The sequence below is a fragment of the Ranitomeya variabilis genome, chromosome 7 (assembly GCF_051348905.1).
Source record: "Ranitomeya variabilis isolate aRanVar5 chromosome 7, aRanVar5.hap1, whole genome shotgun sequence".
Classification (NCBI taxonomy): Eukaryota; Metazoa; Chordata; class Amphibia; order Anura; family Dendrobatidae; genus Ranitomeya; species Ranitomeya variabilis.
The window spans coordinates 191,962,916-192,107,094 of record NC_135238.1 but is presented as its reverse complement, the minus strand read 5'-3'; the positions used below and the strand labels follow the sequence as shown (position 1 = coordinate 192,107,094).

The window sequence follows — 144,179 nt, the reverse complement described above, 5'->3', positions numbered from 1 at the left end:
TTTAAATACTCCTCCACTGACCACCAAGCTGCCTGCCCGTGTATCCATGTAACCGCTGTAAAACTGCCATGAGCCTATTGTTTGTTATTTTAGGCCTTTGATAGCCTGTCTGCGGCCCCTACTTGCAATACTCCTCCACTGACCACAATGCTGCCTGGAGTGCCTGCCTGTGTATCCATGTAACCGATGTAAAACTGCCATGACTGCCTACTGTTTGTTATTTTAGGCCTTTGATAGCCTGTCTGCAGCCCCTACTTGCAATACTCCTCCACTGACCACACCAATGCTGCCCGTGTACCCCTGGAACCTATTTAAAAGTTCATAGAGCCTAGTTATATATTTTATTTACTATTAATAAGGCCATGATGGACTACGCTGTACCACGCTACAAGCTAACCAGTCGACACTTCTTTTGCGAGAAAAGCCATCCCAACCCTCCACCAGCATGTAGAAGACCGCATTGTCCATGCACTCTGGCAATCTGTGAGTACAAAGGTGCACCTGACAACAGACGCATGGACCTGTAGGCATGGCCACGGAAGATTACGTGTCCATTACGGCGCAATGGGTTAATGTGGTGGATGCATGGTCCACAGGGGACAGCCTACTAAGTCTGTCTGCAGTCCCTAATTCAAATTGTCCTCCACTGTCTAAATCGGAACTTCCACCTTCTGGCTTTCGGCCTATAGTATCAGAAATTAAACTGCATTTGGCCTTCAACTTTGGTTAGGGCCTACTAACGGCTTCTGCCCCTCCCTGGTGTTGCCCTCAACTAAATAAAGCTGAGCTTCAACCTTCTGCTCCAAATTACCATTTTGAAAAATGCAATAGGCTTTTCAGGCCTACTAAAGGTGTCTGTCTGTGTGCCCCTGCCTGGTGTTGTCCTCAACTAAATAAAGCTGAGCTTCAACCTTCCGGCTCTCATTATGTGGTTTTAAAAAAAAAAATGGTGGTTAGGGCCTACTAACGGCTTCTGCCCCTCCCTGGTGTTGCCCTCAACTAAATAAAGCTGAGCTTCAACCTTCTGCTCCAAATTACCATTTTGAAAAATGCAATAGGCTTTTCAGGCCTACAAAAGGTGTCTGTCTGTGTGCCCCTCCCTGGTGTTGTCCTCAACTAAATAAAGCTGAGCTTCAACCTTCCGGCTCTCATTATGTGGTTTTAAAAAAAAAAATGGTGGTTAGGGCCTACTAACGGCTTCTGCCCCTCCCTGGTGTTGTCCTCAACTAAATAAAGCTGAGCTTCAACCTTCCGGCTCTCATTATGTGGTTTTAAAAAAAAAAATGGTGGTTAGGGCCTACTAACGGCTTCTGCCCCTCCCTGGTGTTGCCCTCAACTAAATAAAGCTGAGCTTCAACCTTCTGCTCCAAATTACCATTTTGAAAAATGCAATAGGCTTTTCAGGCCTACTAAAGGTGTCTGTCTGTGTGCCCCTGCCTGGTGTTGTCCTCAACTAAATAAAGCTGAGCTTCAACCTTCCGGCTCTCATTAAGTGGTTTTAAAAAAAAAAAATGGTGGTTAGGGCCTACTAACGGCTTCTGCCCCTCCCTGGTGTTGCCCTCAACTAAATAAAGCTGAGCTTCAACCTTCTGCTCCAAATTACCATTTTGAAAAATGCAATAGGCTTTTCAGGCCTACTAAAGGTGTCTGTCTGTGTGCCCCTCCCTGGTGTTGTCCTCAACTAAATAAAGCTGAGCTTCAACCTTCCGGCTCTCATTATGTGGTTTTAAAAAAAAAAATGGTGGTTAGGGCCTACTAACGGCTTCTGCCCCTCCCTGGTGTTGTCCTCAACTAAATAAAGCTGAGCTTCAACCTTCCGGCTCTCATTATGTGGTTTTAAAAAAAAAAATGGTGGTTAGGGCCTACTAACGGCTTCTGCCCCTCCCTGGTGTTGTCCTCAACTAAATAAAGCTGAGCTTCAACCTTCCGGCTCTCATTATGTGGTTTTAAAAAAAAAATGGTGGTTAGGGCCTACTAACGGCTTCTGCCCCTCCCTGGTGTTGCCCTCAACTAAATAAAGCTGAGCTTCAACCTTCTGCTCCAAATTACCATTTTGAAAAATGCAATAGGCTTTTCAGGCCTACAAAAGGTGTCTGTCTGTGTGCCCCTCCCTGGTGTTGTCCTCAACTAAATAAAGCTGAGCTTCAACCTTCCGGCTCTCATTATGTGGTTTTAAAAAAAAAAATGGTGGTTAGGGCCTACTAACGGCTTCTGCCCCTCCCTGGTGTTGTCCTCAACTAAATAAAGCTGAGCTTCAACCTTCCGGCTCTCATTATGTGGTTTTAAAAAAAAAAATGGTGGTTAGGGCCTACTAACGGCTTCTGCCCCTCCCTGGTGTTGTCCTCAACTAAATAAAGCTGAGCTTCAACCTTCCGGCTCTCATTAAGTGGTTTTAAAAAAAAAAAATGGTGGTTAGGGCCTACTAACGGCTTCTGCCCCTCCCTGGTGTTGTCCTCAACTAAATAAAGCTGAGCTTCAACCTTCCGGCTCTCATTAAGTGGTTTTAAAAAAAAAATGGTGGTTAGGGCCTACTAACGGCTTCTGCCCCTCCCTGGTGTTGCCCTCAACTAAATAAAGCTGAGCTTCAACCTTCTGCTCCAAATTACCATTTTGAAAAATGCAATAGGCTTTTCCGGCCTACTAAAGGTGTCTGTCTGTGTGCCCCTGCCTGGTGTTGCCCTCAACTAAATAAAGCTGAGCTTCAACCTTCTGCTCCAAATTACCATTTTAAAAAATGCAATAGGCTTTTCCGGCCTACTAAAGGTGTCTGCCCCTCCCTGGTGTTGTCCTCAACTGAACAAAGCTGAGCTTCCACATTCTGGCTTTCGCCCTATACTATCAGATATTAAACTGCATTTGGCCTACTAGTGTGGTTAGGCCCTTGAAACAGTGTCTGCTGCTCTTGGGTTTGCTACTCCACTGAACAAAGCAATGCCGCCTGTTTAGTCCTGTTACCAATTTTGAACTGCATGTAGCCTACTTTATTCTTTGGCCCTATATCTGTTTCCTCCTCATCCTGCCCATTGCCCAGCCACTGCTAAATGAGTCTGCTGGTACATTGACCTAGACCACTACATTCCCCTTGTACTCTACACAGCCAGAATCTGTCCCTGCTGAAAGTAAGGTTCCCCTTCCCGCATGTTATACCACCTTACACAGGGACAAAGAGGAAGGTGCAGATGAAAGTGCAGGTTCCTTCATCAGGTGGGGGGGCATACTCGTTGGCGACGTCACTGGCACAGGGCCCCTCAGAGTACGCAAAAGTGTCGCTGCTGGTGGGAGGCGCCCCCGCCATGCAAACACACCGCCGTACTTTGAGGGGCCCTGTGCCAGTGGCAATGCGAACGAGTGGGCCCCCCCCCTGCTTGCTCAGGATCACAGCACTTGCAACTTTTAAATACTTACCTTTCCCTGCAACACCGCCGTGACGTAGTCCACATTTCCTGGGCCCACGAAAAACTTGAGCCAGCCCTACTCCCCCCACAACTTTCCCCCAATTCCCTATGCCCAACTATTATTATACAGTTAATTAAGATTGGCAAGCTTCAGAAACAAGAATGGATGTTTTTGGCATTAAAATGGGCACTGTAGGTGTTTTCCTGGCCTCCACTCACTGCCGACTATGCTTCCCCATTGACTTGCATTGGGTTTCGTGTTTCGGTCGATCCCCGACTTTTAGCGATAATCGGCCGACTGCACTCGACTCGACTCTGGACAAAATCGGGTTTCCCAAAACCCTACTCGATCTTAAAAAAATGAAAGTCGCTCAACCCTAGTACTCACCAACGTTAGTCTTCGGGAAAATGCCCTTAACCCACAAGTAAAGCAAATCCTGTATCTATAAATTCAAATCTGGGATAGACTGAAGTTTCCAGCCTTGCCTAATGTGGAAAATAACCAGAGATGTATAATATCTAAGTTTCAGAACAAAAAGGCTGGATGCAAGATTAAATAACAGAGAGGCATTAAAATAACAGCAGGTTTTAACTCTCAGGCAGGGTGAAATAACAGGCAGTGAATGGCACCCAATATAAGAAAAGGACTGTCAGACAATCATTTTCATATAATCACAATGGTGGCCGAGCAATGGCCCTGATGCCATACCTGCCTGATGGAAAGTAGAACCGCAGACCTGGACAGTTATAGTCCCATACCACTTAATGCACAATATAGCAGCAACTGAAAAATCTCTTGCCCTCTGAGAATAAATTAGCAAATTAATCCTCCACCAAATTTCACAGTGGATGCAAGACACTGTGGCTTGTACGCCTCTCCAGGTCTCTGTCTAACCATTGGACGACCAGGTGATGATCTGGGGATGCTTCATCAAGGCTGGAATTGGGAGAAGGACGTATGAATCAAGCCGCATACAAGGTTATCCTGGAAAAACAGTTGATTCCTTCTGCTCAGGCAATGTTCCCCAACTCTGAGGACTGGTTTTTCCAGCAGGACAATGCGCCATGCCACACAGCTAGGTCAATCAAGGTGTGGATGAAGGACCACCACATCAAATCCCTGTCATGGGCAGCCCAATCTCCAGACCTGAACCCCATTGAAAACCTCTGGAATGTAATCAAGAGGATGATGGATAGTCACAAGCCATCAAACAAAGAAGAACTGCTTACATTTTGTGTACCAGGAGTGACATAAGGTCACCCAAAAGCAGTGTGAAAGACTGGTGGAAAGCATGCCAAGACGCATGAAAGCTGTGACTAAAAATCATGGTTATTCCACAAAATATTGATTCCTGAACTCTTCCTGAGTTAAAACATTAGTATTGTTGTTTCTAAATGATTATGAACTTGTTTTTCTTGCATTATTTGAGGTCTGCAAGCAATATTTTTTTTTGTTATTTTGATCATTTCTCCTTCTCAGAAAATAAATACAAAATGTATTGCTTGGAAATTCGGAGACATGTTGTCAGTAGTTTATAGAATAAAAGAACAATTTACATTTTACTCAAAAATATTACTATAAAGAGAAAAATCAGACAAACTGAAAATGTTGAAGTGGTCTCTTAATTTTTGCCACAGCTGTAAATTCAACTAACCCCTAATCCTTTAAAATCCACCTTCATAGTGAGAGTTTAATTCCACAGTGGGCAGAGCAATGTATTATCATGGCGAAGAACAAAAAGGCAGCACTCACCAATCCTCCGAGTCAGGTAACTTTATTAGCTCACAGTAAAATCTTCACGGCCGGGGGTGTTTAAAATACAGAGTGCGCAAAGCCAGACAACGGCCGTTTCGTGCCTGTCGGGCGCTTCTACGGGTCAGAACAATGTATTAACATATCATGCCCACTTGCCCCCAGATGCTGACGTCCTGTTCATACTCCTATTTTGTAGGTATTCAAAATGTAACATGGTGGGGCAAGGAGACCAAGACTCCTTGCTCTACCGGAGCCTTTAATTGTATCAGCATGCTATGCACGCCAATGCAGTTATAATTAGCAGTACCTCTGTGCGGGCCCTGGCATGTGAGCTCATGGTGACCACCCCCTCTGTCTCCCTGTTACTGCAGGGGGCCCTTTTGGGGAAGTAGATCCTAGACAAATGCCCATCTTGTCCCCCCCACCACCTCCCCTAATGTTAGCCCTGACTTCAAGAACTATAGGGCCGATTCAGCAACTTACATTAGCGAAAAATATTTAGAATTGAGAGTCCTCAGTGGTTGATACCTATTAATGGCTCACTGAAAAGATGGTAACAAATTGCAAGCTTTCGAGACTACTCCGGTCCCTTCATCAGGCATAGACTAATAGAAATTCTTAAGAATCACATATTTATGCACAACACAGCACATAAATAATGCCATAGATAAGACAGGTGACGTGAAGCAGAACTACCATTATGTGAGTGATAAACAGTTATGTCCATAAATATTGGAACAGTTCATAGATAAGGAGTGTATAAGGCGCGTCACTAAAATATTGTGACTTTTGAAGTTTTACATCAGTCCCAGCCAGATCTGAGTACTTTTTGACAAGTGGACAGAAAAGTAGCAAAAAAGTAGAAAAGTAGTAAATACATTAACCCCTTCACCCCCAAGGGTGGTTTGCACGTTAATGACCGGGCCAATTTTTACAATTCTGACCACTGTCCCTTTATGAGGTTATAACTCTGGAACGCTTCAACGGATCTTGGCGATTCTGACAATGTTTTCTCGTGACATATTGTACTTCATGATAGTGGTAACATTTCTTTGATATTACCTGCGTTTATTTGCAAAAAAAATGGAAATTTGGCGAAAATTTTGAAAATTTTGCAATTTTCCAACTTTGAATTTTTATGCCCTTAAATCACAGAGATATGTCACACAAAATACTTAATAAGTAACATTTCCCACATGTCTACTTTACATCAGCACAATTTTGGAACCAAAATTTTTTTTTCGTTAGGGAGTTATAAGGGTTAAAAGTTGACCAGCAATTTCTCATTTTTACAACACCATTTTTTTTTAGGGACCACATCTCATTTGAAGTCATTTTGAGGGGTCTATATGATAGAAAATACCCAAGTGTGACACCATTCTAAAAACTGCACCCCTCAAGGTGCTCAAAACCACATTCAAGAAGTTTATTAACCCTTCTGGTGCTTCACAGGAATTTTTGGAATGTTTAAATAAAAATGAACATTTAACTTTTTTTCACAAAAAATTTACTTCAGCTCCAATTTGTTTTATTTTACCAAGGGTAACAGGAGAAAATGGACCCCAAAAGTTGTTGTACAATTTGTCCTGAGTACGCCGATACCCCATATGTGGGGGTAAACCACTGTTTGGGCGCATGACAGAGCTCGGAAGCGAAGGAGCGCCATTTGACTTTTCAATGCAAAATTGACTGGAATTGAGATGGGACGCCATGTTGCGTTTGGGGAGCCCCTGATGTGCCTAAACATTGAAACCCCCCACAAGTGACACCATTTTGGAAAGTAGACCCCGTAAGGAACTTATCTAGAGGTGTGGTGAGCACTTTGACCCACCAAGTGCTTCACAGAAGTTCATAATGCAGAACCGTAAAAATAAAAAATCATATTTTTTCACAAAAATTATTTTTCGCCCCCAATTTTTTCTTTTCCCAAGGGTAAGAGAAGAAATTGGACCCCAAAAGTTGTTGTACAATTTGTCCTGAGTACGCTGATACCCCATATGTGGGGATAAACCACTGTTTGGGCGCATGGGAGACCTCGGAAGGGAAGGAGCGCCGTTTGACTTTTCAATGCAAAATTGACAGGAATTGAGATGGGACGTCATGTTGCGTTTGGAGAGCCCCTGATGTGCGTAAACATTGAAACCCCCCACAAGTGACACCATTTTGGAAAGTAGACCCCCTAAGGAACTTATCTAGAGGTGTGGTGAGCACTTTGACCCACCAAGTGCTTCACAGAAGTTTATAATGCAGAACCGTAAAAATAAAAAATCATATTTTTTCACAAAAATTATCTTTTCACCCCCAATTTTATATTTTCCCAAGGGTAAGAGAAGAAATTGGACCCCAAAAGTTGTTGTACAATTTGTCCTGAGTACGCTGATACCCCATATGTGGGGGTAAACCACTGTTTGGGCGCATGGGAGAGCTCGGAAGGGAAGTAGCACTGTTTGACTTTTCAATGCAAAATTGACAGGAATTGAGATGGGACGCCATGTTGCGTTTGGAGAGCCACTGATGTGCCTAAACATTGAAACCCCCCACAAGTGACACCATTTTGGAAAGTAGACCCCCTAAGGAACTTATCTAGATGTGTTTTGAGCGCTTTGACCCACCAAGGGCTTCACAGAAGTTAATAATGCAGAGCCGTAAAAATAAAACAAAAATTTTTTCCCACAAAAATTATTTTTCAGCCCCCAGTTTTGTATTTTCCCGAGGGTAACAGGAGAAATTGGACCCCAAAATTTGTTGTCCAATTTGTCCTGAGTGCGCTGATACCCCATATGTGGGGGGGAACCACCGTTTGGATGCATGGAAGGGCTCGGAAGTGAAGGAGCGCCATTTGGAATGCAGACTTAGATGGAATGGTCTGCAGGCGTCACATTGCGTTTGCAGAGCCCCTAATGTACCTAAACAGTAGAAACCCCCCACAAGTGACACCATGTTGGAAAGTAGACCCCCTAAGGAACTTATCTAGATGTGTGGTGAGTGCTTTGACCCACCAAGGGCTTCACAGAAGTTAATAATGCAGAGCCGTAAAAATAAAACAAAAATTTTTTCCCACAAAAATTATTTTTCAGCCCCCAGTTTTGTATTTTCCCGAGGGTAACAGGAGAAATTGGACCCCAAAATTTGTTGTCCAATTTGTCCTGAGTGCGCTGATACCCCATATGTGGGGGGGAACCACCGTTTGGACGCATGGAAGGGCTCGGAAGTGAAGGAGCGCCATTTGGAATGCAGACTTAGATGGAATGGTCTGCAGGCGTCACATTGCGTTTGCAGAGCCCCTAATGTACCTAAACAGTAGAAACCCCCCACAAGTGACACCATGTTGGAAAGTAGACCCCCTAAGGAACTTATCTAGATGTGTGGTGAGTGCTTTGACCCACCAAGGGCTTCACAGAAGTTAATAATGCAGAGCCGTAAAAATAAAACAAAAATTTTTTCCCACAAAAATTATTTTTCAGCCCCCAGTTTTGTATTTTCCAGAGGGTAACAGGAGAAATTGGACCCCAAAATTTGTTGTCCAATTTGTCCTGAGTGCGCTGATACCCCATATGTGGGGGGGAACCACCGTTTGGACGCATGGAAGGGCTCGGAAGTGAAGGAGCGCCATTTGGAATGCAGACTTAGATGGAATGGTCTGCAGGCGTCACATTGCGTTTGCAGAGCCCCTAATGTACCTAAACAGTAGAAACCCCCCACAAGTGACACCATGTTGGAAAGTAGACCCCCTAAGGAACTTATCTAGATGTGTTGTAAGAACTTTGAACCCCCAAGTGTTTCACTACAGTTTATAACGCAGAGCCGTGAAAATAAAAAATCCTTTTTTTTCCCACAAAAATTATTTTTTAGCCCCCAGTTTTGTATTTTCCCAGGGGTAACAGGAGAAATTGGACCCCAAAGGTTGTTGTCCTATTTGTCCTGAGTACGCTGATACCCCATATGTTGGGGTAAACCCCTGTTTGGGCACACGGGAGAGTTCGGAAGGGAAGGAGCACTGTTTTACTTTTTCAACGCAGAATTGGCTGGAATTGAGATCGGACGCCATGTCGCGTTTGGAGAGCCCCTGATGTGCCGAAACAGTGGAAACCCCCCAATTATAACTGAAACCCTAATCCAAACACACCCCTAACCCTAATCCCAACAGTAACCCTAACCACACCTCTAACCCTGACACACCCCTAACCCTAATCCCAACCCTATTCCCAACCGTAAATGTAATCTAAACCCTAACCGTAACTTTAGCCCCAACCCTAACCCTAACTTTAGCCCCAACCCTAACTGTAGCCTTAACCCTAGCCCCAACCCTAGCCCTAACCCTAACCCTAATGGGAAAATGGAAATAAATACATTTTTTTTATTTTTCCCTAACTAAGGGGGTGATGAAGGGGGGTTTGATTTACTTTTATAGCGAGTTTTTTAGCGGATTTTTATGATTGGCAGCCGTCACACACTGAAAGACGCTTTTTATTGCAAAAAATATTTTTTGCGTTACCACATTTTGAGAGCTATAAATTTTCCAGATTTTGGTCCACAGAGTCATGTGAGGTCTTGTTTTTTGCGGGACGAGTTGACGTTTTTATTGGTAACTTTTTGGGCACGTCACATTTTTTGATCGCTTTTTATTCCGATTTTTGTGAGGCAGAATGACCAAAAACCAGCTATTCATGAATTTCTTTTGGGAGAGGCGTTTATACTGTTCCGCGTTTGGTAAAATTGATAAAGCAGTTTTATTCTTCGGGTCAGTACGATTACAGCGATACCTCATTTATATTATTTTTTTATGTTTTGGCGCTTTTATACGATAAAAACTATTTTATGGAAAAAATAATTATTTTTGCATCGCTTTATTCTCAGGACTATAACTTTTTTATTTTTTTGCTGATCATGCTGTACGGCGGCTCGTTATTTGCGGGACAAGATGACGCTTTCAGCGGTACCATGGTTATTTATATCTGTCTTTTTGATCGCGTGTTATTCCACTTTTTGTTCGGCGGTATGATAATAAAGCGTTGTTTTTTGCCTCGTTTTTTTTTTTTTTTTCTTACGGTGTTTACTGAAGGGGTTAACTAGTGGGCCAGTTTTATAGGTCGGGTCGTTACGGACGCGGCGATACTAAATATGTGTACTTTTATTGTTTGTTTTTTTTTATTTAGATAAAGAAATGTATTTATGGGAATATTATTTTTTTTTTTTTCATTATTTTGGAATATTTTTTTTTATTTTTTTTTACACATTTGGAAATTTTTTTTTTTACTTTTTTACTTTGCCCCAGGGGGGGACAATACAGATCGGTGATCTGCCAGTTTGCATAGCACTCTGACAGATCACCGATCTGAGAGAAGTGCAGGCTGCTTCACAGTGCCTGCTCTGAGCAGGCTTCTGTGAAGCCACCTCCCTCCCTGCAGGACCCGGATCCGCGGCCATCTTGGATCCGGGTCTGGAGCAGGCAGGGAGGGAGGTAAGACCCTCGCAGCAACGCGATCACATCGCGTTGCTGCGGGGGGCTCAGGGAAGCCCGCAGGGAGCCCCCTCCCTGCGCGATGCTTCCCTGCACCGCCGGCACATCGCGATCATGTTTGATCGCGGTGTGCCGGGGGTTAATGTGGGGGTCCGTGACCGCTCCTGGCACATAGTGCCGGATGTCAGCTGCGATAGGCGCCGCCCCGTGAGCGCCGCCGATCGCGCTGGACGTACTATCCCGTCGGCGGTCATACGGGCCCACCCCACCTCGACGGGATAGTACGTCGGATGTCAGGAAGGGGTTAAAATTTAAGCCACAAGAGATGGCATAAATTATTACAGAAATGTAAATCAGTCCCTGACTCATGCACATTTGTTGGGCTGGCGCACAGCAGCTGAAAGATATACCAAATTCATAAAGAGATGCATGTCTCCTAATGAATTTGGCACATCTTGCTCCAGTACACTGTTCATCATGACTGGCACGCACAACACTAGTCTTAATTAATGAAATTTCGACAGTGCAAGTATGGCCGCATTCCCTATGCTATGCTGGACCCGGTGCATTGAGCTCCCTATCTTCCTCTCTATAAATAGAGACATCTGTCAATCAGAGTGAGGAAGCAGATGAGATTTTATTTCATAATCATCTCTTTGAGGTGTAAGTAAACCTTTAATAGCTGACAAGCTTTACTACGTTCGCGAATTGTGTTTATTTGATTGGCCTGTAAAGTGAAACACGTTCTCTGTAGCTGCTCTCAGCTCTAAATCTAACTCTAGATTGTATGCACTGATGCCAGTCCATTGATTCCCTATTATAAAAGGGTCTTTCTTTTGGCCGATCCTCTTCACTGCACACTTTGTAATCATCATCACTCACAGTTTCTGAAATGTGTCACCTTATGCAATTAAGCCTTATTGTCACGATTATCTAACACTTACATTAACATTTAAACTATTTATGAAAGTAGGTCAATATTTTACCAAATTGGCAATTTATAAATGTTCTGGTTTGTGTGTTTAAGTCACATATATTAATTTTTTTATTATATTTTGACTCGATGCTCATTATATACTCCTTAAAACATTATTCATTCCAGGAAGATTTTTTGACTATGTTAGGAAATATATGTGTCTACTGGCAATTACCTCTACAGTAATTAACTTCTACAAATCTGAACAAAGATGTTTTGCAATGCTGAAGAAGCAAAGAAGCATTCAGTGGTAAGAAAGCATGCCTCTTTTCTACAATAGAATTTGTTTAGGCAAGAAAATCATATATCAAATCCTCGTAAAATTATTCTTTACCTTAAATGACATTTAACAAGTTTTAAAATGTATTATATTTATATATACCGTGAAGAGCAAAAGGGTAAGAAGGTTTAGAATTTTTGACTTTCAGGCTCCATATCTCACCATCCACTTCTGCTTTGAACTTGAGACTGTCATCATTTTATAGACAATCATCTTGGATATCTGATACTTAAATTTGACGATTTAGCCGACTATTGTCATGTCACTGCATTGTTACTGTTTTTTTCCTAAACATGTAAAAGTTCAATTTTTACTATTTTGTCGGTATTGTGTAAATCCACCTTTGGCTTTCAACACTGCCTGAATCCTTCTGGGCATGCTCTAGATCAGATTCAAGCATGCGTCAACCCAAAATTTGATCTTTGGTCTTTTCCACACGTTCCCAAAGTTGGTGCACACTGATCGACTCACTTGGGTATGTATACAGTTTTTTCTTCAATTCTACCCACAAGTGTTTGATTGGTTTGAGATCTGGGGACTGTGGTGACCAATCCAGCACCTCTAATTCAGTGTCATTGAATCATTTCTTCACCAATCTCGACGTAAGCTTTGTGTTGTTGACCTGTTGAAACACTATGTTGTCGTTTTTATACCCATAGTACGTGAGTGTACTAAGTAACTCATCTTGTAGGATACATACATATAGCTCAGCATTGAGATCACCATAGATCAAGTATCCAATGCCTTTGGCTGTGAAATTACCCCATGACATCAGGTTTCCTCCACAGAACTTTACATTTCCTTAAATTTCTCAATCCATTTGCCCCTTTTTCCTTTGTTTCTTTCAGGCCCATTTGCACCTATCAGAGTATAGTCTATTGACGTTTATGTCATCGCTCCTAATCACCCATTTCAAATCTTTAAATGTCTCCTTTTCCTACGTTTTTGCAAACTCAAACCGCTTGCTATGTCGATATTGAAATTGAGGCTTCTTTAATCTTTTTTCGAACCACCATCCCAGACTTGTGTAATGTTCGTCGAGCAGTGCTTGCATCGACATCTATGATCTCACTATGATGGAGCATACAACCCACCTCCTCGCCTTGTTTGTCACGCCAGAACTGATAAACCTTGGGATGAGTGGGCTTGATGACTCCGATATTTTGCCTGGATGTCCATCTTTTGGCTTCTGAATGGATGGACAGACTTCATCTCGTATTCTTCCAACTGTCATGGCGCTCACATGATGCAGTTTGGCAATTTTATTGGCCAAGAGACCATTATCGATGACCTGGATGATGCTGTTTCTCTTTTCTTGGGAAATCATCTTCATGGATGCTGCTCAATTCGAACCAATGACCTTTCACTTGGGAGTCAACCTAATAATACACTGAGCTATTAGGGAATGTGAGAACAGATTGTATTTTGTAGTATTCAGGAAGAAAAATATTTTTCCACCACCAGGAGCAAAACAGTAACAATGCAGGGACATGACAAGAATCTGCATAACTAATCATATGTTAAATAGTTGCAAGTCAAGTTTATGTATGAGATAGTCAAGATGACTGTCTATAAAATGATGGTTGTCTCACAATCAAAGCAGTAGTGGATGGTGAGATATGGAACCTGAAAGGCAAAAGTTCAAAACATTGCTACCCTTTTGCTCTTCACTGTGTGTATATATATTGTAAGAGTCATGTCGGTCTGGTAGTCGGGGGCAGGTATATCTCGCCCAGGTATTTGTCCTATGTGAATTAGGCCGCTCAGTATCTTCAGGATACCGAGGGGTTAATAAGTGCAGGAATAAAGGCTGACCAGCTGGAGGTTTCAGGTGTCAGCCTGGGGCACACAGATTGCCTGTCTGTGTGAGACAAACGTGAGTGAGAGCGGTGCTCAAGGACTGTGTGTTGTTAGCTGGGTGGGAGAAGCCCCCCCAGTTGTTAGATAGCAGCTTATTTGTCTAGTTAGTGCCGGACAGGCTAGGATTTATTTTTATGTTTTGTTTTTTCCTATGTTGCTTTCACGTTAATAAATCTGACCTGAGGTCAGTCATCTTGGAAACCTGCTGTCGCCTCAGAGTTCACTGCACAAACCACGTGACCTTTGACCCCAGCAAAGGCGATCCCGGAGTGTTTTGTCACATTGTGGTGGAGAACGCGGGCATCGCGTGGCACAGGCGACAGTATGGAAGACGTGGTGAAAGCCCTAGTACAGTCCACTGCCGTACAGCAGCAGGCCACTGCCGCACAGCATGAAGCTAATCGCTTGATGGCCGCACAGCTGAAGGAGTTATTGGACATGATGGTTGCAGACCGCCAGCTTCTCCAACAGGTGGCGCAGCGCCTGGTGAGCATGCCTGAGGTAGACCCGGAAGCAGAGTCCAGAAGGATCCATGTGAGTCGATACTGGCAAAAGTTGACTGCAGAAGATGACATCGAAGCATACCTGACAACGTTTGAGCGGACGGCGCTGAGGGAGAAGTGGCCGAAGGCACGATGGGCCGATTTGATTGCTCCGTTTCTCTCCGGCGAGGCCCAAAAAGCTTACCATGACTTGGACCCGGAAGTCGCTCAGGAGTTTGAGAAGCTGAAAGTTGAGATCCTGGCCCGGCTAGGTGTGACGACGGCGTAGAGGGTACACCAGTGGACATACCAGCCAGATAAACCGCCGCGGTCTCAGATGTTCGACCTGATCTACTTGACAAAGAAATGGCTGCAACCCGAGGTACTGACAACCCCAGAAATAATCCAGCGGGTTGTCCTGGACAAGTATCTGAGAGTGCTACCTCCAGCGCTGAAAAGGTGGGTAAGCCAAGGAAATCCCACGACAGCGGATCAACTTGTGGAGTTGGTCGAGCGTTATTCCGTGGCGGAAGGACTTCCCGACGAAACTGCTAGCACCCGGTCTGTGCCTTCTCCTCGTGGAACCGGTAAGACTGTTCCAGGGACTACGGGTGAAGGAAAATCGCCTAAAACTGTGGGGGAGGAACACGGGGCTACTCGCACTCCGAGACCGAGAGTGATGGACGGTGGGCTCAATAGGGGGCCTGTTAGGTGTTTCCGCTGCCATGAGAAGGGCCATATTTCTGCGAACTGTCCTGTTACCACTGAACCCATGCAGTGCGATGTTACAGACTCTAAGAAACGCATGTCTTTGGTTACACGGCTAGTGAATGTGAATGCGGGTCAAAATGATATAGCGAAACACCTGTGTGAATTATCTGTTGATGGGAAAAGTGTTGTGGCGTTACTAGACTCTGGAAGTGTGGTGACTCTGGTGAAAGCTAGTCTGGTGGCACTTCCGTCTGGTTCGTCTGATAAATTCTCTGTAACGTGTGTGCATGGTGACACCTGCTCATACCTAACAGCGGTCATACCGATTTCCACTCCCTATGGGTCTGTGCAACACAAAGTGGGACTCGTTCCCGCATTGTTACATGATATAATCCTGGGTAGGGATTTCCCCCATTTCTGGCAGTTATGGGAGAATCAGTTGCTCCTTCACGGTAGCTGTGAACCTTCCCCCATGCCATCTGGAGGTCCCGAGTTCCTAGACGAGACCCCACAGGAAGATGTTGCTGGGGAGGTTATTGAATCTAACCTTCAGTTCCCCTTCTCAGTTATGGCGACGGAAACTGAGGAAACTGAGGAAACTCAGCGAGAGGCGGAGGCAGACAGTCATCCAGCACCCTGCCTACCAGATTTGGGAGTTCAGTTGGATGACTTCCACAGCGAACAAATGAAAGATCCTACCCTGACTCAGGCTAGGAAAAATGTAAAAGTGATAGATAGCGTACCCGTAGAACCTGACACTAGGCTAGCGTACCCGTACATGGTTCTTGAGAATGATTTACTCTACCACATAGAAAAAAAAGGGGAAGACACTGTGCAACAGTTAGTGGTACCCAAACCTTATCGGCGGAAGGTACTGGACCTGGCACACGGACATATAATGGGGGGACATCTGGGGGTACAAAAAACCACAGAAAGGATATCGCATTGTTTTGTGTGGCCTGGAATACACAATGATGTGCGTAACTATTGTGAGTCCTGTCCAGAGTGCCAAATCTCGGCACCTAAACCTCGGTTCTGTAGCCCTTTGGTACCCCTCCCTATCATTGGGGTCCCATTTGAGAGAATTGGGATGGATTTGGTTGGGCCCCTTCCCCGGTCCGCACGTGGGCATCAACATATCCTCGTCATCTTGGACTATGCCACTCGTTACCCAGAAGCCATCCCTTTGCGTAACACTGCTACCAAAACGATCGCCAAAGAGTTGGTACAAGTGTTTAGTCGGGTGGGAATTCCAAAACAGATACTCACCGACCAGGGGACTCCCTTTATGTCAAGGGTGATGAAGGAGCTCTGCAGGCTCTTACAAATAGACCAGTTGCGTACGTCTGTCTATCACCCTCAAACAGATGGCCTGGTTGAGCGGTTCAATAAAACCTTAAAACAGATGCTCCGGAAGGCGATAGACAGAGATGGGAAGAACTGGGATTACTTGTTACCCTATTTGCTGTTTGCCATTAGGGAAGTTCCCCAGTCTTCCACAGGATTCTTGCCTTTCGAGCTATTATACGCCCGTCGTCCCCGTGGACTGTTGGACATCGCAAAAGAAACCTGGGAGGGTCAAGTCACTCCCTTTAAAACGGTGATAGACTATGTAACGCAAATGCAGGACCGGATTGCTGCTGTCATGCCCCTTGTTAGGGAACATATGTTACAGGCCCAGGGAGCCCAGAGGCAAAGTTATGATAGAAGCGCCAAGGTCCGTACGTTTGCACCCGGGGATAGGGTGTTCATCCTAATCCCTACGGTGGATAGTAAATTTCTGGCGAAATAGCAGGGCCCCTTTGAGGTCATGGAACGAGTTGGAGAAGTGAACTATAAAGTGCACCAGCCTGGTAAGAGAAAACCAGAACAGATTTATCATGTGAATCTGATAAAACCCTGGAAAGACCGCGCTGCCCTAACAGCGGATCTGCCCCGTCCGGTTTGCTCACCTACCGTACCGGAGGTGCAGATTGCCGAGACTCTCTCTGAACGACAAAAATCTGAGGTTAAGCAGTTTTTGTTACAGAACCAACAGTTTTTCTCGGAAAAACCTGGCCAGACTAGGCTAGTGAAACATGAGATTGTCACAGAGCCTGGTGTCACTGTTCATGTGAAGCCATACCGGATTCCGGAAGCACGCCGTGAAGCCGTCTCCCGGGAGGTGAAGGCAATGTTGGACTTAGGAGTCATTGAAGAGTCGCACAGCACCTGGTCCAGTCCAATCGTGTTGATACCTAAGCCGGATGGCTCTATACGGTTTTGCAATGACTTTAGGAAACTGAATGCGGTTTCTAAATTTGATGCCTACCCTATGCCCCGGGTCGATGAGTTGATCGATCGGCTGGGTAAAGCCCGATATATTACGACCCTGGATCTAACAAAGGGGTACTGGCAGATCCCTCTGGCCGAGGCGGCCAGAGAGAAGACGGCATTTGCTACACCGGAAGGGCTGTTCCAGTATATCTACATGCCGTTTGGACTTCACGGAGCCCCAGCAACGTTCCAGAGATTGATGGATCAAGTCTTGAGGCCCCACAGGCAGTACGCTTCTGCCTACCTAGACGACATCATAATTTACAGCGTGGACTGGGAAGCTCACCTCCGGAAGGTACAGGCGGTGATTGATGACCTGAGAGACGCAGGCTTAACGGCGAATCCCAAGAAATGTCACATCGGCCTTGAAGAAGCCCGATACTTGGGCTACGTGATTGGCAGAGGAGTGGTTAAACCCCAGATCGACAAAATACAGGCAATTCAGGGCTGGCCGCAACCGGTGAACAAGAAACAAGTTCAAGCTTTCCTGGGCATTGCCGGCTATTATCGCCGGTTCATACCCAACTTTGCGGCCATGGCTACCCCCTTGACGGATCTTACCAAAGGGAGGGATTCCGTCATGGTAAAATGGACCTCAGCGGATGAAGAGGCCTTCCATAGTCTGAAACGGGCTTTGTGCTCTCAGCCCGTACTAGTGACTCCTGATTTCAGCAGCGAGTTTGTGGTGCAAACTGATGCTTCTGATACTGGTGTCGGAGCTGTACTTTCCCAGGTAAGGGACAGAGTCGAACACCCGGTCCTCTACCTCAGTCGGAAACTGAATGTACATGAGCAGAGGTATGCCGTGATTGAAAAAGAGTGCCTAGTAGGGTTGAGCGATACCGTCCGATACTTGAAAGTATCGGTATCGGAAAGTATCGGCCGATACCGGCAAAGTATCGGATCTAATCCGATACCGATACCCGATACCAATACAAGTCAATGGGACTCAAGTATCGGACGGTAAATCAGCCCTTTCTGTCCTTCTATATGGGGTTCTGGAGGGGGGGAGAGTGTGGGCGGTGCGTGGGCGGAGACTGCGTGTCTCTGTGCGGGCGGGGTCTGTGCGGGCCTGCCAGGGATCTCATTCTATGCGGCCGGCGCTGTATGCCCAGGCTTGATGCGGCGTGCCGGGGCTTGATGCGGCGTGGGAGGGCTCTGCGGTGTGCTGGGGGGGTCTATGCAGCGTGAGGGGGTCTATGCGGCGTGAGGGGGTCTAAGCGGCGTGCTGGGGGGTCTATGCGGCGTGAGGGGCTCTCTGCGGCGTTCTGGGGCGTCTATGCGGCGTGCTGGGGGATCTATGCGGCGTGAGGGGCTCTCTGCGGCGTTCTGGGGCATCTATGCGGCGTGCTGGGGGGTCTATGCGGCGTGCTGGGGGGTCTATGCGGCGTGCTGGGGGGTCTATGCGGCGTGCGGGGGTCTCAGCGGCGTGCGGGGGTCTCTGCGGCGTGCTGGGGGGTCTCTGCGGCGTGGGGGGGGTCTCTGCGGCGTGGGGGGGGGTCTATGCGGCGTGCTGGGGGGTCTATGCGGCGTGCTGGGGGGTCTATGCGGCGTGCTGGGGGGTCTATGCGGCGTGCGGGGGGGTCTATGCGGCGTGCGGGGGTCTCTGCGGTGTGGGGGGGGGTCTCTGCGGCATGGGGGGGTCTCTGCGGCGTGGGGGGGGTCTCTGCGGCGTGCGGGGGTCTCAGTGCGGGCATCGTCCGATGGGACTACAAGTCCCATCGGGCTATGCCTGCTACACTGACAGTGATTGACACATTAGCCAATGATGGGACAGTAGTAGTCCCATCATCCGGCTAATGTGTTGAATGAAAAAAAAAAAAAATACTCCATACATACATTCTACATACATACATACATATAGACATACAGTACATTCATACATTACATACATGACATACATTACATTAAACATAGATTACATACTCACCATTACTTGTCATTTTGATCCCCGAAGCCAGTGTCATCTATAAAAAATGTGAAAAAAACAAACAACCAATATACTCCCTGTCCGCAGAAATCCACGAGTGTCCCACGACGATCTCCCGTGGAGAGCAGCAGCATCAAATAATGCGACCGCTCTCTAGGGGCTCAGAAACACAATGACGGGTGGAAGGTATCCTTCCGCCACTGTATTCCTCCGCCGCTGTAAAATAAAAAGTCCCTAGTCTCACTTTATGGCATTGCTGTATGAGACATTTTCCCATGCAGCAATTATATAAAGTGACACTTTGAACTCAGGTAACCTCAGTGATGCACTGCAGGAGCCATTGTCTCCTGTCAGTGTGTCACTGAGGGTCCTATAGAGCAGTGACGTCACCCGATGTCACTGTTCTATAGGGGAGATCGTCGTGGGACACTCGTTATTAATTGGACTACGGCGGACAGGTAGTATGCGGTTTATTATTTTACGTTTTTTGCAGGCGCTGAAGTATGGTAAGTATGGTGAAATGAAGAATATTAAAATACTTTTTCCTAATGTGTGCGTGTTTTATTAACCCTTTTCTTACTATTGGATTAATAACGGATAGGCGTCTTATTGACGCCTCTCCGTTATTAACCCGGCTTAATGTCACCTTACGATAGCAAGGTGACATTAACCCCTTATTACCCCATATCCCACCGCTACACGGGAGTGGGAAGAGAGGGGCTAAGTGCCGGAATTGGCGCATCTTACGGATGCGCCATTTTCGGGGCGGCTGCGGACTGGTATTTGTAGCCGGGGGGGGGGCCAATATCCATGGCCCCTCTCTAGGCTATGAATATCAGCCCGCAGCTGTCTGCGTAGCCTTTCTGGCTATAAAATATAGGGGGACCCCACGTCATTTTTTTGGGGGGTCCCCCTATTTTAATAGCCAGTAAAGGCTACGCAGACAGCTGCGAGCTGATATTCATAGCAGGCTACAAATATTGGCCCCCGGCCGTCGGCTTTCCCCCTCTGGCGCAGAAAATTGCGCGGGAGCCCACGCCGTTTTTTTCCATTTTTTTTTTTTTAAATTCAACGCTCATAAAGGCCTCTTTCACCCTTGCATCAGTACGGGTCCGTCGCTATGCGTCGAGCCGACGTACCGACGCACGTTGTGAAATTTGTACACGACGTGGGCAGCGGATGCAGTTTTTCAACGCATCCACTGCCCATTCTGAAGTGCGGGGAGGAGGGGGCAGAGTTTCTGCTGCGCATGCGCAGTAGAAAATGGTAGCCGCGACGGACAAAAAAATGTTCACTTGAACGTTTTTTCGTGCCGACGGTCCGCCAAAACTCGACGGATCCGTTGCAGAACGGACGCGACGTGTGGCCATTCGTCGCGATCCGTCGCTAATACAAGTCTATGGGGAAAAAAAATGCATCCTGCGAGCACATTTGCAGGATCTGTTTTTTTCCGCCAGATCCGTTTTTTCAGTCGGATCCGTTGTTTTCCGCCAGATCGGTTTTTTCCACCGGATCCGTTTTTTTCCGCCAGATCCGTTTTTTTTTACATTGGATCCGTTTTTTTCTGCCAGATCTGTTTTTTTCCACCGGATCCGTTTTTTTCCACCAGATCCGTTTTTTTTCCGCCAGATCCGTTTTTTCCTGCCGGATCCATTTTTTTCCGCCAGATCCGTTTTTTCTCATAGAGTTGTAATAGCGCCGGATTGCGCCTGATGGCCACACATTTCATCCGTTTTTTGCAGGATTCGTTAAAAAAAATGTTTCCGCCGGACGGAAAACTCATAGGAACGTTTTTTGTCCGTTATTTTTCATGCATGTTTCCATTCAAATCATGCACATTTTCCGTTTATTTATTTTCCAAAAACCTCATCAAAACCTGCATCAAAACTGCATGAAAAACCGCACCAAAAACCTGCATCAAAAACAGCATCAAAAACCGCACCAAAAACCTGCATCAAAAACCGCACCAAAAACTGCATCAAAAACCGCACCAAAAACTGCATAAAAAACCGCACCAAAAACCTGCAGCAAAAAAGCACCAAAAACTGCATCAAAAACTGCATCAAAAACCGCACCAAAAAACTGCAGCAAAAAACTGCAGCAAAAAAAGCACCAAAAACTGCATCAAAAAGCTACATCAAAAACAGCACCAAAAACTGCACCAAAAACTGCATCAAAAACAGCACCAAAAAACTGCAGCAAAAAAAGCACCAAAAACTGCATCAAAAACCGCATCAAAAAGCTACATCAAAAACAGCACCAAAAACTGCATCAAAAACCGCACCAAAAACCTGCAGCAAAAAAGCACCAAAAACTGCATCAAAAACCGCATCAAAAACTGCACCAAAAACTGCATCAAAAACCGCATCAAAAAGCTGGAGCAAAAAAAGCACCAAAAACTGCATCAAATACTGCACCAAAAACTGCATCAAAAACCGCACCAAAAACCTGTAGCAAAAACTGCATCAAAAACCGCATCAAAACTGCACCAGTTTTTTATGCAGGTTTTGATGCAGTTTTTGATGCGGTTTTTGATGCAGGTTTTGGTGCTGTTTTTGATGTAGCTTTTTGATGCAGTTTTTGGTGCTTTTTTTGCTGCAGGTTTTTGGTGCTGTTTTTGATGCAGTTTTTGATGCAGTTTTTGGTGCTTTTTTGCTGCAGGTTTTTGGTGCGGTTTTTGATGCAGTTTTTGGTGCAATTTTTGATGCGGTTTTTGATGCAGTTTTTGGTGCTTTTTGCTGCAGGTTTTTGGTGCGGTTTTTGATGCAGATTTTGGTGCAGTTTTTGATGCAGTTTTTGGTGCTTTTTTTCTGCATGTTTTTGGTGCGGTTTTTGATGTAGTTTTTGGTTCAGTTTTTGATGCAGTTTTTGGTGCTTTTTTTGCTGCAGGTTTTTGGTGCGGTTTTTGATGCAGTTTTTGGTGCTGTTTTTTATGTAGCTTTTTGTTGAGGTTTTTGATGCAGTTTTTGGTGCTTTTTTGCTGCAGGTTTTTGATGCCGTTTTTGATGCAGTTTTTGGTGCTTTTTTGCTGCAGGTTTTTGGTGCAGTTTTTGATGCGGTTTTTGATGCAGTTTTTGGTGCTGTTTTTGATGTAGCTTTTTGATGCGGTTTTTGATGCAGTTTTTGGTGCTTTTTTTGCTGCAGGTTTTTGGTGCTGTTTTTGCTGCAGGTTTTTGATGCCGTTTTTGATGCAGTTTTTGGTGCTTTTTTGCTGCAGGTTTTTGATGCAGTTTTTGGTGCAGTATTTGATGCAGTTTTTGTTGTTTTTTGCTGCAGGTTTTTGGTGCGGTTTTTGGTGCAGCAAAAAAGCACCAAAAACTGCATCAAAAACCGCATCAAAAACTGCACCAAAAACTGCATCAAAAACTGCACCAAAAACCTGCAGCAAAAAGCACCAAAAACTGCATCAAAAAACGCATCAAAAACTGCACCAAAAACTGCATCAAAAACCGCACCAAAAACCTGCAGCAAAAAAAGCACCAAAAACTGCATCAAAAACTGAACCAAAAACTACATCAAAAACTGCACCAAAAACCTGCAGCAAAAAGCACCAAAAACTGCATCAAAAACCGCATCAAAAACTGCACCAAAAACTGCATCAAAAACCGCACCAAAAACCTGCATCAAAAAAAGCACCAAAAACTGTATCAAAAACTGAACCAAAAACTACATCAAAAACCGCACCAAAAACATGCAGCAAAAAAGCACCAAAAACTGCATCAAAAACCGCATGTTTTTGGTGCGGGTTTTGATGTAGTTTTTGGTTCAGTTTTTGATGCAGTTTTTGGTGCTTTTTTTGATGCAGGTTTTTGGTGCGGTTTTTGATGCAGTTTTTGGTGCAGTTTTTGATGCGGTTTTTGATGCAGTTTTTGGTGCTTTTTGCTGCAGGTTTTTGGTGCGGTTTTTGGTGCAGTTTTTGATGCGGTTTTTGGTGCTTTTTTGCTGCATGTTTTTGGTGCGGTTTTTGATGTAGTTTTTGGTTCAGTTTTTGATGCAGTTTTTGGTGCTTTTTTTGCTGCAGGTTTTTGGTGCGGTTTTTGATGCTGTTTTTGATGCAGGTTTTTGGTGCGGTTTTTCATGCAGTTTAGTTTTGATGCAGGTTTTGATGAGGTTTTTGGAAAATAAATAAACGGAAAATGTGCATGATTTGAATGGAAACATGCATGAAAAATAACGGACAAAAAACGTTCCTATGAGTTTTCCGTCCGGCGGAAAGTTTTTTTTTAAGAATCCTGCAAAAAACGGATGAAATGTGTGGCCATCAGGCGCAATCCGGCGCTATTACAACTCTATGAGAAAAAACGGATCTGGCGGAAAAAAATGGATCCGGCAGGAAAAAACGGATCCGGCGGAAAAAAAACGGATCTAGCGGAAAAAAACGGATCCGGTGGAAAAAAACCGATCTGGCGGAAAACAACGGATCCGACTGAAAAAACGGATCTGGCGGAAAAAAACGGATCCTGCAAATGTGCTCGCAGGATGCATTTTTTTTCCCCATAGACTTGTATTAGCGACGGATCGCGACGAATGGCCACACGTCGCGTCCGTTCTGCAACGAATCCGTCGAATTTTGGCGGACCGTCGGCACGAAAAAACGTTCAAGTGAACGTTTTTTTGTCCGTCGCGTCTGCCATTTTCTACTGCGCATGCGCAGCAGAAACTCTGCCCCCTCCTCCCCGCACTTCAGAATGGGCAGTGGATGCGTTGAAATACTGCATCCGCTGCCCACGTCGTGTACAAATTTCACAACGTGCGTCGGTACGTCGGCTCGACGCATAGCGACGGACCCGTACTGACGCAAGGGTGAAAGAGGCCTTTATGAGCGTTGAATTTTAAAAAAAAAAAATGGAAAAAAACGGCGTGGGCTCCCGCGCAATTTTCTGCGCCAGAGGGGGAAAGCCAACGGCCGGGGGCCAATATTTGTAGCCTGCTATGAATATCAGCTCGCAGCTGTCTGCGTAGCCTTTACTGGCTATTAAAATAGGGGGACCCCCCAAAAAAATGACGTGGGGTCCCCCTATATTTTATAGCCAGAAAGGCTACGCAGACAGCTGCGGGCTGATATTCATAGCCTAGAGAGGGGCCATGGATATTGCCCCCCCCCCCCCCCGGCTACAAATACCAGTCCGCAGCCGCCCCGAAAATGGCGCATCCGTAAGATGCGCCAATTCCGGCACTTAGCCCCTCTCTTCCCACTCCCGTGTAGCGGTGGGATATGGGGTAATAAGGGGTTAATGTCACCTTGCTATCGTAAGGTGACATTAAGCCGGGTTAATAACGGAGAGGCGTCAATAAGACGCCTATCCGTTATTAATCCAATAGTAAGAAAAGGGTTAATAAAACACGCACACATTAGGAAAAAGTATTTTAATATTCTTCATTTCACCATACTTACCATACTTCAGCGCCTGCAAAAAACGTAAAATAATAAACCGCATACTACCTGTCCGCCGTAGTCCAATTAATAACGAGTGTCCCACGACGATCTCCCCTATAGAACAGTGACATCGGGTGACGTCACTGCTCTATAGGACCCTCAGTGACACACTGACAGGAGACAATGGCTCCTGCAGTGCATCACTGAGGTTACCTGAGTTCAAAGTGTCACTTTATATAATTGCTGCATGGGAAAATGTCTCATACAGCAATGCCATAAAGTGAGACTAGGGACTTTTTATTTTACAGCGGCGGAGGAATACAGTGGCGGAAGGATACCTTCCACCCGTCATTGTGTTTCTGAGCCCCTAGAGAGCGGTCGCATTATTTGATGCTGCTGCTCTCCACGGGAGATCGTCGTGGGACACTCGTGGATTTCTGCGGACAGGGAGTATATTGGTTGTTTGTTTTTTTCACATTTTTTATAGATGACACTGGCTTCGGGGATCAAAATGACAAGTAATGGTGAGTATGTAATCTATGTTTAATGTAATGTATGTCATGTATGTAATGTATGAATGTACTGTATGTCTATATGTATGTATGTATGTAGAATGTATGTATGGAGTATTTTTTTTTTTTTCATTCAACACATTAGCCGGATGATGGGACTACTACTGTCCCATCATTGGCTAATGTGTCAATCACTGTCAGTGTAGCAGGCATAGCCCGATGGGACTTGTAGTCCCATCGGACGATGCCCGCACTGAGACCCCCGCACGCCGCAGAGACCCCCCCCACGCCGCAGAGACCCCCCCCCACGCCGCAGAGACCCCTCCCCACGCCGCAGAGACCCCCCAGCACGCCGCAGAGACCCCCGCACGCCGCTGAGACCCCCGCACGCCGCATAGACCCCCCAGCACGCCGCATAGACCCCCCAGCACGCCGCATAGACCCCCCAGCACGCCGCATAGACCCCCCAGCACGCCGCATAGACGCCCCAGAACGCCGCAGAGAGCCCCTCACGCCGCATAGATCCCCCCTCACGCCGCATAGACCCCCCCTCACGCCGCATAGACCCCCCCAGCACGCCGCAGAGCCCTCCCACGCCGCATCAAGCCCCGGCACGCCGCATCAAGCCTGGGCATACAGCGCCGGCCGCATAGAATGAGATCCCTGGCAGGCCCGCACAGACCCCGCCCGCACAGAGACACGCAGTCTCCGCCCACGCACCGCCCACTTTACATTATAGTGATTTTAGCACTGTGGGGACTTCCGATTCCGATACCCGATACCACAAAAATATCGGATCTCGGTATCGGAATTCCGATACCGCAAGGATCGGCCGATACCCGATACTTGCGGTATCGGAATGCTCAACACTAGTGCCTAGCCATTAAATGGGCTCTCGACTCCCTCAAATATTACCTGGCAGGTAGGAAGTTTAGGCTGGTCACGGACCATGCCCCTCTCAAGTGGATGCATCTCCACAAGGACCGTAATAGTCGCGTAACCCGGTGGTTCCTTGCCCTGCAGGCTTACTCTTTCACGGTGGAGCACCGCCCCGGGGTGCAGATGGGGAACGCTGATGCCCTGTCCCGAGTACACTTTTTCGAGAGTATTCTTGCTCGACCTGAGTGGTCTGAGCAGGGGGGGAGGATATGTAAGAGTCATGTCGGTCTGGTAGTCGGGGGCAGGTATATCTCGCCCAGGTATTTGTCCTATGTGAATTAGGCCGCTCAGTATCTTCAGGATACCGAGGGGTTAATAAGTGCAGGAATAAAGGCTGACCAGCTGGAGGTTTCAGGTGTCAGCCTGGGGCACACAGATTGCCTGTCTGTGTGAGACAAACATGAGTGAGAGCGGTGCTCATGGACTGTGTGTTGTTAGCTGGGTGGGAGAAGCCCCCCCAGTTGTTAGATAGCAGCTTATTTGTCTAGTTAGTGCCGGACAGGCTAGGATTTATTTTTATGTTTTGTTTTTTCCTATGTTGCTTTCACGTTAATAAATCTGACCTGAGGTCAGTCATCTTGGAAACCTGCTGTCACCTCAGAGTTCAATGCACAAACCACGTGACCTTTGACCCCAGCAAAGGCGATCCCGGAGTGTTTTGTTACAATATATATATATATATATATATATATATATATATATTTATTTAATATATGTAGTTTTAAAATATATTTTAATATTTTAAAAATGATATTTAATTTTTTATATTGAATAACCCATTTAAGTAAATACTTGAGATGAACAAAATGGGACATGAGCGAACTATGTGAACCTTTGAATTCATTACTTTTTATTACAATATATCTAAGATAAAAACAGAAGCAACTTAAAAAAAAGTGAAATAAAACATTGAATATTTTTAGAAGAGATGGGCCACTGCTTCTTTATTGATATCCTAGCCTTAGGATGACATTGATATCTGATCAGCGGGGGTGCAGATGATGCCAGTACACAGCTGCTCTGTGAAAACTATAGAGGCTGCATCCAGGTACTGTAGATCCTCCTCTTATGTATGTTAGTAGTGCCCAACCGCGATCACTGTTGTTTTGAGGAAGTTGCTGTGTTTTGGCAGTATCCGAGAACTTAAGACCACCTATGCCAGTAACTGATGATCTGGGGGGCGCCAGCTGTCACCCTCCCACTAATCAGATATTGATGGCCTTTTCTTATGGATAGGACATCAATAAAAAAAGAAGTAGCTAGTGCCTTACATTAAACTAGTTTTTCAAATCTAATAATCGTAACATGCACATAAGTTACTGCTCCAAAAGTTACCATAACCCCCTCTCTCTTTCTCTATACACAGATTGACAAGCTTGTTAGGGATATCTGTTAGCAATGTTGGGAATGTTATTGGTCTTCAGAACCACAGTAATCCATTGTGGCATAGTATCCTCTAGGTGTTGAAATAGTTTTAGTTATATTGGCCAATGTGGAGAGGATAGCTTCTTGACTTTGTTGCAAATTGGATGGAGGGTGTTGAGATGTTATGAACATCAAATTTCACATTGTGCCTACCATGCTGTATTGGATTAAGATCTGGGAACTGCGAAGACCAGGAAGGCAAAAAAAACCTCACTATCATGTTCCTGAAACCAATCCATTATAATACAATCCTTGTGTTATGGTGAACTGTCCTGCTGAAAGCATGGTAAACAGTAGCTATTAAGCTATCATTAAGGGATAAACTTGGTCAGCCACAATGCATAGTTCCACCCAACTATCCAAGTGTTGTTAAATGGGTTTTAACTTGTTAATTACCTATGATGTACATTTTTGTGACACATCGCTATTCGCTAATAGTTGTAGGAGTTCAGGAGCTGAGTGTGCTTCATACGTCGCAGATAGCTGTGGTAAATAGCCAGAATCTACCTGACTGCTTCGGTCAATATTGCTGCTGTCAATGCCCCACATCTGCCCTTAGATGATGCTATTGCCTGTGCTCACACTAACCAGCTGCCATCGTATGGAAAAAGTATATAGAATAAGCCATCAAATTGTAGTTTGATTTCCCGAAGCTAGGGGCTCCTTCACTATCCCTAAAGCTGGTTATACCTGCTCCTTGGATTACTTCTAATGGTGAAGATGCCAGGGCCACATGTCTTGCTGAGTTCCTGAATCACCCCTTACCTATTTCTCACCCAGGGAAGTGGGGAGTAGTTGTATACAAGAATACACAAACCAGACTAACAAGACATACAGGGATAAAAGAAAACATCAATCATACAAATTTGCACTCACAAGCAACAGAGGGGAACACCGCGAAGTAAAAGGAAGGAACAACGAAATAGAGGATGAGGATATGAACACAGACAAATCACCAAGCAACAGTCTTTAGAACAACACTTCAAACGTCTCCTCAACAAATGCCTCCAACTCCACACCAGGCAGTATAAAACTAATGCAGCCAATTCTGATTGCCAGATGCAAGTATACATAGTAGAGGGAAGTGGCCAACGCTGAACAGATAGAGTTTTTTCTGCTCCTCTGCCCCAACACTAGCCTCCTGTGATTCTTTTACAGGTCCCTGATTATTCAGTGACCTGCCTCTTTTTTGAAATTCTGAGCCTTCATCGCCAACATTGGGAGGGCGGCGAATGCGCAGTGTGATTCCACAGATATTGTTCAGGTCTTCAATAAAGTGGCACCTGGGGAGGCGCATGTGTGCATCGAGATCTCAGCTCAATCGTGTCTTCATTAAGCAAACATCTCGATCTGCACATGCGCCACTTCCGGCGTCACTTTATTGAAGACCTGAAGACTTTCTGTGGAAGCACAATGCGTACGCTCTGCCTACCTCAATGAGCTGATTTTCAAAAAGGAGGCGGGTCACTGAATGATCAGGGACCTGTAAAAGAAATATAGGCTGACGGAGGGGCGCAAGAGCAGAAAAGGCCCCACCCCCAGGCCCGCCTCTGAAGCTAATTAAACAACAACCACTGATCGTATTCCTTCACCAAAGGTATCTAATTAATCAGCAAAACGGTGCCATTATGACTATGTATTTACTTCATAGTGCTACTATGTCTTTACTTCATGGTGCTAAATCCTGCTGACATGTTCTCTTTAAAAAACAATCATATTGCCAGAAAATGTTTACCATATAATGAACACTACAGTTATGTTTAAAAACCAAGAAAAACAACTGCAGAATTGTAAAAAAAAAATACGGTAATTTTGCTGATCTTGGAATTTTATTTCCTCTTTCCAGTACATCACATGATAAAATGAATGGATGTGCTTTAAAAGTACAATTCATCCCACAGAAAAGCTCACCAGGTGAAGTGGATCCTTGAAGTCTCAGGTTCAAGTGGGAGAGCAGACCCTGGGAAATTGATGAAATAAGAAGGAAGGCACTTGGGAAGCGAGGACAACAAACACTGAAGACTACAGGAGGACAAGTGCAGAGAGGATGCAGGAACGCTTGAAGCAATGAAGGCAGCAGATATACAGCATCACAAGGCAGATGTAGACCAGGAGCTGATAGAGGAGCAGATCAAGCAAACAGAACACAGGACTAGGAGTCTTCATACCAAGAAACAGGAGTGTGTCTTAGTGGGCCTTCAATAGTCCTAGGCAGATGATGTCATGGAGGCACGCTGGGACACTTGTAAAGCCCAACGTGGAGCACAGCAGAGGGCAGAAGCTATAAGAGAAGGTGGTGAAGCCTTCAAAGTCAAGGCAGGTGCATAGCTGTTATGGCTCTGGAAAAAGAGGAAAAGACTAAAATGCAAAAACAGAAACTGGTCATGATGTGAAGGGGTTATAACTGTGAAGGGGTTATAACTGGTGTGGTTTAGTGAGAAAGGGATTAATGTGCCAAAATTTAGGTGCAAATTTCTGCCCCAAAGTAAGCGGATAGGTTGTGTAATCTTATACTGTACAATCTGCAGATGCGCAAGATTTATCAAGCCCCATGAACTACTATGATGAACGACATGATTTTAAGACTGTCTAGTCTAAGTTTGCACTAAGAATTAGAGAGTATTGATAAATATACCCTAGTATATAAATCCAAGGCAGGTCATGTTTACTTAGACTGTGTGATGACATGTTGTACTGGGCACAGAATCAATTTCTGGAAGCAGAGGTGTGTTGCCATCTATTTTGGCATCACAGCAGAAGCCAGTGATGTGCCCAATAAGGTATATGATGGCTAAGCTTAGTTAAACATAACCTATAAGCGAACCACAACATAAAGATTTGAAAAGTCGGCATATCACAATTTGTTTACACATAAAAATATAAAATGCTAATTTTTTATTTTCCAAAAAAGTGTTAAAACACCCAATAAAATATATAAGGTGAACCAATATCAATTCATTAAAAAAAAGCTGAAGCCTCTGATGACTTCAAATGCGGTTACTATTCACAAATAGGAAGAGGGAGTACCGGTAATAAATTTTTTTCACATAGTAATTCAATCTTGCGAATAATTTAAGTTTACGGAAATATACAATTTATGGATTGTTGTGAATTCACCAATTTGTAATGCACAGAGGCTACAACACTATATGACTGTAAACCTCATTCATGAAGTCACAGATCTCGGACGTTCCTCTGGGGTTGAGTCAATATCGGAAGTTATACAAATAGTACATTTTCTTCTTGCTCAAGTAACAGATTTAATAGTGCTCATTTCATATTATAAGTAATAGAATTTATATAACTTGTGTAAACTATGTTTTCATCCTTGAAGTGACTAAGAATAAATGTTAATATCAAAAAGTAAAGAATACCTATATAGAAAAGTGCAATGCTCAAAATCAATAAAACATACAGTATATTCTTTATTGATAACCTAACAATTAAAAACATAAAAATAGACATACAAAGTCAAACATATAAAATACTAAAGGTCGGTAAGTGAAAATAACAAAGCTCTCCTGTGTGAATACTACAAATGAGTTCCATAACAGTACTGAGGATGGCTACTCATACGGTAAAAGCCAAAATAGCAAGTGCTCTGTAAGTTAAGGACCTTTAAAGTACATACAAATAAACAGGGAGAGAGTGATATCACATCCTGATGGTAATGCAAAGTGACATGGAGCACACTTAACCTATCAAACAAAAAGGACCCGACGCATGTTTCGCTTCAAGCTTCATCAAGGGGTGAAAAAGTAGTCAATCCAGGGTTTGAAAACTGCAGATGTACTTCTTAAAATATTGCAACGACCTAAATGTGCCACTTCTCAATTTCTCGGCATAAGAAAGTCAGTGGTACTTATTATGGTCTTAACTGTTTGGAACAAATATTGCGATGAGAATTTCCTGTGGCATTTTATAATTATTAACTTAGAAATCCGAATGGCTAAGAAAATAAAACATGCCAAAGTTTTCATACAAAGTGAATATGATTGCACAAAAAAGGAAAAAAAAGATCCTCAAGGACTCAAAAGAAATAAGAGTTATGAATCATAGAATAAAGATTAAATGGCCTTGCTGTGCTCTCGCCCCTAGCTATAAATACTTCAACCATGGAGAAACTTTTCCTGTGTAGGCAATTTGCCTAAACAAAACGTTTGATGAAAATATCAGTTGAACTTAAGTACGGTAATAATTAATGTGAGGTTTTATTTAATTTGAAAAGGAATTCTGGAGAATTCTATTAAGGGGTTTACAAACTACGTAGAACGGGGGGGGGGGGGGAGAGGAGTAAAATTATATGGACTGTAGCCCACCTAGAGGTACCATGGCGTACTGACAGATATACATGGAAGGATTTAGAGAGGGGGCAAAATAAAACAAGAGAAAACGGTTATCCCCGAAAAAGACAGCACACAACCTTCAAGCCAAGTAGGAGACTGCGAAATGCCTTCAGCCTATGTTATGTTTGCAACTGCAAGATGCCTTCAGTAGAAGAGGCCTGACAACATAGTCATGCACGAGTGTCCATGTGTATATGTCTGTAAGGGCAGGGAATGTGTGGGGAGTATGATGGCATTGGAAGAAGTAATGCACTACACCCATAGACAGAATATAGGGGTATTAGTTGGAGACTGCGGTTGTTTTAGTTCAGTACGGTTTTGTGGCATTTCTTGATCCAAATAATGATTCTTAATAATTATGGCATTGAGTACTGTATTGAAGTGTTACTTGGGTACTGTTGGTTGTAATGGTGACAATATATAATAATATAATATTTTAATATTTTGTATAATAGTATAATATTTTGCTCATAAAATGTAAAGTGATTATGACTTATGACTTTTCGGATCATTGGTTAATGGAATCTGTCAGTAGAATCACCCCTCCTAAGCTGCTTATATGGGCATGTAGGTCATAGAAGGCTGAATAAAATGGTAACTTGATCTGATGTTTTCTTCCAGAGAAATCCACATTTTGCTTAATATGTAAATGAGCTGTTAAGATCTATGGGCCGGACATAGATCTCCCTGAGAATCTGCCTCCAGGGCTTATGATAAATGAATGGGGGAGATACCAGTGTGAGCCATGTAGTAGCTGACAGTCTGTTCTCCTGATTTGCGTGTCTCAGAGTGGTAATACTCCTTACATTTATAATAAGCTCTGGAGGCAGATTCTCAGGAACATTTGTGTCCGACCATAGATCTTAACAAATGGATGGATGGATTTATCTGGAATAAAACATCGGATCAAAGTAGGAGCATTGATCCTACTGACAAATTACCTTTAAAATCCTCTTAATAAAGGGATTGTCTAAATACAACAGTAGAGTTATAATCTGCTGAGGTACGTTCTGCATGGCACAAGCATATGATTTCTAAACCGGTAGGGATCCTTTGGTTAAAGCCTTAAACTCCACCCATGCCATATCTCTAATGTTATTTGTAAAGCAAATATGGTACCAGACAAATGACTCAAACACGGCCAATAATCCAGGTCAATGCTCTCCCACTGTGGACAAGAGTTGTGCAAATTTCCTGAGCTTCCAGCATTTTATTTAAGGGCTGGTTGTGATGTAATCTAAGCAGCGTGTGGTGCGTAAGTGATGTCTTACCAGTCTGGCTAATCATAATCCGATCCTGGTATCCTGGAGGGTAAGGAAATTTGCATAGCCCCTGTCCACGGCCAGGGAGCACAGACCTGGACCAAGGTTGCATGAAGTGATCCACTCATCTCTACTCCTAATAGCAATATTTCCTTGGGACTATGTTCTCTGCACTTTTAGGGGCTGCAAAATTGGACCATAGGATTATCGAGAGAATGCCAAATTTTGCCGAGGTTGTAGCAGGAATGAGTTATGGACTCACCTGACAATTCAGCTACATACGGCACTTTTTAACGCTCCACTTGTTTAGTAAGCAGATCTCCAGTCGCTATACACAGTGGTCTTGCAAAGTACAGGGTGGGCTATGTACATGGATACACCTAAATAAAAAGGCAATGGTTAGTGATATCAACTTCCTGTTTGTGGCATATTAGTATATGGGAGGGGGAAAACTTTTCAAGATGGGTGGTGACCATGGCGGCCATTTTGTATTCAGCCATTTTGGATCCAACTTTATAAATGACCCACCCAGGTGTATCCATATAAATGGCCCACCCTGTATAGACGTTGCTTTTCGTCTTGCCTGTTGTTTGCTTTTACCAAAACTGATCATGTTTTCTTGTTTTGTACTATATATTCATTCCGTGCAAGTTTATTTAAATATGTTTCTATTTTTATGTTTAATTTAACCGTGTTTTGTTGTGTTGGTAAAAATGGTGCTTTCCCCTATAGTCGGCAGGATTTGTAGTCTCCTGTTAGATGGGTAACATGAGGCCTGAGGGAATTTGCCGTTATAGGGAGTGTATCATCAGAAAGTGACCTCTTGTTTAAATCAGGTTTTTTGTGTTACATGTATTTAAGAAACAATTCTCGTATTATGATCTTTATTACAAAAAAAGTAGCTAGTAATCCTGCAATGTTCACATTGGCCACTGGGGCATTTTTAAACTTGCAATTCCTGTTCTTTTAGGAAGCATTTACAGCAAGGCTCCATATTATTACAGAGAGGTTGCACTGACTGGTAATACCTGTGCACACAGCTGATAGCTCAGGATCACAATAGGTGATGTCACAGCTCACCTGCTCCCCCTTCCTACGCAATGATCTTTGCACATACTCATTAAATGTTTCAATATAAAAATTGTGGCTACTGTGTTATTTCCTGAAACAATAGGAATTTAAAGCCTAAAAAAAGCTTCATTGGTTAATGTGAAAATTGCAAGTACACTGGCACTTAGGAATTATTTTCCCTCATTGTTAAAGGGGTTGTCCAGGACTTTAGCATTGATGGCTTCCTTAAGATAGGTCATCAATGTCTGATAGGTTGGGGGAGTATGATCCCTGCTGTTCATCTGTTCCCGGTGTCAGCAGAGGCTGCATAAGACGGCCATAAAACCCGGACGACAATGGCATCACAATGCTGGGACTGACCGGTGGATCTACTGACCCGAGCACGTATTTCAGTGCAGCTGTCACGCTCGGGTCAGGAGAGCCGCCGGCCAGTCCAAGCATTGAGATGCAATTGTTGTCCTTGTTATTCGGCTGTCTGACTGCACCCTAACACTATCTTTGCATTGTATGGTATTTTACTTAATAATTCTTATTTTACGTTTGTTTTTACTTTTTTTCAACATGATCTGTTTTTGCTTTAAAAAAAAAATTACCAGGGACAAAATCTGGAATAGCCGCGTAAAAAGTACAATAGCCATGGAAATAGAATTGTTCTTTCTGGAAGTAAGTAGTTTCATGGCATGAATACAATTTGCTGTTTGAGGACTATTTTACACCGTTCAGAAATAAACATGGCTCCTAGTTTTTGTTTGCTCTGTTAGAAATGTTAGGATCTGGCGAGGAATCAGCATAAACACAACCCCAGACAGTGTTCATCTGCTATAAACAGTGGCTCCAGGTGCAGGGAACATGTTCACTACATGACAAAACAGACACATCTGCAAAGAGGAAATATTGTATCTTTAGGGCACAAGTATATTCTGCACCGCTGATTCTTTTCTCCTACGGCCTGGACACTGCAATGGTGGAGCATCTACCATGAGTCTCGCTAGGAGTCTTCTCATGAGTCTTGCATAGATCTGCAGATCTGCAGTAGAGGGAGTAGTACATATAAAGTTGTGATAAAGCTCTTTTTTTTTTTCAAAAATGTGGGATCATATTGCACTAAAAAAAAATTTCATCAATTTTTGACTTGTGTACAATATTCTAGCTAAATTACAAAGCAGGAAACACGCCCGGCAGCTGGCCCAGGGCTGATATGCTGTCCAAGGGCACAAAACCTATAACTGACACAAGTAGGAAGTCATCTGAGACGTAGATAATACTAGAAGTACGGATGTCCCACTTGACATAGAAAGTTTTTGTCCAAAATGAAGAGTTTAGTGTGAACTGATGACTTATATGACTAAGTGAACACATCCAAACATGAACCATAGAGATGAGAAGATAATGGACGCGATTGTCAAAGTGTTATGCCAAAAAACTAGAGTAAAAAATGTTGAAAAGTCACAACATTTTTGTGCAAGTTGCGTAAAAATGTTGCAACTTTTGGAATTTTCACACCAGTCCTTGGCATGGATGGGAGGGGTGTGGTGGCAATGCCCGCTCGTCAGATTCATGATCAGACATGGCAGAGACTGGAGTACAGAAGTGCGTGCCACTTCTAAGATATGCCTGATTCATCAAAGGGGTTGTCCACTACTAGGACAACCCCTTCTTGATCTGAATGTTTGCACCCGTTAAAATAAAAACACTTACACTCACCTCCTGTGCCGGCGCCATTCCAACAATGTTGACAATCACGTTCCTGGGACCCAGCACCCAATGAGCACTAGTGTCGCTGTCCCCACTTTTGGATGAATAAGTAATCAAGAGGAAATGAGCGGACAGCCGAAGCCCTACATTTTTCTTGATTGCTTATATGTCCAAAGGGGGGAAGATTGGCGCCATCGCTGATTGGGTTCCGGCTCACGTGACATAACAACCTCACGTGAGCCCAGAGAACGCAAGTGCTGACACACGCCCCATTGTAAACTCTTTGATAATGTCCACTTGCACTTTAAATAAGTTAACTCCTTAAGTGCTAAATTCTCTCATTTCCAATATTGCTGCAACGGAGAGGCGAAGTAAAAAAAGAAAATGTTTCCTTCTTCTCTGTAGCCACTATTACAGCATGTGTCCAGTTTAAGATGAAAAAAACGGTGAACGGTCGTCTTTAAGGCTACTTTCACACTAGCGTTAACTGCATTACGTCGCAAATCCGTTTTTTGCCGAAAAAACGGATGCGTCAAAAAAAGTGAAAAACGTATGCAACGCATACAGCATTTCGACGGATCCATCGCAAATCCGCTAAACGTTTCCGTCGAAAATACTGGATGCGTTGCATACGTTGCATCCGTTTTTACCATCCGTTGCATCCGTTTTTACGACGGATCCGTTTTTAAAATGGGAGGCTCCCAAATTTGATTGGCTACTGGAAAATATGGAAAACTATATAGTTACAGTTTTTAAAGCCCATCTTTGAGGGTTTTAGTTTTGTGGCAGCGATGGAAGGTGTTCTTGTGAGGATTGCTAGTTTGGTTACCGACGTTATCTTTGAGACGAATCGCCTGGATATCATAGTGCGGGAGAAGGAGGCGGCAGCGGAAAGGCGTAGGATGCTTCTGCAGCAACGGAGACGGAGGCGACTCTGGATACATCTGATTAATGAACTACGGATGATGATAAAGGGATCCAAACCCTAACCCTACCCCTAACCTCACACCTAACCGTTTAATGAACATTTTCTGACAGTCATAGTGCCACGTATTTCAGTGCCACGTACTATAAATACTATAACTACGTGGTTATACGTGGCACTGAAATATCGTGGCACTTAAATACGTGGCACTTATATACGTGGCACTTATATACGTGGCACTTAAATATGTGGCACTTATATACGTGGCACTTATATACGTGGCACTTATATACGTGGCACTTATATACGTGGCACTTAAATACGTGGCACTTATATACGTGGCACTTAAATACGTGGCACTTATATACGTGGCACTTAAATACGTGGCACTTAAATACATGGCACTTATATAAGTGCCACGTATATACGTGGCCATATATGTGGGGTTGAAGGCCCAGGCCAGGTTTATATAGATTTGGGGGTGTCTGGCCAATTGGCAACAAAATCCAGCTTCTGAGCATGCTCAGTGTAAAAAAACGTATTGCAGCGCTGCATTGCGTCGTACGACGTGTCCCGACGCATCCGTCGCTCCTAGGCTTCCATTGTAGCCAACGACGCATGCCGCAGGATGCGTCGCGACACGTTTTTTAGGCGGAGACAAAAAACGCTACAAGCAACGTTTTTTGCCGACGACGTATCGCCAAATTTCGACGCATCCGTCGTAAAACGTACACGACGTATGTCAATCCGTCGCAATACGTCGCCAATACAAGTCTATGGGAAAAAAACGCATCCAGCAAAAACTTTTGCTGGATGCGTTTTTTCGAAAAAAAAGACGTTTTGAGACGTAATGCAGTTAACGCTAGTGTGAAAGTAGCCTAAGTGACAAATATTTTCTTTAAAAAGTAATTTATATTCTTCCATGTTACCCAACGTTTATACACATATGTTACTGGCACATACACCCTTGGGTGATATATGTGATATTTTCAAGTGAATATTCTTCTTGCAATCTTACTATAATGTAAAAAAAAGTTGCTAAAAGAGGTTTCCCCCTCAATTTTTTTCCTTTCACAAAAACTGTTAAACCTATTTGCTTAGGTTCTATCCGCAAAGCACAGAAAAGTTATCAGACACAAAAAAGAGGAAGCAAAAGTAAGATTATTAACCTGCTCTACTGAACCTGATAGTGTCAGTTTACCTACGCTCTCTTTGTTATTTGCTTATATTCTGTTATTCATTTAATAAAAGACAATCTGCAAGCTTGTAAGGCACGGGACTGGCCGGTGGTTACTACCATGTCCCTATACACCCTGCTACGGTACCCGAGTGTGCGTGCGCATTGTGGGGACTTGTGTCACGGGGAGACTAGGTGGGCGGGAGCTGATAACCCGGGTCCCTGCAATTTCCCTCAGACTAGGGAAATACTGACTGACCCTCTACCTGGAGTTTACACTGATGGTGTGCATGTCCAGGCCTCGACCCTCGCCCTGTCTCCTGTTTCAACCCTAGGCTGAAACCAACCGCCCACCACCCAGTGAAGAGGTAATACACCAATACCCACAGTTAGCACAGACAAGGATAACGGAAAATATACACCACGCCGCAGTCACACAGGAATACGCTATAAATGCGCAGGGCAAAGTAAATACAAATATAGGAAGGAGTAAATAAGACAAAGGGAAATACACCACCAGCAACGATACTCTAACTACTTGCTCACCACTCCAGACCGAGATAACAAACGCACGAGACAGAAGCTATAATCGGCGACGCCCAATGTTCAGGAGAACTATTTAAAGGCAGTGGGCATGGTCCAGCTTCCAATCTGATCACCAGGTAAGTTAACCCTGGACCAGCTGGATAAAATCTAGCGGACGCCAATGAGCGCATAGTGGACAAAAGCGGAATTACCGCTGTCTGTCGGACGACCTGGTCTGAACAGCGTCCGACATGACAGTACCCTGCCTTCTTACGAGGGACCCCAGGGCCCTCACGGTTTATAGGACCCGGCTTGTCCGGATGGCGGCGGTGAAACAATCTGACCAGCCGATCCGCATTAACGTCCAAGGCTGGTACCCAGGACCTCTCCTCAGGCCCATAACCACGCCAGTGTACCAAGTACTGTAAAGTGCGGCGCACTACACGAGAGTCAACCACCTTGGAGACTTCAAACTCCAAATTACCATCCACCAAGACTGGAGGTGACATTGGCGCCGCGTCCACAGAACCCACCACCTTCTTTAGAAGAGACCTGTGGAACACGTTGTGTATCTTATACACCGTAGGGAGCTCCAATCGGTACGCTACTGGGTTAATGACGGCGGTGACCCTAAATGGACCAATAAACCGTGGACCCAATATAAGGGACGGTATTTTGAGTCTTATGTTTTTTGTGGATAACCACACCCAGTCATCCACACTCAGGTCCGGACCTGGCACATGCCTACTGTCAGCCACACGTTTGTACCTAGCACCCACACTCAACAGGCGCTGTTTAACTCTCCTCCAGACTGATGACAATTGTGCTCTTAACTGATCCTCCTCCGGAACGCCGGAAGAGCCCCTCTGACTCAAGGTACAAAATTGAGGATGTAGCCCGTAAACACAAAAAAACGGAGACTCCCCAGACGACTCCTGGCGGTGATTATTGATGGCAAACTCAGCCAAAGGAAGAAAGGTAGACCACTCCTCCTGGTTATCAGAGACAAAGCAGCGTAGGTACTGTTCCAAATTTTGGTTCATACGCTCAGTCTGACCATTTGACTGAGGATGGAACGCCGAAGAATGAGACAACTTGATCCCCAGCCGTGAGCAAAATGCTTTCCAAAATTTTGCCACAAACTGAGACCCCCTATCAGACACGATGTCAGACGGAACCCCATGAAGTCTGACCACCTCCTGCACAAATACATGAGCCAGAGTCTTAGCGTTAGGCAACGAAGGCAAAGACACAAAGTGCGACATTTTAGAAAACCGATCAACAATCACCAAGATGACCGTGTTCCCAGCTGATGAGGGCAAATCAGTAATGAAATCCATGGAGATTTCCGTCCATGGCTTACTAGGTACTTCAAGAGGAAGTAGTGTGCCAACAGGACAGGAGCGGGGCGTCTTAGTCCTAGCGCACGTGGTACAAGCTGACACGTATGAGACCACATCCTGTCGGATCTTGGGCCACCAAAACCGATGTGACACCAACTCCAAGGTACCTCTAACCCCTGGGTGACCAGCCAGGACAGCATCATGATGCTCCGCCAAAACCTTTAAGCGAAGATGAAGCGGTACAAAAGATTTGTTGATGGGAAGCTCAGATGGTACCTCCTCCTGAGCCTCGGCAATTTCAGCCTCAACCTCGGTAGTGAGAGCCGAAACCACAACACCCTTTTGGAGGATGGGTACTGGATCCTCCCGAGGTTCTCCCCCCGGAAAACACCTGGATAGAGCATCCGCCTTAGTGTTTTTAGACCCCGGTCTGTAAGTGACCACAAAATTGAACCGCGTGAAAAACAAAGCCCAGCGAGCCTGCCTGGGGGACAGACGCTTGGCTGACTCCAAATACAGCAGATTCTTATGATCGGTAATAACAGTAACCTGATGTACCGACCCCTCCAAGAAGTGTCGCCATTCCTCAAAGGCCAACTTAATAGCCAACAACTCCCTGTTGCCGATATCGTAGTTACGTTCAGCGGACGACAGTTTCTTGGAGAAATAGGCGCATGGACGCAAATCACTCAAAGATGAGCCTTGTGACAGTACCGCCCCCACTCCAACCTCAGACGCATCGACTTCCACCACAAAAGGTTTCGATACATCTGGCTGCACAAGAATGGGGGCCGAAACAAACTTGTTCTTAAGAGATTCGAATGCGCACACTGCAGCCTCAGGCCAAACGGAGAAATCGGTACCCTTTTTAGTCATGTCAGCGGTTTAGCAATGATGGAAAAATCCTTGATAAATTTCCTATAGTAGTTAGAAAACCCAAGGAACCGCTGAAGTGCTTTCAGGTTATCAGGCCGTTCCCAATGCAACACCGCTTGCACCTTAGCGGCGTCCATTTTAAAACCAGAAGCAGACACAATATAGCCCAAGAAAGGCAACTCCTGTACCGAAAACACACATTTCTCCAGTTTTGCATACAGCTTATTCTCTCTGAGAAGCTGTAACACCTGCCTGACATGATCTAAATGAGTATCACGGTCGCAAGAATATATGAGGATGTCATCTAGGTACACAATAACGAATTTCCCCAAAACATGCGAGAAAACATCACTAATGAAATGTTGGAACACTGCAGGTGCGTTAGTCAACCCAAATGGCATCACCAAATTTTCAAAATGACCCTCAGGGGTATTAAAAGCCGTCTTCCACTCATCACCTTGACGGACTCTTATGAGGTTGTACGCCCCCCTGAGGTCAAGCTTGGTAACTCACTTAGCACCTGCCACCTGGTTGAACAAATCCGGTATCAAGGGCATAGGGTATGGATCACGAATCGTAATCTGGTTTAACTCCCTGAAATCCAGACACGGCCGTAGTCCACCATCTTTCTTCTTAACGAAGAAGAACCCTGCTGCCACAGGTGAGGATGAAGGTCTGATGTGCCCTTTGCTCAAACTTTCAGCAATGTAATCCTTTAGCACTTGTCTCTCCGGACCAGAGATGTTAAACATCCTTGCTTTAGGCAATTTAGCCCCTGGTTTAAACCTGATGGTACAGTCATAGGGCCGATGTGGTGGCAACTCTGAACAACCCTTCTCAGAGAACACATCCACAAAATCCAGAAGTGACTCAGGAACGCTTGGAGTCATAGCAGCCACACATGTGGCCAGGCAACTTTCCTGACAGAAATCACTCCACTGAATTATGTCCTGAGTTTTCCAGTCAATCACCGGGTTGTGTGTAGACAACCATGGAAAACCCAGAACCAATTGTGCCGGAAGACTCTTGAGCACCTTGCATGTAACCTGCTCGAAATGAAGAACCTCAATGTGGAGTTTAATCTCAGCCACAAACTCAGTAATCTCCCCCTGTGGGAGAGGAGCAGAATTGATGGTGACCACGCGGATAGGATGAGGCAGTTTTTCGATCCTAAAACCAGCAGTGCGCGCAAACTCCTCATCAATGAGATTTGTGGCAGAACCACTATCCACAAAAGCAGTGATTGGCAGCTCTCTGCCAGCGACAACAACTTTGGCAGGGAGCATGCACTGAGAAACCATCATGGAGGATATACATAAGCTCAGATTGGACCCCTCCACACCCTCTGAGTTTAGACGTTTTTCCGCCGTTGCGTTTTTCTTAGACAGCAGAGGACAGATATTACTAAAATGACCAGTTTTACCACAGGAAAAACAGGCTCCCTGCTTCCTGAGAACAGGGGCTCGATGCTTAACATGTGATACCCCTGCGATTTGTATAGGTTCCGTGGGCTCACCTGCAGCAACCTCACGTGAACCTAAACCTCCTCCCACAGGCGGCGTCTCATGCTCCCCCAGACGCAAACGGCGATCAATGCGGACAACAAGACTCATAGCGGAATCTAGTGAAGTAGGAGTCTCGTACATCAGGAGGGCTTTTTTAACCCTATCAGAAACTCCATGAATAAAGTGACTCCGCAGCGGGGAATCATTCCACTGAGTGTCGACCGCCCAGTGGCGAAATTCAGAACAGTAATCCTCTGCAACTCGCTCACCCTGGCGAATAGTGCGTATCTTAGATTCTGCTAGAGCCATTCTGTCAGGTTCATCGTAAATATTTCCAAGAGAGGAAAAAAAACACTCCACTGAGTCAAATGCAGCTGAATCAGATGGCAAAGAAAACGCCCATGCTTGGGGATCCCCGCTTAATAATGACAACACCAGGCCCACACGCTGAGCCTCATTACCGGAGGAGATCGGACGCATCCGAAAATACAGTTTGCAAGCTTCACGAAAAGTAACAAATTTACTGCGTTCCCCAGTAAATTTTTCAGGCAAAGGAAACTTAGGCTCAGCAACTTTATCTGTAACTCCGGCTTGCACATTAGACACTGCTAGTCCCTGTTGCTGCACTGCCCCCCTCAACTCAGTGACCTGTAGGAACAGCGCCCTCAACTGGCGGTTTATGGAAATCATGGGATCCATGACAAAACACACAAAAAAAAAAGGAACCCCTTTTTTTTTTTGTTGTTGGGCCGATTATAATGTCACGGGGAGACTAGGTGGGCGAGAGCTAATAACCCGGGCCCCTGCAATTTCCCTCAGACTAGGGAAATACTGACTGACCCTCTACCTGGAGTCTACACTGATGGTGTGCATGTCCAGGCCTCGACCCTCGCCCTGTCTCCTGTTTCAACCCTAGGCTGAAACCAACCGCCCACCGCCCAGTGAAGAGGTAATACACCAATACCCACAGTTAGAACAGAAGCTATAATCGGCGACGCCCAATGTTCAGGAGAACTATTTAAAGGCAGTGGGCACGGCCCAGCTTCCAATCCGATCACCAGGTAAATTAACCCCGGACCAGCTGGATAAAATCTAGTGGACGCCAATGAGCACATAGTGGACAAAAGCGGAATTACCACTGTCTGTCGGACGACCTGGTCTGAACAGCGTCCGACATGACACTTGATGCTAACCCCTTTTTGGGCCACAAGTGGAATGATGGAATATGGACCTGAAGTTCATGTGACGACTCAAGGAGACCAAGCACAGTTTTAAAAAGTTAAAAACGTCTTTACTTAAATTCTTGAAAAGATTTCCCAACATCTGATAAACGGCATGCATTTCTTTAACAATTTCTTCTGCACAAAGCAGAGGCTCATATCTTTGTTTTGTTACAAACGTCATAATGATGACATTCAGAACAGTTGCAGAGTAGCAGAGTATTTCTCCTACCGCTGTCAATATGCCACACTATGGTGCAGTACCCCACGCTCCTTCCTGGTCAGATGAAGATTCTACTTGGTCCTCCAAGACCCGTTTGACATATTGTCAGTAGGCCACTCCACACTAGATGTCTACAGGAATCCCACCTTTGTGAGCTTTATTTATGCCACTGCAGGGACTCACAGAAAGCAAAGAATCTTCCTCGTATATTAGTAACCCGCGGGGCCGGCTCCAGGTTTTTGTGGGCCCCGGGCGAAAGAGTCTCAGTGGGACCCTTTAACACATACCATAATTCATGATGCACAGATACGGCAGAGAAATATAGATATTGCACAATGCCAAAGATTTCACTTACTTCTTGCATTACATGAGTGATATCTACAGCTCAGAAACCGGACAGTATAGTCCTCCATGCAGTATTATGGACTCCACAGTGCTCCATACAGAATAATGAGCCACATATATTGTGTCATACAGAATAATGTGCCCCAAATAATGCTCCAGACAGTATTATGGGCACCACATAGTGCTCCATACAGAATAATGAGCCACATATATTGTGTCATACAGAATAATGGACCCCATATAATGCTCCAGACAGTATTATGAGCACCACATAGTCCTCCCTGCAGTATTATGGACACCACATAGTGCTCCATACAGAATGTGCTCAGAAGCAGTTGCCATATTTTGCCTCGAGTTATGAAACGGGGTCCCCTGCATGTGACAGAACAGGGGGGACATTAATAAGCACAGCTGCATACAGTATATTTGGTAGTTTAGTAAGAAGTAGGGGACCGATAGATGGGGCAGAGGAACACGAACAACCTTTATCAAAGCATAGGAGAATATTTTTCGTGATGAAAGAACAAATGTGTATCTTATACTTGTGTTTACATCTATTGTTATCTTCACTAATATTTCTTATCATATTATCACTTTTTAGCTCATAACTCACTTTCTGGCACAAGTTCCCCTGTTACCTAATATTTATCAGTATGGTTACTTTTTTTTTTTTTTTTTTAGAATTTATATTTTTTGACTATCATTTTGAATATTTTTTTTTTTTTGTATAAGAACATAGGAGAGTAAAAGTTTTAGTCAGGAAAACTTTTTTTTTGCCTTTGTAAATCGAAAAATGTATAGTGCATATTGGATGTTGATGCTGCTTGCACAACAAGAACAGACCTACAATGATCATAGCCAGTGACGCCATTTACTTTCAGAGATTGATATATGCTGCTCATTGGGTACGTGACAGAGGGCTCTAAGGATAGATCTTACCCGGACTGTAATATCAGGGTTCGGGTTCTCTGAGTGAGCCCACTAGTAACCTTCTTCCACACAGGAAGCTGAGGATAGAAAAGTACTTTAATAGATAATAATTATTAGATAATTATAATATCATATAATTATTTTTCCTTTTTTCTAAATAAGATTTACTTCTACAATTACTGTAACTTCTCTTAGGCTGCCGTCACACTAGCAGTATTTGGTCAGTATTTTACATCAGTATTTGTAAGCCAAAACCAGGCGTGGGTGATAAATACAGAAGTGGAGCATATGTTTCTATTATACTTCTCCTCTAATTGTTCCACTCCTGGTTTTGGCTTACAAATACTGATGTAAAATACTGAGCAAATACTGCTAGTGTGACGGCAGCCTTAGGCTACTTTCACACTACCGTCGTTTGACGGACGTCGCAATGCGTCGTTTTGGAGAAAAAACGCATCCTGCAAAGTTGCCCGCAGGATGCGTTTTTTCTCCATAGACTTGCATTAGCGACGCATTGCGACGTATGGCCACACGTCGCATCCGTCGTGCGACGGATGCGTTGTGTTTTTGGCGGCCGTGGCGCACAAAAAAACGTTTAATGTAACGTTTTTTTGTGCGTCGGGTCCGCCATTTTCGACCGCGCATGCGCGGCCGAAACTCCGCCTGTTGTGAATTCTGCTCTTGGGCTCCCTCCGGTGGTTGTAAGTGGTAGCGCTGCTGTCTCTGAATCGCAGCATTTATCAGGTGTGTTCACTTTGTGCAATTTTGACTGGGCTATTTAGTCTTGCTTCACCCTTTAGTCAGTGCCAGTTTAGTCAGTGCCAGTTGTCCATTGTTCCTGGAGGATTCACATCTCTGCCTGGTCTCTCCTGCTTTGCAGTTCTTTTCAACAAAGATAACTTCTGGCCTTGATTTTTTGCTGTCCACATGCTGTGGCCTTATTGTTCAGTTCTTTTCCATGTTTTTGTCTTGTCCAGCTTGGTCTGTATAAGGATTTGTTTAGCCAAGCTGGTATCTCTGGAGATGCAGATATACCCTCCATATCTTTAGTTAGCTGTGGAGTTTTTGTATTTTCTGTGGTGGATATTTTCTAGTGTTTTAATACTGACCGCATAGTACTCTGTCCTATCCTTTCTATTTAGCTAGAAGTGGCCTCCTTTGCTCAATTCTCATTTCAGTCTGTGTATGTTTTTTCCCTCTCCTCTCACAGTCAATATTTGTGGGGGGCTGTCTGTCCTTTGGGAATTTTCTCTGAGGCAAGATAGTTTTCCCTTTTCTATCTCTAGGGGTAATTAGCCCTCCGGCTGTGTCGAGATGTCTAGGGAGCGCTAGGTACATTCCACGGCTACTTATAGTTGCGGTGTTAGGTTCAGGGTCTGCGGTCAGTACAGGTACCACCTTCTCCAGAGTACGTCTTATGCTGCTCCTAGGCCACCAGATCATAACATCCGCCCCCTCCTCCCCGGAACTCACAATGTGCAGTGGATGCGTTGTAAAACTGCATCCGCTGCCCACGTTGTGCTATATTAACACACTGTCCGTCGGTACGTCGGGCCGACGGTTTGCGACGGCCCATACCGACGGACAAGTGTGAAAGTAGCCTAAGACAGAGTTCACATGCTGCATATTTGGTGCAGAGTTTGCACAAAAAACACTCAATATTACAACACGATCAAAACTGGATGAGTATTAACTTCATCTCATCCACTATGCTGAGTTTTATTTTTGGTGCAGAAGACACATGGCTTTTGTTGTGTTTTTTATAAAATCCGTATCATGTCATATTCTGTTCCGGAAATGCACCTTTTTGGTACTTTACTCTTTTATATCAATAATCTAAATCCGCAAGCTAAATAGCTGATCTGATCCGCAATTGAGTTGCTGCCTTTTTTGATGAAGTTAAATCGCCCCCCCCCCCAAGGGCAGTGGGGTACTCGGTACTGGGTCCTGTGGTTCACAGGGGGATGTCACGGTGGCAGACCCGGTCCGTGGCCCTGGGACGTCCGTGTAAAAGGGAAAGGTCTTTAAAGAGATAAAGTTTGTGTTCGTGACGCCACCTGTGGTATTCGGTCAGGGTGACCGACACTGATTTAAGGGGTCCGCTGGGGTGATGTTATGGCAGCTAGATGGAATACCTTCCCACAGGTGAAGTGTATCCCCAGGGCTCCCAGTGTGTAGATGGTGGATGGTGAGAGGCGCAGAGAAGAACGAGGACACAAGGTTGCAGTCTCTTTACCTTTACTGAAGACTTCAGCATCCACAGATCACAGGGCAGGCAGAGTCCAGCCAGTTTGGAGGCAAGTCCAGAGTTCCCTTATCCAGGTGGAAATCAGTAGCCTTCCTTTGCGCTGCAGTGGTGTAGTCCCTTACTGTCTATGGCTTCACATAAGGGTCTCACAGATGTGATGTTTCACTCTCTCTGTCCCCCATATAGGATAGGACAATACCCATATGACTGGTGACTTGAGCCTGTTTATAGGGTCTCTTAGATAACCCGGCTCTGTAGGTGTCACCGTGCCTCCTGGATGTAGGTGCGGACAGGTAACCTGCAATTAGCTGTCCTGCCGGTCTCGGAAATAAGGTGTTGAGGTCCTTACTCCCTTGGTGTTCAGGCTACCGGGCTTCTGCGCCTCAGAAGGAGGCAGCCTGTGTAGGGCTGGTCCCCTTCTGGTATCCTCTCCTTTGCTTTGACTGCCTTCATGCTCGCTGCAATACAGTTCTGCCTTCTGAATGTCTCTTTCTGGGAGCTGCAGCTCTGAGGGCATGCACAGCTCCTTGGACCCTCTGTCCACCTCAGACTCAAGTCTGGAACATTCTAACTTTCCCTACAGACTACCAGTTATATATATATGTGGGAAGTGACCTAATAAATAGGAGCAGAAGCTCCCCCTGGTGGTCTGGAGTGTGAAATGTGTTGCATGTTTGTGATACCTGGATGCAGTTATCCTTCTTTGCCTCCAAACGTAGCATCACTCTCCCCGAGAGGAAAGCAATACCACTGCGACGACCAGGACCCTGGGGCGCCGCACATTTCTGCAACAGAAAACACATATTGTAAAAATAAATTAATAAATGCGATAAATACAGTATGTGCCTGCTTTAGATGCAGAAATGCTCCGGGGTTCCGTTTAGAACACTTTCATATAATTTGTGGATATAGAAAACAGATATAAGATCACAAGAACAAGAGGGATCCTAGTCCTTATTTTTGTGTAGATTTACACTGTGTTCCAAATTATTATGCAAATTGGATTTAAGTGTCATAAAGATTTATTTGTTTTGTTTTTCAAATAAACTCGTGGATGGTATTGTGTCTCAGGGCTCAATGAATCACTGAAATCAATCTTAAACACATGTGATAATTAGTTTTCCAGGTGATTCTAATTAAAGGAAAACTACTCAAAAATGATGTTCCACATTATTATGCAGGTCACAGGTTTCAAGCAATATGGGAAATAAAAAGGATCCCTCTGCTGCTGAAAAGCGTTAAATAGTGCAATGCCTTGGACAAGGTATGAAAAAATTAGATATTTCACGAAAACTTAAGAGTGATCATCATACTCTGATGAGATTTGTGACTGAAACAGAGCACAGACAGGGTTCATGCATATAAAGGCATAATGAGGAAGTTTTCTGGCAGACAAGTTCATTGGATTAAGAGAGCAGCTGCCAAAATACCATTACAAAGCAGCAAACAATTATTTGAAGCTGCTGGTGCGTCTGGAGTCCCTCGAACCTGAAGGTGTAGGATCCTTCAAAGGCTTCCTGTGGTGCATAAACCTACTATTTGGCCACTCCTAAACAATGTTCACAAGCAGAAACGGTTGCAGTGGGCCCAGACATACATGAATTTTCAAACAGTCTTGTTTACTGATGAGTGTTGAGCAACCCCGGATGGTCCAGATGGATGGAGTAGTGGAAGGTTGGTGGATGGCCACCATGTTCCAATAAGGCTGCGACGTCAGCAAGGAGGTGGAGGAGTCATGTTTTGGGCTGGAATCATGGGGAACCAGCTGGTAGGGTCCTTTAAGGTTCCTGAAGGTGTGAAAATGACCTCTGCAAAGTATATATATAGAGTTTCTGACTGACAAGTTTCTTCCATGGTCTAAAAAGCAGAAATGTGCCTTCAGGAGCAAAATCATCTTCATGCTGACAATGCACCATCTCATGCAGCAAAGAATACCTCCGAGCCATTGGCTGCTATGGGCATAAAATGAGATAAACTCATGGTGTGGTCACCATCTTCCCATGACCTCAGCCCTATAGAGAACCTTTGGAGTATCATCAAACAAAAGATCTATGAGGGTGGGAGGCAGTTCACATGAAAACATTAGATCTGGGAGGCTATTCTGACTTCTTGCAAAGAAATACAAGCAGAAACTCTCCATAAACTCACAAGTTCAATGGATGCAAGAATTGTGAAGGTGATATCAATGAAGGGGTCCTATGTTACCATGTAACTTGGCCTGTTAGGATGTTTTGGAGTTAAATAGCTTTTTTGTTCAGTGAATGTGACCTCCTAATGCTGCAAATTCCACAAATGAGCATTTTCAGTTCTTTAAAACATATCAAATGTTTAGAAATTCTACTGTGCCTAATAATTTGGAACAGTGCATTTTGAGTTTTTATTCATTTTGGAGATTATACTGTTATCATTGGGAGGTTTCTTCAATAAAATTCGATGTATAATCTAACGGGTGATGACTTTTATTAGACTGACTGTCATTTGCACTGACCATTCAGGAAAATCCGAGAAAAATGTAATTTGCATAACAATTTGGAACATAGTGTAGTAAAGTCATAGGAATTATTAATTATTTGTTATTTTTTAATATTTTAATTGTGGATGTAAAATCTGGATGTCATATGATGTAAAATAACAGGCATACGGGTAACACATGTACCACCAAAGAAATTAAAAATCATCCATTGTACAAGACCTAATGTGTTGGGCTTGGCTGCACTGAAAAATAAAGTGTACAAAATACATATAAATATGCAAGGTATTAATCGATATTTTGGCCAAGATATGCAAGCTCGCAGCATCGCCCCACTCCTGCCGCCGCCGGACGCCTGCAGCAGCGACTCTGCCTCTTGTGACCCCATTCCACCGCAGCCACCCCCTCCCCACCTGGTAAGCTATATTCTGATTATAAGATGCACCCACATTTTCCTCACAAATTTTGGTGTAAAAAAGTGCATTTTATAATCCGAAAATTGCAGTTACTTGTTGTACAAAAATGTTAAAACATTAAAAAAAAAATAGAAAATTTGGAATTGCCATAATTGTACCGATCTACAGAATAAAGTCCACACTTTATTTGTGAATCATAGTGAATAGTGTAAAATTGTAAATGCAAAAAAAAAAAAACAGTGGAACACTTACTGTTTCCTTCATATTCTTTCCCATAAAAAGTTAATAAAAGTTTAGTAATAGGTTATATGTACCCAAAAGTCATGAGACTGATAAGCACAAGCCCTCATCACTGAGGTTAATGTTCCTGGAATGCAACAATAAAAAGTGAAAAAACAATGCTTTGTCATAAAAGCCCAAAGTGGCTGTGAAGGGACAGAGATGATCATATCGCACAGGTTAATACTCTGAGTTTACTATAAACTGTACTGTATGCTACACACAATGAATAGCATTTTTCTATTTCCTATAGACATACAGAATTTTACACCTTTGCATCAACTACAGGAATGCTCAGCTGTAAACCCAACATGTCAGATGTTGTGCACAGCGGGTCAGACGTGCGGCTCCTGTTTATAACAAATTAAAGTGAGTTTAAATTGGGCTCAAAGCACAAAATTAATTCCGAAGTATCAAACAGTTAAAAGAAGTTCAAAAGACTGAGCATATGAGCAGAAAGTTGGTTTGACATTGCAGTGCATGTGTTCATTCTTTGTAGAAGTTTTCATGTGCTTCTCAAGCGGGTTTCAGATTGGACCCATCTGACAAAGATGTTATATACCCCTAACCGAATGTTCAAAACATCTTTTTAAAAGGGCTTTTGCCTGGAATATGCAAGAAAAAAGGATCTATGAAATGCGCTAAAGAATTAACGTATGCTCTATTTTGGTGCAAAGATTGCATCATTTGACGAAAACTGCAAAACACGTCAAAGAAAAAAATATACATTTTTGCACTTTTGTTTTTTCCTTCCGTTGCTCCAAGAGCAATAACTTTTATACTTTTTGCGCAAACATAGTTATATGAGGCTTTTTTTTTTTTTTTTTGCTAGACGAGTTGTACTTTTTGAATGACGCCAAAAATTTTAACATGTTACTGTATGTACTGAAATGAGGGGGAAAATTCCAAGCATGATGAAATTGTGAAAAAAAATGCAATTCCTCCATCACTGAGCTTTGTTTTTACAGCATTCACGATACAGTAAAATAACCAGACGTTATGATTTTCCAGGTCAGTACAAATATGGCGATACCAAACACATTTTATTTTATTTAAGTGGTGAAAAAAATTTCCGTGACTCGTAAAGTTTGAGTTTTTCAATCGGTGGAGCTGAGGGAGGGCTTATTTTTTTTGAACGCTGAGATGACATTTTTATTAATACTATTTGTGGGTACATACGATGTTTTGATCGTTTCTTATTGCATTCTTTTGCAGTGTTGCAGCGGCTAAAAAGCTGCAATTCAGGCATTTTGATTTTTTTTTCTCAATACAACACCAATTGGGTTAGTTCATTTTAAATTTTGATAGATTGGACTTTGACAGACATGGGGATACCATGTGTCATTTTAATTTCTTTTTCTTTTTTTCTTTTATGTTTACGATGTTTTGATGGCTTCTTATTACATTCTTTTACAACGGCCCAAAAATCCCACCATTCTGGGGTTTTGAGTTTTTTTTTTCTTTTTACAGCATTTACATCGACTTAGTTTGAAAGCAAAGAGACACGGATTTAATGATTTAAGGACAGGTGTAGACGACCGTAGTTTTGATCCAAGTGTTACCCGACAAAACACTGGATCGCACTCAGACCAATGTTATTCTATGCAAAATAAACACGAATAGGCCTAGCTATTAGCAGCACTTCCACACTAAAGATTATATCTACAAATACACAGGAAGCATATGCCAAATAATTTAAGAAAAATACAAAAAATCTTTCTTAAATATTGATAGGCATGCATAAATTAAAAGAATTTATCAGTGGGTAAACACCAAATGGATCTGCAGACACAGGATAATTAATATCTAGGTATATATTTAAGTGATTATTTTTCTTTTAGAAAAGTTAGTTTCTCATGACTAGTAAAAGCAAAAAGGAACCAACATTAAGTCCGTTTATAAGAAAGGAATATTCATACAGCTGGTGCTTATAAAATTCGACGTATTTACAAAGGATTTTCCAATCAATAATATATACAATATAAGTAATAAAGACTATCAGAAAGTCCCAAAAATGTATTAAAAAGTAATTCAAAAAAGGTAGCCTATTCAATAAATACTATATTATTAAGGTCTAGTAGTATAACTAATTAGTAATCCAATAATTATTAGATTCCAGTGCTACGTGGAAAATCACAAAGTCAAGAGAGGACCTGTAAGAATGCCACAAGAAAACACTCCTCACCTAAGAACAATATGCACCCTTCATATCATTACTAATGGTGCTAATAGGAAGTTTTACATAGGTTGAATACACATGACCTGGCTGCAGATGGCGCCCCGACGCGCGTTTCGTGATAGCTTCTTCCTTTTGGGGGTCTGTAAAACTTTCATCTCCTCACCACTATTACCTTATCATTGAATAGCACTATGCATTTAAATTTATGCACTATGCTGACCAAACCTTGATAATGAGATTATACATGTGCATTCAGCATTTACTAGCACTGCTATTAGCATTTGGTGTTTACCCACTGATAAATTCTTTTAATTTATGTATGTCTTTCAATATTTAATAAAGATTTTTGTATTTTTCTTAAATTATTTGGCATATGCTTCCTGTGTATTTGTAGGCACAATCTTATTCTATGGCCCGAGCACATGTCCGATTTTTTCATTGGACAAAGACTGTCCAAGGAACAAAAATTCGCAGCATGCATGACTTGCATCCTATATTCGGATCGAACTCTGCCATGTAAGTCAATAATTAGTCCATGGGAAAAAAAATCGAATGGCACTAGGATGATTTTCACAGAACGGAGAAGATGGAGAATTTTGTTTTCCATCTTCTCATCATCTGAGAAAATCAGATCACATTATGATGATATTCTGATCAGAGTGTGAGTAGCATAATCGGACCGATATTTTCAGAGGAGAGAAAATACGATAAGAGTGACCCTAGTCTAAAGAGGACATACCACCAGATCAATCGTAGTGAAAAGAAAAAGAGAAAAGGCTCTCCAAGTGTGTTACCCCTGATATAAGACACGGCGAGCAAGGGATTGTATGTTTTCCCCTATCTGGGACGTGACCGGCACAACTCCATACTTGTAAAAATGAAGGGCTGCCGCTCCGACCGCTGACCACACACCGATCGGAAGAAAAGTATTCAAACCAAACAAGAAAAAGAGCTGTGATCCCCGGGCGCGACCACAGAGTGAAAACAAGGGGGTATGTTCTCCGTTTTGACGTTGGGTTGACTCTTTTAACTCTGTGGCAGCTCCCAGGAATCACCGCTATATTTCCGGTTTGGTTCGAATACCAGGTGAAATGTGGTCAGAGTTTGCTCTTATTGTGTTCTCACTGCTGCTCTGAGTATTCTATTTAGTCATTTAAAGGGAATCTGTCACCCCATTTTTGGCCGTTCCTGAGATATTGGACTTTTTATTTAGTCTGAATTTTTATGGTCTTTACAAAAAGGGTCATTGCTCTCAGGGTAATAATTCTGATCAGCCTAAACACATGACCCCGGAGAATCCTATTATAAACACCCCATTGGTAAAGACCATAAAAATTTGCACTAAATAAAAAGGTCCATATCTCTGGCTCCATTTGACAGATTTTAGAAAACAAAAAAACTGAGGAGATCAGCAGCAATAAAATAGGAGCAAACGTGTGTCACTTTTGACCTGGTGACGGGTCCTCTTTACAGACAGCGAACAATAATTCTTAACACTGATGAACACATCACATACTGTATTTACACTGTTACCGGACGGCGTGCCAGCATATAACAGCTTGTGTATTGATTGGGAATTAGGACGGCCTTCCTTTATCTCTGCAGTACCAGGCTCCACAATCGTGTCTCCATTTCTGATTACTCAGTTGACCAAACATAATCTACAGGACACTCCTGAAAATGATCAATAATCCCTAAAGAACATTTCCACATAGAAACAAAATGTCAGTGGTAAAGACATACCAGTTCCCAGAATGAGGATTTACTACAGTATATACAGCAGCATGTAAAAGTTTGGGCACCGCTGGTCAAAATTTCTGTTATTGGGAACAGGTAAGCAAGTTGAAGATGACATGATCTCTAAAAGACCTAAAGTTACAGATGACACATTTCCATTGTATTTTAGGCAAAATTTATATATATAATTATTTTTTACAGTTTAAAAATTTCAAAAAGCAAAATGAGCCAATACAAATGTTTGTGCATCCTTCGAGATAAATTTGACCAAGGTTTCAGACCTTAATTAGCCTGTTAGGGTTATGGCTTGTTCACTATCACGTTAGGAAGGGCTGAGTGATGCAAATTTCCCAGCTTTATAAAAACCCGGCCTCCTCTAGCCTTATGCCAAAAACCAGCATCCATGGGTTCTTCTAAGCAGCTGTCTAACACTCTGAAAATGATGGAGGCCCGCAAAGCAGGAGAAGGAAATAAGAAGAGAGCAAAGCGTTTTCAAGTTGCCCTTTCCTCAGTTCGAAATGTAATTAAGAAATGGCAGGTAAGAGGAAGAGTGGAGTTCAAGATAAGGTCTGGAAGACCAAGCAAAATTTCAGTGAGAGCTGCTCATAGTATTGCTAGACAGGCAAATCAGAACCTCCACTTGACAGCAAAAGACCTTCAGAAAGATTTAGCAGACTCTGGAGTTGTGGTACATTGTTCTGTTCAGAGACACCTGCACAAATATGGCCTTCATGGAAGAGTCATCAAAAGAAAACCTCTCCTGCGTCCTCACAATAAAATTCAGCGTCAGATGTATGCAAAAGAACATCTAAACAAGGCTGATGAATTTAGGAAAACAGTCCAGTGGACCGATGAGGTTCAAATAGAAATCTGTGTCCATAACTGATTGCTGGGGTCTGAACACTGGGACCACCAACGATCCCAATCACTGGGCTCTAGACCCCAAGAAGGCGGCTGCTGAGTCCCGTCCGGAATCTAGCGGCAATATCTGTGCTCCACCTCCGTTCTCATCATTGTCATGGGACTGTCGGACATAGCGGAGGACAGCACTTGGCTTTCTCAGACGTGGGCATATCTGCTGCATTCAGGACAGGGCTTTCTTGGGGTCCAGAGCCCAGTTATTGGGATCACTGCTGGCCCCAGTGGTTGGACTCCCAACGATCAGTAAATGGCCAGATCCTAGCGATCAGTAAGTGGTCGGACCCCCAGCGATCAGTAAGTGGTTGGAACCCCAGTGATCAGTGAGTGGTCGGACCCCCAGCGATAAGTGAGTGGTCGGACCCCCAGCGATCAGTGAGTGGTCGGACCCCCAGCGATCAGTAAGTGGTCGGACCCCCAGGAATCAGTAAGTGGTTGGAACCCCAGCGATCAGTGAGTGGTCGGACCCCCAGCAATCAGTAAGTGGTTGGAACCCCAGCGATCAGTGAGTGGTCGGAACCCCAGCGATCAGTGAGTGGTTGGACCCCCAGCGATCAGTGAGTGGTCGGACCCCCAGCAATCGGTAAGTGGTCGGACCCCCAGCGATCAGTGAGTGGTCGGACCCCCAGCAATCAGTAAGTGGTTGGAACCCCAGCAATCGGTAAGTGGTCGGGACCCCCAGTGATCACTGAGTGGTCGGACCCCCAGCAATCGGTAAGTGGTCGGACCCCCAGCAATTGGTAAGTGGTTGGACCCCCAGCGATCAGTGAGTGGTCGGACCCCCAGCAATCGGTAAGTGGTCGGACCCCCAGCGATCAGAGAGTGGTCGGACCCTCAGCGATCAGTAAGTGGTCGGACCCCCAGCAATCGGTATGTGGTCGGACCCCCAGTGATCAGTGAGTGGTTGGACCCCCAGCGATCAGTGAGTGGTCGGACCCCCAGCGATCAGTAAGTGGTTGGACCCCCAGCCATCAGTAAGTGGTCGGACCCCCAGCAATCGGTAAGTGGTTGGACCCCCAGCGATCAGTGAGTGGTCGGACCCCCAGCAATCGGTAAGTGGTCGGACCCCCAGCGATCAGAGAGTGGTCAGACCCCCAGCGATCAGTAAGTGGTCGGACCCCCAGCAATCAGTAAGTGGTCGGACCCCCAGCAATCAGTAAGTGGTTGGACCCCCAGCGATCAGTAAGTGGTCGGACCCCCAGCGATCAGTGAGTGGTCGGACCCCCAGAAATCGATAAGTGGTCAGACCCCCAGCGATCAGTGAGTGGTCGGACCCCAAGCAATCAGTAAGTGGTTGGACCCCCAGCAATCAGTAAGTGGTTGGACCCCCAGCAATCAGTAAGTGGTTGGACCCCCAGCAATCAGTAAGTGATTGGACCCCCAGCAATCGGTAAGTGGCCGGACCCCCAGCGACCAGTGATTGGACCCCCAGCGATCATTGAGTGGTCGGACCCCCAGCGATCAGTGAGTGGTCGAACCCCCAGCAATCAGTGGTCGGACCCTTAGCGATCAGTAAGTGGCCGGACCTCCAGCGATCAGTGAGTGGTCGGACCGCCAGCAATCAGTGAGTGGTCGGACCCCCAGCGATCAGTAAGTGGTCGGAACCCCAGGAATCAGTAAGTGATTGGACCCCCAGCAATCGGTAAGTGGCCGGACCCCCAGCGATCATTGAGTGGTTGGACCCCCAGCGATCAGTGAGTGGTCGGACCCCCAGCAATCAGTGGTCGGACCCTTAGCGATCAGTAAGTGGTCGGACCCCCAGCAATCAGTGGTCGGACCCTTAGCGATCAGTAAGTGGCCGGACCCCCAGCGATCAGTGAGTGGTCGGACCGCCAGCGATCAGTGAGTGGTCGGACCCCCAGCGATCAGTGAGTGGTCGGACCCCCAGGAATCAGTAAGTGGTTGGAACCCCAGCGATCAGTGAGTGGTCGGACCCCCAGCAATCAGTAAGTGGTCGGACCCCCAGCGATCAGTGAGTGGTCGGACCCCCAGCGATCAGTAATTTATCCCCTATCCATAATCTCCCTACTCAATTTTACGCCAGGTTTTCTGCCCTCTGAATGATGGGCGTGGCCTGACGTTGTGGGCGTGGTTATTTATGAAAAAAAAACCTCCCCGAAACTGCCGGCTACGGTGTCAGGCTGCGGTCACACGGTGACATTCTGGGGCTGCGACACTTTCTGCCGCAGTCATTGTCAGGTCACACAATACGTGACTCTCACCGCAAACACCCGAATACTCAGTGACGTATTAAGTGCAGGTTATTAGGTGTGAGGCAGATAAGTCGCAGAGTCCGGAGTGAGAAGGCGCACAGGCTCCGGGCTGCACGCCCTCATCACACAGCGCGGGCACTGAGGAGAACGTGCGGCCGCCCTCCCCGAGGACGAGCATTCCTGTGTGTGACCCCCGCTCTGACTGTGCGCCCGGGCGGGGGCGGGGCATGCGGACTCCCCGCCCCTTTCAGGTGTTGTTTAATATAATTCGGCCGTGCGGCGCCTGCGCGCTCCGCTCCTCTCAGTGATGGCTCCGTAAGAAAAAGTTTTGCTGCAGTGAAACAAGTGATTGAAAGGCAGCGGGGGCTGGAGGCGGAAAAGACGCTCGGCCGGGGACGCGACACAAAGTGCGGGCTGAGACTGGCCGAGCTCCCGGCGGCGGCGGCATGGAGTGACTGACATGTGAGTGTCTGCGGGTCGCTGCGGGGCTTGTGCTCGGCAATACTTCCGCCGCTCCGGACCGAGCAGGGGGTCACGGCTGTCATTATTCTGCCCGCACAGGTCGGCTGAGAGCTGAGAAGCGACGAGGAAGAAGACGGCGCTCGCCATGGATGAGGCGCAGAACCGGGCGATAGTGACGGAGCGGAGGAAGGCCTGGGCGAAGAGCAGAGATTCCTGGCAAGCCTCGGAGGCAGAGGATGTCTCAGCGGAAGCCACACAGGTCCCCCGGGCCGTGCAGGGGAAGCTGCAGCTGGGAGAGGGCTCCGGTCAGTAACCGCTCGTCCGCACCGACTGATGCACAATGTCCAGCTCCGTCACAAGCGACCAGGAAACCGGCAGCAGCCCCCGTACTTAGCCATCGTGCGGAGCCCCTGCCCGGGTGCCATCTGTGTGTGTCCCCTGCCCGGGTGCCATCGGTGCTGGTGTGTGTCCCCTGCCCGGGTGCCATCGGTGCTGGTGTGTGTCCCCTGCCCGGGTGCCATCGGTGCTGGTGTGTGTCCCCTGCCCGGGTGCCATCGGTGCTGGTGTGTGTCCCCCTGCCCGGGTGCCATCGGTGCTGGTGTGTGTCCCCTGCCCGGGTGCCATCGGTGCTGGTGTGTGTCCCCTGCCCGGGTGCCATCGGTGCTGGTGTGTGTCCCCTGCCCGGGTGCCATCGGTGCTGGTGTGTGTCCCCTGCCCGGGTGCCATCGGTGCTGGTGTGTGTCCCCTGCCCCGGGTGCCATCGGTGCTGGTGTGTGTCCCCTGCCCGGGTGCCATCGGTGCTGGTGTGTGTCCCCTGCCCGGGTGCCATCGGTGCTGGTGTGTGTCCCCTGCCCGGGCGCCATCGGTGCTGGTGTGTGTCCCCTGCCCGGGCGCCATCGGTGCTGGTGTGTGTCCCCTGCCCGGGCGCCATCGGTGCGCCAACACCCCCCATACCCCTTGTCTAGGTGCCATCGGTGTAACCCGCCCCCCACCCTGTATTATATGTATTTTGTTGTTTTTTTTGTAAGCAGAAGGGAACGTGTGAGAGTGTTTGTTTTTGGGGTAATCGTAGCCCCGTAAATTGATGTAACTAAACCTCTCTTTTGGGGTTATCCTGACAGTATCTGTCTATCCCTTCCATATCTATCTATCGTGCAAAGCCTACCAGGCAAAATAAAACCTCAATATATGCAAAAAAGATGAAGGCAGCACAACATTGGTCCAAAAAAAAAAAATTGGTTTATTGACCCATCATGTCAGGCGGCATTTTATTTCAAATATGGAACTTTTCAAAATTTCCACATTTGGAACGAAACATCGCCTGTCATGATGGGTCAATAAAGCACTATTTTTTTGGAGCTTTGCTACATTCATCTTTTATATACAGTATACATTTTGTTTTTTTCTTCTCCCCATTGTCCTGTGGGAGTATTTGAATCTGTGACATTGTGCAGATCCCACATTCAGTAATGGATTGGTGCAGTCATTAGTCCATTCCACCCCTCACATTCACAGCTTCTTCATGTTGGCCCATACAAGTAGCATGTGTTTTGTTTGTTTTGTTTCTCTCCTGGACTTTGTTTTGGTTGGGTTAAATCTTCTGTTTCGATGACATTGTCTTAAGGTCAGCCCAGTGTCCTGTAATTTGGATTAGTGGAAGCTTGTATAGTAGGAACTTCCATGTCCCAATTTTTCTGCTGTTTGCAATAAACCAATCAAACATGAACAATATAAATGGTTCAACACAACAAGTGATTTCTGGAAATTCCTCATAACATGCCTCTTTCTGACTACTGCTATCTGTGTTGGTCATCCCCTTCATGGCGAGCATCTTTAGTACTCGGTGGAGTTCTGGCTGTTGTAACCTGATGCGTAGACAGACTCCAGTTTCTGACAGCTTTCCTGAGGAATCTTAGCTCATTCCCTGTAGGTTATGGCCTGAATCTTGGATTTTGGGCATGGAGACATTCAGTGTTTGTGCATTTGGCCATGTTCAGACTGCCAATGAGGTGGTAAGTGCAGGATGATAATATTAATAATAATTTTATTTCTATAGCGCCAACATATTCCGCTGCACTTTACATCTTAGAGGGGACTTGTACAGACAATAGAAGACATTACAGAACAACTAGGTTCAGTCTAGACTTTCGTGGACCATAACATTTGGCTGTGGACCATAACATTTGGCTGTCTGAACTCTGCCTTACTGTGCAAACCTGAATCTCAGACCCTGTTGCCACTAAATCTTGCAGATCTTTTGCAGTTATTCGTTGAGTCTGCCTCCTCAGGAATCTGGTGGCAGCCGGTGACGGCTTCCTCTTTCTGCCACATCCAGGAAGTGTAACCGGTGTCCCTGTAACTTTGAACTTGTGAATTATGTTTCCAGCTGTATCTCCAGGTACATTCGACCACTCTACATCTGTGTCCTTGTTTGTACGACGCAGTGATCTCTTAATGTTCTGCACCCTCTCTTGATTTCTGAAGCCCTTGCTTCATTATATCAGGTGAGCTTAAGAAACCGCCTGATTTGCAAAAGTGTAACCTTACAAGTTTTTCGATCCCGAGGAGGGGAGTATTCTGAGACTGCTGAATTTGGAGAAACCACTATGACATTAGTTATGAGCTACTGAAATTGTTCTTGCTTTACTGTAAACTGCAGAAAGTTTGTAAAAGTTGCAAATGTAATTTGCAGTCTTGACTGTCACTGTATTTGTGTTGCTTTAATTAGTGGATCTCGTTGGAGAGCTCTGTAAACTTGACCATATCATTAGTTATGACTGTCAACCCCGGGGGAAGATACATTTTGATACGTTACTATTTCTATGTTTTTTTTCTGCTATATACACGTACCCAAATCATCACCGTAATAATTAATTTTATTTCTGTAGCGCCGACATATTCCGCAGCTCTTTGCGTTTAAGTGGGGACATGCACAGTCGCTGCCAGGTGATTCATTTGTAGGGACCACAGGAGTTTTCTGCCGAGCTTTCCTATGTAAGGGCGAGTCGGCTGACAATATGATGTAATGTGTATGGGGGCCTTGGAAGAAACTGATTATGGAAGGCGTATGATTCCTTTGAAGTGATGCCCATGTGAATTGTTGGCATGCTTTCCAATTTTTTTTAATTTTTTTTTATCGGGTAGTACACGTACCCATAGGTCCTCCAAAATCTGATCAGAATAGGACATACTTTGGGTCTCGCGGATCTTGCACTTAGATGTGTGAGTAGATCAGGTCTTTCTGCTGTTCGGTCATTTCACAAAGTTGAGTGTTGCCTTTGGCCATGTTCAGTATTTTACATCCGTATTTGTAAGCCAAAACCAGGAGTGGAACGATAGGAGGAGAAGTATAAGGCCATGTTCACATTGCATCAATGGCAATGTGCAGACAGCATCCGTTACACACCGGCACTAACGCTATGTAACGGATGCGTTAGCGCACCCATTGACTGCCACTATGTAGCGCATTGCTAACTCATGTCATAATCGGCATGCGTTAGCGATGTGCCGTCATTCTGTGATGGACGCGGGCTGCAGCGTTTCCGGGTCCATCACCAATAGCTCAGATGGAGCATCTGCACCATCGCATAACGTGATCTTTACAAGGCACTAGTATCGCTGAGATGTCCTATGTACAGTAACACATGGGGCACAATTCTAAGGAGAGACACTTCTACCCTACAGTCAAGCAACTGATCAATGAGATTCTTCTGCTGCACACAATCACTATGTCTCTACACTCACCGGCCACTTTATTAGGTACACCTGTCCAACTTCTTGTTAACACTTAATTTCTAATCCGCCAATCACATGGCGGCAACTCAGTGCATTTAGGCATGTAGACATGGTCAAGACAATCTCCTGCAGTTCAAACCGAGCATCAGTATGGGGAAGAAAGGTGATTTGAGTGCCTTTGAACGTGGCATGGTTGTTGGTGCCAGAAGGGCTGGTCTGAGTATTTCAGAAACTGCTGATCTACTGGGATTTTCACGCAAAACCATCTCTAGGGTTTACAGAGAATGGTCCGAAAAAGAAAAAATATCCAGTGAGCGGCAGTTCTGTGGGCGGAAATGCCTTGTTGATGCCAGAGGTCAGAGGAGAATGGGCAGACTGGTTCGAGCTGATAGAAAGGCAACAGTGACTCAAATCGCCACCCGTTACAACCAAGGTAGGCCTAAGAGCATCTCTGAATGCACAGTGCGTCGAACTTTGAGGCAGATGGGCTACAGCAGCAGAAGACCACACCGTCACACACAACATGAAAGCATGGATCCATCCTGCCTTGTATGGAGCATCTTTGGGATGTGCAGCCGACAAATCTGCGGCAACTGTGTGATGCCATCATGTCAATATGGACCAAAATCTCTGAGGAATGCTTCCAGCACCTTGTTGAATCTATGCCACGAAGAATTGAGGCAGTTCTGAAGGCAAAAGGGGGTCCAACCCGTTACTAGCATGGTGTACCTAATAAAGTGGCCGGTGAGTGTATAGTCCTCTCTTCGGCCAGATACAATAAAGAGCCTCTCAAATCTGTGCTCGCCACCTGCACAGTAAGCAACATTAGTCCACATTCAGAATTTTACATCAGTATTTGTAAGCCAAAACCAGGAGTGGGTGACAATTAGAGAAAGTCCTTATCCAAGATGACCAGGAATGCAAGATTATATTCTGACTACTATTACACTGGTCAACAGCATTTTTGGTGCCAAAGATATTTCATCGAATTTAGGGTAACTTTGGGGTGCTGATTCTGAATATGTCATCAGTTTTGCCAGATTGGCTCAAGTTTTTGAGATTTTTCGTAAAATGTGTCAAAAAAAGACGTAATTTGCTACACGCGCATTAACTTTATTGAAATAACAGTCGTCATGATGATTTTTTTGCTCTCTCCACACCATTGGAACACCAAATTTGAATCTTTTTCTTTGTCCTTTGCTCCATTTTCGTAATAATTCGATACATGCTTTGCACACTATGTCTTGGTCCCCAAGCATAACCCCAAAATAGGCAAAATACACTTTTTTTACGAAGTCTGTTATGTTTCTTCTATGTTTTGGCAGTGTGTATTCACCACAAATGTAACAGAATGAGTCTGGATCGTTAAGACAACTTCTTGATGAGTTCATGCTTTTCACTGGAAAACAGACAACAACATAAAGTTAGTGCAAAAATCAAGCTATGAACAAACTTTTAGAACACTAATTAACACAAAACTATATTGAGAACTGCTCAGTTCAAGTACTAATCCAAAGAAATTAATGAGATGATGCGTCGCATTTACCAACAAGTGCTATAAATAAGATACCAAAAATCTCAAAAACTTGAGCCAATCTGGCAAAACTGATAGCATATTCAGAATCAGCACCCCAAAAATACCCCAAATTCATTAAAATATTTTGGACACCAGAAAAAAATTTTTTTTTTGTTGACCTGTGTTATTCATAGTAAAACGTCTGTGAGACCTTTGCAAAACTTTGTCCTGCTTGTTTTTTCCCCAATTAAAATCTGGTTATAGTGTGGGAAAAGTTTTTTAATACCCACGAGTCTTTCACCAGACATTGACCCTACAGCCTTGAGGCTGAGAATTTTTATTGCTCTTAGAGTGAAGCAGCCAGTCATTTCTATGATCATCCACTGATCTGTTCTCATAAAATCGCTTGTATTCTTAACAATAGTCTGTCTGGGGTTCCGACATTTCCGTTCGCCTTCCTGCACACAGACGCTGACGCACCTGACAAACCTTTCCTAGGTGAAGCCGCATCAGGCAAAAGTTGGTGACCTTTTTTCTAAAGCGTTTTTTCCATTAGGCTGTGTGCACACTTTGCAGATTTGGGGTGTTTTTTATTTTTTACTTGCAGATTTTCTAGGTAAATCTGAAGCAATCCTGATTGGCAGCAAAGTGAATGAGAAACCTGAAGTGTCATGCACACCTTGCTTACTTGTTACTTGCAGATTTAGTGCAGAATATAATCTGTAGAGTGTCCATTCTTTGTGCGTTTTTTTCACCAGCTACTTCATTCATATCGGTAAAAAGCTTACTTTTTTGCAGCTGCCTTTTTTTCCTGCCAGAAGATGCAGAAATCTTACCCAACGTGTGCCTGGTTTGCAGAGCCACCACTGCCGACATCTATTTGAACTGATTGAGGTTGTAAGTGTGAACCTGCTGCTTCATTTCCACTTTGTTTCTGAACCCTGAAGCGATTACAAGAAATGACATAAGATGGAATATGTGGACAACAATGTCGTTTTGACGTTGCTGTACAATGTAACTTTTTCTTTTTTTTTTGTTGCACTTTTAGTTGGATTCCACCTGAAAGGTGTTGTGTGCACATATCACACATCTTCGCCTGTTTTATGGAAAACTGATTTTTATCTGTTGGAAAATTCCAAAATGGGGAAAAGTAAAAGAAAACTTGTAGTCAACTCAACTTTTTTTGATGACCTGATTTGAGATTTTATGTAAATAATGGGATCTTTGTGGTCACAGCAGTTTGAACGCACAGAATTTTTTTGTGTGACTCTCTAATGGGGTTGTCCAGGTCTTTGTATATTGATGACCTAACCTATTATGGGGTCAGACACCCAGCACCTCCATATACCATCACTGCGGCTGAATGTAAACGGTGCGGTGACTTGATGAGATTGACCACTACAGTGTGCAGAGCTGTGATGTTCTGCCTCTCAACACTTTGTACATCTGACTGCGGCAGGATCTGTATACAGTTGATTTGTGAGTGTCGGACCCACCACAAACCAAAACTTCGGGCTCAGTTCATTATTGCATTGATACCTATTTTTGGGTATCTTTTCCATTTTTTTCCAAGTTGCACCCAATATGAAATCTATTTTCTATTTTTTCATGCAAGGAAATTTTTGCACAAATATTTGAGTTGTGAGCAGCACTTTAATGGAGGGTAAAAAGCGCTTAAAGTTATAACAGAAATGAAGAGCTTTGTTCTGCCCAAAGCACTTGAACCCACATGCCCCATTTTGAAGACTTTTGCACTAAAGCTGGCAATGATTACCAGAAAGGGGGGGGGGGGGGGGAAGTGACTTAAAAACCCTACAAATGATGAGTTGGGGCCCTGTAGAGTTCATTTTGCAATCTGACTATTGCGATCTATCATATGCATATAAGTTGGGCTATGTGTGCATTGGATTTATTTGGGAAAAAAATTGCAGCAGTAAATCTGTCAGGAATCCTGAAGATTTTGATATGGAAGTACTGTGTATTTACCACAAATGGCACACTTTAACACAGTAGTGTAATACATGCTAAGGATAGATTTCTTATCGGCATCCTCAACCCCAGGCGAATCTATTTGACTTATTTTAATGGAATTTATAGAGCAGCATCCAATTTGATTAGAATACATACAGAAATGTTTTCCACCTCTGACATGGTGAAAGTGTTTAAGCTGCTGATGAATGTGACCTTGTAGAAGTCATTGTAGTTTCCTTAAGGTCCTCCACCCTGCTGAACAGTGTGCGTATAGTATAGATTACACAGTCTGACGGATGTGGCACCATATTGTCTAAGCCTTGTGTAAGCCTCTGTGTACAGTGTATCTGCATGGAGTCTGCTTATGTTATTTAGGAATGTCTTTGCTGTGTTTTTTTGCATGACCTGTGGGCAGAGCAACCACATTCCTTGTGGTGGTTCTCGTATCATAATCTGCAGACCTGTACAGAAGTCTCTTTAATGGATTTTTTTCTGGTTTTCTTTCTCGGCCCACCAGCCAGAATTACAAGATAAGCAGGAATGGCAGGTTTAAGGTGCCTACAATCTGTATCCTTCAGTTATACATCACAAATTTATGTTCTCCTGGAAGGGCAGATATGCAGTTGTGTGAGTGTTTGCCCCCTTCCTGATTTCCTTTTCTTTTGCATGTTTGTCACACTTAATTAAACTTGTTTGGTGATCTGAAACATTAGATAAAGAGAACATAAACACAAAATGCAGTTTTTAATTGAAGGCCTTTATTAAGGGAAAAAAATACAAACCTACAGGGCCCTGTGTGGAAAGTGATTGCCCCCTAAACCTAATAACTGGTTGGGCCACTTTTAGCAGCAACAACTGCAACCACGCGTTTGCGATAATTGGCAAGAGTCTTTTACTACGCTCTGGAGGAATTTTGGCCATCATCTTTGCAGAAGTGTTGTAATTCAGCCACATTGGAGGGTTTCCGAGCATTTAACCACCTTTTTAAGGTCATGCCACAACATCTAAAAAGGATTGAGGTCAGGACTTCGACTAGGCCACTCCAAAGCCTTACTTTTGTTTTTCTTAATCCATTCAGTGGTGGAGTTGCTGGTATGTTTTAGTTCACTGCCCTGCTGCATAATCAAAGTGCGTTTCAGCTTGAGGTCACGAACAAATGGCCGGACATTCTCCTCATGATTTTTTGGTAGGCAGCAGAATTCATGGTTCCATTTACAACAGCATGTCTTCCAGGTCCTGAGTCAGTAAAACAGCCCCAGACATCACACTACCACCACCATATTTTACTGTTGGTATGATGTTTAGTGATGAGCTAGTGTACTCGTTGCTTGGGTATTCCCGAGCACGCTCAGGTGGTCTCTGAGTATTTGTAACTGCTCGGAGATTGTTTTCATCGCCTCAGCAGGATGATTTGCGGCTACTAGACAGCTTGAACACATGAGGGGATTCCCTAGCAACCAGGCAACACCCACATGTACTCAGGCTGGGTAGTAGCTGTAACTCATTCAGCTGCGGCGATGAAAACTAAATCTCCGAGTACTAATAAATACTCGACCACCCGAGCGTGCTCTGGAAAACCCGAGCAATGAGTATACTCGCTCATCACTAATGATGTTTCTTTTCTGAAATGCTTTTACTTCTACACCAGATATAATGGAACATACTTCTTCCTATAACTTCACCTGTTCTCTTGTCAGTACACAGAGTAGGCTCTTTCCATTTGCCCTGTAGTGGTGGCAAATGGGGTTCATATTTGTGGGGTTGATGTCACCTTTGTATTGTCCAGTGACATCAAGCCCACGGGTTAGTAATGGATAGACGTCTATAGGACACCTATTCATTCCAAATACTATAGTTGTATTGTAAATAAGCACACAGACAGAATAAAGTCTTTTATTTTAAATAAAAACAAAATTCACACTTTTTTTATTTTTTTATTTAAAAATAACAATCACCATTATACTCACCTAACGCCCATTCCATTGAAGCCTTCGTCTGCAGTAATAAAACAAAAATAAAAAGGCAACCATATCCCTCACCTGTTCTATCCCATGCCGTAATCCATGTCTGGGGATAAACAGTTTTCAAACCTGGACTGTGCCAAGATGCGATCATTCAGGCTGAGAAGCGCTGGGAGAATGAGCTGCTGCTTTAGTTTGACTGGTTGTCAAAAATGGGGGGTGGAGACACCCCTCTATTCTTGACACCCCTCTATTCTTGACACCCCTCTATTCTTGACACCCCTCTATTCTTGACACCCCGCCTTGCTAACGCAGACAGTTGAGGGTTGCAGCACCCAACTGTCAGCTTTGCCTGGCTGGTTATCAAAAATACAAGGGAACTCACAAATAATTTTTTTTAATTATTTATTAAGAAAGTAGGTGCTGGTTGAATAGTCCCATCAGCCGCTGCCTGCTCTCACTGTTAGCGGCAGCAAGCATAGGCTGATGGGAGAAGTATGTCCCATTAGCTGACACCAGTGACAGGAGGTAAACTTTTTTACCTCCAATCAGAGCTGCGGGCTCACGCTGTTATTTATAGTCTTTACATGTATAGTTATTAAGGTTGAAGGAAGACTTTAAGTCCATCTAGTTCAACCCATAGCCTAACATGCCCTAACATGTTGATCCAGGGGAAGGCAAAAAAAACCCAATGTGGTAAGAGTAAGCTCCACCATGGGGAAAAACATTCCTTCCCGACCCCACATACGGCAATCGGACTAGTTCCCTGGATCAACGCCCTATCAAGGAATCTAGTATATATAACCTGTAACATTATACTTTTCCAGAAGGGTATCCAGTCCCCTCTTAAATTTAAGTAATGAATCACTCATTACAACATCATACGGCAGAGAGTTCCATAGTCTCACTGCTCTTACAGTAAAGAATTCGCATCTGTTATTATGCTTAAACCTTTTTTCCTCCAGACGTAGAGGATGCCCCCTTGTCCCTGTCACCGGTCTATGATTAAAAAGATCATCAGAAAGGTCTTTGTACTGTCCCCTTATATATTTATACATTAGCATAAGATCACCCCTTAGCCTTCGTTTTTCCAAACTAAATAGCCCCAAGTGTAATAACCTATCTTGGTATTGCAGACCCCCCAGTCTTCTAATAACCTTGGTCGCTCTTCTCTGCACCCGCTCCAGTTCAGCTATGTCTTTCTTATACACCGGAGACCAGAACTGTGCACAGTATTCTAAGTGTGGTCGCACTAGTGACTTGTATAGAGGTAAAATTATGTTCTCATGAGCATCTATGCCTCTTTTAATGCATCCCATTATTTTATTTGCCTTTGTAGCAGCTGCCTGACACTGGCCACTGGCCATTTGACAGCGTGGGAATTACAGCTGTCTGACTGGTGGTAATGATTTTACCACTGATCCGAAGCAGTGTTTGCCACGTAATCATGTGCATGACAGTGCAGCAAACACTGGATGTTCAGGACCCCCAGGGTTTTTTTTACTGTTCAGCTGGACCCAAACATCCATGGGTCTGCCCATCTCTATTTATAACCTTTTCCAGACTGATAGATCTCAATTACTTTGTTTCTCATTTGTTCCCGAATTTCTTTGGGTAGCTGCATGATGTCTAGCTTTTGAGGACTTTAAAAGCTACAAAAATCATGGAGTCGTTTTCCAAGCAGAAATGTAAAACAAAAAGTTTATTAAAAAAAAAAAATACAAGGCATAATACATATAACAAGTAGCAAAAGAAACAAAGTACAGAAAAAGGCTCATGTGTGAAGGACATCATAACATTGATCGCAGGGTAAGGAGAGGCTGAGCAAACAGATCATCAAAAACCATGATTCCTGATACTAAAAAGTGTTAAGTGCAGATAAAGTGAAATGTCAGACCATGGAGATGATCCCAAAGACCATAAAGTCATATGTAATTGGGTACTGACTGCTGTAAAGACCTGTATCAAACAGCAAGCATTACTATTACCCAAAAGAGAGATCATATATACCCTAAAGTGCCAGCTTACCCATTCTAGTGCCTGCCAATGTGACGTCCAGTGCAGCCTCAGCCTCCGGGTAAGGGCTCCTTTCCACTTGCGAGAAACACGTCCGTGTCTCGCATGTGGAAACCAAGCTCTGGCGCCACCACTTGGGAGCGGAGGGTGCGTCTGCATAGCAACACATGGAGCTGCACGCTCCGCTCCCAAGTGTCGGCGCCAGAGCTTGGTTTCCACATGCTGATGTCTGTTTCGTGAATGGCCGGCTTTATGCGTCTGTCACGTTGAATGAAAAAAAATAAAAAATAAAAAAAAAATATATATATATATATATATATATATATATATATATATATATATATATATATATATATATATATATATCTATCTCAAAATTGGAACAGCGTCTATTACCACAATTGTTGTGCAGCGCTTCCCAAACCAATGGTCCAATGGCTTCCAATAATAAGAAAAATAGAAAAAAGTGGGCATTAAAGCCTAATGTCTAATGTTTTCCGCCAAGCACTTCTCAATCTCTAAAGCAAGAAATGCATCTTCACTGTTTTATTTTTTTGTACATTGAACTTTTATCTTTGCAGTGTGCATATGGTAATTGCAGGAATTTGGTTGTATTACACAAAATCTGCTCATCAGCGTCTAAAATACATTCCTGCTGTACTGGTTTATCAACTAACTACCTTTTTTTTTTTTTTTTTTTTTTTTTTCCCCATCTGGAATTTAATATGCAGAAATATTTATTTGCCATTTACGTTGTAAACATGTGAAGAACCTCAGAAATCCAGTTAAGAAAATCCCATATTCATCACTTTCATTGGGGGGCAATGGAACCACATTTCATATATATTAGGATGACTCCATTCAAGACGGCACAGCTGGAAGAATACTGCTCTGGGCTGCATTTATTAAGAATATGGGCATATGGTGTGGAAACCTCTGTCATCTAATATTTTTGGCACATTCATAAAGCAACTGTAATATTTTCTATGCCAATAAACTGCCAGCCAGCTTAACCCGGTGTTCGATATATACGGTAGAAGGATCGCAAACAATATGAACTGTGCCAAATTCTCCATCTGCGTAGTATTGAGGGACAACAGATCAAGCTATATGATGAGAATGGTTTTGTTTTTTGTATACCTCAATCATTTATCATGTTAGACACTGGACTGGATTCTTTTTGCATTTGTTTTGCATTTGTGAATGTAAAGAAACAATTACGGCATACCGTCTCATAGGCATTAGTGTCTCTATTCTGTAAAATCCCCATAAGCTAATCCTTGATGGATATAAAGAAGAAAATCTAAAAATATACATTTTATTTATTTATTTATTTATTTATTTTTATAATTATAATTCTTTTTTTTGTTGTTGTTTATTTTGACATTGAAAGGAAGTGGGTTAGCCTGATTAATTATTTGCAACTTTTCAAAAAAATGTTGGTTATTTGCGGGGGTGCAAATGTAGCCAGAAATTTTGTGCTGTTTGTATGAATTTTGCACTTAAAAGTTGAAGGCAAAAATAAACTCTCCCCCCCCCCCATGCGCAAAATTCATGAACAGTGTAGTGTGCAAGTTTGAAGAATACCAATAGACGAAAGAAAAGACGCTTTAGATATAAACACAAATGTTGAAGTGGGGCCTGACTGTGCCTTTCCAGAGGAGGTCATAGTTTATAGAAAGGGGAGCAGCCTAGCATGCAACGCTGCAAAGTTGTTGTTTTTTTGCATATTTCTTGCACGCAGAAACCGTTAATAGGTGGTATAAACTGAGGACTACACGTAAAAAAGATGGGCCGTGTTTGTGCTGCTGATAAATCTGATGCATTTTAAGGATTTCTAGTCTAGGGCTTGCACTGTCTAATTCTAGTATATTTATGCCACAGTGTATAAATTGCAACGTTTTTGTGAAACTTTTGGTAAGATGAATCGCCATGTATGATGTGATCGGTTCATCCTTCTCTCCTAGAACAGCTGCGTCTCATTTCCATATATTTGTGTAGATGACAGTAATGTTTGCGTGCGCTGATAATGTATCAACAGCATAGTTGTAAAAGTATGGGTCTAGTGGGTTTATAGAAATTTCCCCTTCATGACAATATCGGGGTCACATTGCCTAGAAAAATATTTGTACAGTAAAGATGAACTGTTGACCCTCCTGACATGTGGTGATTTGTAGATGGTGAGTCCATGTCTTTCTATTTTGTTTTTCCTGGAAGCTGCTGTTCTTGTTAGTCACTTATTCATAGGTAAGGGGCAGCACAGTTCCTCCTAACATTATATAGGTGGATTGACAGCTTGGCGTTATCATTCTCATTTTCAATAGGGCTTACTTGTGTTCTTCTGTAGACTGACACTAGCACCGAGTTCTCAGAAGGAATCCCGTACAGTTGTTTTTGCCATGGAAAAATTCTGGACCAGCAAAGTGCGATTTATTAACATGTTGCTTATTCTTGGCAGATTTGAAGCAACATCCATTCTGCAGCATGTCAATTCTTTCAGTGTTTTTATATCCTTTACTTTTTTCCGCCAGTCATCAGAATAAGTGGTTTATTTTTTATGCAGCATTTTTCTTGCCTAGAAACACATTTTTAATGCACGACTGTCTGCAGCACATACTTAGTGCGCTTACCATCACTATTTCAGTAGCATAATTGGTACTCTCAGCACAGTGGTGCTCCTTTTTTTTGGGGGGGGGGTAGCTGATTTCATAGTGTGGTGGCCAGAAACTGGTGAATGGTGGTCACTGCAATCCTCTGCTTTGTTCACCTGTTGCGTTTTTACTGGCTTTTTTTTTTTTTTTTCTCCAGCAAACCCTGCTTATCTTGGCAGTGAAGAAGCCTCGGAAAAAAATCAGATTTTGCTTGCTTGTTTTTTTCTTGTTTTTTGCTTTGTTTTTGCCATACTAAATGTCTCTTGTGCATGCTAATAGTTTAGTGACAAAAAAAAATCATATTCTACTGTAGGCTGCATGCCTACATTCAGGAATTGCAGTTTTGACACAGCATCAAAAACACAGCAACCAGCCGTTACAGCACACTGGGTGGGATTTCTAGAACTCCCATGTCCACTGTGCGTCTATATGCAGCTGCAGATCACCCACGGACACTGACATGCGGTGCGGGTTTACAGGCAGCAGCATGTCCATTCTTCTTGTGGAGATGCTAGTCTCCCCAACATAGAATGTATTGGATGCGGTAAAGCTGTATGGATCAGTGAACGCATGTGGATTTACCTGCGTGATTAGAACTCTGAAAATACGCTGCGTCCAAATCTCTGCTACTTCCTGATCGTGGGAACGCGCCCAAAAGGTTTTGGTACAAAAAAACACAGCAAAACCGGACACCTTCGTCTTTTCACCATTCATTAATTTCAATGGGTGAAAATCGCTGAAAAAACAGTGAAGGAAGTTACATGCTCCATTGTGCAAAAAAAAGTGCAAAGCACAAAATCCTAATGACAAAAAGCCAAGGTGTGCGCAAGAGTTCTGAAGTCTCATAGACTCTGCTAGGACTGGAAAACATAGTTGAAAATATGCATTATAAAAACCCCACTGTGTGAACACGCCCTTAGAGGTGAGACCTGTACTTTCTAGGAATTTCTGGCACATCTTGTGACTTATTTCAGATGGCAATGCTCCTTTACATTAGTCCTTTGATACTGTGGTACACAAGTAACAATAGAGACCTAGTTATAACTGGGCAATATCCTGGATGGATCAGTCAGAAGGTATTGGGTTACATCCCCGCGATCAGGAATAGCAGCGTTTTGGATGCAGTGCATTTGTTCTACAGTACAAGCACAGTGGATGGCATTTCTAGATATCCCACGGCCACTGTGCTTCTATTTAACGCTGCGCACACTCGCCCGCGGTGCAGCTTTACGAGCCGCAGCATGTCCATTTCTGCTGTGAATCCGCACGTACTGACAAACAAGTGTGATAATTAGAATGCGGCGTTTTGGACACAGCGAAAATACCCTGCTACTATTCCTGATGGCGGGGACGTAGCCGTGAGGAGGTTAGATTCCGCTCGCGCCATCTGTAGCTTATGTAAGGGCCGAAATGGCTGCATGTCACGTATCCAATCTGTCTTCTCTGCTACCGATCTTGGCAAGCTCTTGCTTTTTCTTTTTCCCCTGACCTTTATCCCTTGTCCACCTTCCACTTCCTACTGTGAGCAATCTCCAGTCTATTGCCAGCCTGATGATATGGTTCCTCCAAATTCTTCTATAGATGACAAAGCTGAAACTCTCTTATCTGGTGGGGTTGGTTTTTCTGTTTGTTAATTGGGTGTATCTTGTTAAAATTGATTTTTTTTCTATTTGCAGGTAATATTCCTAATGAAAAGATTACAATATGGTTAAATGACTGCAGGTAAGAGTTTTTTTTTCCTTTTTTAATTTTTTTTTTTTTTTTTCCCTTCTTGGCAAACTTCCTATTTCCTTCTCTCCTTTCAGTGGTTCTTCTAACTTCTGTATCTTATTTCGACTCTTTCCTGACTTCCTTCCTGAAGTTTTCATGATTGTCCTGCTGTAATCTTCCTGCTTAAAGGTAACCTTGTGTTCAACTGCATGGAAAGTGTAGAGGTGGAAAAATGGGTTCCTGAAGTGTGCGCTTATCTGTTTTCTTCACACGTTGCCCCAAAAATACATTGGCCGAGTGTGTGGCATTGCCAGTAAGATTCATGCCCATGCAGGGGTTAGAAGATATAAAGGTGTCCATGCATTTACATTTTCTGTCACTGCTCTTCCAAGTAATTAACATTTTATACTCTTATGCAAATTGTGCATTAAGTGCTCTGGGCATGACTGAGCACTTTAAGGAGCAAATGCCTTCCCGGGTTGTTTTCTTGCCTACAGCCAGCATCTTTAGCTTCATTCCTCATTGCCTGATTTCCTTGCCTGAAGTCCACAAACATTGAGCTTTCATCAGGCGAAAGAGGCTGCTCCTGGGAGAGGAAACGACCTGGGGAGGTAGTTGCTTCTTACAGGGATTCTCCAAGAAATGTAATAGAAAAATATGTAAATATTAAAAAGGTATTCTTTATCTAGTGCACTGTCAGGTTTTCGAAGATGAGAAATACTAGCTAGATCGTTGTGCAGCCCGTCCTAGATTTCAGAAGACACGCAGTAGGACGGGCTGCACGAAGAGATAGACACTAGCGGTCAGGCTGACTAGGATGGATGTTCATTCTCAGTCAGCCAAAGAAAGGTGTCTATCTTCTCCTTTAGTCCTGGCCCCACTCGGTGTCCTGTCAGGTTGACTGAACAGAGGAATGTGCGTTCAAGATGCCGGACCTGACACTGCTATTACCAGACGTCTGTCTGGGTCAGTTGTTCTTCATCTGCTCTTGTGTGCCCTCTGAAAGTTAGGATGGGCTGCGTTTGATGACAGTTGCCATCTTTAAGATCTTGACAGTGTACTAAATAAAGCATATCTTTTTGCTTAAAAAGTATTTAGAAAGATGTTTAATATGTAAATGCGTATTTTATTACATTTTCTCTGAGAGCCCCTTTAAGTGCTCTGGCATGCCCAGGGCACTTAATGTTTAATTGCATATCGGTTAAAATGCCACTTATTCTTGGAATACAACAACCATTTTGACATGTAAAGATGTCCATGGATTTTACATTTTAAAGCCCTACATGCCCATATGGGTGGTTTGGGGGTTGATCTTGCTGACAGATTTCCCTTTATATCCTGGCAAATTAAGTACCAAGGAGTCATATTATACGGGGAGTCTCCTTATGGAGAGTGACATACAGTACCATCTCTGGCTTGTCAAGGTAAGGAGGCTTATTTGCTGTACAGTGGCGCTATAGAGTTAAGTCCTCTTTTTCTCAGAAGAGGCAATTTGCATATTTAATTTCCCAGAGGAGCATTGTACGGCAAATAAGCCTCCTTACCTTGACAAGCCAGAGCTGGTATGTCACTCTCCATAAGGAGAAACGATACCCCTTAGACCCCAGTCCAGAGCCTCTCACCTAGCCAAATCAGTTCCCATGCTTCGCACTGACGAGGGCCAACAGCCCGAAAAACACCGTGTCTGCGAATTGAGATACTGATTTGGCTTTTATCCTTAGTCATATTGCACGACTCGTTAGAGGGTTGATTGTGACTTGTAGGATCGCTACTTCCAACAGGTGGCGCTATAGAGTTAAGTCCTCTTTTTCTCAGAAGAGGCAATTTGCATATATTATACCCTGTAACTCACCCCTATCTTTACATTGATATTTCCGCAGGGTGTTTCAGTCTTTAGATGGATATGACTGCTGCCAATTTACCTTTTTACTACTGGCTGCAGATCTTCCACAGACATTAGAAAAAAATTCAACCTAATACATTAAACTCTGGCTGTAAATTTCCTGGTGGTCTCTAGTGCTATGGCTCCTATGCAGGAAGTTACTTTTGTTTGAATACATTTTATATGAAAACTGTAAACCTGCAATGACTATGTTCACATGTTTCCATCATTGTGAGGTTTTGCACTAGAAAAAAACACAGCTTGGTGAAACCATACAATAAAAAAAAGCTAGGCTTTAGGGGAACCTATGCGTCTTATGAGCAAATGTTAAAGGACCGGCATCAGGTTATCCAATGTGCCCCTCCATAATATGTCTTCTGAAAACCTATTAACATGCATTATAGTGCAAATATCAGAGTTTTTTTTGTCTGAATCCAACAGAAAAATAGATGACCATCAGATGAAAATTCTCAATAAACCGCAATAACGTGACGTAGCAACTTTGCAGCAAAATGCACCTAAACTGGCTCCAAAAACCACATTCGACACACAGAAAAACCACACAATGTGAAAACACAATCTAAATGATTTTTCAAAAATGCTGTAACTTACTTATTGTAGACATTCAAACCAGATAGTAGGTACAAGAAAAGACCCTTCACGGATGTTTGCATGGACATAAGTAGATAACTTGCTGCATACATGGACTTCTAAAACTGGTGCCACCGGTAAGTCCGGTGAAACGATTCACAGCAATTTGTGGGGTACGCTGCATCGTGTGAGCGCAACCAGCACTTCATGGGGAAGACCTGGACAAGGAGCAGCCGTGCGGACCCGCACCTGGTGTGACATTTCAGGGATGGACCCTTTTTAATGCAGACAGCTGATGCCGCTTACTCCACAAATTTGCCTTGGATCGTTTCACCGGACTTACCGATGGCCCCAGTTTTTAAAGGCTATATATGCAGACAGTATCTGCCCTATATCCATGCAAAAATCCGTGAAGTGGTGGTGTTTTTTTTTTTTTTTCTTGGAGTGCAAGTAAATTTCTGGAATGTTTAAAAATCACTCGGACTTGTCCTTTCATTATTCTTGGCCTATGCGGATTTTCTGTATGTATGGTTTATCCGATGTGCACCTTGGAGGTATGCTCTTTAGTGCTCTGTCACTTGCGTACAAAAAATCTGTCCCATTCTCATCCAGGAGAGATGGACAATTTTTCTCATTTATCATCCGTATGCAATCCTTCAATCGTTTACTGGACCATTTAAAGTTCCATGTGCCACAGAATTGTGATGTATCTGTAAAAATGAAATTCCGTGCTGACGGCCCGTGTGCTGACGGCCCGTGTGCTGACGGCCCGTGTGCTGACGGCCCGTGTGCTGACGGCCCGTGTGCTGACGGCCCGTGTGGTATGCGATTTTATTTTTTTTCTCTCCTTTTCAGATTGCACACGTGAGTGAACCCTAAAAAAGCATTTGAAAAACCATTTATAGCCATTTTATACAAACTATAGATGCCAAGACTAATGCCAGCAGACCCCCCCGATACGTTTTTGGGGTCCGACACACACTGTTGGCCCTGATGGTCTACATATCCTGTACTGCATTGTGGTTTCAATTTATAGCTAATTTTGACGTAAACTGTACCAATATCTTTGCAGCATGGTGGCTCGGTGGTTAGTAGCACTGCAGTCTTGCAGCACTGGAGTCCTGGGTTCAAATCGCACCTAGGACAACATCTAAAAAGAGTTTCTTCTCCCCGGGTTTGCGTGGGTTTCCTCCCACACTCCAAAGACCCACTGATAAGGAATTTAGATCGCTGTGCCCATTGGGCTCACAATGTCTGTAAAGCGCTGCAGAATTAATGGCGCTATAGAAGTGGGTAAAAGATACATAAAAAAAAAATCTTGTTTAACCCCTTCCCGACCTTTGACGCAGCGTATGCGTCATGAAAACCTGTGCCAATCAGACCTGTGACGCAGCATATGCGTCATGGTCGGATCGCGTCCCTGCAGATCGGGTGAAAGGGTTAACTCCAATTTCACCCGACCTGCAGGGACAGGGGGAGTGGTACTACAGCCCAGGGGGGGGTGGCTTCGCCCCCCCCCGTGGCTACGATAGCTCTGATTGGCTGTTTCACTTTCAACAGCCAATCAGAGCAATCTGTAATATTTCACCTATGAAAATTGGTGAAATATTATAATCCAGCCATGACCGATGCTGCAATATCATCGGCCATGGCTGGAGACCCCGATCTGACCCCCCCACTGACTGACGGCGGCGATCTGCAGCCGCCGTCAGTGTTCCCTACCCCTCCGTCCTGTCCTAAGTGCTTTCCTCTCCCCACCGACCCTCTCCCCTCCGACCCTCCCCCGTCCTCCCTGCCCCCCCCCCCCCATACTTACCTAGTCCCGGTGTCCCTCCCAGTGTCCTCGGTCTTCTCGCATGGGCGCCGCCATCTTGGAAAATGGCGGGCACATGCGCAATGCGCCCGCCGAATCTGCCGGCAGATTCGTTCCCTGTACATTTTGATCGCTGTGATAGGTTCTATCACAGCGATCAAAATTAAAAAAATAGTAAACAAATCCCCCCCTTTATCACCCCCATAGGTAGGGACAATAATAAAATACAGAAAATATATTTATTTTTGTTTTTCGGCTAGGGTTGCGCTCAGGGCTAGGGTTGCGCTCAGGGCTAGGGTTGCGCTCAGGGCTAGGGTTGCGCTCAGGGCTAGGGTTGCGCTCAGGGCTAGGGTTGCGGATTTGGCTGCGGATTCCCAGCGGATTCATAGCAGTTTTCCATCACGTTTACAGTACCACGTAAACCTATGGAAAACCAAATCCACTGTGCCCATGGTGCGGAAAATACAGCGCGGAAACACTGCGTTGTATTTTCCGCAGCATGTCAATTCTTTGTGCGGATTCCACAGCGTTTTACACCTGCTGAAATCCACACAAAAAACACTGGAAATCCGTGGTAAATCCGCAGGTGAAGCGCAGTGCGTTTTACCTGCAGATTTTTCAAAAACAGTGCGGAAAAATCCGCACACAAATCCGCAACGTGGGCACATAGCCTTAGGGTTAGGGTTGGAATTAGGGTTAAGACTAGGGTTAGGGGTGTGTTGGGGTTAGGGTTGTGGTTAGGGTTGGGATTAGGGTTAGGGGTGTGTTGGGGTTAGTGTTGGAGTTAGAATTGAGGGGTTTCCACTGTTTAGGCACATCAGAGGGTCTCCAAATGCGACATGGCGCCACCATTGATTCCAGCCAATCTTGCGTTGAAAAAGTCAAATGGTGCTCTCTCTTCCGAGCCCCGACGTGCGCCCAAACAGTGGTTTACCCCCACATATGGGGTACCAGCGTACTCAGGAGAAACTGGACAACAACTTTTGGGGTACAATTTCTCCTGTAACCCTTGGGAAAATAAAAAATTGCAGGCTAAAAAATTATTTTTGAGGAAAGAAAAATTATTTTTTATTTTCACGGCTCTGCGTTATAAACTTCTGGGAAGCACTTGGGGGTTCAAAGTGCTCACCACACATCTAGATTAGTTCCTTTGGGGGTCTAGTTTCCAAAATGGGGTCCCTTGTGGGGGATTTCTACTGTGTAGGCACATCAGGGGCTCTGCAAACGCAACGTGACGCCTGCAGAGCATTCCTTCAAAGTCTGCATTTCAAAACGTCACTACTTCACTTCCGAGCCACGGCATGTGCCCAAACAGTGGTTTACCCCCACATATGGGGTATCAGCGTACTCAGGAGAAACTGGACAACAACTTTTGGGGTCAAATTTCTCCTGTTACTCTTGGGAAAATAAAAAATTCTGGGCTAAAAAATTATTTTTGATGAATAAACTTATTTATTATTTTCACGGCTCTGCGTTATAAACTTCTGTGAAGCACTTGGGGGTTCAAAGTGCTCACCACACATCTAGATTAGTTCCTTGGGAGGTCTAGTTTCCAAAATGGGGTCACTTATGGGGAAGCTCCAATGTTTAGGCACAAAGGGGCTCTCCAAACGCGACATGGTGTCCACTTATGATTGGATCAAATTTTCCATTCAAAAAGCCAAATGGCGCTCCTTCCCTTCCGAGTCCTGCCGTTCGCACAAACAGTGGTTTACCCCCACATATGGGGTATCAGCGTACTCAGGACAAACTGGACAACAACAATTGGTGTCCAATTTCTCCTGTTACCCTTGGGAAAAAAAAAAAAATAATAATTTCTTTCCTCAAAGGATTTTTTAGCCCGGAATTTTTTATTTTCACGGCTCTGCGTTAAAAACTTCTGTGAAGCACCTGGGGGTTTAAAGTGCTCACTATGCATCTAGATAAGTTCCTTGGGGGGTCTATTTTCTAAAATGGGGTCACTTGTGGGGGAGCTCTAATGTTTAGGCACACGGGGGCTCTCCAAACATGACATGGTGTCTGCTAAAGATTGGAGCCAATTTTTCATTCAAAAAGTCAAATGGCGCTCCTTTCCTTCCGAGCCCTGCCGTGCGCCCAAACAGTGGTTTACCCCCAAATATGAGGTATCAGCGTACTCAGGACAAATTGGACAGCAACTTTTGTGGTCCAGTTTCTCCTTTTACCCTTGGGAAAATAAAAAAATTGTTGCTAAAAGATCATTTTTGTGACTAAAAAGTTAAATGTTCATTTTTTCCTTCCATGTTGCTTCTGCTGCTGTGAAACACCTGAAGGGTTAATAAACTTCTTGAATGTGGTTTTAAGCACCTTGAGGGGTGCAGTTATTAGAATGGTGTCACTTTTGGGTATTTTCGCCATATTGAACCCTCAAACTGACTTCAAATGTGAGGTGGTCCCTAAAAAAAATGGTTTTGTAAATCTTGTTGTAAAAATGAGAAATCGCTGGTCAAATTTTAACCCTTATAACTTCCTAGCAAAAAAAACTTTGTTTCCAAAATTGTGCTGATGTAAAGTAGACATGTGGGAAATGTTATTTATTAACTATTTTGTGTCACATAACTCTCTGGTTTAACAGAATAAAAATTAAAAATGTGAAAATTGCGAAATTTTAGCCAAATTTCTGTTTTTTCACAAATAACGCAGAAATTATCGCCCTAAATTTACCACTAACATGAAGCCCAATATGTCACGAAAAAACATTCTCAGAATAGCTAGGATCCGTTGAAGCGTTCCTGAGTTATTACCTCATAAAGGGACACTGGTCAGAATTGCAAAAAACGGCCAGGTCATTAAGGTCAAAATAGGCTGGGTCATGAAGGGGTTAATAAAAGGTGCAGTTGTGCCCATCAGGTGGCACTCTGCTATACTAATCAGTTTATGGCTGTATTTGGGGCTTTTTAAAAAAAAAAATAAAAAAAATAAATAAATAACAATCTGAAAACGCAGCTCCCCGTGGCATTAGCTTTCCAGGTCTGCATCTAGAAAAATAAATTGAGAATGTTGGTTTATGATTTATTTATTATTTAGTTTTTTTTTACACACACCTTTTCGGCTGGGAAGGGGGGGAGCTGCTTTGAAGAAAGACACGAGATATCCTCCCACCAGTGTGCAAGTGAAACAGATAATTGTTGCAGTCGGCCTGAGCTAGTGAAAGCTTGATCTGGCCTGCGGGGTTTCATTTGAACCACATCTTCAGTCTGCCTCCACCTTTTACAGATACAGGAAGGTGAAAAGCATATCATGCTTTATGCCCTTGTATTGTAAGTCTGGCTTTCAGACCATTGATGCGTGTTTTTTTTGGGGACCTTTATGCTTCCATTCTCTTCCTGCTAGTGGTACAGATTGCCATAGAAAGTGCCAGTGTATATTTTATTAAAAAAAAAAAAATGTTCTCCAGGTCCAGCAGCCGGCTCCAGAACTTGAGATTAATATGCTGCTGTACTATACAACCTTCCTATTTTTTTTTCGTTTCAGAGCAGCCCACTCTCAGCCCCCCACAAAAAATGTTCTGCATAGTCACAGATTAACTTTGGCACCTCCGAGCACTGGCGGTAGCGCCGCCCTCCTCGCGGCTGCCCTGGCAGTAGCGCCGCCCTCCTCGCGGCGGCCCTGGCAGTAGCGCCGCCCTCCTCGCGGCGGCCCTGGCAGTAGCGCCGCCCTCCTCGCGGCGGCCATGGCAGTAGCGCCGCCCTCCTCGCGGCGGCCCTGGCAGTAGCGCCGCCCTCCTCGCGGCGGCCCTGGCAGTAGCGCCGCCCTCCTCGCGGCGGCCCTGGCAGTAGCGCCGCCCTCCTCGCGGCGGCCCTGGCAGTAGCGCCGCCCTCCTCGCGGCGGCCCTGGCAGTAGCGCCGCCCTCCTCGCGGCGGCCCTGGCAGTAGCGCCGCCCTCCTCGCGGCGGCCCTGGCAGTAGCGCCGCCCTCCTCGCGGCGGCCCTGGCAGTAGCGCCGCCCTCCTCGCGGCGGCCCTGGCAGTAGCGCCGCCCTCCTCGCGGCGGCCCTGGCAGTAGCGCCGCCCTCCTCGCGGCGGCCCTGGCAGTAGCGCCGCCCTCCTCGCGGCGGCCCTGGCAGTAGCGCCGCCCTCCTCGCGGCGGCCCTGGCAGTAGCGCCGCCCTCCTCGCGGCTGCATGCACAAGTGATGGGTCTACGTTGGAGACTTGTAAGGTCCAATTTGCATTTGAGGTCTAATATTCTGTTAGAAATCTGACAGTTGCATTCCGGCACTCAGTAGTAAATGTTGTATTGCAGATCTTTTTGTGCTTAGAAATGGGTATGATTAGCGAGCAGAGGGACTTGCAGAATATCACTTGTAACTTCATTGTTGACCATCTTTCAATTGCTCCGTCATATCACATTTTTTGCCATTTTGAATTAATTGCTCTTGTAGTCATAACACCTAAAACTGGATCGATATCTAATAAAGGAAAGGAAAAAGGTCCAGAATTATAGGACCTGCAATTTGAGATGCGGATGGTTTACAATTGGCAGAATTGTGAATGCAGCTCCTGTCTCTAATGCAGGCTGGGAGCATTTATTATACCATGATTTCTAAGCAGATGCAGTGGGACTTACCTATGTAGCTAGTTTCTATCCTCTTTATTTACTTTTTTCATAGCATGATGAATTGCTTTTAGCATTTTTCCAGTTTTTATTAACTCTGTGTTTTCCAACACTTTGTTTTGGGCCTGAACAGAGAAAAGACCCAGACTGCTGTTACCTCCCTGCCTGTTGTCTGCCGGCACGGAGCGGCCAGCAGCTTCTGCTGACGTCCTATTGATAAAGCAGCAGCTTTTCTTCCATAGAGCGTGACTGCGGACTTCATGCTGATTGACAGCCGGCTCCTGGCTGCATAACTGTGGGAAGCCAGCTGTCAATCAGCATGACGTCAGCAGTCGCGCCCTGCCGACATAAGTGAGGAGGAAGAGCTGCTCTGTTGGTGCTGAGCAGCTGAATCCCCAGCAGAAGCAAACGGTGACCGGTCTGTGCCGGCATCAGATAGAACAAGCAGGTAGTTAACTACTGGCCTGGTTAGTTTTTAGGCCCATAGTATAAGGAAGAGAAATATAAAAAAAAAACAGATGTAGACAATCCGAGCCCCCGAGCTCCATGTCAGAACCACACCAGAGACACTGTGCTGCACCAGGGAAGGGTAAGAAAAGTGTGGGGTGGGATTCCTTTTTGCAATGAGTGGAGTCAACAAGTAAGGTTTGCTTAAAGGAGAGTAGACCCCTTGTAGGTAAGCGGTCACCTGAAAAACGCCATTAACCTGCAGATGTTGGGATAATGGTGCCATTACAGCTGCCGCTCCATATACACGGTGACTGAAACCCGATTGCTGCCTGGAGGAATAAAGGTAATTTCCTGCCGACAGCGGTGCTCTGTGGCGGGTGGGCTCAGAACGCTATTAACCTGCAGGTTAACCTCATCTGCAAGTCAATAATGTCGTTTTTTGTTTTTTTTTCACAGTGACAAATTCCCTATATAGTGTGTTCATGCTGAGGTTTATAGGAGTATCACCGGCAGCAAGATACGACCACTGATCGCTAAACTTTTACCAAATTCATGTTCAACGGGAAGGTCAAAGCAAATGATGCGCTCGGCGCAGTGTCCACTAGATCATTGCTTAGTGCCCGTAAGCTGCCATGGTTCTCGGCAGTGCTAGTGCTGTTTACACAGGACCATTGAGTATATTTTGTGCTGGGCAAAAGATCATTCCCCCCGATGAACAAGCTTGTTCATAAGACTGTCCACAGCCTGTTTACACTGCAAAATAATCGTGAGAAGCCGTGTTTGTAACGCCGCTCATTCAGTTATTTGCAGTGTGAATGAACAGTTTCTTGATTTATTTTGCAGTGTAAAAGCCCCTTTAGACGTCAGCTCAGAGGGTGGGTTGCAGGTAATTGTTATCCAAAACGTGAGTCTTCTTTTATATTGAGAACAATGATCATAAAATGCAGCTAAATGCATAAATCGATAATCGCGGTTGCCCAATAAATTCTTCTCAGCCTCACGCCATAACACAGCAACTTAAAACGCATCATAAACGAAATAGAAAATCTTTTTAAAAAGAAAAAGATTGTATGTAGGAGTGAATGAATTGAACTGGTTAATTGTTGCTCGCCCCGAGGGTGTCTGCTAGGTCTTCACTTGTCTTTAGTACGTGGGAATGCATACACTTACAATGAAGTAAAACATAAATGTGTATGGTCAATCTGAATAGTTTTAATAATGGCACTTTCTCAGGCTTAATTGTATAAAAAAAAAAAATAGATTAAAAGAAATGTCACTTTGCTTTCTGTAAACATTTTTCCCGGTTATGTAGCTCCAAAATATTCTGTAGGGTTATAGACAGATGGTCTGCTGTCATCTGGGGCTCTAACATCCCTAAAACGAGGGCATGCGTCTCAACAGGTGAGCGGATATGGACATCGTTGGATAATCCCCTTTAATTTATATCGAGCGTGGACTTGTTCTAGTCCATTTACCGCCATATTTTTACTTTACATTAGTGATGAACGAGCGTACTCGGGAAAATGTGTTATCCGTGCATGCTCGGGTGCCACCTGAGTGACTTCGGCATGCTCGAATAACATGTTTGAGTCTCCATGGCTGTAGGAGACGCGCAGCCTCGGGGACTCTGGCCGCGCAGCCTCGGGGACTCTGGCCGCGCAGCCTCGGGGACTCTGGCCGCGCAGCCTCGGGGACTCTGGCCGCGCAGCCTCGGGGACTCTGGCCGCGCAGCCTCGGGGACTCTGGCCGCGCAGCCTCGGGGACTCTGGCCGCGCAGCCTCGGGGACTCTGGCCGCGCAGCCTCGGGGACTCTGGCCGCGCAGCCTCGGGGACTCTGGCCGCGCAGCCTCGGGGACTCTGGCCGCGCAGCCTCGGGGACTCTGGCCGCGCAGCCTCGGGGACTCTGGCCGCGCAGCCTCGGGGACTCTGGCCGCGCAGCCTCGGGGACTGTGGCCGCGCACGAGTATGCTCAGATAACACCTTATCACAGCACGTTCACTCATCACTAGTTTACAATCCTGCTATAGGTTAAAAAAAAGGCACACGAGTGAAGTCATTCCTTGCATTCTAACTTTTTGTATTTCATCTAGCAGCACAGTGTACACGTTCACGCGCGTCCATGTGTGTTCATGGCGTTGGTAGATGCTTGCTGTGAGCTGATCGGCCTCCCACCCTTTCTCATATGTTTACTGTGTAACAGAGGAAGGATGTGAGACAATTATCAGTACTATGAGACACACTAAGTTGGGTAATCTTGTGGTTTTCAGAACGCCACTGGGAGCTTCCCTAGATGAACAGAGCACCCCTCCAGGCTTTCCAAAGGGTAAGTGATCGTCTGCTTATTGCTCGCTATATTTACTGACATGCCAATTAATAACTTTGTTCTGTGTCTTCTGCAAACATTAAGTTGGATTATATCATCGGACTCGTGCTGCCCTAGCACAGGTGTCTATTATCTCAACGTCCAAATTATAAGTTCATAAAGTTGCTTTATTTATTTATTTTTTCAATGTTTGGTGACTACGTATTTTAGATATGAATGTCAATTTTTTTTTTTTTCTGTTAAATGTTATCACTTTATGCCATCATTAATCTTACGGTATTGGTGCTTCACTGTTAAAATCCTATTAATATTGCCGCACCATGGAAATGCCGTTGCCCCCGCACCCCCTGGCAATCTGATTTAGGAAGTCTTTCGGTAATCATCATTGCCAGAGGAGGCTGCCAAAAACCATACATTACCAAGTGTGCCCATCTAATACTCTCCTGTCAGAATGAGCGCCCCTTTTTGATGTTGCTCAACTCTGGCTGTTGAAGGGGAAGCGCCGAGTGTAAAAGCCATATATCATTATCGGAGGCTCGGCAGGAGGGGATTGTCTCAACTAGTATTCTATGAAACCCTTGCCAAATGATGACGAATCCTCAAAAGTTTATATGCTGAAAGTTTATGTGGTGTCAGCAAAAAATTTCATTCACTTAGAAAAAGCTGAATAAACTTTGGGAAAAGTTTTGGAAAGAACTTTACTGCAGCGAGGAGTACGGTAACTCTTAGATGAGCACTCGATGACATTTTTTTTTTTTTCTTTTCCTTGTCTTCATTCTTCACTTTAGCTTTACAATACGGAAGTGAAACATGTTGCATTAGCATTTGTCTTCTTTCTTTTTTTTTTTTCCCCTTGTTTGAGCTGTGCTTAGTTTAGCTGAACACTGACCTTCAGTACGCTGCAGGCATCTGATATGGTAACAAGAAAAACATGTGGCACTTCTGGCTGAGCGGTCATTTTACATTTTTTTTTCCCTAGGAATGATTTTAAAGAATGGCAGCAGTTTTGAAGATGACTTGTCCCTTGGAGCAGAAGGTCAGTATCGCACCCATAGTCCTAGGTGGGATCTAACCCTAGAGGGGATGCCGGATGTTTGAGGCCTCTTCGTGTAGGACTGTAATTTGGTAGAATTTCTGCATGTGTAGGATTGTATTTGACAAGTTGGATTTGGACACCTGATAATAAGAAGGTATTGTAAAAAACTTTTTCCTTGGGTCATGCTCTTCCAGACATAATATGCCATTTTATATACCAGCTGTTATAGTTGAATACATAAAGATTTCCTTGTGTATGGTTTTTTGCTTTTCTCCGTGAGGGTTATAACATCTTATTCTCAACGTGACTTGTAGGAATCCTCATGCAGACATGTCACACCAGTCATTAGCTGCTCAGTAAAGGAGGATTTCTGTAGATCTTCTTCCAGGGCGTAATTGTACATAAAACTACAGCGTGGTGTCAAGTAATAGGTTTAATTACTCTTCCACAGTATAAAATCCTCCTGTATGGACACGCCAGTAGCGTTGACTGTCAAAATAATTTAGTCTTATGTAATCCAGATACAGAGCTCTCGGCATTGGAGTCTCGGATGATATTAGAGGGGGGCGTCACTTCTGCTAAATTACATTATATTGTTCTAGAAATGTGTTTTATTATGGGATTTACTAATAAAATCCAGGTTTTTATTGTCCTTGGTATCGCCTGCACGTTTCGTCCTGATTATATAGCCTTATTAATCCGTAGAGTTTGCTTTTTTAGAAGTGGCCTTGCCTTGTAAACCTACACGGGTGCATTGTAGGAGGAGTATATAAAGACGTGCGGCACTAACGTGTCCGCAGCTTAGTTCTCCAGCAGTAAATGTAACACCAATGTAAAGCTGGATCATCTGCGGCTGCAAGTTGTGGCAGGCTCCGATATGGCGAGGAGCAGGGAGGAAAAAGCCTTCCAGAGAATTAGCGCGTCGTAATGGTTGTTTAGTTTGTGTATTAGCACAAGAACCAGATCTGTCAATTTGCTCCTTTTGTGTTCAGAGTTACCGTAACTTCCTAGCAACCTCACGGGCGCCTATTTACCCTGATCTGGTGGAGGCGACACAGATTTAAAAGTTTCGCTGGTCGTCATGTCAAACGTGGAGTTTGTGTGCACTTCTGGGCTAAGTACAAATGCTAGGAACGGAGTCGTAAAAGGGTCATCGTTTACTGATGGCCGCCAGGGTGACTTTTTTTTTTTTTCTAGCTTGTTATATAACTTGCTCTTTTGTGAACCACTTGAGCCTGCTTTAATTTAGAGGGAAAAATGGACTATGAATCACTGGGCACAGTCAGATGAGTGTATAAATCTGAGTGCATGGGCCGGCCGGCGGCTCTCACGACCCAAGCACGACGGCCTCATGTATTTCTATGCATCTGTCACTCTCTGGTCGGGAGAGCTGCCGGCCGGTCCGTGCACTGCGTTCTGATCTCTCTGATTTATGCGGCCATCTTGATTGCGCCCTTAATTGAAGTATTTGAGTTGCTTTATGCCAGGTTTGCAAATTGTATTCAGCTGTTAATATGGAGGTCTGCAACTAGGGGAAAAAATGGACCAAAAATGCACACCTGATCCATGATATTATACGTTTTAGGATTTTTGTTCAGCTGCTGCGGATCAATGGGTTATAAAAAAAAACTGAGTATCAGGATCTGGAGAACTTGTATCCTCTGCACTCCGGTTATTGAAGATGTCAGTTCACAAATAATAAACTTGTGGTTTTTATTAAACACATTTTGAATGGACAAACACTACTTTTGTAGTTTTATTTGTCGCTTGTCAGATGTCACTTAGAAATGCGCTGAATAAAAGAAAAAACGCAAGTTTATTTATAATTGTGAACTTGTGTCTTCAATAACCAGCAGCGCTGGGGAATATCCGCAAATTCTCCCTATCCTGAAAGAAGAGGTATGGACATATTAATATTCATTCATAATTATATCTGAGTGATAGTTCATCAGTATTAGTCTGTCTGGGGTTAACTGGTGTTGGTACTCAAGTTCTCTCCAACCGAATAATGATGACCTATCCCAAAGATGGCTCATTGTATAGGTAACCGAAGACCCTATTCACATTTGCCGTTAAGCCGACAAACACCAAATGTAACCGAGAACCATGTGCTGCTCATTTGAAGCGCTGTCCCATTCATTAGGTTGAGCCTGTTTGGTCCTCAAATCAGACTGAAGTAGCATATGGCTCTTCACATGTCAGGTTTTGTTTGCAGACTGGTACTCAGCAACTAAAACAGACCTGTAATTTGGGCCAAAATGGGAACAAACAAAAAACCTCGATGTCCTCTAACCTATGGTCATTTTTTTTTTTTTTTTACACCAAAACTCTAATCTAGAAATTAATGGCTCTCCACTAGCGATGAGCAATCCGCCCATGCTCGGGTGCTAACCGGGTGTCTTCGGCGTGCTCGAAAAAGGTTTGAGTCCCCACTCCTTTATGTCTCAACACATGCAGGGACTGCCGGACAGCCGCGAGACACGCAGCTCCAGGGACTCAAACATATATTTTTCGAGCACGCTGAAGACACTCGGTTAGCACCTGAAAACGTAAGCTCATCACTACTTCCCAGCCATAAAGGTTCTGTTGTGAATGAGCAGGAGAAGCTCATAATTGGGCCATAAATTTAATGAGGGATATTCGCAGTACTGGCAATCGCACTGTAAAGTTTATTTTTTTTTTGAGCACCCAAAACTTAAGTGTCTTTCTTTGACTAATTCCATATATAGTGATTTACATATGCAGTGCCGGTGGAAAGCACGCTTGTACGGGCACGCACGAGTCCTCCGCCGTGTGAAGCACAAGATGAGGACGTGTATGCGGTGGATCATCCCGTAAAAGGAATTTGCTTTTTGTTAAATCAATTACAGGATTTATTTCAGAAACAAAACCTGACTATTGGAGACATGAGCCCCGTCCTGTGAATAAGGCGGCTGCTGCTAATTGTTTAAAATCTGTAAAAGAATTTTCATAGTGGCGTGTACCTGCAAATCTGACAGGTTGGGCATTTAGATTGTGTTCTGAGATGTGCGCCCTTGCCAGCAAAGATTGAAGTTGTACGTCCCTATCGTAACTTAGGCATGACTAACATCTCCTTATTGTTTCTAGCTAATCATCTCCATCAAAGGTTCTTGCCGATGGAGCCCACCTTGTAAGTAGCATTTCTCGGCACCATCCTTCTTCTCTGGACTGATATCATTATCAATTGTTCACGCTCGCGTCTTTCTGCTTTTAAAGCAATGGCATGCTGGCAAAAGATCGACGACTCCAGTTTCACCAGAAAGGGAGAAGCATGAACTCTACTGGATCTGGTAAAAGCAGCGCAACCGTCTCGAGGTAGGCATCGCTCTCCACACTTCTGCATGCATTGTGTGCAACCCTGATCTGCGTCTTCACCCAGAGATTATTATATGGAAGCAACTTTGGGTCGGACTTAATCTCATGAAAAAGAAATACTAGGGTGAACTTTTTTTTTTTTTTTTTTTTTGAGCTCTTCCTTTTCAGCCTGCCTGCAGTCTTTGGTCTTGCCTGGTGTTCTATGGCGAGTATTAATAGTGGAAGATCCATCTATGTGGTTATTTTAGAGAATTAAAGGATTTCGCAAAGCATTTTAATAGAGGTGTTGGGATCTATATTGTATGTAACATTTGTAACACCATCATTAGTCCAGAAGAAGAAAGCGTTCGTGCAAAGGTGGCCTTCTAGTAGGGAGCTGTGTAATGCCCAGACAGGCTGATCAGTAAAATAACTTTTGGCCTTTGTTGCCGATTTTATTTGTGCTTTTTTTTTTCTTCCTTGCTTTTAGGGCCCCTTCACACTGGTCGATTCTGCTACGATTACGACGCATTTGCGTCATATTCGACATCGCAGTACGAGCTCGTAGCCAGCGGTCACACTCTACGATGTTAACGCTTTTTCTGACGTAGTTGCGATGTGAACGTCACGCGTCGCAATCGTACGCTACCCTTCACACCGCCATAGTCCTACGACTCCGAGCGTGACGTATTACCAGCATGGGCGTGCTAAAACGTCACGCCCAATCAGGAGACAGGTATGCGGAAGCCCAACCCACGTAGTCGCATTACGAGCTCGTATGACCGCCGTCACATACTACGATTTCGACCGCCACAGCGAGACATTTACGACGAAAGAAAGTTCTGCTCTTTCTTTCACATCGTACGATGCTGGGCTGCGTCGCAGATCGTAACGCCATGTCACACTTTGCAACCTCGGAACGAGGACGGATAAACGTCACAAATCGAACGCTCGTTCAGACTTTGATTGCACAGTGTGAAGGGGCCCTTAGACAGTCACAACTTGTGAAAAGCGTTCAGTTTCCTCGCAGTGCTCTTTACAGCCACGCTCCTCTCTAGCCAAAACTCCAGTCCTAAACAGAAGTCTCTTCTCTAATTACTTAGTATTGCCTAACAAAGAATATGATGGTGGATTGCCTAAATGAAACAATCCCCTTAAGACGTAGCGTGTCATTTCCTGTGAGCTGCCATCTCCTATCTCTCTAATGGGATAATCTGTCTTCACTGAATACCGATTTTTACCTGTGAATTCAAAGTGAGATCAACCAAGGGGGAGAAACGAGCAGATTTCTCGGATAAGATGGTTATAAAGTTGCTTATATTCATATGTGTGATTTGGTTTAGGAAATAAAAAATTAAACAGATGGTCACTCAGTCTTTTTTTTTTTTTTTTTCTTTTTCTTCCATGCTTAGTGTTTCAGAGCTTCTAGACCTCTATGAAGAAGATCCTGAAGAAATTCTTTATAATCTTGGGTTCGGAAGGGATGAACCAGACATTGCTTCCAAAATACCCTCCAGGTTTTTTAACAATTCCTCTCTTGCCCATGGGATTGATATCAAAGTTTTTTTAAATGCACAAATGCAACGGTTGGAGTTGGAGAATCCAAACTATGCCTTAACAAGTAAGTGTCCTGAAATGTTATGCAAGTCTGTTTATAATTAAGAAAAAAAAAACTGTGAGCTTACCGGAGTCTGTGGGGAGGTATTGGGCAGTGCAGTGTGTGCACAAATGATGCCTCTAGTCATTGAATAGTCCATTGTTGTGGCCTAAAATTCCAGGCCTCCTTGGCATCAGCCACATGCTGCTTAGGGTAGAATACGTTACTGGAGTCCCTGCCAAGGCTCAGGCTCTTGTTAATTGATTATAAAGCATTTCCTTATTTATCCCAAGCATTATATGCTCATCTGTAGAACTCATGTAAAGTAACTGGGCAACAAAGGTTTCATAAACTTTTATAAACCCATGGGGGGTTGCATGTTTAAACATGTTTGTTTGTTTTTTGCACCGTTCTGAAAATTATAAAACTTTGCCAATCACGGTCATAGAGGATTTGTCTTCATTCCCATGTGTGTAAGGGGCTTACAAACAAGCCTTTGTTTGACTTTTAGTTGCATCAATATCCGAAGATATTAACACCGTGTACAGATGACGGCAGTGAACAGGTCAGCAAATGTATCTCCCAAATTCTGTGGATAAAGTTGCTGCATTAATTGTCCAGAGGAAGCGTGTGTTGACCCATTCACTGCTTTCATCTGTACTCCAAATGTTCTGATATCAATGAAGGTCGTCTAATAGACTAGTGTTAAAGGGAATCTGTCACCCCAAAATTGGCCGATAAACTAAACTAAGGCCATTCTGCAATGCTGTAGATAAGCCCCAATGTATCCTGAAAGATGAGAAAAACAGGTTGTATTATACTCACCCAGCGGCGGTCCCGGTGCGGTCTGGGTCCGATGGGCGTCGCGGTCTGTGTCCGGGGCTTCCCATCTTCATACGATGACGTCGTCTTCTTGTCTTCCTGCTTCGGCGCAGGCGTGCTTTATCTGTCCTGTTGAGGGCAGAGCAAAGTACTGCAGTGCGCAGGCGCTGGGCCTCTCTGATCTTTCCCAGCGCACTGCAGTACTTTGCTCTGCCCTCAACAGGGCAAATCAGTACGCCTGCGCCGGAGCCGCGGCAGGAAGACAAGAAGGACGTCATCGTATGAAGATGGGAGGCGCCGGACCGCGACACCCATCGGACTGGACCGCCCCTGGGTGAGTATAATATAACCTGTTTTTCTTATCTTTCAGGATACATTGGGGGCTTATCAACAGCATTACAGAATACTGTAGATAAGCCCCTGATGCCGGTGGCCTTAGTTTATAGGCCAATTTTGGGGTGAAAGATTTCTTTTAAGCAGGGGATTAGAAGTCAATCTGTACATGTTGTTGTTTGTGTTTTATACAGGAATGAAGACAAATCCTATAGCAAGTGACTTGAAGACTTGAATAACTTTCCATACTGGATTAAATTGTTTTTAAATTATAGCTGGTCCCATTAATATTGTTGCCCCCCTTCTTGGATTAGGCTGTCTGGTTTTTCAGGGTAGGCACTTGCTTGAATGTAACTGAGCAGTGCTATTTTGTGTTTTAGTATTTGTACCTTCTAATAGTGAGATTTATTTTGTATTGATCTTTTTCTCTCTAACCAGGTCGTTTTCGTCAAATTAAAGTCCTTACCGATGTTGCGAATGCTTTTTCATCTTTATACTCTCAAGTTTCTGGAACTCCACTCCAACAAATTGGCAGCTCTAAATCTTTAACCTCTCCTGCTACTGTTGAAGCCAAACCGGCACCTCTTACCAGGTCTTCGAGCCAGACGGCAGCTCGTCTTATGGAGACACTATCCAAACTTAATTTATGTGGGACACGATCCTTAGGGGAAACGAGCAATTCTCCGTCTCTGGAAGACAAGGGAACTCATCTAAACTTTAATGACGATGAATCCAACAAAAACGATCAGAAAGTACTGAAGACTTTCAAAAAGACTTCTTCTCCGGCTCTTGCCACAGTTAAAGAGGAGGCGCCGAGTTCTTTAGTCACCGACTCAAATGTCCTTGATGGATCTGTCGTTACGAAAGAAAATGGTGTTTTACCGCCTTCGGCAAATTCCAGCACAAATGCACAACAAACTTTAACAAACCTAAATAAATGTGACGTATGTATTGTGGACTCCCCTACTAATAAGGATCTGAGTGTATCTACTGACCAGGATTGTGAACACTACCTACCAGAAAAAGAGCCATCCACATCCACACCAGATAGGGAACTGAGTGCGACTAACCCTTCCATAGCCAATCTTAAGAAGCAAGATAAAGATTCTTTCGAGCTAGAAGAGGTATGTATTCACACTGTCATTTTTTTCCCTTTGTCAGACCATTTTAATGCACTTTGCATGCTTTAGTACTCATAATAGGGTGAAAATGAGCTCTGCGGAAAATCTGTGACTAGTTGGGCTTTTGGAAAGTAATCTAAATTGGCCATCGATGGTGAATGATCAAACATATAATTTCTACATGGTCCTGGATTAAGGCAGCGTTCCCATGTTTGAAAAATTTCAGTTTCTTCTTTGTTATGCATGTTTGATAGCAATATTTTTTTTTTTTTTTTATTCAACAATTTTAAAGTGTTTTCAGAATTCACTTTTTTTGCACAAAAATGCTGAGATGCTGCAACTGAAAGCACACTTGTGTTTCATAGCCCACCTCCTTCCAGCAGACTCTCCAGAGATGCCTGGTGGTCAAAAATGCATGGTGTGAGTTTTTGAGAAGTGCATCCACTTTGCTTGAGCTTTTAAAGGCAATATACTTTTTTTCTATTTTCAATTTTATCTGAGCATACCATGATGTAGGGGCAGAGAGCATGATTCCTGCTATGTCAATTACGGAGCTTCCTGCTGCCATTTTGATAATATCCTGGTTTTCTCCACTGCAGTTGTGTAAATGCTGACCTCCAGATAATCCTGCCCGCACCATAAGATGTGCATAGGCAGAAAGTATCCAATCACTGGTGGGGGCAGGATTATACAGATATGATGAATATGGAACACTTGCATGGCAGTAGGATTATTAGTCCTGTAACCATCAAAACTACAGCAAGCAGCCCAGTAAGGGACAAATCGCTGGAATCTGGGTCTTTTCCGCTACATCATGCTTATTCAATGTTATGGCAAAAACCCGGTAACACATTCCCTTTAAATGTTGCTGGAAAAAAATTGCACTACATTGGAGTGGCCCTAAGTGGTTTTCCCATTAAAACATTTGTTCACTGCAGTCGTGCCCCCATTAGAGTTTAGAAATAAACCATCTGCATTCCTAAAATATCACCATGACAAAATTGTCATGTAGCCCCATTCACTTTTCTGCCTCATTTAATCCTGCCTTTTTAAAAGATTTAATGATCCCAAAGAAAGATCTAGCGCAGACACTAAAATCTCAGGCCAGACTTTATATCTCAGGCAAAGATCAAATCTGCAGTTTAAGCTTTTTTTTTTTTTTTTTTTGTCTATTTTTAAATTTATTTATTATTTTTCATGTGGATGTGTGTATGCATTCCCTCAAACTTGAATTTAACAATACTAATATTGCATTTGACCACCTGATGCGGTTGAATATATATTATGATATATTTTTATGTGTGATCAATGCTTTAGTGTCGCTCAGCATAATCTCATTATAATGGCTAACGATTAACACTGATAACTGACAAGCCAGTGAGGCAAAGGTAAAATGGTGATGACACAGGTTTCTTGCAGATAAAGAAGACTTCTTGCTGTCATAAACGATGGAGCACACTCCTCTACGTTGCACGCTTTAGGCCGGATGCTTGAATTAAAGGGTTATTCGAAGTCGTGAATATCTGAAGTGTAGGGCAGCATAAAAAGGCAGCAATTCAGAGACCGTAGTATTTGTGGGGTCTATGAAGTGTCCCCCCATCACTGGGATATGGAGGAAGTGGTGGGAATGGATAGAGAGGACCTCTCTAGTCCCAATATTGGACACTGGTGTAGCGTCCCTGCATTGCAGCCGTGCAGAGAAAAGCCCCTCTGAGCAACTGGAAAAATGGGGAAAAGGTGATGCTGAGCTATGGCCCACCTTCATTGTTGCAATCATCAAGAATAAGATGCTGGATGCCCACAGATCCTCCAGCAATGGCTTATACAGTGTGATGCTGTCCCTTATCGGATGGGGAAGAATACCACTCCTTCCAAAGTGAATTTCACATTACATTTGTTAGCCAAAACCCGGAGTGGGTCTATTGTGCTTTTTCTGTATTTGTTACACTCTTGGGTTTAATTTCTAAATGCAAATATAAAATATGGTACTATAGAGGAACTGCGACTAGAGTGTTTTATAGTGGGGTGCACTCTCTTAGATTGAAGCATCTAAATTCCAAAACATGGTGAATGGCTGTATCGTCACTTGCCCAAATCTAAGGCAGTTTAAAGGGAATCTGTCACCAGATTTTTGCTACCTCATCTGAGACACCCTGATTCCAGCAATGTGTCACTTACTGAGCTGCTTGCTGTCAATTTGATAAAAGCACGGTTTTCCCTGCTGCAAATCTAGCAGTACTCTGAATACTGAGCTCTGTATAACCCCTCCCATACCACTAGTTGGAAGCTTTCTGCGTGCACTGTTCATGGGCAGTAAGCTGCCAATCAGTGGAGGGGGCTCATGAATATACTTGACTACCTGGCGGCAGATAAAGTAGTCCTCAAATGATCTGTTGATTAAACAGTGATTTTATCCCAGCTACAGTAAGCAGCCCAGTAAAGTGACTTGGCTGGAATCATTATCTGTCTCTACTTTATGCTGCTCTCAGATTAGGGGCAGAAACCTGGTGACAAGTTGCACATCACTGGTTTGTGCGATCCGTCCTGATTCTTTCCCAGTGTTTGGTGCTGATACAGGTTATTACCGTCCTCTGTTCTGCAGCATAAACCTCCTATATCCTCAGTAATGTCTGCACTATTCCCAAAATCTATGCAGGATTATCACCCGAGGAATAAACAGTTTTGTTTTTAATCCAGCTTGTTAGAAAGTTTATGGTCTGCGTGGATGGCTGACAGTTGTGGGTATGAATTGCTTATCACATGCTGCCACCCACTTGGCCTCCTCCCCCATAGTTATGGCCATTGTTTTTCCTCCCGTCTCGGTTCTTATCTGCACTTGCCGTTACTCCTCCCTTCCTAAAAAAGAACAAGGGAGCCGGTTTCATAATCTTGGTAAATTTAGCTTCTGTTTTCAGACATATTATCTCTTGTTAAATGTTACGCACTAGTGGCGGGTGCTTTTCTGTCCATAGAGCAGCCCTCGAATTACACAAACAGGTGTTTCAGGCCTTTCTTGAAACCGAGCAGAGGGGGCGCTGTTCAGTTCCCACAGCAGTACCCTGCATTGTAGAATGCGGCACGGAATCGCCCAGACGCTGTCCCTGTAAGGCTTTGTTCACACTTTGGGTTTTCTGCAGCTTTTTCTAAAGCACTCACTTGTCGAGCTCAGAATGCAAATATTGAATGAAGCAGATGAAAATAGAATAAAAATCTTGTCCTTTATTAGTGCATCATAAAAAGCTGATGAAATCCTAGTATTTACAAGCTTTTTTTAAAAGCAAATTTAAGCTGCTTACAAAATCGGGTTTTGTTTAGTTTTTACTGCGTTTTTGTCTGGGTACATTTCTCTTGTGCATGCTGATAAAGTTTAGTGCTTAAAAAAAATCAGATTCAACTTAATCTGGTTTTGGCACCAAAAAACATTGCAAAACTTGATTTTTTTATTTTTTTATTTTTTTTTTTTGCACTACGCATTGCTTTTGATGGCTTACAAACGCTAGAAGTGACATGCTGTATTTTGGAAAATCGCAGCGTTTTGACAAGTCATTGGGGAAAAAAAAGTGTGCATGAGCTTTCTGGTCTCAGACTTTGCTGGTACTGTGAAACACAACTGAAAATTTGCATTAAAAAAAGCTGCAAAAACGTCACATGAGAATATAGCCTAATAAAAGATGCTAACCTCCAGTAAGACGAGCGTATTCGTACATGTTACTCTTCTTGTTAAACCTAATATCCATAGCTTATTGTGAGTGTCTGATGGGGAGAACGGCAGCCATTCTTCTATGTGCCGCAGTCTCCATTGAGTTTATTGGGAGTAACTAGGACAAGCCAGGTGATGGCTACAAGACTCAGTTAGGAACAGCACCCCCAGTGGTAGGACCTCCACAGCTCTAACATTTATGGCACCTTAAGAACTCTATGAAAGATCCAAACTGTTGAGTTTATAGAAACTTTCTCCACTTGGACCCAGAGATTTGTCCTGACTTGATGATGCTTAAATAGCACAGTGGGTACCATGATGGCTCAGTGGTTAGTGCTGTTGCATTGCTGGGGCCCTAGGTTGATACCCAAGTACATCTGCAAGGAGTTTGTTCTCCCCGTGTTTGTGTGGTTGTCCTCCGGGTACTCGGGTTTCCTTCCATACCCCAGAGTCAGACTGATAGGGCGTCTAGATCACTGTCCCTATTGGGGCTCAGTGTCGTAAAGTGCTGCAGAATACGATGGTGCTGTATAGGCAAGAATATTAAGGTACTATGTGAATTTCATCAGTAGCCCAAACATACGTTGTCGCTTCTAGAATGAGCTATATAAGGGACTTCTTACAACTTGGGTATATGCCCTGTATAATCATCCCTCTTAGTTGTCATTGGTCACGATTTTTTTTTAAATAATTGCAGATCAATGAAAATTGCTGAATTTGTTTAGTCGGGCCAAAAATTGAAGCCGCCTTTTTGTTGTCTTGGGCTGCCATCACATCTGGGTTTCACATCTGCTAACCTGAGATTGACAGCTTCCTTTATCCCTGTGAGGCAGAGTTCAGGCCATGAGAATGCAGTGGAAAATGGGGCAAATGCAGCTTGGAAATGAGAAATGTGCTGTTCAGCAGATTTTCTGGGTTTACCATTCGTGGTGTGTTGTATCATCTGTGTTTATAGGCCTGTCATAAAGTGATCTGCAAGAAGAACTTGGCACGATTGCCTTTAATACATTCATGATGCTGATTTCTGGGCGGGAGTCTCCCTTTCTGGGGAATTGTAAATTCACATTTAATTTCCAGCTGCCGGGGGTTTTAATCATGGACATGTGCACAAGGAAGACCGGGCTACCTGCTGTGGTACAATAAAGTAGATGAGGATGGATTTCTTAACTGTACCTAGATAGGATCACCCTGATTATATGCTTGCGTAAGAAAAGTAAGCAAACAGTGACTGACCTAGAACGCCGCCTACGCAGTGTGGCAAGGAAAAAATGTTTAAAGGGCAAAGAAAAGCGAGTATACATCACTGTTATAAAGAAGCCATTGTTGTTACCTTTTTTTGCCTTTGAATTTTCAATTGCTTTATCCTTTACTGGCCCCATATCCAATAACCATGATTTGTTTGATGGCCATCTCTCCTGATTTCCTCCATACACTGGAGTGCCGGGTGCTCCTGTGTTCTGAGTGTCATTACCATTCCTTGGTCAGCGGCTTATCTAGCCGAAAACAGAAGTCAGCAGTCTGAGATCGAACCGTCACACATAATTTATCCGTAGAGGAAGGAGTCAGGAGACCCTCATACACATTACTGTAGGCCAAAGCTGCCAAAATTTGGTAGAGGTTGTGTATTGGTGCCTTTAGACCAAACCACCCCGCCAACGATCGACTTTGCGTGCCTGATGTGGCGCTCTTGGGACCTTAGGAAAGGTGAATTCATATGGTACAGTTGACGTTCCCCAAAATTATAATCGAGAAATCCCAGCAAGATGTTGTCGCCCCGTGAAGTTGGAAGCTAGCACACACGTGTCAAGACCGCACTTGTGCAACCAGAAGCGTTTTCAAAGATTAATAGAAAATTTCATAGAGGAAATTTCATAATATATCAAAATAACCTTCCCCCACACTTTTGTGGTGGTCAGATTAATCGCTTCTCTTATACTGTTCCTCCATTTTGCTAAATCCCCCTTTTATGGTGCTCAAGTGGGTTTTGTTTAAAGGGATTCTCTAATTTTTCTGGCCCATCTGTGAGGGCTCGATGTAGGGGCAGATACCCCAATTCCAGCTTGGGTCACTGCTTGGAATTTTTTGCTTTCGATTTGCTAAAACATTGGTTTTATCTGCTGCAGTTCTGCTAGTAAAAGGCTACTTTCACACTTTCGTCGTGGGGCCTCCGTCGCAATCCGTCGTTTTGGGAAAAAAATGGATCCTGCAAATGTGCTTGCAGGATGCGTTTTTTTTCTCATACACTTGTATTAGCGACGGATTGCCACACGTCGCATCCGTCGTGCGACGGATGCGTCGTGTTTTGGTGGACCGTCGGCACAAAAAAAGTTCCATGTAACGTTTTTTTTGTGCGTCTTGTCCGACATTTTCGACCGCGCATGCGTGGCCAAAAATCCGCCCCTCCTCCCCGGACATTACAATGGGGCAGCGGATGCGTTGAAAAACTGCATCCGCTGCCCCGTTGTGCTTTTATTTCACAGCATGCGTCGGTACGTCGGGCCGACGCATGGTGACGGCCCCGTACCGACAGAAGTGTGAAGGTAGCCTTAACGGTAAGGTCCTGCTATATAGTCCTAGATATGAATGAACTGCAGCCGTACCCATCCTTGCTAGTGATTGACAGCTTGCTGCCTATGCAGTGGGGCAGAAGGAGTTAAACAGAGCTCATAAAGGAGAAGACAAACTGCTGCAACACAAAGCTGTGCCTTTTATCCAAAACGATGGGTTCTCTGAATGCTGAGCTCTGTATACCCCCGCCCATACCACTGGCAGCTTTCAGTGTGCTGTGCATAAGCAGAAAGCTGCCAATCAGTGTTGTGGGTGGGATTATACAGGGGTCATGGCAGCAGGTTTGTCATCTTGTGAAAATTGTAGCAAGCCACCCAATAAGTGACACATCGCTGGAATCTGAGTCTGACAACATAATGTAGAAACAAATTAAATGTCAAAAACTTGATGACTGATTCCCTTTTAAAGTGCAGGGCAGAGAAATGTATTATCTTATCTCACAACTCTGGGCTTTGTCAGTAAACGCGGCCATATTAGCAATATTGTCTTGCTATTTTTTTTTTTTTTCTGTGTTTTATGATGTTGGCTTTTTTTTTTTTTTCCCCCTGTATTTGAAGACTTGTTTTCAGAGCCACAATTTGCAAACCACCAGTCTAGACATCATGTAGAAATAATGTAGCATATCTAAAGAACGGGAACATATTCTGACTCTACTGGTCACGAAATACATTTCCACGTACACTGAATTTGAGGAAATGTGTGTAAAATTGCCTAGTTTGCACTTGCCTTCCGGTTCACTCTGCAATCCAACAGAGGAATGGGGAAGTTTTTGCTTTTTTGAATTTTATACAAACTTTCTACACATTCTTTACTAAGGGTACGTTCACACAGGACTTTTTTGCTGCTTTTTTTTGCTGCTTTTTTTTATGCTAATTTTCAGCTGCTTTTTACAGTACCAGTAAAGCCTATGAGATTTCAGAAATCTCATGCACACACGTTGGTTTTTTGTTTGATCAGTTTTTTCTGCTTTGCTGCTTTTTTTGGACATAGGGCATGTCACTTCTTTCAGCGTTTTTGCTGCGTTTTTGCAGCGTTTTTTCACCCATTGACTTGAATGGGTGATGAAAAAAACGCTGCAAAAACGCTGAAAAAACGCATGTAGCATTATTTGCTGCGTTTTTTGTGCAGAAAATCATGGCCAGCAGGAAGGGATCTCACAGCCAAGAGCTTAGGGGTGTGGTTAGTGAGGTGTGAAGAGCCATTGTGAGCCATTGTGAGGTGTGAAGAGCCATTGTGAGGTGTCCTGTTTGTGATCTATTGTGAGGGAGTTCCTGGTAGTAAGGTGTGAAGAGCCATTGTGAGGTTCCTGATTGTGATCTATTGTGATGGAGTTCCTGGTAGTGAGGTGTGAAGACAGAGCCATTGTGAGGTTCCTGATTGTGATCTATTGTGATGGAGTTCCTGGTAGTGAGGTGTGAAGAGCCATTGTGAGGTGTGAAGAGCCATTGTGAGGTGTCCTGATTGTGATCTATTGTGAGGGAGTTCCTGGTAGTAAGGTGTGAAGAGCCATTGTGAGGTGTCCTAGCAGCTGAAAATTGGCATAAAAAAAGCAGCAAAAATCTGCAGCAAAAATCTGCAGCAAAAAAGTCCTGTGTGAACGTACCCAAAAAACGCACCAAAAACGCACCTAAATTAGCATAAAAAAAAGCAGCAAAAAAAAGCAGCAAAAAAGTCCTGTGTGAACGTACCCTAAGGCTACTTTCACACATCAGGTTTTTTGTTTCAGTCAGAATCCGGCTAATGTGTCAAAAAACGGATCTGCTGCAAATAGTATAAGAGAGACAGAGACCTCAGAACATATAATCTGCATGATTTCAATGAAAAATGCTTGAAAAACCGGATTCGGAGGCCAGATTCATCTTTTCACATGCAGTTTACACGTTTTTGGCCGGGCAAAAAAAGGTTCATCTGGACGTTTTCTCCGTCTGCCGTAAACGACTATTTGGATGGATCCGGAAAAAAACGGATGAAACGTCTGGCTCAGGTGAAATCGGGCACTAATACAACAGATCTGTTTTTTAAAAAAACTTGCCGGATTGTGCCTGAAACAAAAAACCTGATGTGTGAAAGTAGCCTAAAGCAAATATAAGGCTACTTTCACACATCAGGTTTTTTGCATCAGGCACAATTCAGCGAATGTTGGAAGAAACGGATCCAGCGCCGATTGTGGAAAAACTGATGCAATGGACAATTTTTTTCGACTCGCATATCCAGATAATTGGCTAAAAAAATTAAAATTTGGAGCATGCTCAGTTTAAAAAAAAAAAGAAAAAAAATGGACTATGGCGCCAGAATCCGTCATTTTCTGGATCCGGCACCTTCCAGCTCCCATAGGCTTCCATTCTAGCAAAGTCGGAAGCACTGGATCCAGTTCTTCCGGCTTTTTCGCTGGAAACAAACGTTGCTATGGACGTTTTTTCCAGAAACTGGAAACGGCAGATTTCCCGGATCCGGCGAGAACCGGACGAAACGCAAGGTCATCCGTCACTAATACAAGTGTATGGGGAAAAAACCGATCCGGTGGCAACATTCGCCAGATCCATTTTTTTGAAAATTAGCCGGATTGAGCCTGACGGCGAAAATCTGATGTGTGAAAGTAGCCTAAATCGTATCTGGTTTAATTCACTGCTGTCATAGGGCAGTCTAATAAGTCTATCCAATCTGCCTCTCCAGCATAGCGGCAAGGCCTTTGGTACAATGCCAGGTTTAAAGGTAACCTGTCATCTTGAGAAATGCTATTTACCAGCAGATTTGGGCTTAATCTGGTAAGTTTTTCTTTTAGGGTATGTGCACACGTTGCGGATTCTCTGCGGATCCGCAGCGTTTTTTGCGGTGCAGAAGCACTGCAGATCCGCAATTGACTTACAGTACAATGTAAATCAATGAGAAAAAAAAAAGCTGTGCACACGTTGCGGATAATCTGGTGCGGAAACGCTGTGGATTAAAAGTAGCATGTCACTACTTTTTTGCGGATCTGCAGCGTTTTTGTACCTATTCCATTATAGAAATCTGCAGGGGTAAAAAAATGCAGTAAATCCGCAAGAAATCTGCAGCAAAACCGCACAAAAAAGCTGCGGATCCACACAAAAAACGCGACAAATCCGCAGCTGCGTTTTCTGCCAGGAGAGGCAAAATCTGCACCAGAAATTCCAAAGGCTAATCCGCAACGTGCGCACATGGCCTTAGGCCTTATGTAGGCAGCTGCAGGGAGAAATGTGAGTTTTATTCTCCTTGTAGCCTCTTCCAGTCACTGCAGGCAGGTGGTTAGTCACTACTCGCTATACTGTGAGCATGGCTGTGTATTGGTCACCGGTGCTGTCTGCACCGCCCCAATGATTTAAGCAAGTGGCAACAGAGAAAATAAACATTTTTTTTTTCCTCTCCCTGTAGCTGCGCTTCCAGTGAGCCACGTGCGCACGCAATAGTTTTGGGTGATGGTTTCTTCTGGAATACTGTGCTTCATGTTGATCTCAGTGTATAGACGTCATTTGAGCGGATATGTTCTTGTCTGATCCAGGATTCTATGCCAGCAGGCAACATTTTAAGTGCCCCCCTTTTTTGTTCGTTTTTTTTTTTTTTTTTTTTTTTTTAATGAATTTGCAGGTTTGTTGTGTCTTCAGAATTCTTGTTGATTATTTGGGAAAATCTTGCTTTTGCTATTAATAGGCTGTTACTCTGAAATGACGAGTGTATTGGTGACAGGAAACAGAAGTTTGGGTTGCTAGTCGACTTTTAAACAAAGGAAGACTTCTCCCTTATTTCTGTGTATTTAATTTTTTCCAGAAACTGTAAATGTCACTTGTTTTTCATATGGGTTTGGTCACTCTGTGCCATGTGTTCCCTGCAGCGTTAGATAAGCATACATTTCCTTTTTAATATACCACCAAACAGAAATGTTAAACTTGTTGTCACAGGCTTGAAAATAGATAGACAAGAAGCACAGCGAGTTCTACGACTGAAGAAAATATTCAGGTTTGGTGTTCATAAACGTGCCAGGTCTTCTCCAGCTTTTTGTCTCCACATTGTGCACTTCTTAAAGAAGCAGTCCCATCAATTTTTATCTTCTTAAATGGGTTGTCAGGTCTAAATCAATAACTCTGCAGTCATTCTGTGTGACTGCAGACTTATGAATACCCAGCACACGCACTGAGAATTTGCTGGTCTCGGCCCTTAATTTTGCTTGTTGGGGTTATGGCTTGATGCAGATTTCCCAGCTTTAAAAAACCCAGTCTCCTCTAACCTTGTGCCAAAAAACAGCAGCCATGGGTTCTTGTAAGCAGCTACTAGCACTGATAATGGTGGATTCCCACAAACCAAGGGAAGCCTATAAGATCGCAATGCATTTTCAAGTTGCCCTTTCCTCAGTTTGAAATGTAATTAAGAAATGGCAGTTACCAGGAATAGTGGAGGTCAAGATAAGGTCTGGAAGACCAAGCAAAATTTCAGTCAAGGCTGCTCACAGGATTACTAGAGAAGCAAATCAGAATCCCTGCTCACTAAATCTTTCTGAAAGTCTTTTGTAGTCAGTCTCTGGAGTTGTGGTACATTGTTCTACTGTTCAGACACCTGTGCAAATATGGCCTTCATGGAAGAGTCATCAGAAGAAAACCTCTCCTGTGTCCTCACCATAAAAATTAGCTTCAGAAGTATGCAAAAGAACATCTTAACAGACTGATATATTTTGGAAACCAGTTCTGTGGACTGATAATGTTAAATTAGAATTCTTTAACACAATGATCAAAGTTGTGTGAAGAAAAAAGGGCACAGAATTTCAGAAAAACATCTCACCAACCATTAAGCATTGGGGTTGATCAATCATGCTTTCAGGTTGTGTTGCAGCAAATGGCACAGGGAACATTCCACAGGTGGAGGCAAGAATGGATTCAATGAAATATCCACAAATTCTCGATGCAAACATAACACCATATGTAAAAAAAAAAAAAAATGGAGGTTGAAGAAGAGTATGGCTTTTACATATGAATAATGATCCTAAACACATCAAAATCCACAATAGACTACCAGAATAGGTGCAAGCTGAAGGTTTTACAATGGCCCTCAGTCCCCCGATCTGAACATCATTGAAAATCTGTGGTCTGACCTCAAAAGAGCAGTGCAAGCAAGACTACCCAGGAATCTCAGAGCTGGAAGAATTTTCCAAGGAAGAATGGTTGAAAATCAATAAGAATAAGAGACTCTTGCCTGGCTGCAAAAAGTGTTTACAAGCTGTGATACTTTCACAAGGAGGTGCTACTAGGTACTAACCATGCAGGGTGCCCAAACTTTTGCATTTTTCCTTTTTGTAATTTTTAATATGTAAAAGATGACATTTCCTTTGTATTTTAGGCAATTATAAATGCTATTTTTAACTTTAGGCCTTTTTAGAGTTCGTTTCATCTTTAACTTGCTTAACTGTTCACAATAACTGAAATTTTGACGAGGGGTGCCCAAACTTTTACTTGCGACTGTATGGGAGTTATGCATCCTCCTGGCCAGAGCACATCTAGTGGACAGGGCCTCTCTCCATACTCTCGTATTGAGCGAGGTTGCGTGGCCTCACTCAATAAGTGTGTGGAAGTGAGACCTCGTCCACTAGACGTGCTCTGGCCAGGAGGATGTACAGGGTGGGCCATTTTTATATGGATACACCTAAATAAAATGAAACTGTTCATGTAGGAATGCTTGGACCTGACACCCATAATGTGGTGGTGCACTATATTGGGTGTCAGGTCCGAGCATTCCTACATGAACAGTTTCCTGGAAAGTGGATTGGTCTTCGTGGGCCAGTTGAATGGCCACCAAGGTCTCCCGATCTGACCTCCTTAGACTTTTATCTTTGGGATCATCTGAAGGCAATTGTCTATGCTGTGAAGATACGAGATTTGCAGCATCTGAAACAACGGATACGGGAAGCTTGTGCTAGCATTTCTTCTGTGGTGTTGCTATCAGTGTGTCAAGAGTGGGAGAAGAGGGTTACATTGACAATCCAACACAATGGGCAGCACTTTGAACACATTTTATAAGTGGTCATAAACTTGTAAACAACTCATGAAAGAATAAAATTATGATAAAACCAAGAACACCATTGTTTTTCTTGTGAAATTCTCAATAAATTTGATGTCACATGACCCTCTTCCCATTGAAAAAATAAAGTTGGATCCAAAATGGCCGACTTCAAAATGGCCGCCATGGTCTCCACCCATCTTGAAAAGTTTCACCCCTCCCATATACTAATGTGTCACAAACTAGAAGTTGGTATCACCAACCATCCCCATTTTATTTAGGTGTATCCATATACGTGGCCCACCCTGTAGGACTCGTATGTACCCTCCAGTCCCGGCTCACACTGGCGAATCCTCGCACTGCACAGTGTATGCTGGGGGGGGATTCATGAGTCTGCAGTCATACAGAGTGACTGCAGACTGAAACCATTTAAGCCGGACAACCCATTTGACGATAAAAATGTTAATGGACGGGCTTCTTTAATTATTGGTAAATCTGCTTTGCTTTGAACAAAAGGACCTGCTTTCGTTGGGTCTCCAGACCCTAAATTAAATGAATCAAGATCTCATGTTATAATGTTAGATATTTAATTGTGATTAATGCTTAATATTTATATTTTTTTTATTTATTATTGCAAGGAGTTTGCAGCTACAAAGTAGCCGTACAGAAAACAAAGTATCTAGTAACACTGTCTATAACCTAGGGAATAATAGCGTGTCCATAACTGCCAAGTCTTTGTGATATGTCCATCAACAGACCTCCTATCACTATTGAGCATTTGTAGACCTCTCCTCCATGTTGTATTGTTGGACACTAGTGATGAAATTACTTAATGTATGAGATAACTGAGAATCTGTCGGTGAGCTGTCACTGTAGAAATTAGTGGCTTTTGTTGACGCTGTTTGTAAGTCTTAGGTCTTTCTGATCTGTACTGTGCTGATTTATAATCAGACCACATCAAAGTTGAGCTAAACTTTGTGACCCTTATCTGTCTGTGTGAGCTCCTCTCCGCGTTTAATGTGATGATAAAACGGATGTCGGAACAGTTCACAGCTTGCTACAGAACGAGCTAACTGAGAATCCATCAGTGTGCAGGGAAACGCCGAACAGGTGGAGACACTTGGCTAAAAGTAAAGTAGACCAATTCCACCGAATGTGGCTTGATTGTCCCTGTGTATCTGGCTTGGGTGACATGCCATCTCCTCCTCAAAATCCAGCATCTGCTTTTGCAGTTAGACACTTATTGAAAGTGGCCATGAGTTACCAAGCATTTGGCCAGTGGTGTTTTTTGTGATAAAATGCTGCGGACAAGTTGCCCTTTAAGGGTTTGTCCCCTGTTGTAGGCAATGTTTACTTGTAGTACTAATCCTGTGCTTCTCCATGGTAAGGCCTATGTTCACACGTTGCATTTTTGCAGAGATTTTTTTTCTGCAGGTAAAGCCTGCTCTCTTGGGAGTTAAGCTGCTTACAAAAAACAGGTTTTGCTACGTTTCTCTTGCGCATGCTGATAATTTAGTGCCCGCACCCAAAAAAGCAAACAAAAAATCATAATGCAACTTCCTAAGCTTTTTACGGAAAAACCTGATACCTGTGTTTTTGCACTAAGGCTAAGTTCACATTAGCATTTGAGTCCACAGGGTGGTGCTGCAGACTTCTTTCCTTAAAGCTCCGCATACTTCCGCATATGTCCTGCGTACCCATCTTTAACATTGTGTACGCAGGGACATGAGATGTATTAGGATGTGTCCGCGTGCATCGCTTTAACATGCCCGCCAAACGCAACATGTTGCGTACAGCGGCACGTCAAAGTGACTCGCGGGCGCATCCACATACAACGGATGTCCCTGCTTACACAATGTTAAAGATAGGTACGCAGGACATGTGCGGAAGTATGCGGAGCTTTAAGGAAAAGTCTGCAGCACCACCCTGTGGACTCAAATGCTAATGTGAACCCGGCCTCAGTGCTTTCTATGGGTGAAAAAAATGCTGAGTGACCTGCTGCAGTTCTCAAAGTCAGGGAAAGTGTGTACATAATATTTCTGAAATCTCCTAGCTTTTGCTTCTACTGTAAAAGGCAGCTTAAAATTTGCATTAAAAAAATGCAAAAAAACTGTTACTCCATTAGCCCTTTTCATCCTACTGTTCTGGCACCCTGATTCCAGCCATGTATCGCTGGGCTGCTATCTGTGGTTTTGATGAAATCCATTTTATCTGCTGCTGATCTGTTTTCCCCCGCCCCACCGCTGATTGGCTGCTTTCTGCCTATGCAGTGTACCCAGAAAGCTACCAATTCATATTGAGGACGGGTTATATAGAGCTCATGACTATGAAGCATGGCAGCAGATTTACTAGTCTTCTAGCGGTGAACGGATTTTTATACAAACCACACGCAGCGGCACAATGACATCTCGCTGAAATGGTTTTCGTGTCTACAATGAGGGGCAAAAAGCTGGGGACAGGTTTCCTTTTAATAAGAGGCCTGATCGGGGTCGTGAGAGCTCCACTTTGTATTGTGGGATTTTTCCTTTTTCCTTGCACATGTCCCCAATCAAGATGCAAAAGTAGTCTATTGATATATTTATTTTTTTTTTTGCTGGGGTCGTAGCAGTTCTTACTATTTTTAAAACATTATCATTTGGGAACTTTCCATCTGCCTGGAGTATTTATAGAAAGTCGGCTCTGATCTGCTGAACAAGGCTTTCCATTTCCAGGTGAACACTGCGATCTTGTGGCTGTGATGTGGAAACCGGCTTTCTCTTTTATTTTGCTTGAGTGCACACAGCATTAGGTTTCTCTGTATTTTAGTTGGGCTGCCTTCACACAGTGTTTGCTAGGTTTTCTTTTGTTCACCTTTAAATCCCAGTACAATTGCTTGCTGCCTACAAGTGCTCATTTTGGTAGCCATTTTAGATCTTTATTTTGTTCTGTTTAGTTTGTTTTTTTTGTGGAAGCATACATTTAAAGGTGGTGAATTTCTATTGTATCAGTGCACCTCCCATCAGTCTAAGGCTTTTTCTTAATTATAGGCTGGACCCCTTTAAACTTGATCCTTGGCTCAAGATGGCTATATTCGACAGAGTATCTTCCTACCTACGTTGCTGGTGGCAGGAATTGGACAATTTTTGCGCTAAGTGCCTCAGTTCTAGGGCAGCACGGTGGCTCAGTGGTTAGCACTGCAGCTTTGCAGCACTGGGGTCCTTGGTACAAATCCCACCAAGGACAACATCTGCAAGGAGTTTGTATGTTCTCCCTGTGTGTGTGGGTTTCCTCCGATTTCCTTCCACACCAAAGACATACTGATAGGGAATCTAGATTGTGACGCCAATGGGGACAGTGATGATTAGTCTGTATGTGGAATTAATTGCTCTATATACATGAGCATAAGTTATGGAGAGTGACTCCATAAGGAGAAAACTTGCCCCTTTAGATCCCTGTCTCAGCCTCTCGCCCACCCAAATCAGATCTCATATTTTGCACTGATGAGGGGCAATACCCCAAAACACTCTAAGGCTACTTTCACACTAGCGTTAACTGCATTACGTCGCAAATGCGTCGTTTTGCCGAAAAAACGCATCCTGCAAAAGTGCTTGCAGGATGCGTTTTTTCTGCATTGACTAACATTAGCGACGCATTTGCGACGCAATGACACACGTCGCAACCGTCCTGCGACGGTTGCGCCGTGCTGTGGCGGACCGTCGGGAGCAAAAAACGTTACATGTAACGTTTTTTGCTCCCGACGGTCCACTTTTTCCGACCGCGCATGCGCGGCCGGAACTCCGCCGGAACTCCGCCCCCACCTCCCCGCACTTCCCCGCACCTCACAATGGGGCAGCGGATGCGCTGGAAAAATGCATCCGCTGCCCCCGTTGTGCGGCGGGGACAACGCTAGCGTCGGGGACCTCGGCCCGACGCACGGCGACGGGCCGAGCCCGACGCTAGTGTGAAAGAAGCCTAACTGAGATTCTGATTTGGCTTTTAGCCCAAGTCGTATGACAGGGCTCATTAAAGGGCTGATATTGACTTGTAGGAGCGCTACTTCCAATAGGTGGCACTAGAGTTCAAGTCCTCTTCCTCTCTGAAGACAGTAAGAGATTGTGTCTATACTCGGTGCTTGCTGGTCGGTGCAGTGTGCGGATGTGAAATCAGATACTGTGCCGATCAGCCAACACTGAGCTTCAGACTCGCCATCACTAAATTGCAGCTACTAATCTAACAAGGCCGCATCCTGACACTGCTGCGCTGTCAAACAGTAGCCTAAATTGATGGCCTTTGAGTGTGTGCTCCAGGAGAGGAGGTACCAGCCCTGTGTGTGCAGACGTTCTGCACAGGCTGAAAGCGGGAGGCTGTACGAACCAGGAGGACCAAGCAGAACAGGGAATCTGCCTCCACAACACGCTGGGCTAAAGAAGGCAATGCTGCCTGCGTGCACTGTGATGCAGGCACTGTACGTTACAATAAAATAAACTTTATTTAAAATGGAAACATGCAGATCCAAGAGATTCAGGGCAGCACACTTTTGATTTGAGGTGCAGGCCCGAATCGAAGTGCTTAGCGACCCCCTGGACTGCGCTCCTACCCCAACCCTGGCGCAGAGGTCCCCTGCTGAGACTGACGTACGTGGAAATGAAATCTGAAGTCTTGTGGGACAAGATCCTAATCCCGAGTGTATTATATTGTGATAATGCTTTGCTGTGTATATAGGTCAGCTGGTTAAATTTGTGCCTTATTGCTGTCACGCAGCTTCATATTTGCTTTGTTCCTGAGTAAACCTGCTTTATCAGAGTGTGCAGCACATATTTTCCATTTGCGTGCTGTGTAATGTTCTCATGATTTGACTTTGCAGCTACAAGTGTTATGGATTTTGTTTTACTTTACTGTTTATGCAGCTTCTGAAATGTCACATTTTAGGCTGTTCACATTGCATTTTTGCTGTTTTGTTTTTTTCCCGCAGGCCGAACCTACCCTCTTGGTAGTAAGTAAGCTTCTTACAAAAAGCTGTTTTTTGCTGGTGCGTGGTTTTTTTTTTGGTTTTTTTTTCCCCGAATGATTTGAAAAACCCCTGCGTTTTTACAAGGTGTGTATGAGATTTCTGAAATCTCAGACTTAGCTGGCACTATAAAACGCAGCTTAAAATTTGCATTAAAAATCTGCAAAGAACGCAATGTGTGAACATAGCCTTACTGTTCACCTCATTTTTTGTTTTTTTTTCATGTGGATAGCTATTCAGAGCTAAATTAAGATATCGAGCGTACAGTGATTTAAATGCCACACAGGACAGCTAAAAAGCCTTTACCGCCCACAATGGATGTTCACCTCCCCGATCTTACGCCTGCCAAACTATTGTAAGGCCTCTGTGTGCAGCACAGGAAGCCGCTGTGTGATTCATAGTTTCAGTAACTGCTTTTTACAACGGGACTGCTTTGTTTAAAACGTGTCACAAGGTACTTCCTCTGTTCTCTGGAAAGTATTGTTGGGTTCTGTTGACGTTTTTTTTCCCTTAAGATTGATATATTGTATTCAAAAGTTATTGTGCTCACTTGTGGACTGCTCAGTTTTGAGGCTTTATCACAAGAGACATTCTTGGTGCAGAGTCCGTCACATTTATCTTTGACTGCTGCATTGTCGGTCATCATAAAATAGTCTGATGCTCCAGAATGTGTTTCCGTATTCGCACATAAACATCACTTCTATCTGTTCTGTTCTTTGCAGTTGCAGAGCGCAGAGGAGGAACCTCACCAACTTACACCCTTATGTCATTTGGCGTTAGAAAAAATAGGCAAAGGTAAGTCACTCGTGTTTTTACTTGAGTTGCACGTATACATTGGTTTTCCTTGCTAGTTTAATATAGGATGCTATTAAAGAATGTAGAGGCTTTAACATGTTATTTGAGGTGTCTGCCCTGTTGATACCTGGTCTGAATTGGTTCCCTTAATGCAGACTAAATTTCCCACACGTAACTGGAGGGGGCAAGCTCTAATATTAGGACTCTGAGCAGAATGAGTACATATCTAAGGACAAGTGATGGCTTACCTTGCATATTGGGCTTAAGTTGCATCACACAGGATACGCTAGCTCCACTGCCTGCTGCTTTTGATGGATTTCTTCCTGTCCGCTGTCAAAAGCAGGAGGCAAGGAGACTGCAACATAACTGTTAGGTAATGTAGAAATTACGGTATCTCTACAGCTGCATGGGGACAAACAGAAGCAAGAAAAATGGGCCTCAATTGGGAGGGGAGGTGCCTAACGATTCCTTAGAGGGTTTTGATAGGTGATGATTCTATCCTGTAGGTCACAGCAAATTGGAAAGTGACTTCCTGAAACATACGAGAACGTGATCTCCAGTCTAACTACTTATCCATAACATGATACTGCTGTCAATGGTGAAAGATTAAAATATAGGCATGCATCTGTTTTTCTTTTTTTTTTTTTTCTTTTGAGTAATTGTATATCTTCTGTACACTCTGCATGACTGACTGGTGGCCATCATGAATGAGCTGTGATCGGCTGTTTAGAGTATTGTTTTACAATAGTCCCACAGACCTAAAGGGACTAGCTTTTCAGTAGCGGTCAGTTGAATTATCATTTCACCAACATCTTTCTGCCAGCCTTTGTACCCTTTAGCTGAGTATGTGTTCTAAATAGGGAGTAGTGGGCAAGGCCACTTCCAGATACCTGTGGTGACAGCTTATCTAATTTATGAAATGCAACATGCCCAATCCTTTTTCCCCATTATCTGCCACAGTAAATATTCTAATGTCAGTGCATACATAATGATTGGCCGCAGTGGTGGTGATCGTTATGTTTTGCAGTCTTATAGTCTGTGTATTACCGCACTCTGCAATTTACATCAAACTTATAGACATTGGAGGTGGATGAGGCCGATGCCGTCACGTCTACTGTGATGCGTGAGTAATTGGTAGATGTGATGTCACATCCCAGCTCTCCTCCCTGTGTCGGTGAAACGAGCGGGGCTGACCTTTAAAGCCATTTCATTGTGACAGAGGGCACTACAGTCTTGTGCTGTTTGCATAAAAAAGCCGAAAAAAATGTATCATGTGAACTTGCTTTAGAAATGGGCACTTGGCAAGACTGTTAAGAGACTGGCCGCTCGGTATGAATTTTCCTAGAATGGCTCGTGAAAATGCTGCCAAGTGTACTAAAGTACATATTTACAGTGGGTGAAATAAGTATTCAACACGTCACCAGTTTCCTGAGTCAAATATATTTTTTAAGGTGCTATTGATATGAAATACTCGCCAGAGGTCAGTAACAATCCATCCAATCCACACAGACAAAGAAAACAAACCATAGAGGTCCAGAAATTAAGCTGTGTAATGAGAAACGACACCAGAAAGAGGTGAAAAACTCCATAGATTTCAGCTGGTGCCATGATTTTCTATCAGTAATTAGAAGGCAATCCTGCCAATTAGTGAAAAATATCATCTGGTTCAACTTATGGCTTATAAAAATATCTCATTACCAAGGTGGAACACAAGAAGCCTCTCGTGATGGATAAAACAAGTGAGCTGTCTCAAGACCTTATCAACCTTATTGTTGCAAAACATTCTCATGACATTGGTTACAGAATTTCTAAGCTACTGAAGAGGTACCAGTGAAAACTTTTGGGGCCATAATCCAGAAGTGTAAGAACATCATTACACCGTAAACCAGCCATGAGCAGGTGCTTCCTGCAAGATTTCAGACAGAAGAGTGAAAATAATTATCAAGAGTTGTCAATAAGCCAAGGACCACCTGTAGAGAGGGAGACCTTTAATCATCAGGTACAATTGTTTCAAAGAAAAGTACTGTAATGCACTCAACCACCATGACCTGTATGCACACTCACCACACAAGACTACTTTGCTGAACAAAAAGCATTTTCAAGTTTTTTTTAAAGTTTACTGAACATTTAGACAAGCCTGTGAAATACTGGGAGAATGTAGTCTGGTCTGATGAGATCAAAATTGAAGACTTTGGATGCCATAATACACACTATAATTGTAGGCCAAAAGGCATCGCATATCCTTCCAAAAACACCATACCAGCAGTGAAGTTTGGAGGCGGAAACATGGTGTTGGCTGTTTTTCAGCATATGGCACTGGCAAACTTCATATTATTCAAGGAAGGATGAATGGACTAATGTACCCAGACATTCTTGATAAAAATCTGCTGCCATCTACCAAGATGATAAAACGAGGGTAGACCTTTCAGCAAACCGCTGATTCCAAACACAGCCGAGGAAACTCTCAATTGGTTTCAGCGAGAACCTAAAGCTGCTAGAATGGCCCAGCCAATCACCTGACCTGAATCCAATAGAAAACGAAGAAACTAAAGCGGAGTTCATAGAAGGTGCCCACGGGACCTTCGGGATATTAAGTGTTTGTATGGGCCAAAATCACACTTGAGCAATGTATGCGACTAGTTTCTCCATACAGGAGGCATTTTGAAGCTGTCATCATTAACAAAGGCTTTTGTACGAAGTATTAAATTTCAGTAAGTGTGTTTTTTAAATACTTTTCCCCTGTCATTTCTCATTACCCAACTTAGTTTATGGACCTCTGTGGTCTGGTTTCTTTGCCTGTGTGGATTGGATGGGTTGTTACTGACCTCTGCTGAGAATTTCTTCATGTCCGTTTCACCTTTTAGAAAAATATTTACTTAAAAAATTGGTGACGTGCTCAATACTTATTTCACCCATTGTGTGTGTATATGTAATGGTTAAGATGTAATTAGTAGTGATGAGCGAGTATACTCGTTGCTCGGGTTTTCCAGAGCACGCTCAGGTGATCTCCGAGTATTTGTTAGTGTTCGGAGATTTAGTTTTCATCACCTCAGCTGAATGATTTACAGCTAGTAGCCAGCCTGAGTACATGTGGGGGTTGCCTGGTTGCTAAGGATCCCCACATGTGTTCAAGCTGTCTAGTAGCCATAAATCATTCAGCTGATGCAATAAAAACGTAATCTTCAAGCAGTCATAAATACTCGTAGACCACCCGAGCGTGCTCGGGAAAACCCAAACAACGAGTATACTCGCTCATCACTAGTAATTAGCCAAGTCATACTTATGCTTGGCTTATAAAGCATTTGAGATGTATGTTGAACAGTTATGTAATGGTAAAGCTGATGGTCTACGACATGTGAATTGTCATGAAGGATCCGCATCGTCAACCAGAAATAACACGAGGATGGAGTTTACCTTACAATATAAAGACTCCCTCCTTCAATATGATTGAAAAGAAACCTCATTTATCATTTCAGAGAATCTGCTGAGGACTGCTAGCCAGCACTCTGATAGCAGCGGATTTGCTGAAGACACATCTGGTGACTGTCTACTGACAAATTCTCTTCCGGTAAGAAGTTGTCAAAAAATGTTATTTTTTTTTCTCCTTGAAGACTTCTACTGTAATACGCACAATTGTTCTAAAGCTTGTGGCAAATTATTCAATTACACATACCCACATTTGAGAGAGGAGAGGTAAAAGGGGTATGTTTATCAGAATCTCTCCTATTTTCATTTATTTTATTTTTTCTGCAAATTTGAGCTTTTAATACAAATTGAGAGGTTGGTAGTGGGTAAGTTTAGAAATTTTGCATTTTTCATACTTCCCAGTGGAGCTAATCTCTACTCCTACTTTGTTCTTTTAGGAAAGCAACATGTACAGCAATAGACCAACTTTCAAACTTCTGTTTTTGTATTGAAACCTCGAAGGCACGGGTGGGGAATTTTTTTTCCATTTGGATTTTTATACCATCCTTCGGGGGCCGTACAAATCGCACACTAACTCCATCCACAAAGTGCCTTCTGACTCTGGCACAGGTGTCAGGATGTATTCTTTCATTGCATGTACCTCAGCATTCAGTAGTGAACACTGCGCATGCTCAGATCAAAAGGAAATTAATAGTCTGGCAGCCGGCAAAATACAGCTGCCTGCCCAGGGGCCGGATAAAAGGTCAAGGGCTGTTAGGCTTGTGGGCCGGAGTTTCCCCGCCCCTGTTCTAAGGTGTGTGTGGAAAGGTCATTGTCAATTGAGTGGAGCATTGATATCACCTATTGTGATTAGTAGACCCTTTTTTTTATCAGCTGTATGTAGAGGGGGGTCACCTGGCAATCTGTAATCCTGCCTCTGCACTTAAAGAAACTGCTGAAAACTCTTCCTGAAAGGACAAGTATGGGTCTGAAATGGGCCACAGTAGGCAGAGTGAGAACAATAGGTCATTTTCAGATTACACATTTCTTTTTTTTATGTGCTAAGTTTATGCCTGTGAGGGCCTGTATCCTGGCCTCAACAGGAGCATTAAAATTGTTAATTGGCAAGCATACCAAAAGGTTATAATACTTGTGCACTCATATCAAGTCTCCAAACTGCTCCTTTCTTCTGTTCAAATCAGTTGCACATCTACTTATTTTTAGAGTCAAAATCTTATCATATTCAAGGTATTGTATCTCTACTGGCATTTTTTTTTCCTCTTACTAATCATGTTTGCATGTTCTCAGATCTACCACTTTCGTTTGGGCCTAGTTCTCCTTGTAATGTTTGGCCTGTATTCCTTACTGTTACTTTCCCTTTACTCTCCTCTTTCTGCTTTTGTTCTTAGGTTCAGGATTCCTTGCAGGCCATGGGAAGCAGCGCAGACAGCTATGACAGTGAAACTACTGTAACCTCCATAGGAGAGGACCTAAGGACTCCACTAGCACTTGATCAGTCTGGATCCATTGACCTGGATGAGGAGTTCCTGACACCTATTGACTTGGGAAGAAAACCTTTCTTTTCTGAGAAAGATTTGGATACATTTAATATCAAGGTTGAAGTGGCAAACGGTCAAAATGAGGAGCTGAAGTCTAGTGAAGACCTTAACTCTGCTGCCGAGGACACTCATGACCTAAGTGAAGAAGACTCCGACTTACAAACTGAATGTACGGCTGATAGTGAGTTGGACGTAAGCAGCGAATATGAATCCATTTCTTACACCACTCATCACATATCGGAAGCATTGGACAGTTTTCCGGAATATGATAGGTTTCCTGGTTTGGGTAGTTCTGATTCTCGGTCTCTGGATCGTGTTAATGTGGCATTACAACGGGCACAGAAGAAAACGTTTGGTTCAGAAATGGCAGACTCAAGAACTGGACGCAGCATGGTCACTTCAAAAGACCTGTTACACCGGAGGCTTAAGTTTTCCAACTCTGGGTACCCGCTACGAAGGACTCAATCCCTGCCCTCCCCACTGCTAAGTCCTGTAAGAGTGGTTTCCAAAGTAAACATCGTTCTAAATTCTGGGAAGGCAACAGTGTGTAGCCCCCCATCATTTTCTTACAAGTATACACCAGAGGAAGACGAACTGTCGGAACAAACCGAGGAACCTAACACTACAAGTAAATCTAGAGTCCTCACATCTCCTGCTTCAGATGCAAGAGATGCCCAAAAAAGTGGCCTGGGCCAGATTGCGGAGGATCAGATCCGTAGGCCGCAGTCATGTAATGCTCATGCACCATCCCACAGGTCACAGTCCTCCTGTTCACTTCATTCCCTACAGTCTGAATGGCACGAGCGGCCGCTGTGTGAACACGCTAGAGCCTGGAGCACCCACAGTGTCCCAAACTTTTCTGGTGCATCGTGTGGCTCGCTCATGTCCCCGTTTTCCTTCCCGGTTAATCAGAGATTTGGCTACGGGTCTCTTCACCGATCTTGTTCTGGGTGCTCTTTACCGTTAAGTTCTCCACCTTCCACTACTGAAATGCAACTTCGCAGAGTACTACATGATATAAGAAGCTCCCTGCAAAATCTTTCTCAGGTAAGGGGAAGTGGTGGCCCTTCATGGGTTACTGTAATGCAGCAGGTCTTAAGTCAACACTAGGGAGGCTGATTTTTAGACTCTTGTGCAGCCTTGGTCCAGTGCTTGTATGTCTGGTGACAAGGATGGTTTCCAGCTTGTTTCCTGCAGGATCAGAGAAAAATAAACTGGAAGCCTCTATTTTTGTCTTCCTTGTAGAGGATATTTTAGTGACTGTCGCATTAAATAAACAATGATTCTGCTTGTAGACAGTGATAATGGAGACCACACAAGAAACTAAGTTACACATTCCCCATCCCAGCGGATCTACCTAAAAAATAATAAAACAATTTTTTTTTTTTTTTTAACTGTAGTCCATGAAAATGGCTACAATATATTAAAGCTTCTGACGCTAGATATTCCAATGTGTGTGTATATTGGATATATGTATACTTTTATTTGTACATCCGGTGTTGGGTTGAATGTGTGTGTCCTGGGGAAGCTCCCATCATACTGCATATGTATGTTTCCTTAGACCCTGCATTCACCCATCAGAGGTGAAGTGTTCCTTTTGATCCCTCGCTGTATGAATTGGCATAGCCTATTAAACTGTAAAAGAAAGCGCTGCACGTTCCCCTCAAATAGTGTACCTGTATGTCTCTTTATAAAGGATGCTGTGGCAACCATTCCTCGTAGGTCTCTGGCCTTCATCGGCCTTGCAGCTCCATGAGTCTATTTGGCTGACAGTATGTGCAAGTGCTGTGTGCAATCAGCCTAAATGTTTTATCTTAGATAAGTGGTGAATGTTAAGTAATAGTTTACTATGTATTTTATTTCCAATTTTTCAGCACCCTGTGATGCGTGGACATGACTTGACTGCTGGCAGCTATGGCCAGAAATCCTCTATTCTCTCTCTGTATGAAGTGAGTTCTTTGTTTCTTTATTTTGATGCATTTTTATATGAAGTTTTTCTGAAACGTGTGTAATTGGACGTTGTCCTTCAGAATACATTCCAGGAGCTGCAGATCATGAGAAGAAGCTTAAATTTATTCCGGAGCCAAATGATGGACTTGGAACTAAACATGTTACGACAGCAGACGATGGTTTATCAGCATCTAACTGAAGAAGAGAGGTGATTTTTATTTTGTAAGGTTGTATGTGATCACCAATATATCAAGGCTCGCTGTTGTTCATTCTAATGCTGGGATGCTCAAACGAAGAGTCATCAGAGGGAAGAAGCTGCGGTCACTGCCACAGCGCCTGCCTCCTCCCTGAAACATAGCATCATCACACTCGTTTCATGGGCAGAGCTAGTCCCTATGTGATGTGCACAATGACAGCGCTCTCTGTTGGCTTAGCAGGAACGAAAACAAAAAACCAAAACAAATATTGTAGGGGTATATTCAAAATAACAACCAGAAGAAGAAAAAATACCCTTAAATAACTTTTAGGCTATGTGCACACGTAGGAAATGTGGTGCAGAATTTTCTGCACTAAATCTGCATCTGCAGATTTGATGCAGTTTCTGTGCAGTACAATGTAAATCAATGTGAAAAAAAAAGCTGTGCACATGGTGCAGAAAAGTCTGCGCAGAAACGCTGCAGAACTGCACAAAAGAAGCGACGTGCACTTCTTTGAAATCTGCAGCGTTTCTGCGCAGATTTTTCTGCACCATGTGCACAGCTTTTTTTTTTTTTCACATTGATTTACATTGTACTGTAAATCACAGTGCAGTTCTGCAGCAGAAAAATCTGCTGCAATTCTGCACTAAATCTGCATCGTGTGCACATACCCTTAATGCATCATACTTAAAATCTCATAAATAATTAAACAAATAATAACTACCAACACCGTAAACATTAGTTCTGTGCAGGGTATAAATAACAGCCGAGATACCACAGGAACTCTTTTGATGATGAGATATATTCCTAACTGAGTCCCTATTGTTCACCCTAATGGAACTCACACCTTCCTGACAGCGGAGGTTGGCACCCTAAAATTCGATGTGCCGCCCCCACTCAGCGACGGCTGTCCCTTCTTACCCTAGTCGGGCCCTACCAACTACCCACGCCCAGAATCCAAACACCATACACACAACTGGAACCTGGGTCACACAAAAAAATGTGAAAAAGAAAATGGGTGAAGAATAATATAAAAGCAGCACACAATATATTGCTGCAATGACTAAATACATACACAGAATGATGCACAGTGATATGTACCCTAAAAAATCACTCTGTATATTTAAAGGCCAAACCACTGATCTAGATTGTTTTTAAATATTGTCAAAACTGAATAATTACCTCGACAATCTGTACAATATAGGAGATTTTTACTAAGAGCTACAAATGAGCAAAAAAAAAAAAAAATCCCCCAGAGTTTAATAGTTGGAGACCATAATAATATAAGGTGCTATTGTGCAAATTACATTATATTACTGCCATCATCAGTTTATCGACCAAATTATGTGACCTGGTAATAATCATAGCAGACATAAACAGAGGCTTCAGATAGATGAAAGTTATCACTGGTTAACCATAACCGCCATATAACATTCTCACACTTTTTTTGTTGAAAACAAATCCTGTCAAGGACTACCAGCAATAAATTACTGCAACCACAATCGATTGTTCAACTAAATCTATATAGCATAATGAATACCATGTCTGCATAACAATATAGCGAACATACACAGAAACCTCATAAATGTTACGCCGTCTCACTGGTCTCTCATGGCTACCGCGCTACACATTATGGCGCTTAACATACTCCTGCCATAGAGCACCGGGCACAGTCTGCTATGATCGAAATAGATTACTTATCTGAATACGTGACTTAGTATGTCCCATATCTCCATCCCTACGCATTTCGCCCCTTCCCAGTGTAGGGGCTCATCAGGGGACCATTTGGGATCTAGCAGCAATGGCTTCAAAAGTGAATGTGACCAGATCGAGGTAAAATCGCTACCTTTTATAGATTCCGTTACCGTAATTCCTCTAGATAACTGCCATTTGGGGAGCTTAATAGGTATATACCATAATTCTCCCTAGCACCAGCGCTGCTGATACATTCAAAGAGCGCGCACTTGCCTTGTGTCATAAGATGAAGCGCACGCCACCTTGTGTTCCAAGCCTCGCTCCGTATCTTACTTCCGGTGGCGGGTCCCTAACAACCTAGTGAGACGCAGATGCGTCTTAAAGATATGGGCATCCTGGGAATCCGAGCATGCGCATGATCGGATTCCTGGGACGTATCTGAGTCCTAGGAGGAGGCGTTGCGTAGATGTGAAGTGCCGTGTCAATTATTATGCACTGCGCATGCCCATATCTTTGAGACGCATCTGCGTCTCACTAGGTTGTTAGGGACCCGCCACCGAAAGTAAGATACGGAAGTAAGATAATTAACATTGCAGCAATATATTGTGTGCTGCTTTTATATTATTCTTCACCCATTTTCTTTTTCACATTTTTTTGTGTGACCTTGGTTCCAGTTGTGTGTATGGTGTTTGGATTCTGGGCGTGGGTAGTTGGTAGGGCCCGACTAGGGTAAGAAGGGACAGCCATCGCTGAGTGGGGGCGCCACATCGAATTTTAGGGTGCCAACCTCCACTGTCAGGAAGGTGTGAGTTCCATTAGGGTGAACAATAGGGACTCAGGAATATATCTCTTCATCAAGAGTTCCTGTGGTATCTCGGCTGTTACCTATACCCCGCACAGAACTAATGTTTACGGTGTTGGTAGTTATTTGTTTAATTATTTGAGATTTTAAGTATGATGCATTAAGTTATTTTTTAAGGGTATTTTTTCTTCTTCTGGTTGTTATTTAGCAGGAACGAACCAGCAAGAGTGGTGTCAGAATACCTTGCGTGGAGAGACCAGCGCCATCCCTCAAGTGACGTTTCTAGTCTCTTCACACCGGATATTCTGACAACTCACACTGCTGAGGGCTCGTTACTGCTGATCTGAGCTGTCAACAGAGCGTACTGTCATTGTGCACACTGCACAGGGACTTGCTCAGTCTGACGCTTTGTTTCAGGGAAGAGGCTAGGGCTGCGACAGTGACCGCAGCCTCTGCCCCCTGATGACTCTTCATTTAAAGGGAATCTGTCACCCCATTTTTGGCCTATAAGCGAAGGCCACCGCCATCAGGGGCTTATCTTTCAGGTTACATCGGGGGCTTATCTACAACATTACAAAATGCTGTAGATAAGGAAAACAAGTTATATTATACTCACCCAGGGGTGGTCCCGGTGCGGTTCGGTCCGATGGGTGTTGCTGTCTGGCCCGGGACCTCCTATCTTCTTGCGATGACGTCCTCTTCTTTGCTTCCTGCCGCGGCTCCGGAGCAGGTGTACTTTATCTGCCCTGTTGAGGGAAAAGCAAAGTACTGCAGTGCGCAGGTGCCAGGCCTCTGACCTTTCTCGGCGCCTGCGCACTGCAGTACTTTGCTCTGCCCTCAACAGGACAGGTAAAGTACGCCTGCGCAGGAGCCGCGACAGGAAGCAAAGAGGATGACGTCATCGCATGAAGATGGGAGGCGCTGGACCCGGACTGCGACCCCCATCGGACCGAACCGGACCGTCCCTGGGTGAGTATAACTTGTTTTTCTCATCTTTCAGGTTACATCGGGGGCTTATCTACAGCATTACAGAATGCTGTAGATAAGCCCCTGATGGCGGTGGCCTTAGCTTATAGGCCAAAAATAAGGTGACACATTCCCTTTAAGTATTCCAGCATAAACTGTAATCCTCAAACGAACGTCCTCAAAAGAAGTGTAAAAAATTAGTGATGAGCGAGTGTACTCGTTGCTCGGGTGATCTGAGTATTTGTTATTGCTTGGAGATTGTTTTCATCGCCTCAGCTGAATGATTTACGGCTGATGGACAGGCTAAATACATGTGGGAATTCCCTATCAAACAGGCAACCCCCACATGTATTCAGCCTGTCTGGCAGCCATAAACCATACAGCTGAGGCGATGAAAACTAAATCTCCGAACCCTAACAAATACTCGGAGATCACCCGAGCGTGCTCTGGAAAACCCGAGCAACGAGTATACGCGCTCATCACTAGTAAAAATTAAAAACATTTTTTTAGAAAAGCCTGTGGTGTAGATTAAGAATTTATAATGAAAGTATATTACAAAATAGTTTAGATTATGGCATTAAATAGGGATTGAAAATTACTTTGCTTTCAGACCACCCCTTTAAGCTTCCAAAACTACAGTATAGTCCTAAACGCTTTTGTTTTATTCATATACAAATTTCTTGCTAACACCGGCAAGGGCCTGACTGACTTATCTACTATATAATTGTCTAAGGGTCACTTCCGTCTTTCTGTCACGGATATTCATTGGTCGTGGCCTGCGTCTGTCATGGAAATCCGAGTCGCTGATTGGTCACGGCAAAACGGCCACGACCAATCAGCGACGGGCACAGTCCGGCGGCAAAATGGCTTCTCCTTCCTCCCCGCAGTCAGTGCCCGCTGCATACTCCCCGCAGTCAGCCCTCACACAGGGGTAATGGCAGCGTTAACGGACCGCATTATGCCGCGGTGTAACGCTGCTATTAACCCTGTGTGACCAACTTTTTACTATTGATGCAGCCTATGCGGCATCAATAGTAAAAAGATCTAATGTTAAAAATAATAAAAAAAATAAAAAATAGTGTTATACTCATCGTCCGTCGGCCCCTCGGATGCAGAATCGGCCTTTCCTGCTCCTCGCGACGCTCCGGTGACTGCTCCATGCATTGCGGTCTCGCGAGATGATGACGTAGCGGTCTCGCAAGACCGCAATGCACTCTTGGGACCGGAGCGCGCGAGGAGCATCGGTGCGAAGCGGGGGCCAACGGAAGGTGAGTATATAACTATTTTTTTTTAGTTTTTTTTTTTTTTTACAGGGATATGATGCCCACATTGCATAGCCCACGCAGTATATAGCAGTGTACTGCGTGGGCTGTGCAGTGTACTGCGTGGGCTGTGCAGTGTACTGCGTGGGCTGTGCAGTGTACTGCGTGGGCTGTGCAGTGTACTGCGTGGGCTGTGCAGTGTACTGCGTGGGCTGTGCAGTGTACTGCGTGGGCTGTGCAGTGTACTGCGTGGGCTGTGCAGTGTACTGCGTGGGCTGTGCAGTGTACTGCGTGGGCTGTGCAGTGTACTGCGTGGGCTGTGCAGTGTACTGCGTGGGCTGTGCAGTGTACTGCGTGGGCGGCCGCGAATTGGTGCGGGATTTGAACCACGCTTCGCTAATTAGTCACGGCCAGCCGAATCCTGTGTATTCAATGTATTATTCTAAAATCTTCATAAATAAACTACATTCATATTCTAGAATACCCAATGCGTTGGAATCAGGCTACCATCTAGCGTATTAGATAAATGGGTGCAAGAGTAAATTTGCTAAGTCTGCTTTCTGCTGTAGGTATGAAGCTGATCAATTGCAAAGTCTGAGGAACTCTGTCCGAGTAGAGCTTCAGGAGTTGGAACTACAGTTGGATGAACGGCTCCTCACACTGGAAGAGCAGCTCCGAAGTTTTCACGTTTCTTCTCCTTTCCAAAGACAAGCAGCAATGGTTTGTTTGTTTTTTTGTTTTTTTTCTTTCCTGATTTGAATACATGATTATAGAAATGACCAGATCATTAAAAATTCTAATTCACCTATTTCTCCTACGTATCATTGGGGGACACAGGACGAATGGGTGTTATGCTGCTGCCACCAGGAGGACACTAAGTTAAACACACACAAAAGATTAACTCCTCCCCTGCAGTATACACCCACAGGCTGGACAATCCAGAGCCAGTTCTTACTTAGTGTCTCAGGAGGCACTTGGGTCCTCAGGACCCCACCAATTTTTTTTTTTTTTTTTTTTTTTTGATTTTTAACGGAAGGGAGCGACAGGCAAATTTTCAGCTCTGATCTCTCCCGAACCAACAACGGGCAAGTACACGGAGCGTTCCTCCTGTATCCTTTCCCGCGACGATGGATGCCAGCCCTGGCTCACTTTCCAGTGTGGCGACGGTTCCTCAGCGTTCCGATCTCCCTCCCTCCTTTTCAGGCGACCACGGGGACTAATCATCCACCTAAGTCTCCTGGAGCCAGGGCACAGCCGGACTAATGATATGGCGTCCGTGCAGCCGCCCACTGCACCACCACTGAAGATAGCGGATGTTGCACGGCGGCAGAAGCTCTCCACCCTCTCCCTACTAAGGTGAAGGTGGATGGAGCATCGGCCCTTTCGCACAAGGTAAGTGCGGGGGCCGACGAGCTGTCAGAGGACGCCTGTTCAGGGATCCCTTATCCCCTTTCTATTGCGGCGCTGCAGCCGCGGGGCAGCCTTATAATGGGAGCATGGCGGGCAATCCGGCGCTCTGTTAGAGCGATGGCACAGTTTACCGGCCCTGGGCCGGACTCTAACGCGGGCGATCATTCTCCCTCCTTCATACAAGGAGGGCGGCGCTACAACGGCAGCGTTCTCCACCGCCCGCCCACGACACGCCCCCTCTCTCTCTCTGGGCGCCTCTCGTTCCCGAGAAGCGCCCTTTCCACATCTCGGCGGCCATCTTGGACCAGGAAGTGCGCTGGCGGCTCTGCAGCACCACAGCGCACAGGACCTCAGGATCTCCCTGCCAAGCATCGCTGAACTTGGTGAGACGCACTCACTACGATTGTCTCTTCCCCTACCAGTACACTCACTTAAGGGAAAAGATGTCACAGTCTAAGCAAAGACGGACTGGAAAGACCCACTCTGTTATTTTTGCTGTGTGCACCTCCTGCAAGGTATCTCTACCCCGAGGTCACACTACCCCGCTGTGCTCCGCCTGCGAAATGTCTGCAGCACAGGATACTCCGGCCTCTGACCCGGAATGTACTGAGCCTAGTACCCCCGCATGGGCGTCCTCCCTTGCTCGTTCTGTGGCATCCTTGGAAAGGACGATACAGTCCCTCCGTGAGCCGTCCCTTACCCAGGGCACTTCCACGGATGATGCAACGCGACCTAAGAACCCCTCTCGGCCTAGAGGTCGTACCGTTTCCAGAAGCCCTCACTCATCTAGAAAGAGGTCCAGGGTAATATCTCCGGTCCGTGATCAGCCCTCCGGCTCAGAGAGCGAAGTCTCTCGTCACTCATCTCCAGCTCATAGCAGGGAATCCTTTCTGGACGACGCATCCAGCGTGTCCTGTTCCCCAGAGTATCGTCACGACCAAGAGACCCTAGATTCTCTCATAGACTCTGTAAGTCAGACGCTACAGTTAGAGGAGGAAACCCCGTCCAAGGCGGTTCATCCCGTGTCATTCGGGCGAACCACTAAGGCTCTTAGATTTTTTCCTATGCATCCTCAATTCAAGGACATTGTCGATCTCCATAGAGTCCGTCCGGATAAACGCTTCTCAGGGCAAAAGGCTATGCAATTGAAGTATCCGTTTGCTCAGGACCTTGCTAAGGAGTGGTCTCAGTCACCCTCCGTGGACCCGCCAGTGTCGCGGCTAGCCACTAAGGCGGTTCTATCCTCCTCCGAGGGCGCGTCCATTAAGCATCCCTCTGATAGACAAATCGAACAGATGGCTCGCTCGGCTTTTGAAGCTTCTTCGGCTTCTCTCTTCCCCTCGTTTGCCGCCACATGGGTTGCATAAGCCATGACCCATTGGGCTGAGTCTTTAGCCTCTACAGCACTTCACGCCGACCTACCCCCCGAGGTTTCACACCTGGCCACCCAGATTGCCAGAGCGGGGGACTTTGTAGTTTCCGCTTCCTTAGACGCGGCCAACTGTGCCTCACAGGCAGCGGCCAATGCTGTCACCATCCGCAGATCCCTTTGGCTCAGGGACTGGAAAGCGGACTCAGGTTCCAAAAAATCTCTCACGTCCCTTCCATACCAGGGCGAACGCCTTTTTGGGGACAAACTAGATAAAATAATCGCAGACTCCACAGGGGGAAAGAGCAAATTCCTTCCCCAGCAACGAACCTTTCGTCCCTTTCGCATCCAACAGGGCCGAGGCCGATATTTCCGTTTCGGCTCCAATTGGTCCAATCCTTCCTCCGCGCCTCCCGGCGTCGGGAGAGGTCAGCGCAGGGACAGGGCCTCCCAGCCGTCTTACAAACCTTCTCCCTCTTGGAGAGGCAGACCCAGACAACAGGGATCCCGAGGACCCAGACCTAACAGGTCTCCACCTCAATGACTTTTGGCAAACGCCAAAGGACACAGACAGAGTTGGCGGCCGCCTACTCCTCTTTCGGGACGCGTGGCTCTCGGTAGTTCCCGACCGATGGGTCCGCGATCTGGTGTCCTTCGGCTACAACATAGAGTTTGTCTCTCTTCCCCCAGCTCGTTTCTTCCAGTCCCCTCCTCCCAGAGCAAGGGTCCGTCAGTATTTTCAGGCCATAAGATCGCTATGGGAAGACGGGGTCATCATTCCGGTGCCCCAGAACGAGAGGTACCAAGGTTTTTATTCCAATCTTTTCATTGTACCAAAGAAGGACGGCTCAGTACGTCCAATATTGGACCTCAAGCTTCTCAACAAGTACGTCCGTGTACGTCATTTCCGTATGGAGTCCCTCCGCTCGGTAATTGCCTCTCTGGAAGAGGGCGAGTTCCTTGCATCTCTAGATGTTCAAGACGCTTACCTGCACATCCCCATTCTGCCGTCTCATCAGCGTTTTCTCCGCTTCGCGGTCCAGGGGCACCATTTTCAGTTCGTCGCCCTACCTTTCGGGCTGGCCACCGCTCCTCGGGTGTTCACCAAGGTCATGGCAGCTGCCGTGGCCATTCTGCATGCTCGGGGCATAGTGGTGTTGCCCTACTTGGACGACATTCTCATAAAAGGCTCCTCTTTCCGGTCCTGCTCAGAGGCGGTAGACATCACGATAAATACTTTTTTGCGCCTGGGCTGGAAAATCAATTTCAAAAAAATCTTCCCTAGTCCCGGCCCAAACCATATCCTACCTGGGAATGATCCTAGACTCCTCTCAGGGTTTAGTACTTTTACCTCCGGGAAAGGTATCCACTCTACAGAGAGAAGTCCGGAAGCTTACTCAACCTCGCTTTCACTCCCTACGCTTCTCCATGAAGGTTCTCGGCAGGATGGTGGCGGCAATGGAGGCAGTGCCCTTTGCGGTTTTCCACCTTCGTCCCTTACAACACGCCATTCTGGCAGTATGGGACAGGAATCCTGCCTCGCTCGACCGCCGTCTCCTTCTCTCTCGCCCAATCCGACAGTCCCTCAGGTGGTGGACCAAGAGGTCCTCCCTGACTCGGGGGAAGTCCTTCCTTCCGGTGCACTGGCTGGTTGTCACAACGGACGCCAGTCTCTTCGGCTGGGGTGCAGTGTTCCAGCGCCACTCGACTCAGGGTCGCTGGTCTCCGCAGGAGTCCCAGCTGCCCATCAACATACTAGAGATTCGGGCAATCAGACTGGCTCTCCATCATTTTCAGCCGTTCCTCTCCGGCCGTGCGGTCAGAGTCCAGTCCGACAACGCCACTGCGGTAGCCTACATCAACCGCCAAGGGGGCACTCGCAGCAAAGCGGCCATGGCCGAGGTGACGCTCATTCTCCGCTGGGCCGAGACGAATTATTCCATACTCTCAGCAGTCTTCATCCCGGGCGTGGAAAACTGGGAAGCGGACTTTCTAAGTCGCCACAGCCTCGATCCCGGAGAGTGGTCTCTCCATCCCGCAATCTTTTACCAGATATGCTCTCGATGGGGGACCCCGGACGTGGACCTAATGGCATCTCGCTTCAATTGCCAGGTTCCTGTCTTCATGGCCAGGTCTCTCGACCCCTCAGCCTTCGGAGCCGACGCTCTCGTTCTCTCATGGCAGGGTTTCAGACTCCCATACATCTTTCCCCCAATCCCTCTTCTGGCAAAGGTGATCAGGAAGATCAAGGCAGAACGGATTCCAGTAATTCTCATCGCTCCGGACTGGCCGCGCAGGACATGGTATGCCGAGATGGTTCAACTGGTCTCAGACGTACCTTGGAGGCTGCCGAGCCGCGCAGACCTCCTGTCTCAAGGGCCCATTTACCACCCGAACTCAGAGGCCCTGTGTTTAACGGCGTGGCCGTTGAGTCCTGGGTACTGAGGCAGAAAGGGTTGCCCCAGACGGTGATATCTACCATGCTCCGCGCACGCAAGCCTTCCTCTATGCGCATCTACCACCGCGCCTGGAAGGCATACTTCGCCTGGTGCAGGAAGCGGGGACGTTTCCCCCTCCGCTTTTCTATCCCTCACATTTTGGAATTCCTCCAATCAGGAGTGGACTTGGGTCTTTCCCTCAGCTCTCTTAAAGGCCAAATTTCGGCTCTCTCGGTTCTTTTTCAGAGAAGGATTGCAAACAGGCTGCAGGTCAGGACCTTCATCCAGGGTGTTTCTCATATGGTTCCGCCGTACAAGATGCCCTTGGAACCATGGGACCTGAACCTAGTTCTCTGTGCTCTTCAGGAGCCCCCCTTTGAGCCCTTGCATGAAGTGTCTTTGCTGTTCTTGTCTTGGAAGATTGCCTTCCTCGTGGCTGTCACGTCTATTAGACGTGTCTCTGAGCTGGCAGCTCTGTCGTGCCGGCCTCCTTTCCTCGTGTTCCACCAGGACAAGGTGGTTCTGCGGACATGTCCGACTTTTCTTCCGAAGGTCGTTTCCTCCTTCCATCTTAATGAGGAGATTGTCCTTCCCTCACTGTGCCCTGCTCCTTCCCACCGCACGGAAAGGGCGCTCCACACTCTGGACTTAGTGAGGGGTCTCAGACGTTACGTCTCCAGGACTGCGTCTCTCCGTAGGTCAGACGCCTTGTTCGTTCTTCCGGAAGGGCCACGGAAGGGACTTCCCGCTTCCAAGGCCTCCATTGCCAAGTGGATTCGTTCCGCCATCCAAGAGTCCTACCGTGTCAAGGGTCACGCCGCACCTCCGGGGATCAAGGCTCATTCTACCCGGTCGGTCGGCGCGTCCTGGGCCATCCGGCACCAGGCATCGGCAGCACAGGTCTGCAAGGCTGCTACATGGTCCAGTCTTCATACGTTCACGAAACACTACCATGTGCATTTTCAGGCCTCGGCAGATGCTTCCGTCGGTAGGCGAATCCTACAAGCGGCTGTGTCTCATCTGTAGCTCGTAGGCACGCACAGCATTTATAACTTTTGGTTACCCACCCAGGGACTGCTTTGGGATGTCCCATTCGTCCTGTGTCCCCCAATGATACGTAGGAGAAAAGGAGATTTTTGTGTACTCACCGTAAAATCTTTTTCTCCGAGTCATCATTGGGGGACACAGCACCCTCCCTGTTAGCCTAGTTGGCTCGACTGTTCTTTTCAGTCTGTGTTTTGACTATGACATGTTTTCTGTTTTTTGTTAACTGGTTTACTCCTACTACTTTGTTACCGAACTGGCTCTGGATTGTCCAGCCTGTGGGTGTATACTGCAGGGGAGGAGTTAATCTTTTGTGTGTGTTTAACTTAGTGTCCTCCTGGTGGCAGCAGCATAACACCCATTCGTCCTGTGTCCCCCAATGATGACTCGGAGAAAAAGATTTTACGGTGAGTACACAAAAATCTCCTTTTGTGGAGATTCTTCTAGGAAATTAAATTTGCAGAGAAATTTATTCTTTTAGAATTTAATGCACCTTATGCTCTGGGGTTTATCCAGACTGCGGAGCATAATAATAAACATATGGGGGGATAAAAAAAAAAGATCCTTATTCCTCAGGCCCCTCTGCTCCTGTCACCCGTCCAGTCCTCATTGCACCTTCTAATCCCTGCCAATCATTTTGAGATCCGACATGCACCATGACATTGTACGTGCATGCACAGATCCTTATGGTTTTGAAATATGTTGGCCAGGGACCACCATTTTGGCAAAAAAAATTTTTTAATATTAGAGTAGAATTTTTAATTCAACTTGTATCTAATTGTTTGATAAATATATATAATATGAAATATAATATATAATATATTTTGTGTGTGTGGATTACATTAGTCACATATGCAAATGAAGTTTAATTATGCTTTCTCTTTTTAGGGAATGTATGGCGGAAGAGGAAGCACAGACAGTTTGGTATTTTCCACTCCGCTGAATGTCATAGAACCAGTAATAACTTTTTATTTCCTTATCTACGTAAAGAGATTATGCCACCTCCAAAATGTATCTTAAGCATGCTATATAGTGATATATGGGTCTTGAACCCTATAAAAATCATACTGTCTACCTGTTAAGGGTACAGTGCTGGGAAAAATAACTCTTAATTTGAATGCAGATTATGGGTCTGTGGACCCTTGGTGTTGGACAATTGCATTTTGGGCGCACTCAATTTCCAGAGCAAGAGCTGTCTCAACTCTGCCTTCATGTGTATGCACACTGACACTGCATTAGCCTGGCCCACAATGATGCTGTGTTTCTGTGTTGTCTTCCCTGGCTCCTCGCTGTGGACGCCATATAAGTGTGGTGATCGGCGACCCCAGAAAGGAGCCAGGGAGGAAAATGCTCCCTCCTACTCTGTGTGCGCCCGCAATGACACTGCCTAAGTTTGGCCATGTGCATGCACAGTCGGAGTTTGGGAGTCACGCTCTCTGGGAAGCAAGTGTTGTCAATCAAAAGTGCAAAATGAAGGTGTGTAACGGTGCATCGAGCTTTTAGCTACGTGAAGAATGCACCAAAACCCCCTCCGTTGCATTCACATTATTTTTTGAGCACTAAATGTTGTTGGCAGTCTGATTTCTATAGGGGCTTAGTCACCCATGTCACTGCATAGAACGTCTGTCAGCCCCAAAATGCATTTGAGAGTTTAACGGTCGCGTACATTTGCGGGCCTATTCACAGGTTCTCCTAAAAACATGTCATGTGCTAGTCTTATCGCTTGCTCAACGGTATCGGGACTCCCTTCTAAAAAAAGATGGAAAGAGCCAGGCATGCATGACTCCTAGAGTTGAGAGACTTGCTGCACTTTGGTGCAGGGGCCACGTCTGCAGTCCTTGTTGCTCAACTCTTCACAACCAGGGCTGAGGAGTCAGTGTCGTGGAGTCGGTGACATGGGAATTGAGGAGTCTGAGTCGGAGGTTTGGCTTATTGACTCCACAGCCCTGTTCACAACCACCAGTCCAATTTTTGGATGGCCCGTTAAAGGGCCTCATTCTCCAGATAGGTGTGGGTTCCTCCACTGGGGCTCTCCTCTATTACACTTGATTGCAAATCCTGCGTTTGTTCTAGTGTTGGCAGTCACTAAGTCCAATGTGCCTTTCTATGATCTTTTAGACTCCATGCAGATATTTTTGTTTCTATGTATTACACATTAATTTGTGTGTTCCTTTTTTTTTTTCTCTAGGTGAATGAGCTGATTAGAGAGCAGAGCCATCTAAAATCAGAGCTAGGTTTAGAAGATTCAAGACTGGAGCATGGAGTTGATCGTTGCGAGTCTGTGTTATCCCCGGCACCCTCTGATTCTTCCTCGGTTTGCTCCAGTTCACTTAACAAATACAGGAAAGGTCCACTAAAGTCTTCGGACTCTCTTGATAAATCCAAAATCCAAACGTCACCAGGAAAAGCTGTATATCGTGCTACTGTAGCTTTGACTCCAAGTCCTCCGACCAGAACTGGAGTCAGTGAGAACTTGACAGAGGAGTCACCGGAGGAACATGGGAGCCTAAATCTGGAGTCCACAGAAAAGCGAGAATCGGATTTTTACCAACCTGTTGCTGAAGCTGGTCCACGTTGGAGTCCTGAAGAAAATCAAGAATTGCAACAAGTAATTCGAGAGGTAAATTACGGTGTCTGACACGCACTCAAAGTGGTTGCTTAAATATTAGTTTCAGTGTAAAATTGGTTATTTTCTGATTACACATACTACTAGTCTCCCTTCCTGTTCTGTAGATGACTTTTTAATGGTCTCCTCACACCGGATTGCAATGATATGGGACGCCTCTATGTGCAGTAAATAACATGATCCACCAGTCGCAATGTTACAGCTGACCCTGCTCACCCTCTCTTCTCAATGACCTTGAGTATTGCATGCTCAGATAATGCTTCCATAAGTAAATGGGGTCTGAGTCAAACGGCCGTTAAACTCGGACAGGGAGAGGATCACAAAGCAGTGCTCGGACTGGCTGTCTGCTCTCCTGACCTGATGGTGACAGCATGTATTTATGAGCAGCTGTTATGTTCGCAAGAGCAGGCGGCCAGTCCGAGCATTGCATGGCGATCTTTGTACAGGTTATACGTCCCTCGGACTCTTCCCTAATGCTGCTATCATCCATGTTTAAAAAAAAAAAAAAAAACAGGAATGTATCTAATATTACTCCTATTAACTCGTGAGAAAATTGCAAGATTTCTTTATGTTTTAGCAAAGTGGAAAAAATGTTAAGAATAAAAATAAAAAAAATCCTGAAAATTAAGGCGCTGAGATGCAATTCCCTGCACAGTGAAGCTGTCAGAAGCGCTGATGTGCAGGGGGAAAACTTCATGCTGCAGCTCCTTCATGCTCACAAAGGGTCAGGGTATCGGGATGGTAAATGGTGGCATGTCCTACCATTATGCGAAGATGAGCATAAACCTTTCAATAGCAATACGTCAAATTCTCCAGCCGGCTCGGGTTAAAGTGGTTCCATAGTTTTTATTTTATAAAGTTAAAATCGTTCTATGGAATTATTTTAGTCTGAACCGGCTGGAGAATTTGGTTTTTGCTATTCAGACGCCACTGTAAGCAGAAGTTGTCTCCACTAAGGAGTTAAGAGAGTTTTGAATCCGAGTTATTTTAGGTTCTTTGCATTTAAAACATAGTATGACTAATTAAAATTGGTATTGTTGTAATTGAAAACTTAACTGCTGTGAAAAGATGGTGCTTTTGACTGCAGAATTGGGGTCTAGTTTTGTAGAGATACTTTTCAGAATAGTTATTCACTGGCTGGTTGACAAACAGACTTGCTGTTGTGTGGTGGGAGTGAGAGCTGCATCAATCCTGGTAGAACAATGTGGAGGACAGATGACATTCTGTTCACTGCTGATGTGAATGTACATTTCTGAGTAGAAGGTGACAGGAGAAATGTGTGGCCGTAGTTACTACTACTCTGCTGGACACAGAGTCTTATTCATCTCCCGGATCATGTGTCTGTGTTTGGGTGGTACGCATGATGGTAATGTGACCTGGGCACTGCCCACACTGTACGCTCACACTGCTGAAGTCATAGATCGTGTATCATCCAAATTCTGACCATTTACTCCCATCTGTGCAGCTAGGCCTCATGGGCTGCATGTCGTGGGAGCATTATAGCATCTATATTACTGTAGCTTACATTGATAGCGGTCTTTCTTACCAGGACCTATTAGGAATGCCAAGATGTTCCCACATTACAGCTGCCTCCATGAGGCTGTAGGAGAGCATTCAGACAAGTAATATGCAATAACTGAAGCATACTTAGAAGCATTTTTTTTTTTTTAAAGCCCCTAATCATGGGTGGCGTTGGCTGTAGGCTGGTGGCGTTGGCTCAAAAGCTTGTTCAACGCTGTACACAGCCGGTACCTTCTGTTTAACCATTTAAATGCCACAGCCAGTACGACAGCTGCATGGTTGTGATCCAATTCGAGCATCTTTCGGACATGCTGCAATGCAGGTTGCCATGTCCTCCTGAAGGCTCCTGTCACTTTTCAGATTCCCTGAAGCACCGCCTGCGATTGGGTTTCTCGAGATTGCTTGTACTATATACTGCAATACTAAAGTGTTGCTTCATAGAGGAAAATTCACAGTCAAATATCTTTTTGTCCGTGAGTGACAAACTTTCTGGTGCGTTTTTTTTTGCCCTCTTGTCAGTGTTTGTCACTACTCTCCACCACGAAAGGCAACATAAAGGGATCAAAACATATGTACCCCAATTTTTATTTTTTTTTGCAATTAATGACTTGAATGCACAGGACAGAATCTAATTACCAAATAAACAAACTATAGAGCTAATCATATCCTCTCTATTTTTAAGATTAAAGAAGCAATTGTTGGGGACATTCGGCGAGAAATAGTAAGTGGACTTCTAGCAGCTGTATCTTCTCCAGTGCGATCAATGGATGGAAAAAATGATGGGAGGATTTAAAGGGTAAGTTGTCGGCATGTTTAATGTCATTCACTTGAGTAGGACAAAGCCGCAATACTCCTGAAGGCAAACCATTGTGCCGTACATGTTACACGGAGATACCCAGCAATTGTAGGATTTTCATAGTCCCTTTAAAAGATAATCACTGGGGGATACGGAGTCAGTCAACCATTCTTTTACTGGAGTCATTAATATTTAATACAAACAAGACCTCACACGGCCATATTGACGAAAAAATTAAAAAGTTATGGCTCTAGGAAGGAGAGCAAAAACGAAAATACCCGGGGTGTTGAGGGGTTAACCCCTTCCCGACCTGTCACAGCGTATGCGTCGTGAAAGTCGGTGCCCATCCGACCTGTGACGCATATGCTGGGTCACAGAATGATCACGTCCCTGCAGATCGGGTGAAAGGGTTAACTGTAATTTCACCCGATCTGCAGGGACAGGGGGAGTGGTACTTCAGCCCAGGGGGAGTGGCTTCATCCCCCCATGGCTACGATCGCTCTGACTGGCTGTTGAAAGTGACATTTCACTTTCAATCAGAGCAATCGTAATATTTCACCAATGAAAATTGGTGAACTATTACAATCCAGCCATGGCCGATGCTGCAATCTCGTCGGCCATGGCTGGAAACCGCAATCTGCCTCCGTCCTGTCCTGTGCTCGGCTCCCCCCGCAGTCCGATCTCACGCCCCTGCTGTCCGATCCCGCCCCCACTGTCCGATCCCACCCCCGCATACTTAACGACCTCCGGTGTCTCTCCCGGTGTCCGTCAGTCTTCTGCATGGGCGCCGCTATCTTCCAAAATGGCGGGTGCATGCATAGTGCGCCCGCCGAATCGGCCGGCAGATTCATTCCGGTACATTTTAATCACTGTGATAGGTTCTATCACAGCGATCAAAATTAAAAAAAATAATAAATAAACCCCTCCCTTTATCACCCCCATAGGTAGGGACAATAATAAAATAAAGAAAATATATTTACTTATATTTTTCCGTAAGGGTTAGAACTAGGGTTAGGGTTAGAACTAGGGTTAGAGTTAGAATTAGGCTATGTGCACACGGTGTGGATTTGGCTGCGGATCCGCAGCGCATAGGCCGCTGGGGATTCGTAGCAGTTTTCAATCATGTTTACAGTACCATGTAAACGTATGGAACACCAAATCTGCTGTGCCCATGCTGCGGAAAATACCGTATGGAAACGCTGCATTGTATTTTCCGCAGCATGTCAATTCTTTGTGCGGATTCCGCAGCGTTTTACACCTGTTCCTCAATGGGAATCCGCAGGTGAAATCCGCACAAAAAACACTGGAAATCCACAGTAAATCCGCAGGTAAAATGCAGTGCGTTTTACCTGCGGATCTTTCAGAAACTGTGCGCAAAAATCCTCACACGAATCTGAAACGTGGGCACACAGGGTTAGGGTTGGAATTAAGGTTAGGGTTGGAAATGGGGTTAAGATTAGGGTTAGGGGAGTGTTGGGGTTAGGCTTGTTGTTAGGGTTTGGGATTAGGGGTGGGATAAGGGTGATGGCTAGAGATGGGATTAGGGTTAGGGGTGTGTTGGGGTTAGTGTTGAAGTTAGAATTGAGGGGTTTCCACTGTTTAGGCACATCAGGGGACTCCAAACGCGACATGGCGCCACCATTGATTCCAGCCAATCTTGCGTTCAAAAAGTCAAATGGTGCTCCCTCCCTTCCGAGCCCCGACGTGCGCCTAAACAGTGATTTACCCAAGCATATGGGGCATAAGCGTACTCAGGAAAAATTGCACAACAACTTTGGGCATCTAATTTCTCCTGTTACCCTTGGGAAAATAACAAAATGGGGTCTAAAAACTTATTTTTGTGTGAAAAATATGATTTTTTATTTTCACTGCTCTGCGTTATAAATTTCTGTGAAGCACTTGGTTCAAAGTGCTCACCATACATCTAGATAAGTTCCTTGGGGGTCTAGTTTCCAAAATGGGGTCACTTGTGGGGGGTTTCTACTGTTTAGGCACATCAGGGGCTCTGCAAACGTAACATGACGCTCGTAGACCATTCCATCAAAGTCTGCATTCCAAAACGTCACCACTTCCTTCCGAGCCCAGACGTGCACCCAAACAGTGGTTTACCCCCACATATGGGGTATCAGCATACTGAGGACAAATTGCACAACAACCTTTGGGGTCCAATTTCTTCTGTTACCCTTGTGAAAATAAAAAATTGCAGGCTAAAAAATAATTTTTGAGGAAAGAAAAATGATTTTTTTATTTGCACGGCTCTGTGTTATAAACTTCTGTGAAGCACTTGGGGGTTCAAAGTGCTCACCACACATCTAGATAAGTTCCTTGGGGGGTCTAGTTTCCAAAATGGGGTCACTTGTGGGGGAGCTCCAATGTTTAGGCACACAGGGGCTCTCCAAACGTGACATGGTGTCCGCTAACGATTGGAGCTTATTTTTAATTCCAAAGTCAAACGGCGCTCCTTCCCTTCCGAGCCCTGCCGTGCGCACAAACAGTGGTTCCCCCCCACATATGGGTTATCGGCGTACTCAGGACAAATTCTACAATAACTTTCGGGGACCAGTTTCTCCTTTTACCCTTGGGAAAATTAAAAAAATTGTTGTTAAAAGATCTTTGTGTGTGAAAAGTGAAATGTTCATTTTTTCCTTCCATGGTGCTTCTGCTGCTGTGAAGCACCTGAAGGGTTAATAAACTTCTTGTATGTGGTTTTGAGCACCTTGAGGGGTGCAGTTTTTAGAATGGTGTCACTTTTGGGTATTTTCAGCCATATAGACCCCTCAAACTAACTTCAAATGTGAGGTGGTCCCTAAAAAAAAAATGGTTTTGTAAATTTTGTTGTAAAAATGAGAAATCGCTGGTCAAATTTTAACCCTTATAACTTCCTAGCAAAACAAATTTCCTTTCCAAAATTGTGCTGATGTAAAGTAGACGTGGGTAATGTTATTTATTAACTATTTTGTGTCACATAACTCTCTGGTTTAACAGAGTCAAAATTTGAAAATTGCAAAATTTTCGCCAAATTTCCGTTTGTTTTTTTTTTGTTGTTTTTTCACAAATGCAAAATTATTGACCGAAATCTACTACTAACATGAAGCCCAATATGTCACGAAAAAACATTCTCAGAATCGCTAGGATCCGTTGACGCGTTCCTGAGTTATTACCTCATAAAGGAACACTGGTCAGAATTGCAAAAATGGCCAGGTCATTAAGGTCAAACTAGGCTGGGTCATGAAGGGGTTAAAGGACGCATCGTAAAAAAAAAAAAAGTTTCTATTGTCAAATATCAGATGGTTCCGCTATGATCCTATCCTGTAGTATGTTTACAATGGGACCATAAACAGCAATACACGTTCGTGCATTTGGAGGTCTTCGAGGTTTTCAATCGTTGTCCTCTGTCCAGCTGATTTGACCCAATATTCGTATCATTAGTATTTTAGACAACCATATGAAATGAGTTGGACACTTGCTCTCTAGGACACTTGCTCTCTAGGACACTTGCTCCTTAAAATTGTAAGTGATAACCACCACTTGGACTGTTGTATGTAATATGTAGCTTGGCTCCATGCGCTTTTTCCAGGAAAAAAAAATCATAGAATGCTTCCTTATGTGTTGTGTGTTTTTTTTTTTTTTTGTTTTTTTTTTTTTTTAATATTTCTCTTCTCTTGTACAATTTATTTTTTTTAATGCCTAAAGTTTTTTATTTATTTTTTTTAACAGATTTGAGTTCACACAAGTCGGTCGAACTCTTGGCAACCCGCAAGAAGAATTTTGATGAAGCTATTACGCAAAGTTCCAGAACCCAGGAGGACTATCTGCTGCTGAAACGATCTACTGTTTATCTTGTAACACCCCAAGCTCTTAATGTTTGACCATGTACCTTGTGTAGTTTGGGCACTTGTCTTTGCTTTCTGCCAATAAGAGGACTGTGGAGGTTTAAAAAAATATTTATTTTAATTGACAGTTACTAATTTTTTTTTTTATAACTTTTTTTTTTTCCTTTTTTTTTTTCCCCTTATGTTGGCTACTCGCTATGTGGAGATATAGAAATATGGCAAAGTAATGCATTGTTGGGTGAAATAAAATGACTAATATTAAAGTGCCTCTATGAGGTATAGACAATAAGTGCAATAAGTGATTTTTGCTCTGAGCTTGTAAGGAACTTCTTTTTTTTTTTTCTCTTTTTCTACTTCTGTGGAGTGCCACTTAACTACCAGTCACCCGCACATAGAGAGAACAGCCATGTTGGGAAGAACATTTGATAATGAGGATATAACAGAACCTTTGAGATATTGCTAAGGCATAATGCAGAAGTGTTTAGCAAATTTGCTTACGTTTTACATGGCAAGAGCTGCCTTAGCTGTTACCTTTTGTGGTGGATTCTATGCATTTAACTTTTTAAGCTACTTTTTAAAGGGGTTCTAAACGAGCATCTAATTGTTAAACTGAGGGCACGGAATACTGGCACCAAGCAGAAAGTGTGGCTTATATTGCAAAAAAATTGCTTCCTGAGAGTCTGGATTCCCTGCAAAATCATCCGTGCCTGCAGCTCCAAGGGTGACGCTGCTTGGATTGACTACTCTTTTAGCAGCTTCACCTTCAGCTCTGTAACCATAAAATGCAATATCCTATTCCGGTAGCTTGTACAGCAAAATATTTGTTTCTGGCAATGTGAGCACTTAAAGGGATTGTCCAAAACTGACATGAAAAATACCAAAAGCAGGGGATGTACAAAAAAAAAAGGGAGAAAAAAAATTTGCTTCTACTCGTCAATTCTCCGGCTGATCTGGCAGTCTCTCCCTTCTTTTTGACTTGTTCTGTGGCGATCACATGCTGACCACGGACTCGTGACCACCTCAGCCGATCACTGGACTCTGCAGTCTTGTGCCACATTGACTACAGCATGATCATCAACACGACTAATGGCATTATCAGTTGAGTATAAGCCATTTTTTATTTTGGCACATCCTTTGCTTTTACTAATGATTCTTTTCTTTATTTATTCTGGACAATCCCCCTTAATTTACTCTTTCTAAGGCTGCTAGACTCTACTAGACCCCTTTTGAGTTTTTACACTGAAAGTCATTAATCTTCATACACCGGATTTCTCGAACATTAGCTGTCTGTAGCTCAAACAACCTTCATGTGCCATATCTTAACACTATGACTGTTTTCTGTCATTTACTCTTTGCAGATAGTGTTTTTTTTTTTGTTTTTGTTTTTCTTTTCCGCGAGCCCTTTCTGGTTCGGTTTCCTTAACACCATCAGTTAATTGATGTTAAAATATTTATGTGAGTGTGATGTTAAGACCTGGTTTATTGCAGCACATTGGAGCAGAAGTGTTTTTTGTCTCATTTTTAGAGTTTTGTTCTTATGAGCTCTTATTGGAACAATAGTTGAGAATATAACTGTTGTGGAAAATCTAAAACTATATACATTTGTTACTCTATACACAAGGGCTGATTTCTAAATATATTAATAAAGTATTTATTTTGCATAAAAAAAATTGGTTTTGGATTTTCTCACTTTTGGTTTTCTGGGAGTTAGGGGATCATGCCATGTCCAGAAACTCAAAACAATTTTTACTATCCAGATACCATGGGGAAAATAAGTATTTCATACTGCTACATCTAGAAAGATTAGACATCTGTAATGTTTACCATAGGTACACGTGAACGGAGACAATCTAAAAATAAAAACTAAAATAAAAACTAGAAAATCACATCGTATGATTTTCAAATAATTAAATTTAATTTTATTGCTTGAAATAAGTATTTGATAACCTACCAACCAGCAAGAATTCTGACTCACAGACCTGTAAGTCTTTCTTTCCTACTCTGCACTCATCACCTGTATTAATTACACCTGTTTGTGTGTGGACATGTGTCTTTTATAACGTGTTTAATCACTCCAACATCTCCACCATGGCCAAGACCAAAGAGCTGGCTAAGGACACCAGTGACAAAATTGTACACCTGCACAAGCCTGGGATGGGCTACAGGACAATAAACAATATGCAAGCAGCTTGGTGAGAAGGCAACAACTGTTGGCACAATTAGAAAATTGAAGAAACACAAGATAACTGTTAATCTTCCTCGGTCTGGGGTTCCATGCAAGATCTCGTAATGTGGGATAAGGATTATTCTGAGAAGGGTCAGGAATCTGCAAGAACACGCGAGGACCTGGTCAATGACTTAGAGAGCTTTGATCAGTCTCAAAATTTCAGTTGGTCGCACACTACGCTGTCATGGATTAAAATCCTGCAGGGCACACAAGGTCCCCCTGCTCACACCAGCACATGTCCAGGGCCATTTGATTTGAAGTTTGCCAATGACCATCTGGATGATCCAGAGGAGAAGGTCATGTGGTCAGATGAGACCAAAATATAACTTTTTGGTATCAACTCCACTGTGTTTGGAGGAAGAAGGATGAGTACAACCCCAAGAACACCATGCATTGTGGGGAAAAAAATCATACTTTGGGTGTGTTTTTCTGCGAAGATGACAGGATGACTGTACGTATTGAAGGGAAGATGGATGGGGTCATGTACCGCGAGATATTGGCCAACAACCTTTTTTCCCTCAGAGCAATGAAGATGGGTCGTGGCTAGGTTTTCCAGCATGACAATGACCCAAAACAACCATGGCAACTGAGTGGCTCCATAAGAAGTATTTCAAGGTCCTGGAGTGGCATAGCCCGTCTCCAGACCTGAACCCATAGAAAATCTTGGGAGGAAGCTGAAACTCAGTGTTGCGCAGCGGCGGATCTGATATCTGAACGATTGGTATGGAGGATTGGACAAAAATCCCTGCTGCAGTGTGTGTGAAGCAGAGTTCGCATCTCGGCTTCAGGAAAATGGCCGCCGCGATCTCCATCTGCGCACGCGCGGCATCCCGCGGCCATTTTCCTGAAGCCTCGGGCAGCAGAGCGCTCCATCTGCGCACGCACGGCCACAGGAAGATGGCCGCCCCCACGATCACCAGGGGAATAGCGCAGATCGCGCTCTTTTTCCACACCTATGAAGTGGATTCGGGCCTTGGGCATGCGCAAACCACTACGCCACCAATGGAAAAATAAGCAAGATCTGGGGGAAGGAACAGCGATGTCACCACGCCCATCCGACCAGACCAGCCTGATTGACAGGCGAAAACGGCGACTTTGGTAACGTATTTCGGCAGCATAGGTGGGGAATCAGGGTCCACAAAATACACTATTGTAATGCACAGCTCAGGCCCTATTTAACGGTATTTTTATCTCATACGGAAAAAACGGGGTGACAGGTTCCCTTTAATGTATTCCCGCTCTTCAGTATATTATAAAGTGAAAGGAAACATTCAAAACTACTTGTTAAAAAAAAAAAAAAAAAAAAAAAAAAAAAGCGAGTCCTCATCCAACTATAGGCTGAAAAAAGACTTAGGTCTATAAAGTTGAACCTTGGAAACATTAAAAAAACGGAGCTGCCCTGGGTCTGGGCAAATATAAAATAAGAAAAACAGGAATGTTCCAGCGATGAAAAGGTAGGTCTAAAACTTTACTTTTGTTACAGGGATTTATAAAAAATTGTGACTGATATCACAGAGGTTAGGGCAGACCGGTGAGTTTCAGCGTTCAAGCCTTAGTCATGGTCATGTCCAACGAAAAAAAAGCGAGTCCTGGTCCAACTATGTCAATGGAAATATTAAAAAAAAAAATGTATGTCTTTACCCATTACTTGCCAGATTAGCAATTTTCTTTTTTTATTTAATGACAGATTTTTAATGATTTGGGTCCTAATGAATCAGAAACATAATTTGCAAAATTTTCTCTAGTTGCCTTCCACGACAGCCCAGGAGGTTGTCTCATACCCTAATGGGGACAGGAAGCACAAGAGGTTAAAAACCCCTCCCACCTCCCATTACCCAGTGTCTTTCCTGTTCCCCATGTGGCATGGAGAGGTTCCTGGTACGCTGCGCGGCCGGCTCTGGCAGTGCTACCTTATTCTTGTATAGGAAAGAATCAGCCGCACTCAAATGGTTGAAAGTTCAACAAACTGTGTAGTTTCTTTAATAAGATATACAATAAACATCACCAGGTGCTTTTTTAGGAGGTAACTGGGTGGCGGACTATTCAATTCGGGTAACGTTTCGACCCCAGCGGGTCTTTATCAAAACCTCACTTATGCCGAAGAGGTAGAGGAAAGGAGAAAGAGCCAAGTTCCCATAGGGCAGCTCTGGTGGAGTTGTGTGGAAGCGCGTCCGCCTGGTGGGTGATGACCTTATTCTTGTGTCGGGCACTAGTGGTCGGGCCCCCGGGCTTCCTCCTTTTTATGCTCCCATCTCCTCCGGATTCTGGGACCGCTATCCTGGTCCTCCTGCGTCCCCTTATGGGGGTAAAGCGGAACAGTGATCCCCTGCCGGAGGCCTCGCTGAGCTCTCCGGCGTCTCCCCCTCCTGTGCGTGCTGTTCGGCGACCCAGAAGTCACGTGGCGCTTCACTTCCGGGTCGGGCACTCCCGTACAGGAGCGCTGTTAGTTCCGGGATTCCGGACCTCTGAACGGCGTGTGAGGCACGCTGCATCCTCGCACGCCTGCCTGGGACTGGGGAGGGGACGGCTAATTGCCAGGCGCTGGAGCAGCATTTATTTTCTATATAAAGCTGCAGAAGACGTCTCAGGTAAGCCTGCTCAGCATGGATACATCTTGCCCTGCAGCTGCAGAGCCCAGCGCTCCCCAAGCCCCAGTAAGTGTGGCAGGGATGGGACCCATTTAAGGGTGGTTTTTAAAGTATACCTTCTCATACTGCTCCCTCTCTCGTTTCAGGGAGATAAGCCTGTCCATAAATCCACCACTAAGCGCAAATGTGCTGTATGTAATGAAAAACTGCCCTTAAAATGGGAGAAAAAATTGTGCCAACCCTGTATAGACAAAATAATCCGGGCCGAACATCCTTCACTAATAGAAGAGATACGTTCCTTAGGCAGGAGGTTCAAACCTCTTTAGCCATGTTTGCCCCTCCCCCGCCGCCATCACCACCCTCACCTGGTCCTTCGCTTTCCAAGAAAAGGAAGATCCAGGAATATTCTGACTCAGATTCTGATGGCTCTTATGCATCATCCTCAGTAAAATGGGAGGATGTTCTACCTCATAAAACTTCCGAAATCAGGAAATACCTTTTTTCATCTGAACATATTGAAGAATTAGTGTCCGCGGTGCGGAATACTATGGGGCTTAAAGAGGAACCCATTCCTCAGACAATACAGGATGAGTTATTTGGCATACATACTGATAAACAACTTGGCTTCCCCGTACATAAGAGTATCATTGATATGATCAATAATGAGTGGGAACTTCCAGAGAAACGGCTTACCACCCCGTCAGACTTTAAACACAGATTTCCTCTGGATGAGGATTCAATTAAATGGAACATCCCAAAAATAGATGTTCAGGTGGCAAAAAAGACCGCCCTAGCTTTCGAGGACTCCTCCCAATTAAAGGACCCCTTAGATAGGAAGATTGAAAGCCTACTCAAAAAATCCTGGGAAACTTCCACCTCGGCTCTCAGGTTCAATATTGTATCCACCTGTGTAGCCAGGTCTCTCTTCCGCTGGATGGAAGAATTAGAGAACCACATCTCTCAGGGTACTCCGAGAGATGAGGTGTTGGACTCCTTGCCTATTTTACATAGAGCAACTGGATTTCTTGCAGATGCCTCCATGGAATCCATCCGTGTAGCCGCCATATCTTTAGTCCAGACAAATTCGGCCAGAAGAGCTCTGGCTAAAGATGTGGAGTGGAGATGTCACTTCAAAAATAAAGTTGTGTTCCATTCCCTTTAAAGGTGACTGTTCGGGCCTTCATTAGATGACATCCTTGAAAAAGCCACAGACAGGAAAAAGACTTCCTGAACAGAGACCTC

General features: G+C 44.3%; 1 protein-coding gene across 2 annotated transcripts; it reads left to right on the top strand.

The window, feature by feature from the left end:
* Nucleotides 1-57,612: 57,612 nt before the first annotated feature.
* On the top strand, nt 57,613-139,792 carry ITPRID2 (ITPR interacting domain containing 2). 2 transcript variants are annotated; one of them, XM_077272588.1, is made up of 19 exons: nt 57,613-57,785; nt 57,885-58,090; nt 73,312-73,357; nt 84,920-84,975; nt 85,955-86,011; nt 89,120-89,162; nt 89,249-89,347; nt 90,739-90,947; nt 92,517-93,202; nt 111,177-111,249; nt 114,726-114,817; nt 116,064-117,260; nt 118,088-118,162; nt 118,244-118,371; nt 123,655-123,805; nt 130,235-130,303; nt 131,535-131,966; nt 134,176-134,289; nt 138,007-139,792. In XM_077272588.1, the coding sequence occupies exons 2-18, from the start codon at nt 57,931-57,933 to the stop codon at nt 134,284-134,286; spliced, it is 3,684 nt and encodes a 1,227-aa protein (XP_077128703.1). In that variant the 5' UTR covers nt 57,613-57,785; nt 57,885-57,930; the 3' UTR covers nt 134,287-134,289; nt 138,007-139,792. The 2 variants fall into 2 exon arrangements, with proteins under 2 accessions (XP_077128703.1, XP_077128704.1); XM_077272589.1 differs by lacking the exons at nt 57,613-57,785; nt 57,885-58,090; nt 73,312-73,357 and adding an exon at nt 73,513-73,534.
* Nucleotides 139,793-144,179: the final 4,387 nt, after the last annotated feature.

What these genes read in the sequence shown, in the direction of transcription:
- ITPRID2 (XM_077272588.1), top strand. Translation starts at nt 57,931, where the DNA reads ATGGATGAGGCGCAGAACCGGGCGATAGTGACGGAGCGGAGGAAGGCC. An exon ending in GCAGCTGGGAGAGGGCTCCG is followed by an intron (nt 58,091 to 73,311) that starts GTCAGTAACCGC and finishes TTCTATTTGCAG; the next exon opens with GTAATATTCCTAATGAAAAG. An exon ending in CCCTGCAAAATCTTTCTCAG is followed by an intron (nt 117,261 to 118,087) that starts GTAAGGGGAAGT and finishes CCAATTTTTCAG; the next exon opens with CACCCTGTGATGCGTGGACA.